The 144,179-nt window shown below is 38.7% G+C and overlaps 1 protein-coding gene and 1 pseudogene across 1 annotated transcript; both read right to left on the reverse strand.

Moving 5' to 3' along the window:
* Positions 1 to 19,052: 19,052 nt before the first annotated feature.
* Rab38 (RAB38, member RAS oncogene family) lies at positions 19,053 to 90,401 on the reverse strand. Its single transcript, XM_021168234.2, has 3 exons — positions 90,117 to 90,401; positions 66,062 to 66,342; positions 19,053 to 19,891 (listed from the first exon to the last, which is right to left on the reverse strand). The coding sequence occupies exons 1-3, from the start codon at positions 90,316 to 90,318 to the stop codon at positions 19,739 to 19,741; spliced, it is 636 nt and encodes a 211-aa protein (XP_021023893.1). The 5' UTR covers positions 90,319 to 90,401; the 3' UTR covers positions 19,053 to 19,738.
* A 40,265-nt stretch (positions 90,402 to 130,666) lies between these two features.
* Positions 130,667 to 133,398, reverse strand: LOC110297982 (S-adenosylmethionine synthase pseudogene; annotated as a pseudogene).
* Between the last annotated feature and the right edge of the window lie 10,781 nt (positions 133,399 to 144,179).

The following is a 144,179-nucleotide window of genomic DNA, read 5'->3' on the forward strand; positions in this document are numbered from 1 at the left end:
GAAGATTTCAAAGCAACCTAGTTGGACTGTGTCATGTGGTTATTAGTGGTCATGCTTCTAAAGATCTATAATTAAGAGAAGAAGGTTAAGAAAAGAAAATTACAAAATGTAAAATTTGAGAACAAAGGGGCACAAGGAAGAGTAGAGTTAAATCCTATGTTAAAGGAGATAAACAGATTATCTGAATGTTAAATGGAATAAATGGAGTGGGGACTTCAATGGAAGATTCCATTCAGCTAAGCTTCTAACTTGTGAAAATTAATTAAAGAAAAGCTTAGATCCATGCTTGGTGGTACATATGTTTAATTCCAGCCCTCAGGAGACAGGAATGCAGATCTAAGGGTTTAAGGCTAGCCTAGTCTACAGAGCAGGTTCCAAAATAGTCAAGCTTAAGCAGTGAAAGAAACTAACTAAACTAGAAATATGTTGAAGATGTAACTGAATAAGGGACCATGTTCCACCCCCAGCAAGTACTAGATAACTTGTTGACTTCAACCATGTGTTTTTGGTTTTAGAATCAAGAATAGAAGAAAAAAAATTTGTGATCTGTGTTTTCATTTTGATTTTATAGCGAATTACAGTTAAGGAATTGCATGAATCTTAGAAGAAACATTTAACTTTTGACTTCTAAACATTGTTGAGACTGGGGATTTTTGAAAATGGAGCAAATGTATTTAGAATCTTATTATGGTCACAAGCCTATGGGGACCATGGACTGGACTGTGATGGCTTGAATAGGGCCTCATGAAGTCATGTATTTGAACGTTTGGCCCAAGGAAAGTAGCATGATTAAGAGATGGCCTTGGTGGAGTGGGTGTGGTCTTGTTGGCAGAAGTGTGTCACTGTGCAGGTGGACTTTGGTGTCTCCTATACTCAATCTATGCCTAGTGATAGAGTTGCCTTCTACTGCTTTGGGGTCAAGACTTAAAACTCTTGGCTTTTCCAACACCATGTTTGCCAGCACACGGCCATGCTTCTCATCATGATGATTGTGATTGTTGATATGTACCCTTAGCCCAGGAAGTGGCACTATTAGGAGGTGTGGCCTTGTTGGAGTAGGTGTGTCACTGTGGGTGTGGGCTTTAAGACCCTTGTCCCGGCCCATAGGACAGTCGAACAGGGTCTGAGGAACCACCTGTGGAGAGAATGAGAGACAAGAAACACAAGGATGGACAGCAAGTCTGATTGATTGATTGATTAAGCTGTCAAATTTTTGTTTTTCCCAAGCAGGTTTTATGCGCACAGAAGCAGGGTATGGGGAGGGGGTTGGCACAGAATCGCTTTGTTTCTGGGAGAATGTACCTGTTCCCAAAAGCAGGATATTGGCTAGGTAAAAAGTTCAGCAAAAGGAACAGAACAGAATGGGTTGCTAGGTACCTGTTCACAAGATCTATAGCTATTTGTTCTTAACTAGGGGTAGTACGTTCCCATAGAGGCCTCAACTTTTTTCCACAGAAATCTCAACTAAGCTAATACTTTTCCACTAAGGCCAAAACTTTGTAAATAAGCACTTATGGCTGACAAGGCTATTAACATTCAAACAGGGTCTCTCCCAACAGACCCTCATCCTAGCTGCCTAGAAGTCAGTATTCTGCTAGCAGTCTTCAGATGAAGATGTTGAACTCTCAGCTCCACCTACACCATACCTGCCTGGACACTGCCATGCTCTTGCCATGATGATAATGGACTGAACCTCTGAATCTGTAAGCCATCCCAGTTAAATGTTGTCCTTATAAGAGTTGCCTTGGTGTCTGTTCAATAGACACAGTAAAACCCTAACAGGACAGAAGTTGGTACCAAACTGGAGTAATGCTGTGATAGGCCTGGCCATACTTTTGTTTGGAGAAACATGAATTTTGGGACATTGGTAAGCAGTGGAGTGCTTTAAGTTGGGTTTAATGGGTTATGAATATGGATGACTTTATTACTGAGAGTGATTTGAATTGGACAGACCTGACACAAGAGGTTTCAATGGAGAATAACTTCAGTATGATGCCTAGAGACTGCTTTTGTAGTATTTTGGTGAAGAAAATGTCTGCTTTTTGCCCTTGTCTGAAGAGTCAGCCTGAGGCTAAGGTGAAGAGACTCAGATTAATTGCACTGACAAATGAAGTCTCAGAAAGGCCCACCCCAGACTTTATTCTCTGGTTAAATCTCATGAACAGCATTTTGAACAAGTGCAACAAGCTTAGAAAGGAAAAATATAAAATATAAGGTTCGAGTAATACAGGGGTACATGGAAGTGAAATGGAATTGAATCCTATGTTCTAGGAGACAATAGATTAAGGGATTTAGGGGCAAGATTCTACCCAGCTAAACTTAGATCCAGGCATGGTGGTACACACACTTTAATCCCAAAAGCAAAGCCAAATAGATCTCTGAGTTCAAGGTCAGCCTGGGACAAAGCAGGTTCTAGGTGAAGAAATGCTAAAACCCAGATATGGTGGTATATGCCTTTAATCCCAGCATTACAGGAGACAGAGCCATGCAGATCTCTCAGTTCAAGTTCAGTCTACAGACCAAGTTCCAGGAAAGCCAAGATTAGGCAGAGAGGGAGTTGGAAAACAAAAAGCTGGTAATAGAATAAAGGGGACCATGTTCCAGCCCAATAAAGCAGCAGAACACAGCAGCTTCAGCCATGTAGTTTTGGCTTTAGAGTGAAAAAAATAGAAGGGACTATTAGGACAATTGATCCAGGTTAGAAGGAGCTAAGAAATTAGGGGTGATTAAGAAGAGACCAGCATCACTTGAAGTGAAATCTTCTGGGAAGTGTTTTTTGAGAGCACAAAGAAGCTGTGTTCCAGAGATAGCCAAGGTTGTACTTGGTAATATGTAAGAGTCACCCAGGTGGTACTGGTTTTGAAGGCATTAAAGGGTCATGAAGAGCAGTTGAGGCTTGGCACTGTGAGGGGCCATGGAAGGACATTGGTGAAGGTTTAGCCCCAGTTGCAATTGACAGCCCAGCACTGAGGGGGTCATGTAAAGGAGTTAAAGCTTAGCACGATGAAGAGAGCCTAGTTGCAGCAGAAGACCCAGTGTATTGGAGATGGCCACCTAGAATAGAAGCAGTGGAGTGGATCAACCTGAGCTTAGAATGCTACAGAGGGCAGAGCTGGAGACGTGATGCCAACCCTTTGGAGGATACCAGGAGATCATGTATGGATCACAGACACTGAAACAAGAAGCTACAACATTGAAGCTGCCTTGGAGACCACAAGATGTTTGGGATACCAGAGCTTGTAGGCTATCTGCTGAGGAAAGCTGCTAACAGGGAGTGGAACAAACCCAGGAAAGGAAGTTTGTTGAAGTCAACAATGATGAAAAAGGAGCTGGAGATCTGAAAACTGCTTTGACATCAGACACGGAGATGTAGAGTTTAGAGTTTGTTCAGTTGATTGCTTGTCTTGCTTTGGGGCTTACAGTTAAGTGATTGTATGGATCCCAGAAGTAACTTTGAATTTTGGACTTTTAACATTGTTTAGACTATCATAGACTATGGGTACATTGGAAGTTGAACTAAATGTACTTTTTATTATGCTGTGTCTAGATATGGACCCCATAGACTCATGTGCTTGAACAAGCCTATGCTGGCCAGGGAGTGGAATGGGATGGTTTGTATATTCTTGGCCCAGAGAGTGGCACTATTAGGAGGTATGGCCTTATTGGGCCATACCTGTGGGCATGGGCTTTAAGACCCTCATCCCAACTATCTGGAAGTCAGTGTTCTGCTAGCAGTCCTCAGATGAAGATGTTGAACTCTCAGCTCAACCTGCACCATGCCTGTCTGAACACTGCCATGCTTTTGCCTTGATGATAATGGACTGAACCGCTGAACCTGTAACCCATCCCCAGTTAAATGTTGTCCTTATAAGAGTTGCCTTGGCCATGGTGTCTTGTTCACAACAGCAAAACCTTAACTAAGACAATGATAATGGACTGAACCTCTGAAACTGTAATCCATCCTGTGATGGTTTGTATATTCTTAGGCAAGGGAGTGGCAACATTTGGAGGTGTGGCCTTGTTTGAATAGGTGTGACCTGGTTGGAGTAGGTGTGCCACTGTTGGTGTGGGCTTAAGATCCTCACCCTAGTTGCCTGGAAGTCAGTCTTCCAATATCAGCCTTTGGATGAAGACTTAGAACACTCAGCTCTGCCTGTGCCATGCCTGCCTGGATACTGCCATGCTCCCACCTTAATGATAATGGACTGAACCTCTGAACCTGTAAGCTAGCCCCAAGTAAATGTTTTTTTATAAGACTTACCTGGTCATGGTGTCTGTTCACAGCAGTAAAACCCTAAGACACATTCCAATACATGTTTTTCTTTATAAAAGTCATGTTCATGAAATCTCTTCACAGCAATAGAACTTAGACTAAGACACAAGGAGCATAATTTTTGTTTACATTTTTGATAGTGACTCGCTGTATAGTCAGAGTAGAGTAATATCCAACTCAGTGCCTTCCTGCTTTAGCCTTTCTGAGTGCCAGGATGACATTATAGGCATATGATATCAGAGCTGGAAAACATCTATAAATTAAGATTAAAAACAAAACAAAACAAAGTATGGCTGGAGAAATGTTTTAAGCTTGGATTTATTCTATCCCTACAATTCAATTTTCTACAAGGTTAAAGTGAGTGCAGTCTTAATAATATTTTGTAAAAGTCACTTTATTGTCATAGATTGAAAGCAAACTAATAAGATTCTATTATGATTTTGGAAGTGTTATAATTTATAGTGCCTTGGTAGAATATATAATGATAAATGTAATGTTATAAAGCATAATACTTGAGTCATCGATTTCATTAATATTATTGGCAATCAGATTTACTGAAGCCTACAGGTTACATTTTCCTACCAGATAAAATACTAGGAAAGCCAATTTGTGCTCACGGATTTTTTATTTAGTACCATGACACTTCTCCGAAAGAACAAGAGAACACAGTGACTTTTTCAGGTATTGAGGAAAGGAGAGAGGGATCTAAATTTGTGTTTAATAGGGTCTCCTATAAAAAATGACATCATGTCCTCGGTATCTGCAGAGATTCCTCTTACTCTCATATATTTGCCTCTCCTCCCCAGCACACACACACACACACACACACACACACACACACAGAGAGAGAGAGAGAGAGAGAGAGAGAGAGAGAGAGAGAGAGAGAGAGAGATATTTTCTGCAAAGAACATGCAACGGTTCTGAGTCCAGGCAGAAGAGAGAATCCTAGCTTGCTTTGCTCTCTGGCTATTTTCAAATACCTTAGAGAGAAGCAGAGATCAGTACACATTTTTGCTACAAAATAATTTCCAGGTGGCTTGAAAGTTTTGCATAAATTGTGACACAGCAGTTTCATTTCTAGAAATTTATTCTGAGGAATTAATCATGACTATATAAAAAGTGTATCTGAGATATTTTAAATTCAACTTATTGGTGAAAACAAAGCCCTTCATTAGTAGTGTGATTGCATAAACTACACTGAATTACACTGTGTGCAATTTCTATCCACCCTCAAAATTTATGATGCAAAAAAGTTCATGCATTAGAAATATAGTCATCATAAAGAGAGAGAGAAACACTAGCACCAGGTTAAACACCAGTTCAGTTTAGATAGGGAACAAAATGCTTGTTAATTTGGAAAGTAAATTCACTCCTAATGTTTTCCTTTATTTTACTTTTCATAACACACAAAGAGGCTTATTATAAAAACCTAGTCACTCTTTCATAGTACTGATTCTTCTTTCCTTCCTTCCTTCCTTCCTTCCTTCCTTCCTTCCTTCCTTCCTTCCTTCCTTCCTTCCTTCCTTTCTCTTTCTTTCTTTCTTTCTTTCTTTCTTTCTTTCTTTCTTTCTTTCTTTCTTTCTTTCTTTCTTTCTCTCTCTCTCTCTCTCTCTCTCTTTCTTTCTCTCTCTCTCTCTTTCTTTCTTTCTTTCTTTCTTTCTTTCTTAGAAAATATTTATTTCTGTGAGCACATGCTTCCTATTAATATCTTCAGCAGCTGATTATCAGGTTACCAACAAAGAAATAATAATATAAATAATTGTTGTATTAAAATTAAATGATACATATTAATAGTTGTATTCTTAGATATCACTTGTCTATTTAATCTGAATTGGAATAATTATTATTGTGATCATAAAGAAGGTGAAGGTGGGAAACTGATAAAACTAAACAGCAAAGCTTCTTACATGCCTGAAGTAGTTCTCTACATGCAAAGCACTTATACCCTGCAGCAGAGCACATACTGCAAAACTCCGTATTTCTACTGCTGATGTTGTTGCTGAGGACTCTTCGCAATAACTGAAAACTAAGGAATGATTATCAACACTTCAGTACTGAAAACTGAAGAGCCAGAGTGTTAGAGTATGTGTAGAAAATTCATGCTAGACTTTACCAATATCAAAGCTTCAATATGTAAGATTTCTTCAAATTTATGGCTAATGATATAGCAACCATGATCTGGCATCCAGATAATTTTTAAAAATCTGTAAATTCCATCACTAAAATAACAAGCTTTTCTAGTTCCCTCTGTGAACTACAGACTGATTATCTTTTTTTTTTGTCATGATGACTTCTTTAAGAATATTTACACATGCATGAACCTTTCCTCCAGCCCTACCAATTACTAATTAAAGGAACTTAATATAATACTGAATATATGCAGTAAGTATCATCATTTTTTATTATAGATATAATAATTGAAATTGGGACTTTTTTGGCATGCTGAAAATTTAAAATTAACAAATCACTTAGAATCTAGTGTGGCAAAGACAAGACTACAGGTGATTTTTTGATGGGACATTCAGGCAGCGAGTACAGGGAAATAAAGGGGGTGGGAGAGAACCTGCATCCAGCCAGAGCTCAGGAGCTCTGGGTGGGCAGACGTGGGAGATGGCTACACTCTTTCCTCACGGCCTGGGTGGGCATCTGGCTATGGGAAGTCATGGAACCCCCATCTGTAGGTGGTGGAGAGGGAGCAGTCCGGAGGTCCCTAGGCCTCACAGAGGCCAGAGATGACAGGTTATAGCTCTTGGTCATCTCAGGATGTCACTGGATACCTGGGAAGAGCTGAGAACAAAGTGATGGCCCCAGGAGCAGCTCCAGTGCTGAAGGGAGAAGGAAGCAGGGGGAGAAGCACTGGGTGGTTCCCATGTGTGCGAGTCCTTGGTCTGATCTGGTGACTAGAAACACTGGGAGGCCTTCTCACAGGAGATTAGACTGGGCTCTCTAGGGAAAGGCTTATTCTATTGTTCTAACATGGAGGGTCTTGATGAGCAGAGAAGGTCCATAGTTTCAAAGATTTATTGTAGAAAACAGAGGGGGGAGGGGGAGGGGAGGGGGAGGGGGAGGGGAAGGGGGAGGGAAGGGGGAGGGAGAGAGGGAGAAGGGAGAGAAGTAGACTGGCCATGGCCACATGGAGAGAGGAGAGAAGGGATGGGAAGAAAAAGAGCTAGAGATGAGAATAAAAGAGGTAAGAGCTTAAGAGAAAGAGCAAGGGCCAAGCAGCCCCTCTTATAGTGGGCTGGGCTATCTTGCTGTTGCAGGGTAACTGTGGGAAGGAGCATACCAGGCTATTGTCAGGTAACTGTGAGGGTGGGATCTACCCAGGAGCTTGGGACATTGCCTAAGTGACTGATAGTAACAGGATTACGGAGTTGGGGGCGCTGTGGTATCAGGCACCTGTGTCTGGGAATGTGGCTCACTGTTCTGTCCCTTGTAGAGTTTCCTACTGGGTCTCCAGAGTAAGCTTCACTGGGCTAGAACACATGCTGCCTCTCATGGTCCCACATCATACAACTAGGAATCTTCTTTATTTTGTTCAGCTCAGTGTGAGCAAGAGTTCAATATGATCCTTATAAGATCAGCTTTCATCTTATGTATTTTGCTTTCACACTTCTGCCTGCATATTTAGAAGCAAAGGGCCCCAAGATAATAGAGCAACTCCAGAGAAAAATAACCTCATCTGATTAGCTCCATGTAATGATTTCAATGATGAGGAAATGGTTAAGCTGAGCCAGTGACACAGGAAGCTTCTTGTGGTTGAGCTGTTGTGGCTTACCACAATTAATACGTGGTGTTGCTTATCAATTCATGGCATTTCTATTCCAAATTCAATCTGTCATCCTTCCCTTATTGTTTTTGGCTTTATTTTTGAGTTTTTATGCAATTGCCTTGCAGCTTAACAGCTCTCCTTACTGCATATCCATGAGCACCTACTTTGGGTTTAGCCCCACTTCTGTGCCTTCTCTTTCATACTACATGTGCTCTGTTACCCTCTCCTTCCTCCTTCTGAGGGTTTTATTCTCATTTGAGGGAACATTCTTGTTTACTAGACAGCACTAGCAGCTATTGCCACTCAAATGCCCACAGTTAACAGTAAGAAGATAAGGTCCACATTGTCTCTCCTTTTATTCCAGAGGTGAGCCTTCTAATTCTCTCTTATGCTAGTATGCTTGTTGTACAGCTTTGTCAGTAGAGAGTGCTAGCCAGATCCCAAAAGGAGGAAGGGACTTTTCCTCCTGGATTCAGTGTTGCTCATTCCTCCATAGGCTGATCCTAATGAATTCCTTTCTGGGAGACAGCTCTTTTGTCAGAAGACTTTGGTAGTGGTGCACACCTCCTCTCAGGGGGCTTCAGTAGCATCCATGCCAATGATTTCCAAAGAATCCTGTGTATCGTCTCTTGAACAGGATTATTCATTTTGAGCCACTCTGAGTTTCTAGGGGCCTCAGTAGCATCGTCTTTAATCAGAGTCCAAATATCAACCTCAGTCAGGGATGAGAAGTGGGGAGGCTCAGCTGACTTTTCTCCCTCTTTGAACTATTCTCTCAGTCTCAGAAGTACTGTTTTCCCCTTGCATTCCTTCAGTAATTCCTCAGAAATAACCTCCAGTTATTAGCCTGTAAAACTGTCCCCATATTAAATGTTTGCTGTTCAACTTCTTGTATGCTTCTCTCTTTACCTAAATTTTATAGTTTTTACACACAAAATCAGTACCCCCCGGAGTTTGTGTCTCTAGCTGCATATGTATCAGAAGATGGCCTAGTCGGCCATCAGTGGAAAGAGAGGCCCATTGGTCTTGCAAACTTTATCTGCCTCAGTACAGGAGAACAACAGGGCCAAGAAGTGGGAGTGGGTGGGTAGGGAAGTGGGTGGGGGTAGGGCATGGGGGACTTTTGGGATAGCATTGGAAATGTAAATGAAGAAAATACCTAATTAAAAAAAAAAAGAAACATAAAAAAAAAAGAAAAAGAAAACTGTCATTTGAATTACCATCAAATAACTCTGGTTTCATTACATGGAGAAATGTTCAGAATGTGGTCCCTGGGCTTTCAGTAGTCCCCCTATTTCTGGTCACCAGAGCTTGAATTACAGGCATCACCATGACTCTGTCACCTCTCACACTTCAATGGGCCCATGTTACTCCATACCTTTATAAAATTTTTATTACTATCTTATTTTGATTCTCCTCAAAAACTCCATATCTCTTTAAAACAGATTATACTTCCATCAACTTTTAAGACACTCTGCTTTTCCTAACTGACATATAAATGTACTTGAAAACATTTTTGCACTGTTTTAAATACAAATTGATATACAATGCGAAACACTTTATGTGTATTGTACTGTTCTCTATGATCTTACAAAGTAATTTAAGCACAAAATCTTTATTTGCTTGTTTTTATCAGGTGGGTCATGTCAACTTTTAGCTGACCTGTGCAGAGCTTATCAGCTGGACCTGGGATCTGAGGACCTGAGAGAATGGAATGAAGTTAAAGCCTCTTGCTATAGACAGTCTTATTTCAGTTTGGGTGTGCTTTTACACAGAAATGGAAGCAGAGCTATGATCTAAGGAAGGCTAAGTTCAGAAAAACATGATCAAAAACCATCAGTAAGCACACTGAATATTAACAGAGCAGCTCTTTCCCAGAACTTTCTTAGGACAAAACAATCTAAACACAATTTGCTGGCATGTAGTATAGATTATATCTGGAAGAGCCTGAAAGCAAGGCAGAAGGCCATATCCAGATTCAGGGTACGCTGGGCAGATTAGGTTCTATAGCTATGTTCTGACATTCAACAAGAATAAAAATGTCTTCTAAATTGAATGAAAATGTCTATCAAAGGAGGCATGAAATGATATCCAGAAACAATCCAGGAAACAAAACGCTCATGAGGTAAAGACTCCTGACTTTTTTTTCTTTTATTTTCTGGAGACTTTCTGACAGTTCCCCAAGGCCTTGTTTGCCAGAGTCATTCTTTTGACCATGTTCCAATGGGCCATTTTTTTTTACCATTCTTTCATTTTGTAAAACTGACTTTTGATTTTTATTAGCATAAACGAGTTATCTTTTCATCAGTTACATTTTTTGATGTTTCTATGCTCCTAGAATATTTGACGATAAAAACCTCAATAAGAAAAATGAAAAGTCTCCATGTAACTGGGAACTGTAGCTGTTAATGAACATTATGGTCAGGAATGTGTGCTGTGTGGACCATGCAGGATTCAGGTTTAATGCACTCTCAGTAGCCAGAAGCATTTGGTTGACAGACAGTAGATAATCAACTCAACTTTTTTACTGAACAAAACCCAAAGAAATAAAGTGAGAATTTGTTGCTTCTTGTAACAGGATAGTGTAATAAGATTCCTGCATAGTTAAACCAGGGGACCTAGATAGGCTCTTCTATCATCTTTACTATCCCATTTCTCTGCATGACTCTCACCCCATTGTGTATACATCAAGAGTTCACAGTCACACCCTGTAGCTCCCCTTATTGAAGTTTTGGAGGTGGGGAAGCACAGAGGACTGCATAGTACAGCCTCCATCACAAATACATCTCTGTATCTTACATTAACTAAGGAAAGACTATTAAAAATAACCAGAAAGGCAGAGACCCTGGCTAGAAATCTCTCCAGAATCCATGATAATAAGGATATCTGTTTTCTCTATAAGCTAATTTATTTTTAAAATTTGAAATCCTCCCATAAGTAGAATAGTAAGGATAATTAAATGACACAGTATTTGGAAATTTTACATTGTAGGCTCTAGAAATAAATGATACTATTACCATTTACTCTAATGATTGAAGATATTATAAAAATGAAGACTTCCATGTAGTAGAAACAGAAACAGTCATCTCCAGCCTTAACTCCATCTTTTGCCTCTTTTATTAACCACTCTCTTTTCCTCAAAGAAAATTCCGAACTTAAAGTGCAGGAAACCATGACATTTTATTCTTCATGTTTCCATGACAACAGCTATCACAGAAAAAATAGAAACCAACCAATATTAAGCACTATGTATTTTGTTACAAACCTTGACAGGTGGTGTATTTAATACAAATACAGAGACATGCTCAGAGTAGTGACTTGATAGCTATTTGCTTATGAATGCCTATGAACACAAACTGATTGATGTTATATATCCAACATAACAGAACTTCTTAAAACTCCACTTCAAGGTAACCGAAAAAACAAGAATGTATTTCAAGTATCAGAACATATTTTAGTATTTGATATATATATATATATATATATATATATATACATATATATATATATATATATGAATGAATGAAATATTCCCACAACATTGATTCATGTTCTAATAAAAAGCATAACCCTGGTCTTCTGGAATATTGATTCTGGAATTCTTATGTCTAAAGTCAGCTAGGACAGTGCGTTAGTCATATACTGTCTGTGCTTGTAGACTAACACTGACAATTAATTCAATTGCAGAAAAATAATTGGGTTGTTGAATGGAGCATTTCAGTCTTAGCCATGCTCTGAAAGTGCTGCCATGCTTTAGAGAGATACTTTCCTCCTATATTTGAGATTCTTGTTTTAGTCCACATGCATTTTCCAGCCTTACATTTGGAGTTTCTCATTTTCCTTTTCTTCAAGCACTGGAAGATGTACTATTGCTTGGGGGGCATTCAGAGAGGTAAAGATATCATGGGCAGGGACAGCTCAGAAGCAGCTGAATTTACAGTTATGCACAATGGTAGTTCCCAGCATATAAGAAGCAGCAGTGTGTTCAGCAGTGCAGGCTGAGGAGACAGATAACAACAGTGGTATAAACACACTTCAGGAGACATCTTTCTGTGGAACCACATGAGGACAAGTTCTCCAACTTGAACTACATTAATGCCTCAGGGAAAACAATTCCATATTTATTTTTCTCTGCCTTCAATTTGTTCCTTAAGGACTTTGTGATTTTTTTTTGCACACCATTTATTCCACCTTTCGCTGGATTTTAATATATTCACAAAAATTGTGTGACTATCATTAAAATTATTTTTCTAACGGTTTTTTTGTTTTTCCCCAAAGAAAACCAATCCTTTCAGCTATCATTGGAACTGATCACTAAACAGTATCAGTGAGTTAGTTCTAAGTACATATATATCTCTAAATCACACACACACATATGTATATGTGTTCTCATCAGATGGTCATGTTGGACCCCTTTAGTTTAGTAATATCTCATCAGGATAATAACAGAATAACACTTCTTGTTGTTTATTTGCCATGTGTTAGGCACTGTGCTAAGGGTTTTCACAGATCATATACAGCAGAATCTCTTGTGGTCCCGAAGAGAAGTGCTTGGCAGCAGCTTGCAGTTGATATCCCTGCTTCCTGCAGAAATCTAAGAAGAAAGTTTTCTATGACATTTAACAACATGGCTCTTGGCATCAGGACTCCTGGGTGTGAGTTCTGGCTCTGCCCACTGATAGCTGTATGAGCTTTGGAAAGTTGATCACTGTCTTCAAAGATGGGTGAGCCCATATTAATACACCATGGTTTGGATTCTTGAGGGTGGGTATGATTCTAAGACAAATCTATACTCCCAAAAGAGAATAATCCAAAAAGCAGGAAAACATAGACACATTTTTGTAGGCCATCTAAATCTTATTGTTAAAGAAGAGTAGGAACACACCTCTTTCCCCTACCTTGATTATAATTATAGCTAATGTCACAACTAAAAACAAATTATATTTTCATACCGGGGCCTAGCAAACACAGAAGTGGATGCTCACAGTCAGCTATTGGATGGATCACAGGGCCCCCAATGGAGGAGCTGGAGGAAGTACCCAGGGAGCTGGGGGGATCTTCAACCCTATAGGTGGGACAACAATATGAACTAACCAGTACCCCCCCACCCTCAGAGCTCATGTCTCTAGCTACATATGTATCAGAAGATGGCCTGGTCCGCCATCAGTGGAAAGAGGCCCATTGGTCGTGCAGACTTTATATGCCTCAATACAGGGGAACGCCAGAGCCAAGAGGTGGGCGTGGGTGGGTGGGGGAGTGGGTGTGGGAGGGTGTGGGGGACTTTTGGGATAGCATTGGAAATGTAAATGAAATAAATGCCCAATAATAAAAAAAAAGAAATTTCTTAACCTTATTAGATATTCACCTTATTTCTTAGCACAGAGTGAAAATTGCTCATGTGCTTGCCTCTTTGAGCATAGCGTTTTCAGGTCTGGGATCACAACTTAGTCATTTATCTCTCCACACACAGTTCCCAGGGGTCGGTGGTGGCAGCACAGTGATTGATTAATATAGATTTGTGGAGAGGGCCAATGAATTACCATGGTTGGCAGGTAAAAGTGCCTCCTGCCAAGCCCGGTTGACCTGAGTTTGGTCCCTAGAACCCACAGCATGATGGAAGGAGAGAACTTATTTCTGAAGGTTTTTTTGCTGTTTTGTTGTTTTTGTTATTGTTGTTGTTGTTTGCCTCCACAACTGCTATCTAGAATGAGCACACGTGATGTATACACCCATACAAAATAAAGAAGTAAATGTAACTTCTGTCTTTAAAAACATATATTGACCTATATATCAATGACTATATATGGGCTGGAATGATGGCTGAGTGGTTAAGAACTCTAGCTGCCCTTCCAGGGGAATCATATTCAAGTCTCTGTGCCCATATTTCAGCACACAACCAACTTTAACTCCAGGTCCAGCAGATCCAATGCCCGGTTCTGTCTTCGAATAGTACCACATGAAAACGATACTCAGATATACCAGCAGAAAAACCACTCACACATGATTAATAAAATGTAAAAAACAACAACAACAAACAATGTAGAAAATATGTACTAAGAGCTGGATGGTCTGGCCTGCACTTGTAACTTCAGCTATTCTGGAGCCTAAGGCAGGGATAACATGATTTTGACAAAACCCTCAGCAGTAGAGTGTGAGAGAGAGCCTGTATCAACAAAACAAATAGAGTGAGCAAGAAAATCAATGTGTTGTAAACTTCATAGTTACTAACAAGTGCTCTGATGTTTTAAGAGACACAAGCACACAGAGCTTAAACAAATGAAAATTACTTAAGACTCACTGGTACTGAGGTAAACGAGGCAGGGAGGAATGTAAACCAAAAATGTTTCCTCAGTTTCCTATGGTGTGTAGCTTCACCTCTGGAGGAGGAAGTCTGAAGTTGATTCAAGCCAAAGTGGGAAAACTTGATTCTTTGACTAACTTCCACTAGCCTTGCATGGGGCTCCAGCAGACCTTTACTCTGTGCTGCTCTGACCCCAGGCATCTAGAGAACGCTTGTAGGCAATGGTGCAGGGAACTCTAGTTGGGGGTCTCATGCAGAATGCATTTGGGATTCCTTGATCTTTACTCTTTCTGCACCCTGCACCCTGCACTGAGTGCCCATACTCAGTACACTCTGTTCCTTCACAGAGTTTTCAAGAAAGTCACTGGTCTGAATAGTTTTTCCACTCTTGTCCCCCTTCTCACAGGGAAAAAATCTTTAAAGATCTTGAGCATATAGAACAATAGAATATGTATAAACTCCAAATATTTACAGATAACAAATGACAAATAAATGTATTTTAAAGAATTCTTTGTTGTATATATAATTTTATAATTTGTTAAAGATGAAAGTCTATTTGAAGGAGTTACAGAGATAAAGTTTGGAGCTGTGATGAAAGGATGGACCATCTAGAAACTGCCATATCCATCCCATAATCAGCCTCCAAACGCTGACACCATTGCATACACTAGCAAGATTTTGCTGAAAGGACCCAGATATAGCTGTCACTTGTGAGACTATGCTGGGGCCTAACAAACACAGAAGTGGATGCTCACAGTCAGCTATAGGATGGATCACAGGGCCCCCAATGGAGGAGCTAGAGAAAGTACCCAAGGAGCTAAAGGGATCTGCAATCCTATAGGTGAAACAACAATATGAACTAACCAGTACCCCCCGGAGCTCGTGTCTCTAGCTGCATATGTATCAGAAGATGGCCTAGTCGGCCATCAGTGGAAAGAGAGGCCCATTGTACTTGCAAACTTTATATGCCCCAGTACAGGGGAACGCCAGGGCCAAAAAGGGGGAGTGGGTGGTTGGGGCAGTTGGTGGGGGAGCATGTGGGGGACTTTTGGGATAGCACTGGAAATGTAAATGAAATAAATACCTAATTAAAAAAAAACAAAAACAAAAACAAACAAAAAACCCAAAACAACAACAACAAAAAGAAAGTCTATTTGAATTCTGAGAGGGAAGAGATTATTTTTTTCATAAAGAATTAAATTTTGCAGATCATAGATGATCTTTAGAAATGTTCCAAGCTGTTTGGTGTTTTGATTTTGCAAACATTGATGTTAAGAACTCCAGTTCCTATAATAGCATAAAGTAATAGAAATACATTTAGGGTCATTTCAGCAATTGTTTAAAATTCTATCTTAACCTCATGTCAAAATTCCTTTAGTGGTTTTTAAAAACTCAATTCAATAGTTTAAATAGAAACTTTCAAAATCAAGCATTCTGACATGATTCCATTCAAATAGTTCAAATATTTATTTTACATGAACAGGCCCAGGCATCACAGAAAAATATTAAAAATGTTCATTTTACAGCACAATGCTACTATGCTTCTGTAAGAGGAAAAACTCTTTATGTACAATGAAAGCACGGCAATTGACAACATACAATAATCTCCAATCTGAATCAAAGGGATTCGGGTAGCATGTGGTGACACAACATACCCGGTGCAAAGTATGTGTGTTTTATGTACAGAATTAAGACCACAATAAGACCTGTGTGAGGTACAGCACAGGCTGAGTGCAGCCAGAAACACACTGGATTCATGAAGTATTGGTTTTTAAACTAATATTTGGTCGTTGTGTGTTCAGAAAACTTGTAATGCTGCCAAATTTTCAAGATCTTTACATTTGATTATTTGGCCCCCTTTAGGTCCCACAAGCCAGTTTATGAAGTTAGAGTCTTAATAAGGCATGGGGGGCAGTGGGGAGAGACTACTTAGAACGTATTCTACTATTCTCATTCCCTTGACTCAGTTATTTCTAGATTCCCATATGACTTTATAAGTCAGATTTTATCCCCATGCCTGTGAATTCTTGCTTACCCTTACACATGTGATACTACAATTACTCTGGCAAGCTATCACTATGCAAGGAAGCAGCAAAAGAGTCCCAGTGAGATCAGAATTCCAGACATGTGCCTCTTTGACCGACTTGTTTTCAGCAATCCTATCTCCCCTTGACCATCATGATGAGTTACTCTGTCTGTATTAAGTACCTTTCCTACATGCAGATCTATGAGCATAAGTGTTCAGAACTAATTAAGCAGCTGCTGATGCTACATGGAATCCTTCCTGTATTCACTGGGTAAGTATCAAGTCTCTCAGTTGTCTAGAAATTTGGGGAAGCAAGGAGAAGCACATATTTAGAATTTCTCATTGATGGAAGAAGATCAACTCCAGATTTTATCTTTCAGTCTGAGCTGTCCATAGCATCATTTTAGTACTTCTTGTACCATAACCACATATATTGCACTCATGCTAAAATACAGCCACATATTTATTTACTTAAACATGATATACTGAAAAAGTGAGTGCCCAGCTTTTCTTCGATGTTGTCTCTTCTTCCCTGCCCCTTCTCTCTTCTAGAAAATCCTTATTGAATTTAGTGAAGGGTGTGTGTTCTAAACCCTGGAAATGAAACTGATCGACTATTCAGCTATTCAAAATAAGTACTTTATTCACATTCCCAATTTTTCTTTGCTGAAGCAATTCTGGGCATTTTTATATCATTTTGTTTGGGGCTATCATTGTTAATTTCAAGTAGATAACTAGGAGCATATTAATGTCTACTACAGACAGATTTTACAGAATGTTAAAAATTGAATCATGAAGGAGTGCCTTCATAAGCAGAATCTCAACTATCTAGATTTAAACATACATTCTTAATTCTATTTACTCTATCATCTCAATTTCAACAAGGTTGAAATAATTCCCAGGATCCTTCTGGCATTTATTAGATAGGACATGTACTCTACATTCCCTAGACATGTCGATTGATCTGACTCTGTATATATTTTCTTCTTTACAGTTTCCTTCATCTGTTTTAAAAACTTCTTTTAAGTAATAGATGATAATTATATACATATGCTACATTAATATATTTAGATACATGAACCTAATATTATTTAATTAGTTAAATTAACATTTCTATCTTTTTGTTACATTTGGGCAATTAGAACATATCTCTCAGTTTTTCATGAATATGTTGACTACAATAACCTTACTATACTGTAGAACACCAGTGTAGATACTTGCTTGAAAATAAATTACTTCATTTCCTTTTGAGTATAGATCAAGAAATGTATGGCTAAACCATGTGATAGATACATTTTCAGATTTTAATGGGATCTTTATTTTGTTTATCATTGCTGTTACATTAATTTTCATTCCTATCAATATGAGTTTCATTTTGTTTTCACCAACATTTCTTATTTTTCTTTTGTGTGGTTAGCTATTCTGATTAGAGTAGAATTACATCATATTGTGGTTTAGCTTTGACTTTTTCTGATGGCCAGTAATGTTCTATGTTTATTTTTCATAGATGTGTGGCCATTGATATTTTGTTATTGGAAGAACATCTCTTCAGATCATTTTTATTAGGTTATTATTGTTGACATTGAGTTTTTAGAGTACCTATTTATTTTCATATTACTTTTTTCAGTGAATAGTTTGGACATATCTTTTGCATATTGTAGTTCATCTCTTCATGTTACTGATTGTTTCCTTTGGTGTGCAAAAGTTTCAGTTTGATAGAATCATATTTACTGCTGATCTGTTCTCTATCCACCTCATGAGAATCTTAGCAACTTGGCACTTCTACTAACAACTTTGCTCATGAGCACTGAATCCATCCTGACTGTGACTTTTTGTAAATGATTCAATTTAGGCATCTTATACTAACTATCTACCCCCTAGGTTCACCTCTGTCTTAACAAACTTAGGTTGCCTTCCTCCTAAGACCTGCATTTACATGAATGTAGTTTATTTGGAAGGTTACCCAGAGAACATCACCAGAGGAATAAGGAAATAATCTGGGATGAATCAAATGGAAAATTACCTCTATAAAAACCAGATACTTAGCAACACTAGGAACATGTCTTGGAATTATCCTTTGCAAGTAAAAAGAAATGTGGGGAACATTAATAGTTCATTCTTGTTCTCATGGGTGAAAGCTGATTCAAGAAAGATTAATTCCTAGATGTTTCAGGGCTATCTGCCTCATGGGTCAACTGCATCAGGGATAAGGGTACATGCTAAGGGAAAAAGAAATACAGCACTAGCACATGGGTGTGGAGCTTACAGAAACAATGAATGTCAAGGGAATATGAAAAAAATATATGTTGTAAAAGTTGAAGTCATTGTGAGTATACTATGAATATCAAAGGGAAATAGTTTTATTAAAAATGTTACCCACTTGCAACATTTCAACTGTTGTTTTTGTTTTGTTTTTAAATTCAATGCTCTGCCACCTTCTTGGTCAGAATGTATGAAGCTATGTTTCCCTGATTAATCAAAAATGCATAAACACTGATTATTTTCTTGACCTAAATACTGAATGAAACAGTTGGTGAAGACAGAATGCACACATCCCAATACCTTACCTCTTTTCTCAAATCAAATGTAGAAATGCATTTTGAGAAACATGGTTGTATTTCAAAAAAAAAAAAAACCCCACAGTACTAAGAAGGCAATATCAGAAACAGGGAAACAGCATTTTTAATGTTTTATTTTTCACTTGTGAAAAATATATATATCTTACATGTACAGAGGAGTCCCGCAGCTTGAGTCAGAGGAAGCTGAAAGAAAGGCACATACAGGGAGCAGATCTTTCCATACAGTTTTCAGTTAAACCAGCATTCAGGGCACAGCAAGTGACAACAAAAGCCCAGGCTGCCTGTGCACACGACTCTGAAGAGAAACATCACAGACAACCCTTAGGTCTACCATGAATGGTTTCTATTTAATAGACCTATCAGACCACCCGGGAACAAATTGATACCTGAACAAAGACGCACCAGGGCAAGACAAATCCCCACACTTAGCTTGACCTCTGCCTTGCTCTGTTATTCCTCTTCTCAAGAAGACCAGAAGCCTTTGTTGATTTAAAGGAACGAATATCAGGGTTGTCTGTGTCCCTGAGTGGCTTTGCTCAATGATAAAACAGCATATTGTGACAGACTAATATTTTAAAAGCTTGTAAACACTGTGCTGATGGGGTGGGAAAACACATAAAGCACATTTGCTGTTCCTCTTTGACAGGAAACATACAGTCATGTATCTTTGGCTTGTCACATGTGCTTCCCTATCCTGACGCTTACCCAAAATGGTAATAAGGAAAAACTGAAGCACGATTCATGAGGGCCACGGGTTCTTTCTGTCATATGCCAGCAGAGGAGCCTTCTAGGATTTGGCACAGCCAGAGCAGCTGACAACCTTGGGCGATGTGAGGTGGGGCTTCACAATGTCCGGTTCTATAGACTCTATGAGGTCACACTCATTTGCAAGTATGTGCTTGACCAGGCATCTTGAGGCTTCATCAATGTTTATGTTTTCCTAAGGGGGGGAAAACAGTTTTCTTTTAGTGCAATATTCTAAAATAACAGTCTCATATACAACAAAATCCAGTATTTAAAAATATTTGTGTATGTGTGCATGCGCATGTGCATGTATGTATGTGTGTGTCTGTCTGTCTGTCTCTGTGTGTGTGTGTTGCTTGCTTCTCCATGTACATGTGCATAGGCATGTGGACATCAGAGCACAGCTCCAAGTGATGTGTCTCCAGTACCTTCACCTTTCCTTGAGACACAGTATCTCACTGGCAGGTAACTTACCAGCAGCTTGTCTAGAATTTGTTGCCTGTGTTCTGGGGATCAAACACCAATCACGATGCTTGTAAAATAAGTCGCTTACCACTGAGCTAACTCTTCAGCCAAGGTAGTGTTTTCCGTGATTCATATAAATTTTCTTTCTATACATCATCCATTTTCCTCTCACCCTCATCGCTATCAACTATCTATCTATCTATCTATCTATCTATCTATCTATCTATCTATCTATCTATCTATCTATCTATCTATCTATTATCCATATCTATCATCTGTCTAGCTGTTTAGCTGTCTATCTATCTCTTGGTTAAATGTAAAAATATAGATTTCAGTTTTTCAAATAGGAACAATATTATTTGCTGGATATATTTAATGTCAAAATTTTTAGATTCAAATTTTTTACTTTTTACCTGGTCATAATCTTATAAGGAATAATATATTTTCAGTCTAGCTAAGATTTATAATTGCATGGGTTCATGTTGCTTTTATAGTCTCAATAGGAAATAGAGACAATAGGACACCTTTTACAGCAGTCATTAGCAGTTTAACAAATATGTCTTTCTGCCACCCTGCCAAATGATACAACTACCATGTTTCTGGCCTCCTTGAACTTAGGTAAAAACATGTGATAGCTGCTGGCCAATTAAATATGAGAAATATGAAACAGTATGTTTCTTACTTTCTTGGTGAGAAGAGAGAAAAGTCAGGATTTAATTGCCCCACATTGTTTTCATATAAATTCTCTTTAGAAGAGAATTCTTAGACCCTGTTCCAATCAGCTTATGATGCAACATGTAGCATGGATAGGAGTTATGCCTTGTCTATTTGAAATCACTAAGACTATAAATTATTTTATTGTGGCACCTCAACATTTAGATGGAGGTAACTCTTTAAAGGAAAATGTGAAATCACAAGTAGATCCAGGGATGGAAAGATAGCCTTGTGAGCAGTGTTTGCTACATAAGATTAAGGATCTGAGTTCAGATCCTTGGAATCTATGTCAAAGCATGGATGCAGTAGCCAGAGGATATTTAATAGTAGCATACTCCTGCATGAAGATGGGAGGCACTATCAGGAGACTTGCAGCACACTCGTGGGCCAGTTAGTTTGATACTTGCACTGGAAGTACAACAAAAACACCTTGTTTCAAACAACACCCAAGTTTGTTCTCCGACTTACACACAGATACTGTGACATAACATGGTATCAGCCCCACAGCAACTCCATCCCTGCCACACACACATGGGTGCTCACATAAGATACAAATTTAGTGTTAGTAATATGATAACCTTTAAGTTTGAAAAATGGAAGAAACAAGTTCATCTAAAATATACACCAGATACTTAGTTGCTATAAGTTGTCAGATTTTTTTTCCTGCTGGACAAAAATAAAAGTAACAAAAAAAAATTTACCACTAGGATACCAAAAACCAGTTTTTCTCATGTAGAATTCAGTGAAGATCTCCAGTAAACTTTTAAATCATAATTTATAGAACCTTTATAATGTACTTCCAGATATTCCATGTCAAAAAATACAAGGGTTTTTGTCTGGTCAAACTATTGATATCACTGCATCTTTTTGTCCAACCTGAACAGAAATTATTTATCCCTAACTTTTTGTTTTACAAAATCATTGTTCTATTTTAAGAAACTTGAATGAAGTTCTAGTACACAGATAGTACAAAGGGTGATGATGATCGCCAAATGTATCCATGGCCAATGGCACAAGCTGACAATAGATGTTATCATACTCTAAGTCCTTCATACCTGACCCTGAGTTTACCTGCTGTCAAAGCACAAGCTGTCATACCTTGTTATTGATTTTATTTTCTGGGATAATGCTCAAAAATAGTCTCTGAGCCTCTGTTTTGTCAGCTATAAAGGGCTCTTTCTAACAACACAGAACTAATAAAAACTTGTTTCACTTGACTGATCATGGGTACATGTGCTTTATATTCATATGCCAAAACCTTTAGGCCCATATTCTTTAATTTTACTTAGAATCATGGCAGGTTAAAAATTAGGCTTTGTTCTTATTGGTTCTGTTGCTACTGTTGAAGTGGAAGGTGAGTGATCTCCCTTCAGCAGCTCAAATGTCTGTCCCACTCCATGGACACCACAGAACAGGAACACACGTGCTACTGTTGCTGAGGGGAAGACTGGTGTGCCCCAAAGTCACTGTCCATTCTTCTCACACCTGTCACAATTCTGTTCCCACTGTCCTACCCAGAGGTCACACCTGAACTTTTTGCTCAAAGGCAATATAATCTGAGTTTAGGCAGTGTCTGGGACAGACCAAGATAAATGCTTTGCTCCTGAATCTAGCTAGTTGTTTATGTCACTAAGGAAAAGCCTAGTTGGTGACTGTCTCTCTATTCTATTACATTCATGATGGGGAGACTGAGCAACCACACTTAGCCTTGTAGGTCTTTGCCATGCCAGATGGCATCTCTCACTAAATAATCCATATATACTAGGGTGGGTTTAAAGTACATGCTGTATATTCAGATGACGATTTTTGCATCTGGTTATAGCACAGAGGATGGCAAGGTTAAGCATCTCTGGTCTCAATATTATGTAAAACTTGTTGTCCATCACCTCTGACTGGTTAATAAAGAGTTGATTACCCTACAACTGGGCAGGAGAGGACAGTAGAAGCAGCATGTCAGATCCCAGTGAGAGGGTCCCAGGTAGAGAGAGGGGAGCAGAAAGAGAAGGAAGGTGTGGGGACCATGTAGAGAAAACAAGAGAATTCACTGTAAGGTCTCAGTGAGATGAGAGCAACCAGAGGACACACATGGATGGAGCAGATGGATCCAAAAGGAGTCTGAGATGGCAAGTAACTGGGCATTTATCTGAGCATTAATAGAGGATTAGAACAGCTCAGAATCCTCTTCCGGCCAGACCTGCACCAGGGTAGCTAGAGCGCAGGGTCGGCTGACACCCGCCAGCTACCCAGGACCCCCGCCACAGGATTTTGAGACTGATGGTGAGTGGAATACAGCTTCTGCTCCAGTCCAATTGCCCGCGGGACCTGAGACTGCATTACTTAGGGAAGCAGAAAACCGGCCTGAGTAGGACCACAGGCCTCTTCCGGCCGGACCAGCACCGGGGTAGCTAGAGCGCAGGGTCAGCTGACACCCTCCAGCTACCCACGATCCCCTCCACAGGATTTTGAGACTGCTGGTGAGTGGAACACAGCTTCTGCTCCAATCTTTACACAGTGACAATGAAAACAACTAACTCCAGAGATTACCAGATGGCGAAAGGTAAATGTAATAATCTTACTAACAGAAACCAAGACCACTCACCATGATCAGAACACAGCACTCCCACTTCGCCCAGTACAGGGCACCCCAACACACCGGAAAAGCTAGACACGGATCTAAAAGCATATCTCCTGATGATGGTAGAGGACTTCAAGAAGGACTTTAATAACACACTTAAAAAAAATACAAAGGAACACTGGTAAACAGGTAGAAGACAGTAAAGAGGAAGCACAAAAATCCCTTAAAGAATTGCAGGAGAACACTGCTAAAGAGTTACAAATCCTTAAAGAAAAACAGGATAACATAATCAAACGGGTAGAATTCCTTACAGAAAAACAGGAAAACACATCCAAACAGATGATGGAATTGAACAAAACCATACTAGACCTAAAAAGGGAAGTAGACACAATAAAGAAAACCCAAAATGAGGCAACACTGGAGATAGAAACCCTAGGAAAGAAATCTGGAACCATAGATACGAGCATCAGCAATAGAATACAAGAGATGGAAGAGAGAATCTCAGGAGCAGAAGATTCCATAGAGAACATCGGCACAACAATCAAGGAAAATGTAAAATGCAAAAAGACCCTAACTCAAAACATCCAAGAAATACAGGACACAATGAGAAGACCAAACCTAGGGATAATAGGAGTGGATGAGAATGAAGATTTTCAACTCAAAGGACCAGCAAACATCTTCAACAAAATTATAGAAGAAAACTTCCCAAATCTAAAGAAAGAGATGCCCATGAACATACAAGAAGCCTACAGAACTCCAAATAGACTGGACCAGAAAAGAAATACCTCCCGACACATAATAATCAGAACAACAAATGCTCTAAATAAAGACAGAATACTAAAAGCAGTAAGAGAAAAAGGCCAAATAACATATAAAGGCAAGCCTATCAGAATTACACCAGATTTCTCACCAGAGACTATGAAAGCCAGAAGATCCTGGACGGATGTTATACAGACACTAAAAGAACACAAACTCCAGCCCAGGCTACTATACCCAGCCAAACTCTCAATTAACATAGATGGAGAAACCAAAGTATTCCACAACAAAACCAAATTCACACATTATCTCTCAACGAATCCAGCCCTTCAAAGGATAATAACAGAAAAAAACCAATACAAGGACAGGAACCACGCCCTAGAAACTACAAGAAGGTAATCCCTCAACAAACCTAAAAGAAGACAGCCACAAGAACAGAATGCCAACTTTAACAACAAAAAATAACAGGAAACAACAATTACTTTTCCTTAATATCTCTTAATGTCAATGGACTCAACTCCCCGATAAAAAGACATAGACTAACAAACTGGCTACGCAAACAAGACCCAACATTTTGCTGCTTACAGGAAACTCATCTCAGAGAAAAAGATAGACACTACCTCAGAATGAAAGGCTGGAAAACAATTTTCCAAGCAAATGGTATAAAGAAACAAGCTGGAGTAGCCATTCTAATATCTGATAAGATTGACTTCCAACCCAAAGTCATTAAAAAAGACAGGGAGGGACACTTCATACTCTTCAAAGGTAAAATCCTCCAAGAGGAACTATCAATCCTGAATATCTATGCTCCAAATACAAAGGCAGCCACATTCATTAAAGAAACTTTAGTAAATCTCAAAGTACACATTGCACCTCATACAATAATAGTGGGAGACTTCAACACACCACTTTCACCAATGGACAGATCATGGAAACAGAAACTAAACAGGGACACAGTGAAACTAACAGAAGTTATGAATCAAGTGGATCTGGCAGATATCTACAGAATGTTCTATCCTAAAACAAAAGGATATACCTTCTTCTCAGCACCTCATGGTACCTTCTCCAAAATTGACCACATAATTGGTCACAAAGCAGGCCTCAACAGATATAAAAATATTGAAATTGTCCCATGCATCCTATCAGATCACCATGGACTAAGGCTGATCTTCAATAACAAAATAAATAATAGAAAGCCAACCTTCACGTGGAAACTGAACAACACTCTTCTCAATGATACCTTGGTCAAGGAAGGAATAAAGAAAGAAATTAAGGACTTTTTAGAGTTCAATGAAAATGAAGACACAACATACCCAAACTTATGGGACGCAATGAAAGCATTTCTAAGAGGAAAACTCATAGCTCTGAGTGCCTCCAAAAGGAAACTAGAGAGAGCACACATTAGCAGCTTGACAACATACCTAAAAGCACTAGAACAAAAGGAAGCAAATTCACCAAGAGGAGTAGACAGCAGGAAATAATCAAACTCAGGGGTGAAATCAACCAAATGGAAACAAGAAAAACTATTCAAAGAATCAACCAATCAAGGAGCTGGTTCTTTGAGAAAATCAACAAGATAGATAAACCCTTAGCCAGACTCACTAGAGGGCACAGGGAAAGCATCCTAATTAACAAAATCAGAAATGAAAAAGGAGACATAACAACAGATCCTGAAGACATCCAAAACACCATCAGATCCTTCTACCAAAGGCTATACTCAACAAAACTGGAGAACCTGGATGAAATGGAGAAGTTCCTAGACAGATACCAGGTACCAAAGTTGAATCAAGATCAGGTTAATGATCTAAACAGCCCTATATCCCCCAAAGAAATAGAAGCAGTCATTAATAGTCTCCCAACTAAAAAAAGCCCAGGACCAGATGGGTTTAGTGCAGAGTTCTATCAGACCTTCAAAGAAGATCTAATCCCAGTTCTTCACAAACTATTCCACAAAATAGAAACAGAAGGTACTCTACCCAACTCATTCTATGAAGCCACAATTACTCTGATACCTAAACCACAAAAAGACCCAACAAAGATAGAAAACTTCAGACCAATATCCCTTATGAATATTGATGCAAAAATCCTCCATAAAGTTCTTGCTAACCGAATCCAAGAACACATCAAAACAATCATCCATCCTGACCAAGTAGGTTTCATCCCAGGGATGCAGGGATGGTTCAATATCCATCAACGTAATCCAGTATATAAACAAACTCAAAGACAAAAACCACATGGTCATCTCGTTAGATGCAGAAAAAGCATTTGACAAGATCCAACGCCCATTCATGATAAAAGTCTTGGAAAGATCAGGAATTCAAGGCCCATACCTAAACATGATAAAAGCAATCTACAGCAAACCAGTAGCCAACATCAAAGTAAATGGTGAGAAGCTTGAAGCAATCCCTCTAAAATCAGGGACTAGACAAGGCTGTCCACTTTCTCCTTACCTATTCAACATTGTACTTGAAGTCCTAGCCAGAGCAATTCGACAACAAAAGGAGATCAAAGGGATACAAATTGGAAAAGATGAAGTCAAAATATCACTTTTTACAGATGATATGATAGTATATATAAGTGACCCTAAAAATTCCACCAGAGAACTCCTAAGCCTGATAAACAGCTTCGGTGAAGTAGCTGGATATAAAATTAACCAAACAAATCAATGGCCTTTCTCTACACAAAGAATAAACAGGCTGAGAAAGAAATTAGGGAAACAACACCCTTCTCAATAGTCACAAATAATATAAAATATCTTGGCGTGACTCTAACTAAGGAAGTGACAGATCTGTATAATAAAAACTTCAAGTCTCTGAAGAAAGAAATTATAGCAGATCTCAGAAGATGGAAAGATCTCCCATGCTCATGGATTGGCAGGATCAACATTGTAAAAATGGCTATCTTGCCAAAAGCAATCTACAGATTCAATGCAATCCCCATCAAAATTTCAACTCAATTCTTCAACGAATTAGAAAGTGCAATCTGCAAATTCATCTGGAATAACAAAAAACCTAGGTTAGCAAAAACTCTTCTCAAGGATAAAAGAACCTCTGGTGGAATCACCATGCCGGACCTAAAGCTTTACTACAGAACAATTGTGATAAAAACGGTGTGGTACTGTTATAGTGATAGACAAATAGACCAATAGAATAGAATTGAAGACCCAGATATGAACCCACACACCTATGGTCACTTGATCTTTGACAAGGGAGCTAAAACCATCCAGTGGAAGAAAGACAGCATTTTCAACAAATGGTGCTGGCACAACTGGTTGTTAACATGTAGAAGAATGCGAATCGATCCATTCCTATCTCCTTGTACTAAGGTCAAGTCTAAGTGGATCAAGGAACTTCACATTAAACCAGAGACACTGAAACTTATAGAGGAGAAAGTGGGGAAAAGCCTTGAAGATATGGGCACAGGGGAAAAATTCTTGAATAGAACAGCAATGGCTTGTGCTGTAAGATTGAGAATTGACAAGTGGGACCTCATGAAACTGCAAAGCTTCTGCAAGGCAAAAGACACCATCAATAAGACAAAAAAACCACCAATAGATTGGGAAAGGATCTTTACCTATCCTAAATCATATAAGGGACTAATATCCAATATATATAAAGAACTCAAGAAGGTGGACTCCAGAAAGTCAAATAACCCCATTAAAAATGGGGCTCAGAACTGAACAAAGAATTCTCACCTGAGGAATACCTGGCAGAGAAGCACCTGAAAAAATGTTCAATATCCTTAATCATCAGGGAAATGCAAATCAAAACAACCCTGAGATTCCACCTCACACCAGTCAGAATGGCTAAGATCAAAAATTCAGGTGACAGCAGATGCTGGCGAGGATGTGGAGAAAGAGGAACACTCCTCCATTGTTCGTGGGATTGCAAGCTTGTACAACCACTCTGGAAATCAGTCTGGCGGTTCCTCAGAAAATTGGACATAGTACTACCAGAGGATCCAGCAATACCTCTCCTGGGCATATATCCAGAAGATGTCCCAACCGGTAAAAAGGACACATGCTCCACTATGTTCATAGCAGCCCTATTTATAATAGCCAGAAGCTGGAAAGAACCCAGATGTCCCTCAACAGAGGAATGGATACAGAAATTATGGTACATTTACACAATGGAGTACTACTCAGCTATTAAAAAGAATGAATTTATGAAATTCCTAGCCAAATGGATGGACCTGGAGGGCATCATCTTGAGTGAAGTAACACAATCACAAAAGAACTCACACAATATGTATTCACTGATAAGTGGATATTAGCCCAAAACTTAGGATACCCAAGATATAAGATACAATTTACTAAATGCATGAAACTCAAGCAGAATGAAGACCAAAGTGTGGACACTGTGCCCCTTCTTAGAATTGGGAACAAAACACCCAGGGAAGGAGTTACAGAGACAAAGTTCGTAGCTGTGATGAAAGGATGGACCATTTAGAGACTGCTGTATCCAGGGATCCTTCCCATAAGCAGCTTCTAAACGCTGACACCATTGCATACACTAGCAAGATTTTGCTGAAAGGACCCAAATATAGCTGTCTCTTGTGAGATGATGCCGGGGCCTAGCAAACACAGGAGTGGATATTCACAGTCAGCTATTGGATGTATCACAGGGCTCCCAATGGAGAAGCTAGAGAAAGTACCCAAGGAGCTAAAGGGATCTGCAACCCTATTGTAGGAAAAACATGATGTACTAACCAGAACCCTGGAGCTCTTGTCTCTAGCTGCATATGTATCGAAAGATGGCCTAGTCGGCCATCATTGGAAAGAGAGACCCATTGGACTTGCAAACTTTATATGCCCCAATATAGGGGAATGCCAGGGCCAAAAGAATGGGAATGGGTGGGTAGGGAAGTGGGGGGAGCTATGGGGGACTTTTGGGATAGCATTGGAAATGTAACTGAGGAAAATATGTAATAAAAATATTAAAAATTAAAAAAAAAAAGAACAGCTCAGAATCTGCCCAGCATAGTGTGTCTTTTAGTTGGGAGTTATAATAGCTAAATGAGTATAGAAACATGCTGCATTTATTAGGGAGCAAAGGGGGGAATCAAGAACCCCACAGCAAATCTTTCTATACACCCCAATACCTGCCATGAGCTATAGTCATATGCTGGAAGATATGAAAGTTTAGAAAGGTTATAGATTTGCACCATGATTGCACAACAGGTGGATAAGAAAGTCAGACATGATTTTCCCCTGACCATCATGTATAATATAACTTAGGCATTTTAGTAGTGTTTTAAAATTTTCCATTTATATATTAACATGACATTTATGTGTGGTTTCATTTGCTAATGTACAATTTGGCAAAAAACTGTTAATGAGTATGGTTAAATGCTAATACTTGAAAATAAATGACAATCATAATGAGGAAATGATCAAAATCAATCAGTGGCAGCCTAGTTAGACAGTCCCCATAAAACACAATATGATGCAGGGGAAATTGTTTTGAAGAGTAATTTATCAAGTGAAGGTGAGGGAGGTTAGGAATGGGGAGGGGAAATAAGTGGAACAGAAGAGTGACAGAATCTTCACTGAGACAGTAAATAGGCAGTTAATGGTGACCAAGCCACATCCATTATTTTAACCAGTATTACCTGTTAAATATCTAGGCATAGAGGTATAAATGAGTAAGACCCATTCCAGTCTGGTATTACACAATAGAATCATAGATGTATAAAATGTTCAGAAAGAGAATCTGGAAGCTAGTTTATTGCAGAGGTTTGAACACTAGCATCTCTTGGAGGGGAAGTATTATTAAGTACAATTCTATACCATTTCACTATAGACAAGACTATAGATTAGACAAGACACTGAGCACTCTGCCTTAACTGTCTGTCGGTACATATTTCATGAATGACAGGGCTTGAATGGTGATAGTTATAGCAGCATGCCTGACTCAGACCATAGGCTTAAAGATGAAGCCAGGAAGTCACTACATTCATGATATGCATGCTATAACAAGGAAGGGATATAACAGGTAGAGAAGGTATCTCAAGTCACATGTTTATCTTAGTTTCCCCATGTATTTGGATCTTGTGTAAAACCAGGAAAGTTCAAAGCATCAGTCAGATGCTTTTTCTGAGAGTATGATGAGACAATTGTGTCCCATAGACTTGTGTGCTTGAATACTTGGTTCCAGATGTTGGTGGTGTTTGGGAAAGTTATGGAACTCTTAAGAGGTATAGACTTGCTGGATGAAATACATAATTAGAGGTGGGATTTTATTTCGTATACCCTGGCTCCAAGACCTGTTCTTTCTCTTTACTTCCTGACAACCAGGCTAGCCCATGTTTTTGTTACCATGTCTTTCTACTTATGGTGGACTATACAGCCTTTGGAACTTTCAGCTAAAATAGAAATCTTCTGCCCTAACGTGCTTTAAATAATGATATTTTATCACAACAGAAAACTAATCAATATACCTAACTTTTCTCCTTTCAAAAAGAAGAATAAAAAAGACCTACCCCATGTGTGATTACAATTTCATCATATTAATACTTAAAACAAGGGACATAGTTGGAGCAGTGAAGCATGGGGAACTATCTATATTCTTCACACATAAGGCTTCACAGCATCTGAAGAACAGTAATGTGTGAATTCTGTCAACTGAAGAAATTGAGATTGAAAATGAGGAATTAGCTTGCCCCAAGTCACACATTAGTAGGTGGTAGGATCAGGTGTGCATTCAGGGAAAATAGTAAATAGTGATAATGACCACAGACTTACTGCTGAAAGGAAAGGAAAGTATATAATGTCTAAAGCCAGCTTGAACTCATTTCAGTTCTTCTAAACATTTTCCCAATAAATATAGGGATGCAAAGGACAGGTTCTTGGTACCACAATGAGAAAGGGAAAGAGCATGCAAATGCCATCTCAGGTAAGCCTGATTTTAACTGCTTAGTGTGCTTTTTCTTGCTTTCCTTGTGCATCACTAGAATGACAGCCAAGCAGGCTGATAAAACAAACAGCAATGTAGAAAACAGTAAAAGAATTATTTATTTAGTGGTGTGTGCATATGTCCGTGTGTGTGTGTTTGCGTGTACCCATGCATGTACCTCTCTGTGTGTGTGTGTGTGTGTGTGTGTGTGTGTGTATGTGTGTGTGCATGTGTATACAAAGATGTCAATCTGAGGAAGTAGATTCTCGCCCTCTATAGGGCCTTGACGTCAAATCATCAGATTTGGCAGTAGGTGCCCTTACCTTCTGAGTCTCCTCTCTAGCCGAATACAGAACAAACATCTCTCCCTGCCATTTGTTCCAAGGTGGATGATAAAACCCTGCTAGTTGAAACTTGAGTTAAGTAGCAGGCATCACTTCCTGAGCTACTCTGCATCAATGCAGGCAGTCAGGTTCACATTGCAGGTGACTGTGCTGAAGCAGAATTGCTGGCTCAACTGTAAAGTGCTACCTGGGGATTTTTGTTTGCATATGTGACTCAGAGCAGTAACAGCATCCCAGGAGTGTCTTCTGCCTGAAAGGGAATGTACACACTGTAATTCCCAAACCACACACAGACTGGCAGGATCTGGCTGATTCACTCAGACATCTGCAGTGTGAGATGATGTTGTATTGTGTTGACAGCTTCAGGTCAGAATACTCAGGCTGGGGCCACTGCTATGGATTCTCTTCACTGTATCAATAGATACACTGAGAAATAGCCTTAAAACTGCCAACAAGGCATTTTGCAAAAAACAAATGGTGTGCATTCTATGGTTAGACAAGTGAGTTCTCATGCACTCACCTCTCTCCATGTCTCTCTCCTCTGTCTCTCTTTCTGTCCCCATCTCTCTCCATGTCTCTCTCTGACTCTCTATCTCTATCTCTCTGCGTCTGTCTCTCAGCCCCGCCTTCTTAAACAAAACAAAACACTTGCCAGCCATGTTTTTAAAGGTCCAGGAAAACTCACCTAGAGCAGAACCTGTCCTTCATCAATCTGTCATTAAAAAAGAGAAAAGAAAAAAGAAAAGAAAAGAAAAGAAAAGAAAAAAAGAAGAAAGAGAAGAGAAGAGAAGAAAATTAGAAAAGAAAAGAAAAGTAAAACATAACTTCCTATGTTCATCTCCAAGCATTTTACAATAGATTTCAGGATTAAAATACAGAGAAAATAACTTCATTTCTAAACCCTGAATTCTTGGTCATGGCTATATACACCTACCATGTGTGTATACAAATGTACATTACCAGGGTCCTCCTCTCAGGCACTGATTCAGTGGATCTGGCACAGTAACCCACATGTCTTTTGGACGTGCTTTAGAAGATTCTGGACTGAGCAGATGACTCAGCCAGCAAAAGCAATGGCTCTGGAAACCTGAGCATCTGAGTTTAAACCTTTAGAATCCACATAACAGCTGGTTATGGATACACTGAGAAGGACAAATACGAAGATCCTGGGAGCCCTTTAGCTACTCAGCCTAGCCAAAAAAAAAAAAAAAAAAAAAAAAAAGGCTGAACTTCCAGGTCAGTAAAAGACACTCTGTTACAGGAATAGGATAGACAGCAGTAAAAGAACCTCTCTATGCCTCTACCAATAGCCTCTTCATGCTTGAGTATGGGCACCCATGGACACACTAACATATACAAATACAGTCAGACATCACACATACACATACACAAAGACATCACACACACAAACATACACACACACACACACACACAAAATCACACTCCAGGGAGGTAGCTTAACTGGTCAAGCAACAGTTTTCAGTTCCCCAGTATCCATGGAAAAAACTGAGTGAGGTACAGTATGCACAACACTGAAGGAGCAGAGACAGAAGGGTCCCTGGGGCTTGCTGGCCAGCCAGCCTAACTAAAAGGGTGAGCTCCAGACTTTGCAAGAGAAGCTGTCCTAACAAAGAAGTTAGAGAGGGTTAAGGTAGGTACTTAATGTTAACCACTGTCTTCCATGCACACACACACACACACACACAGACATGTACACAGGCAGAGCACCATACCTCATCCCATGTGTACAAACACACAAAAAGAAAGAATTAAAGTGTGCATCCAGTTACAAGATACAGATGGTAAAGACATCTTTAAATAAAACTATCCTTTTTATTTCTATTTTGGAACTTCTGAAAATATAATTTAATACAGTGCCCTATACTGGTGTGATTCTGATTTTCCCATGGAACAAAACATCTAAATATCTGAGGTCTGTAGATCTTTTAATTTTTTAAAAATCAACTCTTTAGAACATCTGTCTGTGTAAGATCAATTTATTCAATCTTTGACCCTCAATGCCAGAGAAGAAAAAACAAAACAAAACAAACTCAAATAGAAAAGTTGCACATGTCCTTTGTTAGAAGCCAGCAAAAACTTCACTTTCTACAATCTTTTCAAATACATCAACCTCAAACAAAATACAAGATGTACGAGAGGCTTGAGGTTCGAGCACTAAATTCCTCAGTACCGTGCAGTTTTAATTAGAGCAGGAGCATGCTGGGTCATAGCATGACAGTGAGAAGTCATACCCAGATAGGAGCTTAACACTTAAGTGGCAGAAAGTTTCTAGCCCTTTATTGACTGTAATCAATATGAACCCTGGTGTGTGTGTGTGGAGATGCCCATGTTCGTGTCTGCTTTGCACTTTTTCTTCCATTTTGGTTTGGGGTTTACTGCCTCTTGTAGATCTCAAGCTTTGACTGAGCTCCCTTCCTCTGAGAGCTAATGCCTCACATGCTGTTCTTATGGTGGAGTTTTTCACTTACTCTCAATGGCAATACTGACTAAACATTTCTACAGAATGAATTCAGCTCATAGAATGTTGTACACGAGATCCTGTAACAGTTAAGTTCAGGATCTGGCTCTGGCCTTCACAGCCCTGCATTTTTCATTTGCTTGGGAAATGCTTGGCTACTTTTCATTTAGGTCCATATTTACAGTCACACCTGCACCCGAAGCTTTGTTCTCTGCCACGATTTCATGGTATATAAAGAGAAACTAAAAGTTACCCAAACAATTATTGGGAAAAGCATACTGATCTGTATCACTACTGAACTGGACACAGAACAATCATGTTGTCAGCACAGAGAAATTGCAAACACTCAACAATAAGGACAATGTTCCTCTGCAAATACTTCCCCTTCCACTACCGCACTCTTCATGCCTTCCTGATCTTTACTTCAATTTGTTTTTATTTCATGTGCTATGGATTGAACCCAAAGCATCTGGCATATGAGGCAACTGCTCTCCAACTATAGTCCAACTTCAACCTTTTTGCATGCTTCCCTACAGCTTCAGTGCCTCATATTTCACAGCTCTGCTCTCTGATATGCCAGGGAATACTATCTCCATCACCTGGGACCCCATGTACCTAGGTACCCCACTTCAGCCTTGAAAACACCCTAGCCAAACACTAGAAGAAGGGAAACAAGTTGTCACTACTTGAACCTTCTCTGACACCCCAGAAATTTTAGGCAAACAGAAGGAAATATGATTGATAGGCATTATTAATAGGTTACTTAACTGCACAGCTTTTGCTGCCTATTCTCCTCCTCATTTCTGAAATATTATTTCTTCTGAGTAGCCTTCTGTCTGTTTTGTGAAATGTATTCTCTATGGCGTCTGACTCTATATAGCCACCTAACCTGACTCTGAAGACTGTGCCTTTCCTTGCTGTTGCTGGTGCCCCAACAACAGTACTGTTTAACTATGATGCAGCTGGAGAGTGGTGGCACATGCCTTTAATCCCAGCACTTGGGAGGTAGAGGCAGAGGCAGAGACAGGCAGATTTCTGAGTTCAAGTCCAGCCTGGTCTACAGAGTGAGTTCTAGGATAGCCTGGGCTACACAGAGAAACCCTGTCTTGAAAAACAAAACAAAAACCAAAACAAAACAAAAACCCTATGAACTATGATGCATGCTCTGTGTTAGTGACTTCCATCATGGCAAGAATGCTCTAAATCATATTACCCAACATCACTAATACCTATGGATGAGTTATTTATAATGTCCCATCTATACACTCGTCCTGTGTCGGCTAAGTCAATGCCCCCAAAGAACTCCACGAAAGCTGAGATTGCACACTTTTCTCAGAGTTATCCAGCCCACAAATCAAACTATTCACATGACCTAAACACATTTATATCAGGGCAGCACGGCAGGCAAACGGAATCTTTGTCCTTAGACTATTCTTCTCCATAAGTGCCATGAAGCCACCAGGCATCAGCTCTCCTCCCTCATTGCTCTACTGCCTTTGTTCTTTTCTTTTCTTTTTTTTTTTTTCTAAATCTGAAAAGTGAGAAATAAGCAGTCTACAATACATCACACTTGGTCCACCGTAATTAGTTAATTTGGTGGCTTTGACGCTTAATATCTTTAAGTGGCATATTTGTAGTCTCAGACTTCATACTCTCTCTAGCTTTATACCTAACTCATTCACTTCCATTAAATTCCATAACCTTAAGAAACATTGTATCATATCTATTTTCTGTCTGCTTCATCAAGTATCTACAACCCTAATATTAGGCAGACAGTTCCCAAGAGGGTTTTGTTTTTGAGTTTGCCATTCCTGAGATGTACTTTCCAAATCCAGTGTGTATAACTCATCATGAATGATCACTCAGTCAGAACACTCATGGATTCTGCTACTATTAACACTTCACTTTTAATTTAGTTGCATTTTAATTATTTTAATTATCATCACTGTGAGTCTTTTGCTAACATAGTGTTAAGACACCCAGTAATCAGTTTTAAAAAGAGAATACTCACGTTTCAACACTATTGTTTAGTTAGACTTAATAACTCCATTCATAAAAAAAATGCTTCAGATAATATCCTTTGTCTTTGTAAGCTCAGGAAAGTAAGTGACCCCACAGAAACAAATATTAATACTAATAATTACTAACACTACTTGCTTGGGCACTTAGTATTCTGCTATGCATGCTGCTATATATATAAACTCATTTGAGAAGAAATATATTATCAACCCCAATTTGGCAAAGAGAAGATTGAGACACACACAGATTAAACACTTAGCCATAGTGTATGCTGGATGTATTTGATTCAATTTCAAGTGTTATTGATTGCTCGCTATGAGCAGAAATGATCTGTCTTAAAATCTATTTCTATCTTGATTAAATGCTTTTGTTCTGGCCACTCTGTGTTAAGACTGCATACTGAAACTGGAGCATCATTGTCCCAGGAAGCAGCAGGGTGTAATGGCATGAAAGAAAGCTTCAGAGTTAAGATCTATAATGTGACTTATCCCTGGAACCAAGGATAAGTAGAAAGGCTCTGCCTTCACTTCTTAGTCTGCAAAATGAGACCAGAAATAACTCTATTTCACAGGGCTCTTGGTGAAGTTAAATAGTAAACAGAGATGAAGCACCCAGACCTTACTCAATACAGTCACTGGTACTTCAGCAAATATATCCTATCTCATTCTCTTCTTGTTTCAGGTCATACTTTGGCAATCATATTCTGTGGGGAGTCACCCGATTTGCTTTGGATGGAACAGATACCCTTCAAATACTGTCACCTATTCCCAAACAACAGGAAAGGACTTGTTTGCATGCATCTTTCACTGGGATGTCAGGGTCACTGCTGTATTCTTCTGTCCACCACAGTGGCTGCAGACAGCCAATGAGTAAATAAACAGCCAATCAACTGACAAAATGAGTGATCAGGTCTGCAGCAGTGTGACAAGTTTACATTACAACCTGAAAATACACTTAGATATAGGTGATCTGGGTAGAGACTGAAAGAGAAAAATACTTCACAACAAATTTACTCCCCAAGCCAAACTGCCTATTCCAATTTGTTCCCAGCTGCTATCGGACATCACTCTATCCAGAAGAAGTGGACAGATTGACTGAACTTGTTTATTGCCATTGAGCTGAACTCAGTTGGATAATTAGACTTTCAACCAAGCAGACCTAACTTGAATCATTTATTTCCTCTGGAAATAATTCTTTATATTTTGCTGTTCCTTACTGTTTAGAATAACCACTGCTGCTTAATAACTATGTTTATTTAGGAAAAAGACAATTTTCTTGAGCCTTTCTTATGAGATAGAAGTAATTAATAAAACACACTTGCCAGAATATTCAAGCTTCATTTCCACTAATGAGTTAAAATATCCTTACAAAAATCAACTTAGGGAAGAAAGGGCTCATTTGGCTTATTCCTGGCTACAAATCATTATTGAGATGTAATCAGGGAAGGAACTTAAGGGATTACATACACAGTTAAAAGTTACTTTCTCTGATAGCTTCCTTTCCTATTACACAGCTCTCAGTGCTGTGCCTAGGCTATGATGTCACGTTCAATGGGCTGGGTCTTCCAAAATAAATTAACAGTCAAGACAATCTCACACAGCCACAACCACCGGACTATTTGATCTGTATCATTCCTCATTAAGACTTTCTTCTAAGTTGGAAAGATGGCTCAGCAGTTAAAAGCTGTTCCTGCTCTTGTAAAAGAACTGGGTTAGATACCCAGTAACCACATAGTGACTCCAAACTATCTTCAACTCTAGGTCCATAGTATTTGATATCCATTTCTGGCCTCTATGGGTATCAGGCTCAGATGAAGTGCACATACATGCAGATGAAGCACTCATGCATACAAAATAAAAATAAATAAATATTTACTTAAGAAAAAATGTCAATGTGACAGTTAAAACTAATGAGCACAGAACTATAAAGATTATAAATGTTATATTTGGTAATATGTATAAGTATTATTTATTATATAAGTCCTTTTATTTTAGGAATAGATACTAGCCTTGTATATATGCCTATATAATACATGTCTATATATGTGTATATTATTTAGTATTTTCTTTACCAACAGTTTTTTTTTTTTTTTTTACAAAATTAAATGAATATCTTCCCAATCGTTCAGTTTAGCTTTTCTTTACATATTGCCCTTTTGTCCATTCCTTAACTAACTCTTTAGTACAGTGACGTGGTTAGAATGTGGAAGTAGGAATGGAGTCATATTTGAATTTGAGTCATTAGCAAGTGGCGTTACTTGACAATGATGAGGAAGTCTGGTCTTGTTAGAGATTTCAGAAGTAAGCCCAACTAAATGCTTACTTTTATAAGAGTTGCTATTGTCATAGTGTCTCTTTATAAGAATAGAACACTGACTAAGACAGAAGTTGGTACCAAGGATTGGGGTATTGCTGTGATAGCCCTGGCCATGTTTCTTGTTGATGGAATGTAGACTTTTGGACCTGAAATTGGGAACACAGTTGAATGCTTTAAGTGGGGCTTAATGAACCATACTAGCAGGATGGATGGCAGTAATACTGAGAGCAATATAGACTATGACAGCCTACATCAAGAGTTTTCAAAGGAGAAGAATTTAGTATGAGGCATAGAGAATGTTCTTGTGATATTCTGTTGAAGAACATGGCTGACTTCTGCCCTTGTTTGAAAATATGCCTGAGGCTAAATTGAAGAGTCTTGGATTAATGGTATTGTCAAAGGAGATTTCAGGGTATTCTGGTATAGACCTTGTTATGTGGTTATTAGTGGTGACACTTATGCGGGTCTATAATGAAAAGCAACATCCTGAGCAAGGAAAAACACAAAAATGTATGTTTTGAGAGGAAAAAGACCACCAGGAACTGTAATAGAGCTACGTCGAGCGTTCATGGAGATAAAAAGTTTAAAGAAAGGCCTGATCCTAAATATAATAAAGAACATATTGACTGCAGAGCAAAACCCCACCCAGCTAAGCTTTCAATTTATGAAAAAGAATTAAAGAAAATCTTAGGATTGGGTACAGTGGAGCATCCCTTTAGTCCTAGCACCTATTCAGGAGGCAAGCTGTGAAAGTGAAGGCTGGGTTGTCTTGGATAACAAGGTAATGGCTATGGCATAGTTGTGGCATACCTGGCGGAGAGAACTGTTAATGAATGGGGTGTGTAGCCAACCGAAGAAAGAGAGGTGTGTTTCAGTTAGCAAAGCTGCTAAAGGAGTTGGATATCTGAAGAATTCTTTGAAATCAGACACAGAGATGCAGAGCTTGGCATTTCCCAGCTGGTTTTGGTCTTGCTTTGGTCCAGTATTTCCTCATTATGCTCCCTTTTCTCTCTTTTGGAAGGATAATGTGCATCCTATGCCATTGTACATTGGAAGCATGTAACCTGCCTTTTTATTTTGATTTTACAGGAGGTTACAGTTAAAAGATTGCCATGAGTCTCAGAAGAAACTTTAAACTTTGGACTTTTCAAACAGCATTGAGACTTTTATACACTATGTGGACTTTTGAAGCTAGATGAACACATGTCTGCACTATGATATAGCCACAAGCTTATGATGGCCAGCATGTGAAATGTGATGGTTTGGATAGGAATAGCTCCCATAGCATATTTTGAATGCTGGTTATTACTGAGTGGTGCTACTTGACAGAGGTTAGGGGGTGTGGCCTTCTTGGAGTGTGTCACTAGTGGTGAAATTTGAGATTTCATATGATCAAGCCAGGTAGCCTCCCCCCACCCCATTACCTGGTGATCATGATATAGAACTCTCAGCTACTTCTCTAGAACTGTTGTCTGCCTAAATGCTGTCATTTCATGCCATGTCACTAATGGACTAGACTTCTGAAACTGTAAGCAAGCTTTTATTATATGTTTTGTTTTATAAGAGTTGCTGTGATCATATTGTTTCTTTACAACAATAGAATACTGACAAAGACATAGACAGTTTGAATTTCTTGCTTTTTTCTGATAGTATAAATTAAATTATCTTTACCAGTATTATGAGATTAATACCAGCTAGGATTAAAAACAAATAAGAATAAGAATAATGTGCAAAAATGGACACGTTGCTAAAGCTATGAAACTAATCATTAGTCACGCTTTCATATGTGGAATGTCTGGAATGTTAGTTAACTATCAGAACCCAAGCCTACACCCTGGGAACTGAGACTGCACACCTGCCTTTCCAAATCCTGAGTTCTAACTCCTAGGTTCCACAGTCAGATAATGGGCCAGGCCACGCTTAGCATGGAAACATCCTGAAGTAGCACATAGAGACTGATATATAATTTCTTTCTTTCTGATGAGGAGTCATGTGTTCCTTTCTTCCTTCCATAACTTTGTAATTGGAAAAGTAGATACTCCAAGCCTTGAAATACCAGATTGCTGAATGGAATGATCTAATAGTCAGGAAATAATTATTGAACTTTTCATCAGATCAGGTATATTTTGTCTCACATTATGTCAGCCTCTGTGATTGTTGACTTAGGCCAGGAATTTTTTCTGTGTTTAGAAATGATGTAAGACAGGGTGTGTTTTCATTCTTCAGACATTTCCCCCTGCGTAAGCTCTCAGGCTTCATGCCTCTAGTACCTTTCCATTAAAAGTGTGTTTTAAGTGTGTTAAAAGTCACCTTTCTTTCCCCTGCCAGATTGTCTCATTATTTTAATTAAAGTATAATTTTGTTCACACCTCATCCTCATTATCAGCTTATAAAAGTGTATTGGCTCAGAATGACTATTGAGTGAGTACATGCTACTTGAGTGAGTGCCAACATGTCTCTCATGTCTCATCTCCACTGATTCCCTTGCTTAGCTAAGGCCCAGCTGAGTTAGATCATAGGATGTGCTAGAGGTTTGAGTACTCATTATAGCCTCTGTCTAATTTAGTTTTATATCCCTCCCTAGGTGTAGATCAACTACACATCTCTGGCTTGATCATTCTTATTCCAACTCTCTACATAGATGCTTTGCCCATTCATAGCAACATGAAGAGCACACATGAAGGTTTATATCCATGGTGTATGCATCAGGACATGGTGAATTCCATTTAGAATGGTAGAACTAAAGAAAAGCAAGAAGAAGCCACATCCCCCTTTATTCCTTTTATGCCAACCCAGAGGACTATCAAGCAGTAATTCTGTATCTGACCATAGAGCTATTACATAATACTGTGTCAGGTTTAGTGCTTGTATTTAGACAATTGGCAGCTACTAACTTGAAGCAGCAGTGGTATATGGGAGAACAAATGATGGAGCAGTTGGGCAACAGGAGACATTTATCAACTACTTCTTTATAACCTTGTTCTTTTTAACCTTTATCTAAGGTACACTACTTCTATTATCATCTTTCTCCATTTCTCTGAGTCTCTGAGTCTAGTGGAAGATGGTGTGTGTGTGTGTGTGTGTGTTTATGAAATATATTAACAAAATAGAGTCACATAATGTAACACCAAAGATAGTGGGCCTGGTTGCTTTGAAAAGACACCTTGTTCTTTGATAGATTGGTATCAATCTATGAAAAGATCTAGGTACTAGAGGTACTGGTATTCCTCTGCAGTACTATTACATCGTACATAGGGGAATAGTTTTTAAAATGTCATTTATGAGTAAGTTATCTTGTGAAAGAGAAAGAAAAATATGTATGGGCTTCCTATGTTGATATCCATTATATTCAGATTCCTTTTAACTCAAGATCCAGTAGGATAATAAAATCACCTTGGCCTTGATATCACTGTCCTACTCATTAAAAACATGTCAAAATCACTCTCTCTCAGGATGTGGTTAATCCTGCTGCAATGTAATGTCCCAAGGCAGGCAGATTCCCAAAGGAGCTTCCCCTTCTCTAAGGAGAAGGGGAAAAGGTAATGGGGGAGGTGTTTGTAGCAGTGGGACTGGGAAGAAAGGAGGGAAGCTGGGGCTATAATGGAGTCTCTCTCTCTCTCTCTCTCTCTCTCTCTCTCTCTCTCTCTCTCTCTCTCTCTCTCTCCACCCACCCACTCAACCCTACACACACACCTCTGTCTCTCTAGTGTCAATTTCATCAACTATGAAGGCAGGGAATTTATACTCTGCCATTTTCTTGACAGAGCTGAAGATGACCCTGGAGACTATTTCTGTCTGTTGACTAATGCAGTGAAACTTGTGGGAGAACTAAGAATAATGCTCCTTTAATGGGGAAAATTCCTCACATTGAGGCTTTAAGTACGAGACATTTGTTTAACGGATCACTTGCTAGAGCAAGTACACTCTATCAACTTGATTAACCATAAGTTTTTTGACTATAAAATTGAGGAACCCATTGAATTGCCCAGGGCATCTGGAGTTTAGTTCCCAGGAGTGACAGAATTGCTGAAAGACTCAGACTATTCAATGAACAGTAGGCAATAAAATTATACTCTCAAATGCTATCAGGTCTGCTTCATTTTCTCCATCTGTAGTGGCTTTTTGTATATGAAGAGACTTGAAGCATCTAGGCTCATTGGTTCATTAATTTGATGTCTGAGAAAAAGATTTCCTGAGTCCTCAACTTCAAATGCAAAAATCCCTCAAGAATCATTTGGATGGTTTTAGTTTCAGCCACATGTTCACACTCAAAGCTAGAACAACTCCAAGTTCAGTGGTCTCCAGAGTGAGCCCACTTCAATCGCATGGACATTATTAGAAGTTGACAGTGATTTTAGCAAACCAGCATGTAGAAGTAGTAACTTATGTTTAAATAATATGTGTGGGAAAGGGAAAGAAGGATGTGGATAGGCAGAAAAAGAAACCTGACATGGTAAATAATTTTGAACTTGAAAGTCTTTAGTTGTCCTTATTATATCACTTCACAGACATTTATAGCCTCAGCACCAGTATAGACAGGGTACATGCTTTTGTTTTAGATAGCCTAAACAAAAAAGGAACAAGAAAAGTATTTTCCACAAAGCTATATTTCCCATCAGGTACAGGGATGTCTAATAGCCTCACCGTATGCTGGACACATGGATAATTTGGGCTACCTTACTGGGTATAGTGAGAGAGAGAGTAAGAACTGAAACAGAAATGCCTTGAAAGAATTAGCTTGATCAGAAAGCCACAATTTTTCAATACATTCTTATATAAAATAACAACAACAAAAAAGATAATAGTAATAAGAATAGTACGAAAAGGGCCTACTTGAAACTTAAGGATTAGAACCTAATTCCTGTTTTCTGGTTGTTTTACCAAATTTTACCAACTAGACCGAACAAAAGGAGCAATATCTTCGACAAGAAGATGCTGCTGATTCAGGTGTGAACTTTAAAATTATAGCATTATTGCTGGGAACTGGTTAAGATATATACATCATAAAGCCTTATTCAGAAGAGTAGCTTTTATCACTAAGCCTAAATTCTTCTCTCCTTGCAGCTGTTACTGCAACTATACACCTGTAGACTGCAACTCTACATCTAGAGCTAATGAGTCCATCTTGAGAGCTAAAATGTCAAAATAAACAGGGTAGCCTAAAGAGATACTAGATAACCATTAGATAGCTAAGTGGTTAAGGGGGCTGGATGCTCTTCCACTGAACTCAGATTGGATTCTCAGCAGCCAGAGGGTGGTTCATATGTACTTCCAGTTCTAAGATGTTTGATGCTATCTTCTGGCCTCCATGAACACCAGGCATACATGTGATACACAGAAATATTCTTACACATAAAGATAATGTTTTTAAAAAGGAATAAATATAGCTTAATAAAATTAGGATAGAGTTATTTTAATGCACATATATACACAAAATCCTTGCTGAGAACAAAGTAAAATATTCTCATTTAATTTCATTAGTCTTTAGATTATAGAAAATGTTATCTTGTGTTTTCAATTGTGATTATTTTTAAGTTCTCCATATGGCACCTATATGATAATATTCCAACTTAAAGGTAGAACAAATAAAATAAAGAATGTTAAGTTGTAAGCCAAAAATAACATAAGAAAACTTAAGAGTTTACCTTACTACCAAAGCCCAGACTGTTATGAAGAAAAGAACACACTGATAAATACTGAAGGAACTAAAGAAATATTAAGGATAAAGAGAAAAGTAATATAACAGAAATCCCCGTAACTATAAGATGAGGTTTAAAAAGAAAATTGACAGAGGTCAGAGCACTACGACCTGAACTCAGAACAGATGCAGAATTAGTCATTAAGCTAAACCAGATTTTAGGACAAGATTAAAGAAATTGCTAATGGTACAAGTTAAATCAGAACAAAAAGTCTTATCACTGAAAGCAAGGGCTCACAGCAGGAAAGGTCTTCTAGGGAGCAGAGACAGGGCTCTAGCTCCATGCTTCTGTTTCTTCAGCACCTGTTGAGGAGGCTGCCTTTGCTTCCATGTGTATTTTTTCATCTTTATCAAGATTGGATGACTTGGATGACTATCTGGGGTTTACCTGACCCCTCTGTGCCGTTCACCTACAATTTGGTCTTTGGCCCAGTACCAAGTCATTTTCGGTACTGTGGCTCTGTAGGAAAACTTGAAATCAGCTATGGTGAGAACATGAGCATTGTATTTTTTGTTTAGAATTGCTTTGACTATTCTGGATCTCTTGTGCAAGATTTTTCTTTTTTCTAGCTCCTTGGAGAACAAGTTTGGAATTCTGATAGGAATTACATTGACTTTGGAGATTGCCTTCATTAGTATAGTATTTTCACAATATTAATTCTGCCAATGTGAATGAGAGGTTTTTCCATCTTCTAGTGTCTGCAATTTCCTTTTCACTGTCCAAACTTTTCATTATACCGGGCTTTCTTTCATTGATTAAATTTTGTTCTGAGGGTTTTTTTTCCTTCTCTTGTTTTGAGGGAATTGTGAATAGGATTGTCTTCCTAATTTCTCTTTTATTACATCCATTACTCTTATTAATATTACTAGTATTATATTATTATGTTGTATTTTTAAAAGTTATAGAGCTTTGTGGGTTAATTTTGTATCCTGCTACTTTGGAAAACTAACCTAGACCTCTGAGATCTCTTAGACACTGAGCCACCAACCAGGCAGCATATGCGAGCTGGTCCAAGGCCACAGTACATATATAGCAGGGGCCTGCCTGATCTGGCCTCAGTTGAGAAGATGCACCTAATCCTGAAGAGACTTGAGGCCCCAGGAAGTGGAGAGGCTTGGGTAGGGGGAACATCCTCTTGGAGACAGGGGTGAAGAGGAATGGCATGAGGAACTGGGGGAAGAGGGACCAGGAGGGAGAGAAAGACTTGACTGACTAAAAAATAAAAATAATAAAAAGAAAGAAAGAAAAACTTCCATCCAATCTAAAACTATTCTGGTAGGGTTTTATGGGCTCTTACATATAGGATCATGTTTTCTGCAGTAAGGAAGCTTTGACATCTTTCTCCTACTTTCCTATTTGTATGTCTTTTATTCTCTTCAGTCGCCTTATTATGTGAGACTTTAAGCAGAAGTTGGGGAGTGTAAGGGAGTTTACAGTGACTCTGAGAGGAGATAGTAGGAGGAGCCAGGTGTTTGTACAACCAAATACATTATGTAAAAACTCAAAGAATTAATTACTTAAAATATTTTTGCTGGGCGTGGTGGCACACGCCTTTAATCCCAGCACTTGGAAGGCAGAGGCAGGTGAATTTCCGAATTCTAGGCCAGCCTGGTCTACAGAGTGAGTTCCAGGACGGCCAGTGCTATAATACAGAGAAACCCTGTCTAAAAAAAAACAAACAAAAACAAACAAGAAAAATATTTTTATTTATTTAATTATTTAATTATTTATTTTTTTATTTTAAACCAAATTTTATTCCCCTCCTGGTCCACCCTCCAACTGTTCTACATCCCAAACCTCCTCCTGGCCTGTCTTCACAAAGATGTCCCAACACCCCATCCCCACCTCCACCCTACCAGACCTCCTCACTCCCTGAGGTCTCCAGGCTCTTGATGGTTAGGTGCATCTTTTCTGACTAAATCCATCAATCGTCTGCTGTATATGTGTTAGGGGCTTCATATTAACTGGTGTAGGCTACCTGGTTGGTGTTCCAATATCTGAATGATCTCCAAGGTCCAGGTTAATTGGGACTGCTGGTTCTCCTCACCTTCTACCAGCCCTCCCTTCAACAACAGGGGTCAGCAGCTTCAGATATCCTTCTTTTGTTCCTGATATTAGTGAAAATGCTTGCAGGTTTTTCCCATTTAAGATAATATTGGTGATACATCTGCTATACGTAGTCTGTATTATGCTGGAGTATGTTTTTTCTACCACCAGATTTGTTGTTGTTGTTGTTTGTTTTTGTTTTTTTCATGAAAAAAAAAATTTCCCCCAAAGGCCTGTTCTGCTTTCTGATATATTTACTTTGTTCTTTATCCCTAATAGACTGTCTTCCATTTGACTTTTCTATTCATGAGACTGAGATTTCTGTTTGATTTATTATACTTTCCATTTCTAAAGTTTAAATTTGAGTTTTTAGTATTTCTAAGAACAGAGTATATAATTTTTCTTTCATGTCTCTTATTGAATTCTTTATTTAATTCATTTGTTTATGTGTATTTGAGTTCATTCAGGAGCTTGTGTCCTCTTTGATTTTTTAAGCATTCTTATAATTATTTTTCTGGCTTACTCTGGAATTAAATCTAATTCAATCTAAGTGGAATATCTCACCATGACACTATGTATTTGCAACCAAATCTGGCTTTCATTTTTCCCTCTTCCTTATGCATCTACAAGATTTAAGCACTTGGGTTTTTGTAGTTAGTTGGATTTTTTCTTTAAGAAGCATATTCTTTCACTGGAAGTCACTGTAACATTCAAGTGCGTCTATACTGTGGTAGAGTTGGGGTGTCATTCTGCTTTACTACATTAGGGCTGTGGGTCAGAAGCTAAACCCTCAGTGCACCAGACATTATCTCCATTAGCATTCTAAGATTAGAATACTAACTGAAACAACCCCAGACAACAGATAAATTCGTTGTGACCACTGTCAATTATACATAATTCTACTCTATCAAGAAAAAAAGAATAAAGGTGCAGGAGAATGTCATATGTATTAAGATACTTATTGTAAGGGTAAGAATGAAAGGAAAATTGGCTGGGTAAGACTAGACATCAATATTATAGTAATGGTTAAAAATAAAGAAGAGGGCCGGGCGGTGGTGGCGCACGCCTTTAATCCCAGCACTTGGGAGGCAGAGACAGGCGGATTTCTGAGTTTGAGGCCAGCCTGGTCTACAAAGTGAGTTCCAGGACAGCCAGTGCTATACAGAGAAACCCTGTCTTGAAAATAAATAAATAAATAAATAAATAAATAAATAAATAAATAAATAAGAACAGGTAAAAGAAAGTTGGGTCAGGATTTCATTAGGGCAAGTAGTTTAAAAATTATTAGTGCTATAGATACTTATATTGAAGAAGTGAAAATATGAATGGAAGGATAAAACAAAGAGAAAATGAGATATGAGAAAGAAAGTTACATGTATTGTATGTAAATAACAGAAAGAACACAACAGAATAGGTATAGAATGGAATGGAATAATCATACAATCTAATTGAGCAATTAAAAAATAGAATGAATCAAGGGATGTTTTTTCACTTGCCATGATAAAATATCATGACCAAAACAAATTACATATTTTGACTTATGGTTCTAGATAAGAGTCCATTATGGAAAAGAAACAACTGTAGCAGAAAACTGAGACCTTAAGTATTCAACCTCAGTCATGAAGCAGAGAAAGCAAGTGGAAATAGGGTAAAACTATGAGCTCTGAAAGTTCACCCTAGTGACATACTTCCTCTGTCAGAGCCATACACTCCAAACCTCCCTAAACAGCACAACTAACTGGGAGCCAAGAATACAAGTACTGGAATCTATAGGGAATGTTTCTCATTTAGACAACCACAATAAATGAAAATTTAAAACAAATAAAAGCCAAAGTGACGGACAAAGCTTCAGTCAATATCCCATCCTTGGTAAGATGAATGTTAGATCCATCTTCTCCATTAAATATTTTCCAGAGCAAATCATAATGATGAGGGACTTGCTATTCATGTATCCAGATGAAACCTGATATATATGATTGGTCAATATTGTTTTATGCTGTATTTCTGCATAGACATCAGGATGGGTGAGTCATTGTTCTGGAGTTTCTCAGACATTTGTATAAATTGTTGTCACTGGAGTACCTCACCCACTGATGAGTAAGATCTTTACACTTCCCTGAGTGAAACTCAGCACCCAAGGCTCTGAAGTAGCTATGCCCTATTTACTTTTTGTCTGGACATGCTCATCTGACTAATGTTTGGATTGCTCCTGTCAGCATCATTAGCCTTAGCTTGAGTAAGTTTCACTCAGTAACTCAGTGGCTTGCATGGAATATTCATAAGGTTCTCTGGGCCTCACACTGTTGGTGGGAAGAAGAAGGTTTGAAGATTTAAGGGCACCATGCTGCATGATTGTCTCTCTAACTGCTTTCTTCCAAGCTGAGCAGCTTAATTGAAGAGTTTCTCTTGGGATCTGTTCCTTCCTTACTCCAGTATTATAGGCAGTGATGAGACATGGCTCCCTGTGGGTGGACGGTTACCCAGAATCGCATCCTCTCTCCATGTCTTATAGATCTTTGGTTTTCACTTCTACAGATTTTTCCATTTTTTTCTTTTCTGGTAAGTCCAGTTCCCCCTCTTCCCTGCCACTTTGTTTAGTGTTCCAGGTTAGTCTGTGAATTCGCTTATAAAGTACCCATTCAATATTTTTGTATTTTATCAAGTTTCTTCCAGTCTGAAAATTAATGTGATGCTCTGTTGCCATTTCACACTTTTCTTCACTTTTTGGAGTCACAGATCAGATCTTTCCATTCAGCTTTACCAGAGCATAGGAAAGTGCTACCTATGCCTACCTGGCTACCTTTCTTCTCTCTAGGACATTCTCATCATTTCAGAATCTAGCTGGGCCCAGCAGGCTGAGCCGGTCTTTGAGCACTATCCCAGCATGTCAGGTCAGTAGGCTGGCAGCTGAGGTGCTCTGCTACTCCTCACTTATGTCTAATGGGATATTGATTTTTCCCCCCCCCCCAATCCCAGCAGGCTCTCCCAAGAAATCAATATCTTACTCGCAGGGAAGCAGACGGAGATGAAATGGAAGGCCTTGAGATAAGGCTGTCACCAACAAATCAAGAATGCTTAAAAGATGGCAAACAAGACACCATCGGAGAAGGCAAAGCACCACAAAATAGGGGACAAACAAAGTCCATACAGAAAACAATAAAGTAACACCAGGAGGGAGAAGGCAAACAGGTCTTAATGAAGTCCTCCTGAAGCAGGGAAAACCCTTGTCATGGCTAGAAAGTAGAAACACTGGTTCTGACAGAGGAGGACAAGCTTTTGTCTACTCTGGTTTGGTTTTTTTGTTGTTGTTAGTTTGTTTTTAAGTCAGAAATTGACAAAGAAAGCATGAAGATGAATCAAGAGTAACAAGTTTTAGTCCCAGCTCTGACGCTCACCAGCTCGGTCACTGGGAGTAAAGTACTCATATACTGCTACGCTTTATTTCCCACATTATAAAATTGAGACAAAATACTAGTTTTTTTTTAATGCAGCAATTAAGATATGTATTAACCAGGTTTGGAATGAATAAACACCAACAAGTCGACAAAGAGTATGCACACATTCCAGTTAAGGATGACAGGATAATGAAACGTGTCTGTTTCTTTTCTTTACCAATATTCTGAAGAAATTAACTGCTATTAATAGAATACATGAAATACCATCTTAATGATTAAAAGAATAAGAAAATGTGATTTCATGAGATTTTGACATAGTTTTAGGAATCTAGAGGAAATGGAAAATTGGTAGTTCTAGCATGGAGATAGATAGTATAGACTAAAGCTTGTGTAGGGGAAGATGATAGGCAAAAGAAATGTCATGCCCACAGTACGTAGCCATCTCTAGAATTGTATTTTCAGGGCAGCTGAAATCAGAGGGACTGAGGGAAAGAATGAGGCCCTCCATTCCTTCTCCATAACATACCAGCGACACCTGTAACATCTACAGTGTGAATCATCTATACTTATATCTTCCAAATAGCCTGAAAATAAATGAATAGAAAGCTTAATCAAAATGAATACAATACAATAAAATTTTAAAAATGCTTCAAAATTATATGGAAAAATGAAAAGTTCACAGACTTAAATGAAGTAATACCAAATCATCATGGACATTATAAAAAAAAAGAATAAAGAAAAGATAGAAAACTATCATGTGTGTGTGTGTGTGTGTTTCTAAGGTGAAAGAACTCAGGATCCAGAAACAAAAATGAACAACAGCCATACACAACAATAACATGTGAACTTACAGAATACTAGGGTTAAATAAATAATCCTGAAACATGACAGACAATGGAAAACAGCTTCAACAGAAAGTTGTAAGAATCAGAATGTCTGAGCCCTCTACAGGGCAGCAAAGAGTATTATTATACAACAGTGGAGCAAGGCTTCCAGCAGTACAGGGAAATAAGTTAAAATCTAAAATCTGAGAACAATGCAGAGATCGAAAATTGTGTGAGGTTTAGAAAATGTATACTTGAACTATCAGAGTCAGAAGCGTCTATGCAGCTTTGCCTACACAATTTCAGAAGCTTGTGTTCCAGGAAAATGAGGTGATGAGACAGGGCTCCAGAATGCGGGCAAGCCATACAGTGGACAAGCAAAGGCAACCACACAGAAAGAAAGAGCAAAGTTCCAGGAGTGTAAGCTGTGTGATGGTCTGGAGGACATTCAAAAAAAAACAGGAGGTGGGAAATAGAGGAGCCTGGGATGTAGTCTGCTAGAACAAAGCTATACTCAACTGAATAATCAGCAGAAAGGGGAATGTTTAAGACCATTAAGGAATAAAGTTTCACTGACATTAATGATGAAGTGCAAACTACATAAGGAAACAACACTGTCATTTTAAATCATATCAGATGGAGTCATTATTTATGATTCAACAAAAAACAGTGACAGGAACACTGGAAAGATTCGGGGTAGTTGAAGAGGAAATAGCCACGCACAGGAAGCCATCTAATGCATCAGATAACACCTATGTTTGTCGTTCTCTCATAGACTAAGAAAAATAATAGAAAACTGCTTAGAAATAGAGAAAAAAGAGAATACAAAGTTTGAGAAGAGAGAGCTACATTCTAATTCTGACTTGGCCACAAGCTAATAAATACATAATTGCAGGTAAATAAGTTAACATCTCTACCATCTGTTTGGGTTTCATAAAGGTTGGAGAGAAGTTGGTAAAATGAAGAACTGAATCACTTAGGGAAAAGTCTCTTTGAAAGAAAGCATGAATCTTTAAAAAGTTTCACTAATATTAGAATTCTCCATGATTTATAGTGACAATTTTCTAAGGACTTATATAGTAAGATAACTCTAATAGCAGCAACATATTGCTATGTAGATACTTAGCATTAAGATGAAAAGCTAGAGGGCCTTCAACAATCCCTGGGTTCCTAAATGGGATTCCTAAAGCTCCACTCTACACCCATGAGAAAAGAAGTCTACCCAGAGACTGCCCCACCCAGGGATCCACCCCATCTGCAGACAACAAACCTAGACACACTATTGCTGATGCCAAGAAGCATCAAGGGCATTGACAGGACCCTGCTGATGCCAAGAAGCATCAAGGGCATTGGCTGTCCCCTGAGAGGCTATGCCAGAGCCTGACCAATACTGATGTGAATGCTCACAGCCACCCTCAGACTAAGCACTGAGACCCCAGTGGAGGATTTAGGGGAAAGATTGAAGGAGCTATAGGGATTTGCAACCCCATAGGAAGAACAACAATATCAAACAATCAGACATCCCAGAACTCTCAGGGACTAAACCATCAATCAAAGAGTACACATGGAGGGACCCATGGCTCTAGCTGCTTATATAACAGAGGATTGCCTTGTCTGGCATCAAGGGGATTTGGATTGCCAAAGCACCCAAGGAGAGTGCTAAGGCAGTGAGGTGGGAATGGGAGGATGGGTGGGTGAGTTTGGGGAGCACCCTCATAGAAGCAGGAGGGAGGGGAATAGCATAGGGGGGTTAGGGAGGGGAAACCTGGAATGGTGATAATGGTAAATAAGTAAAATAACCAATAAAAAATTGAAAAAACAAAAACAAAAACAAAAACAAAAGACAAATTTTCTTTAAAAAAAAAAAACCAAAAAAACAAATTTTCTTCAGAATCCCGTTTGACTCTCTCCTTGATGTTTCCTTATGTGTAGTGGTCCTGATACAATAGAAAGGAAACTGTTTCACCAAGATATAGGTAGCACTTTTATTAGCAAATTCTCTAACAGCTCTTATGAAGTAGATGTTTTTAAAAATCAAACTTCACACTGTACTGGTTTATGGGCTTTCTCCTTGGACACTGGGAACTTTTTGATTAAGAGAAACTGCCCTTAGTTTTCGGTATCTCAGTACTTAGCAAAGTGCCCACTTGAATACAAAGCAGAAATTCTTAAAACATTTTGAGAATGAATATTAACACAGCAAATATTACTATTGAAATTAAAACAAGCAAAGTAGTATTTTCCAACAATACTTTCTTCCTCTACAATTATTTCTAAAAGTTATATAGAAGAATCTGCAATTGCAATAAGCCCCTTAGACGACCCCGATGTTCAAGGCCCTTTTAAGAATCACTGTCAGAGGACAGGTCATTGGCCAAGATCTAAAACTCATGATTAGTATGTCCAATAAACATCACTGAAAAGCTTTCCTGGGGCTGTAGGGATGACTTAAGGTGTTTTCTGCTCTTGTAGAGTGCCTAGATTCAGTTCTTAGCATTAAGATTATGGCTCACAAATGCTTGTAACTCCAGTTCTAGGAGATCTAATGTCCACTTTTGACCCTCTCAAACTCCTAGGTATATTAAGTGCACGGAAACTCAGTCAAGCAAACACACATCCATATAAATAAAATAAATGTACAAATTTTTAAAGAAATGTATGAAGCTTTCTTAGAACTCTGTTCTTTCTTAGTAAAAACAGACAGTTGTGATAACCATTTTGTCTGGCTCAAATAGCAGTACCAGAAACTCCTATGATGATAATGCAAAAGAAAATCAGTAAGGAGAAAAGGTGAATTAATACACTGAGTGATCAGACCCCAGGATTAATGTCAAGTTCTTATGGGACTCTAGTAACATTACTATAGCTTGCAATTCCAGTTTAGGACTGAGGGCATTAAGAGAGGAGGAGGTCTCCTTCACCTTCATGCCTTTCTTCTTATACCCCATCCACACAGCAGGGTACAGTAGCAATCTCCTTATTGTATCTAGAGAGCTTTCTAGATGAAAGAAGTTGCTTTCTCTAGAGTCCTTCTGGGAAATACACAAGTAATTTAATTTTTTTCTTCTGCAGAGTTCTCCAAGGACAGAAATCATCTGCAAAGGGCAGGAAGAGAATAATAGATTAGACAAATCTTCTGAAAGTGTCCTTGAGAGACATGACAGTATAAACACTGCTCTTCTATTCAGTAGCTTCTGACAAAGTGATCGCTTTTTCTGTCACAGCTATTGTATTGGGTTATAAACAGGGACACTCATGGATGAGGGTAGGGGCCCAAGCTCATGAAAAATAATCATGACATAAAGTCTGAAGCAAAGAAAGCTATCACCTGAAATCGTTAATGTTGGATAGCAAGCTGTGTCTCAGGAAGAGAACAAGGTACACAAAAGCAGAAAGTGTATTCTGCTTACAAAGACCAGGAGATTTCAAGCAACTGAGAGTAATCATGGAGAGCATTGAAGTAAACAAAGCTCCAGGGGAGCAAGTATAAAGCTCTCTGTGGCAGTTTTTGATGTTCAGTCAAAAGGTTCCTGAAGGATGAGTAACAGGTTATATTAAGGACTAATGTAGGTGTCTGTGTGTGAGGGGGTCTCCAAACAAGTATTTGTAGAGAAATGCTGAGATCCAGGCATATCAGTTGACATCGTTAGATGGTATGAAGGCATAGATGCCAAAAAAAAAAAAAGTTTAAGGAGTGGAGATCAATAATTACACCTGGAGGTAGATATTCAAGCAGATGACACAACCCAGAAACAAATTCTGGTTTTATTTAATCATTCCTTGGATCAAGGCACGTGTAAAGTGGTCTACTTATAAAGTCTGGAGATCAAAATTTAGTTATACTCTGTACTAGGATGCACCCAGGCAATTTTTTTATCCCTAACAATCCAGAATTTAATAAGCTATTCTTATTACCTACAGTTTTATGGAAAAGGGGCTTTTGTATTTCAGATGAAGCTTGAGGTGGGTGGGGCCTTGCAAGCATCTTTAGGCCACAGAATTCTCAAAAGCAGTACATAGGTCTTTTGTTGGAAAATGATTAGCAGAATACAAAATGGAATTCTGAGTGGCTAGGGAGATAGCTCCATGGATAAAGCATTTGCCTTGCAAGCATGAAGACTGGAGTGCATATTCCTAAAACCCACATACAATCATGGCAGCTATGATGAGCTTCTTTATAATCCCAGTACTTGAGAGGCAGAAACAGAGGATCCTCTAGGAAATCTGGTTAGTGAAACTAGCTAGAGTTAAAGAGAGAACCTGACTCAATAAATAAGGTAAGGTGATTGCAGGAGATAGCTGGTATTGACTTTGGTCTTCCACATGTGCATATGCACATGTACATATGCTCTCCCTTATACTTGTGTAGCCGCACCCATGTGACCACACCCATACACATGCACACCACACACATGCAGGCAAAATGAGAAGTAAACCCAGTTCTTACAGGTCAAGTTAACTCCAGCCTTCCTCTAGATAAGCTCACTAGTTTGTAGCTTCTGTTCCTTTCTCATACTGAACGGATCCACATGAGAACCATTCTGCATCCATACAGTGACTCTCCAAAGGAAAGGAGGGAGGCAGTGGGGCCTTCTACCAAGGCAGCTGGCAAAGTTTTTTGCATTTTCCTGAAAGGCTTCTTCCCCATTCTCTCTGATACCCACTCCTCCTCCCAAATAATACTCTAACTAAGCATGTTTTCTTCTGAAATTCCTATCTCCAAGCATTTTTCTTACCATGCTGCAAATAAGACATATGAAATTCAAGGAACCAAGGGAGTAACTAAAGAGGATTCTATGATTTGGTTGGCAGGCATGACTGAGAAGCCCTTGGAATTTGAAATTAGGATGCAATGATTACATGGAGTTGTACTCTTTTATGTATGATGTGTGACATTTCCATACTTGAATATAATGGGTTGCGATCAAGTCCATCCCCCATTCCTTCTCCTTCAATCCCTCCTTTGTTTCCCATGTCCATTCGATTCCCTCCAAACTCCAAGTATTCTTTTAAAAATTAAATAATAAAAACACTGAGTCCACTGAGTATTGTCTATATGTGCACAGGCGTAAGGCCATCTACTGGAGCATGCATAGCTACTCGGGAGCTGAGTCCCTGAGGAAAACTGACTCTGCCTTCTCCAGAAGCCATCAATTGCCAACAGTTTCTCAACTAGAAGTAAGACTCCATACCCCACTTTGCTCTCCATCCTGAGGTCTGGCTTGGTTTGATCTTACACAGGTCTTGTGCATGTTGTCACAACCCATGAGTCCACCTGCGGCACTGCTTTATTGCATCCAGAAAACGTTAGTTTACTGATTTTTGTCATCCACTAACTCTATCTCTTAGAAACTTTCTGTCCCACCTTCTGCAATGATCCCTGAGTCTTAGAAAAGAAGAAATTTAGGAATGAACACTTCCAAAGTCTCTTAGTCACTGCATGTTGATCAGTGGTAATTCTCGTTATGGTAACTGGCATCTACTACAAGAAAATCATGTTTTGTTTTGTTTTGTTTTGTTTTGTTTTGTTCTACAATGCATTTTTTAAATTAAAAATAGATTCTTCCTTCAAAGAATATATGTGGATCACAGTTTACCCTCCATCCACTCCTCCCAGCTAACCCACTACCCCCCTCATCTCCCATAGACTCACTACCCTTCTGTTTTCAGAAAATAGCATGCCTTCTAGAGGCAGCAGTAAAACAGGACAAAACAAGATACAATAAGACAAAGGAAAGCCCTTATATTGGTACTGAACAATGAAACCAATAGGAGGAAAAGAGTATTAAGAGCAAGCAAGAGTCAGAGATACACCCCCCACCCTCACTGTTAACAGCTCCATGAACACAGCAAGCTAGCAGCCATAACATATATACAAGGACCTGATAAATATCCAAGCAGGTCCCTCGCTTGGTGTTTCAGTTTCCATGAGCCCATGTGAGTCTGCCTTAGTTGAGTCAGTGGGTCATATTCTCCTGGCATTCTCCACCCTCTTTAACTCCTACAATCCTTCCTCATCCTCTTCCAGGGTTTCCTGATCTCCTAGGGGAGGAAACCAATTGAGACCTCATATCTAGACTGTTTCCCTGCATAATGTCAGCAGTGTTTGTTTGTTTGTTTGTTTGTTTGTTTGTTTTAACTAGGGACTGAACCCAGGGATTTGCATTTTGTTAGGCAAATGTTCTGCCACTGAGGTAAATCCCAGCTTAATTCATAATTGATAGCATTATTAGAAAGTGGTAGAAGTTCTCAAAGTTGGAGTACATTTAGGTTAAGTAGGTCATGAAGGTGTGCCCAAGAAGAGTATATATTTCTCTTCGTCTTAACCTTCCTTCCTTTCTTTCCTGATCTTCCTTTTCTTCACTCTTTGCCTTTCTCCCTTTGCCCCTTCCGCTTAGTCTTCATTCCTGTCTTTCCTCACTCACATGTTGGCCTTACCTTAGTCAAAGAACCATGGGCTGAGAAATATATTTAGACCTTTCTTCTTTCCAAGGATTTTCTCTCTATCATTTTGTCACAGTGAAAACAAGGCCTATTTTCATCACATGCATCTCTCTCATTAGACTTTAATCTTCTGGAGAGCAGACTCAGATTTTCCCATCTGCAAGTATCAGTTGCTCAGTATAAATAGTTATTATAGAAAGTCACAATGGGGGAAAGCTACAAGGTAGCACACTGTATGGTGGAATGACTAAGCTTGACTGTTAGCACACTTATATTCACATCTCAGCTTTATTACATGCCAACCACAAGTACTTTGCCTAGTCACTTACACTTTCTACTTTAAACTTCAAAGCCCTCATGTGTAAGACAGGAATTAACAGCAACTTCATTGCAAACTTGTTTGAAGGAAACCAATAGCACAGCATTTCATGCAAAGATAGTCTTATGTTACCTTGAAAAGAGAAGCTGAGCTGGGTATGGTGGCACACGCCTTTAATTCCAGCACTTGTGAGGCAGAGGCAGGTAAATTTCTGAGTTCGAGGCCAGCCTGGTCTACAGAGTGAGTTCCAGGACTGCTAGGGCTACCCTGAGAAACTCTGTCTCAAAGAAAGAAGAAAAACAAAAACAAAAACAGAAACAGAAAAAAAGAAATGAAAAGCTGTTCTTATTAGAAAACATCTGAACAGTTCAGAATTCGTAGTCTACAAGGCTTCTTGTGTAACTGCTCTGCAATTGGACCTGAAAAGCAGACATCAATAATGTGTAAACCATGAGTGTAGCTCTGCTCTAATAGAAGTTTAGAGTAATATAGAGGTGACCTATATTTGACCCAGAGGTCATAGTTTATTGACACTTCCTAACTTGTCTGACTATTATTCATTATTAAAAAAAAAAAAAGCCTATTAGAGATTTTTGATGTAGGCAGCGAGGAAATCAAAAACAATTCCATTCAAATTTCAATGTATGGCACCTAAACTTGGTCTCAAGATGGCACACTATAATTTTCTAAATGTGAGAAAGCAAAGGTTTGGAGGTCTAAGTTATAAAATCACAAGCTATGAAGGACAGAGTGACAGGGGCAATACTGAACCTTCTAGTAACCAAGCCATGATGACCTTTTCTAATGGTCTCTTTCCCCTCCCGTGAAATGGGATGACCAGCTATCTAGCAAATTATAAGCACAGAGCTAGAGCATATGTAGAGAAATAATTATGCAAAAATTAATAAGTTATTATTGATTTATGCTGATCTGTAAGCAGATGGGTAGATTGAGTTAAGCCAACTCTCAAACTCAGGAAAAGATTTCCATTTTTCAAGTAAGGCACTCAGAACCTGTCAGAAGTAATTATTCAGAAGGTGCTAGTGCAGACTGGTAGTCATCATGAACCCAATCATGACTACTAAACACACCCAGAATCTCCTTTAACTTACACTTTCTAACTTTATTCTGATTTTAGATTTTCTTCTTTTTATGACTCTAAGTTCTAACAGCTACAAGTAGGAGAACAAAAAGTACAGGGTGAACTGGATGACAGGTTTAAAAGAGATGGACACATCAATCAGTCTAACCATAGCCTATAATTCCATCTAAAGCCATGGGAGAAAATGTGCAAATTTATTTATTTTTCTTAGTACCTTGTTAATAAAATAATAATCATGTTTCTTTGAATACATTATGGACTATAACACAGATCCTGAAAGAAAGTCATCTGATTCAAATTGTGCTCATCAAAGAATACATAAAGTGACTATCGAGGTTTCTTTTTGACATTTGGGAACTAGAAAGAATGAGAGATGGCTTATTACTTGATTTAATAGAAAAGGATTTAAAAAAATAATGTGCTATGCTCAACTCATTAAAAAAGAAATTAGAATAGCTATTTACCCATACCCAAGTGCAATTATCTATGCAATTCCAGTTTGTACAAATGCATGTTTTATAACTGTTTATTTTCTAGATGCCTGTAAAATAAATGACGTGTGATACGGCCCTTTGAGCAGCTTCCAGAAAACTCACCAATATTAACTGCTCTCCGTGCCAGCTTCAGAATGAACTTGAAAATAATAAAAGAGCTCAGTAAATTTGATGAAACACAGAAAACTTTCCCTTTACAACAACAGCAACAACAACATAATTCAAGGCCAGCATTCCCACTGCTTTATCTAAGTGTTTAACATGGGGCAAACCACTTAGGAACTGCCACTCAGTACAGCTGCCTCTTAGAAGAAACACAGAAAGCAAAACAAAAGTAAGCCTGGTGTTTGTTATGACGCAGCATCAGATTATAGGAAGCATCTTATTTTTAAAATGTCACTATAATAGGGTATGAGGAAACATGTATTAAAATAAAAATATAAAATAACTATAAAACATCAGGGTGGTCACCTATGCTTCAGGGTTTTGTTTGTTTGTTTGTTTGTTTTTATTTCGTTTGAGTGATAATAAGGCCTACCCCATAAAGTCTTAAAATAATTGAGTGGGTTCTTACCTAAAAGAAAAAAAAGATAAACCTTTGCACAGAGTTAACATATAACAGGGACTAGAGAGATTGCTCAGTGGTTAAGCGAGCTTCCTACTCTTTCAGAGAACAAAAGTTTGCTTTCCAGCACCCATATGGAGCTGCTCAAAACTGCATCTCCAGCTCCAGGGAAGCCAACACTTTCTTTTGCCCTCCTCAGACACCTGCACACATGTGGCACATAGACACACATAATAAAAATTAGTAAACCTTTTTTTTTTAAATCAAGTCAACATATAACAAAATTTTGAGATTGCCAGTGTGGATTCACATCACACAGGAGAGTAGAGTCTAAAAGGTACTGGAGTAGTACAGGGGAAGGCCAGGACCAGGAAGCAGGAGTGGGTTGGTTGGAGAACAGGGCGGGGATAGGGTATAGGGGACTTTCTGAGAGGAAACTAGGAAAGTGGATAGCATTGGAAATGTAAATGAAGAAAATATCTAATTTAAAAAAAGTTACTGGAGCAAAGACTGCAATAAACTTGTTTTTCTCACCCTTTATTTATGGTAAGCTACGTACATTCTCATTTGAAAACCCTAATGCCAGGTGGATATAGTGAACAGAATCATGCATGCATCCAGAAAAACAATCCAACTTGATCTTCCACAATGGATTCAAGCCCCAGAGAAACAGCTTAAGGAAGAAACTTTTTCTAACCACCTAGCAGCACTGAACCTATTATTTTCTGAACCAGTGAAGAATTTAACTTTAAACATAACTGTTCTTGGGTCTAGCAGAGGCTGGTTGGGTAAAGCTTATAAACTCCAGGCTTTCCCAAACATCCTGCCATCCTGCTCCAGAAACAAACAAACGAAAACAAAAAACAAACAAACAAAAAAAGGTTCTGCATCTAGTTGGTCATTTCCTAGTCTAGTTAATTGGTGCAATCTAGGTCAAAAGATTGTGTCTGTTTTTTTTTTCTTTTTCTTTTGAATTTATTGGATATTTTCTTTATTTACATTTCAAATGTTATCCCCTTTCCTGGTTTCCCCTCCGAAAATCCCCCTCCCCCTATCTTCTCCCTCCCTCCCCCTGCTCACCAGCCCACCCACTCCAGCTTCCTGGCTCTGGCATTCCCTTACACTGGAGCATAGAGCCTTTACAGGACCAAGGGCCTCTTCTCCCATTGATGTCCGAAAAGGCCATCCTCTGTAAGATTGTGTCTTAAGTCCAGAAGAAGCAATAAAGGAAAATATGAACAAGTGAGATGGTTCAGTGGGTAATGGCATTTGCTGCCAAATCTGACAATCTTCCATTCCTGGAACCTAATAGGGGAACAAAAGAATTGAATCACAAGGACTTTTCTTTGACTTCCACACATGTCAAGATACACACACATAAACACACACACACAGAGAGAGAGAGGGGGGGGGGAGAGGGAGAGGGAGAGAGAGAGAGAGAGAGAGAGAGAGAGAGAGAGAGAGAGAGAGAGAGAATATTTTTGTTTTTGTTTTGTTTGTTTTGTTTTGTTTTGTTTTGTTTTATTTTGTTTTGAGACAGGGTTTCTCTGTGTAGCCCTGGCTGTCCTGGAACTCACTCTGTAGACCAGGCTGGCCTCAAATTCAGAAATCCACCTGCCTCTGCTTCTGCCTCTGCCTCTCAAGTGCAGGGATTAAAGGCATGTGCCACCACTGCCTGGCTAGATTTTGTGTGTGTGTGTGTGTGTGTGTGTGTGTGTGAGAGAGAGAGAGAGAGAAAGAGAGAGAGAGAGAGAGAGAGAGAGAGAGAGAGAGAAAATCTGAAAAGCTATTATAAATAGCATATTATGTGCTTATCTAGAATATACAAATCTATGAGTTTAGTCAAATCCCTAGCACCTCATAAAACATGTACAGTGACAGATGCCTGTAATCTCAGCGCTCAGGAAATGGCAGCAGAAAGATCAATAAGACAAGGTCATACTAGATTAACCTTGTCTATTCATAGCAAAATAATAACACATGGTCATCCTTGACTACATAGTGAGTTTGAGGCCACCCTAGGTATGGAAGACTTGCCTCCAAAAAAAAAAAGGGGGGGGGAAGAAACAAACAAACAAAAAAAGAATTATAAGTTTTCCCTGTGTAAGTGAGCTAAAAAAAAAAACTCTAAAGGTAGTAAATGTGTTTAGCACTTATTAAAATACAGTAGGGAAAAAGCTGTGCTGTGTCAAGTGTTCACTCTTTTTCTACAATAAGTAGCACCATGTCAGATGATCCACAGTCAAGCACATATATTCTCTCATCCACAGGCATATTGACTTTTAACTCAAAATAGCTGCTTCCCAATGCACCTCTTTACCTACAGCATTCTTGAAAGTGTGTACCTACAGATTCACTATACATAGAAGAGAAATCAGCCAGTAGTAAATCTTGAGATAAAGGGAAACAAGAACAGAATACACTGCAGGTTTTCCTCTGTGAATTAGACTCATCCTCACTATTACACAGATTCAACATGCTCCATTGTTTCAATGCCCCATTTCTGCACACAGCTGCACCTACAGAACCACACTTTAAGAGCGAAATGAAGTGCTGGTGGTGGGAGGTCAGATACAAAAGGACTTCTCACAAGAGTACAGCTGTGTGCACCCCAGAGCCAACTATGGACAGTAAAACCCAGATTAGCTGATGGACTCTAGGCTATGGCACCGATCAACAGTAGCTGTGTGTGTGTGTGTGTGTGTGACAGTGAAATCGTGCAATGTATCTAGGTGATCCACATACATTTTCACAATAATTTCAACAACTTCAGAAGATGGTAAGAAAGCAAATCCCCAAAGTGAAAGTGGGAAGACTCAGACAACAGCTTCCAGGAATGCACTAGGTGAACCTGTTAACACATCGCAGGGTTCAGTCCACCCTCGAGAGGAGCTTAGATGGCAGGACTCCAAATTTTTTATAATGAAAGCAAATTGTGAAAATTATATATGTTCACAGGAAAGCATAAAACATCTATTGTTAGAGTAAATGGACAGAGAAAGATGGACTGAGATCCCACTTATACATGTAAGTGTAAGCTTACAACCAGGAGTAAAACAAATTGATAATTATTTTTAAATGGCAGGAATAAATCAGGAATGTTTGGGGAAAGTTAATATGCTTGAGGGAGCAACCATATGTTACCTAGAAAATCCACACTCATTCATACAGAGTGCAAAGAAAATCTGATTTGGTAAAGATCATTTTTCCTTCCTTTGAATTTAATATAAGAAGGTAAGATTTAAAGATCAGATGCACCACTTTATGTATGTATACATACAAACATATGAAAGTTACTGAAGAAACTGCAAGGCTAAGGCATGAAATTCTCCTGGGCAGTAGGGTCAACAGCATGGTGGAAGGTAGTTTTGATTATAAGCTCCAGTTTCAATCAAGAAAGGGCAAGGTTACTACTGATGTCCATGGTATTTCTACAGGTTGTGGCTATGAGGGCAAAGACAGAGTGTGTGGCTTTGACTCATTAGTAGGTTTTGAGATATAAAAAGGGAAAAACGGAAATCAGATGTTCATTGCCAGCTGATTATGATATCATTCAAGAGATCTGCTTACGTTATCAAAATATTATAATAGACACATCCCCTGATCCCACATGCAATCAAAGAAGGAACTGCTGTTCCCAAATGCTGCCATCTCAGGGTCAAACAGGAAGTTTAATCTGGGTCTCAGTTTTATGGGGTAAAATGCCGTATTCAAATCTTAGCAGACTTTTATTTCCGACGTGTGAAAGGACTTGTTCAGCAGCTTGGCACTACACTTTGCCAGTGATGCATATTTTTGCAGAGGTTTCAAATATTGATGGTGAAGTTAACTCAGGGTCAGCAAGCCATTATTGTTAGAAGGCTCAGCAGGGCAACTTCAAATGAATTGCTTTTAGAGAGAAGACAGAAGTAGAATGTAGACTCTATGTTTCACCATGTGGTCTTACACAATCATGTGCACATTGCTTGTGAAATTCCATGGCCCACTTTCTCACACGTGTACATAGCGTGTACATAGCTTCTCTTCAAACTTAACACTAGTGTAAATTTGGACAATTGGAAATATAGTATCTAAGTGGGAAGGTCAGCCAGGCCTGAAGTTAATGAGCATAGGATTCTCAGGCATACAGAATTTGATGCTGCAATGGGGGAACAAAGAGAAGTAAGGAAAACAAAGTTAAGAAAGTTCTTAGACGCTGAAGTAATTCAACCTGACCAACAGTTCATAGCCTCCTTACCCTGTTTCTTGTTAGTAATTAATCTCTACTCTGCACACTACAAATTTTACATATGCTATGCTATGGTTAGGCATGAAGCCTGATTGTATCTGCTTTAAAAATATCTGCACTTTCAGTGCACATAATACTTGACTGGTAAGTAAGATATTCTTTATGGTGTCCATTCAGTGGAAGAATAATAAAAGACCACTTCTCCATAAAATATATTCCTTCTCATTCAGCAGTAGTTAAGAAGAGTAATGCAGAACACCATGTCTCCTGTGAACAGATGAAGAGTTGAAATAAAGCAAGGAAGCAAGCAAGAAAGGAAGAATGAAAACAAGAAAGCAAGAAAAAAGACAAGGAAAGGATCTGAAGGAAAGTACACACAGTGTGAAAGTGGGGTATGTGGCTCAGGGAAAATGAAGACTATGTTAGTTAACTGGTGTTTTGGAATGAAAAAGGAAATTCCAGGATAATTCAGGGGAAAACTACGGATGTTAAATTTCTTGTGTTCTAGAACTAAGGGATGAATAATACGAAATTGCTAATTAAGGATTAAAAGAGCTACAGAAGTACACTAGAATATGAAACTGTTTAAAACAAAACAAAACAAAAACAAAACAAAACAAAACAAAAAACAAAAAAATCCAAAACAAAACAAAAAACAAGCAAGCAAGCAAACAAACAAAGAAACAAACAAAGGCACCACTAAGAACTGAACAACCTAACTCACGAAACCCAAGGAAATCTTAGTGAGCTATGGTAGAGCAGAGAGGGGCCAGGTGCTGAGTGTGTCCAGAAATTACTCTAACCAAGACTGCTTCAATTGGGAACCCATAAGTGGGACCAGCAGCTCTTTTCCCTTTCCATCATCTTGTGAGTCGAGTAGTAGCTTAATCCTGCTGGGTTTACACTTCAGGGATATTCTTAAATAAGCCTTTTCTTTTCAATCCCTAGATAATCTTGGGCAAGGTCATTTTCCCATAGGAATCCAGAAATGTTTAAATCAAAGGAAACATATTTAATGAAACATTTTATTTCTTCCAGCTATCTGAAAATACATAGCTATGTTTAACCTATAGAGTAGAGTAGAGTATCTATAGTAAGATACTATGTAACAGAACACCTGCAACCCACTTTGAATGATGGCCATTCAAGGAATTTCCCCCACAATTCTCTGAAGCTATATATGAATGTCTGCAATGGAGTCTACTGATGACCTCCAGAAGTAAAGAGATAATACCTGTCTTATGCACATCTGAATTCCAAACAAGTAGCAAATGCTTGGGATTCACAGATATCTAAATATTTATTTTACATTAATTAAAAAGAGTAGGACAGCTATGATAACAAAATTACATAGATTATAATATAAATAATCTAAATGATATATTTATATGCATACAGAAAATCTCAGAAAACACAACAAAATAAGGTGATGAATATGCTAACTACCCTAGTTTGATTATTATCCAATGAGTAAATAAATCAAGGTATACTGCCTGACATAAATTTGTCTAAGTATTTATGTTAATTAAAAGTAAATTGAAGCCGGGCGTGGTGGCGCACGCCTTTAATCCCAGCACTCGGGAGGCAGAGGCAGGCGGATTTCTGAGTTCGAGGCCAGCCTGGTCTACAAAGTGAGTTCCAGGACAGCCAGGGCTACACAGAGAAACCCTGTCTCGAAAAACCAAAAAAAAAAAAAAAAAAAAAAGTAAATTGAACTGAACATATTTACTATTAAAGTTATTCCCTGCTATGATTGAGATTTAACATATAAACCAAAATTGGAACTAAGAGTGAGAGTAGAAAAGAAAATTTGTTCTAACAAATCTAAGGTAAGGCACAGCTCTACGTGCAATTCTCTTTGTACACAAAGGTTCCTGGCTCTCAGTTCCTCGTACTTCCCAGGCTACCAGCAGAACCAGAAATACCAAGCTAGGCTATGCTCTCCACATTTGTATTATTCTGTCTCTTTCCCCACTATCCTAGTATCCCCAATATGGTGGTTCTATATGATTGTCATCTCTTCATTCATATGACAAAGTATAACTCCTGACATGCACATGCATGCACTTAATGGTCACAGTGTGAAGAATAAGACAGTGACACAGAATGTGACCTCTATTTCTTTCATATATTTTCAAATATTTATGAATATATATATATATATATATATCTGTGAAATTACAAAAAAAAAATATATATATATATATATATATCTGTGAAATTACAAAATGTTGTAAGGACTGAGTGCAAGAATGTTTGTAAAACATGCCAGTATGAATTGAGCTCAAAAACTTGTTTACAATTATAATTATGATCCATGTGTAATCTAAATAATCTAAAGGATATATTTATATGCATACAGAAAATCTCAGAAAACACTACAAAATAAGGTGATGAACATGTTAACTACCTTAGTTTGATTATTATCCCAATAAGTGAATGAATCAAGGCATACTGCCTGACATGTGGCCACATACAAGTGGTTTGGTTTATCTAGTCATAATCATCTTAAGTAGTAAATAATAATTTCTGTCACTTATTACATAACTATGAGAAAGAGCACAAAACAATTTGCTAACTCCAAATCACTGGACAGAAACATTATTGTCACTATGATAATAATAATGGTTATATGTTGGTTTCTTTGTAAATCCTACTCTATTAACCTTATTATTTAATGTAGCATTACCTTGGCTGATGTTTCAAACCATCCTACGAAGCCATGCTCCTTGCAGAACTGGTCCATCTTGAGTCCATTGTTCATAAGCACATCCTTCCCTTGGTCACATTTGTTGGCCAACAGAACCACTGACACTGGCTTACCATTAGGGAGCGTTAACTTTGAGTCCAAATCATTTTTCCACTTTGCCACAGCTTCAAATGTGGCTGGTCTGGTGACATCAAAAACAATAAATGCCCCCATAGCTTCCCGGTAATAAACTCTTGTCATGTTTCCAAATCTTTCTTGACCTGTCAGCAAAAAGAGACAGAATTCACTAAGTTACTAAAATTTGAATCATAATTGTACACTACACTGGAGCTTCATACCCCCCCCAAATGATCAGGTGATGCAATAGAAAGTTTTAATGCTAATATTTAGAGACAGGATAAAATATACATTTATGTAGCTATGTTGTTTAATATTTACAACCAGAAAGGAAAATTTAATTTTTTAAAAATAGGTATTTGATTATTGGGCCTTTAAGTTAGCTCAACATTTGTAGGCTCTTGCCATTTATCCTAAAGACATTAATTCAAACCCTATAACTACCATGGTAAAAGGAGAAACCTGATTACCTCAACTTGTCTTCTGAACTGCACAAATGTGCTATAGTATACGTGCTTGTGTATGTGTGTGTGCACTTGAATGGGCACAAAATAAGAAAATAAATGTGAAAGATGAAATATTTATTGAGAAAATGTATAGCATACAATATTTTATAACTCTGCTTATTTAGTACCTCAATAAGTGTATATGGATATTTACATTAAGTTAATTAAAACAATAAAATTTAATTACTTCAATCTGGTAAGTCATAGTAGTTAGCTACATTTCAAGTGTTAAATTACATGTGGCCTTCTTTGGAATTCAGGGTAAGGTGACATATTAGGAGCTGTGTCTGTGAGACTAGCAGAAAAAATATTTATATTAAAAATAGGTTCTATTCTTATAAAAGAAAGAGCTATGCAAAACAGACATAATACTTAGTATAGTGTTTGTTGCCCACAAAGCAACAGCAAGGCCATCACTGCAGCCTAGGCACACTGCCCATACCCTGGAAAACCAAGCTGTCGCTGCCTGGGAAGCAGATTCCCAGACAACCAACAATATAAGACCAGGTTTCAGAAACCCAACCAGAGGTCGGAGAGCACAGCCAGCTTCAGAAGTCAAAGTGTGCCATAGCTGTTTGAAGCGGAGAGGAATTCCAAATGCACACAGCTGTTCCTGCCCATTAGTTGAGTGAGCAACTATACTCCCAGGAAGTTTGAAGCAGAACTTAGTATGGACTGCCGATGGTACAACCAGGCTTCAAGCAGAACAGACTGGAAAAAGCATCCAAAGTATGGAAACTGAAGCTCAAAACTTCTCAAGGATCCTCAACCGATACCCCTGCCACTGCATAGAGGAGCTACAGAATGTGATATGGTATTCGGACAGACTCCATAAAAAGTAAACATGGGTTCTTCCTGTAAGTAGCCAGAGGTGACCTGTAAAGATGGTTCACCACTCTCTTGACCCAGAAACCTCCCACAAAATCATGCAAATCAAGAGGTTCAAACCTTCTTGCTTACTTTAAGAACACTCGGGAAACTGACCAGGTCATCAAGGGTATGCATATAAGCAAAGCCACCAAGTATCTGAAGGATGTCACTTTAAAGAAGCAATGTGTGCCACTACATTCCGGTGGTATATAGGTAGAGTTGGTAGGTGCACCCAGGCCAAACAGTAGGGCTGGACACAGGGACGGTGGCCAAAAGAGAGTGCTGAAGTTTTGCTGCACTTGCTTAAAAATGCAGAGTAATGTTGAACTTTAGGGTTTAGATGTTGATTCTCTAGTCATTGAACGCACCCAGGTGAACAAGGCACCTAAGATGCGCCGACGAACCTACAGAGCTGATGGCCGGATTAACCATACATGAGCTCCCCCTGCCACATTGAGATGATCCTCTCTGAGAAGGAACAGATCGTTCCAAAGCCAGAAGAGGAGGTTGCACAGAAGAAAAAGAAATCCCAGAAGAAACTGTGGAAACAAAAACTCATAGCACGGGGATAAATTCAGCATAAAATAAATGCAGATAAAGTAAATTAAAAAAAAAAAAAAGTAAACATAGGCAAGGAGGTCTTCTAAACTCTTTCTCAGTGTCAGTCACAGTAAGTTTTGACAAAAAGAATGATCCTCAAAACACCAGAAACTAAGTTGCAATCTGACAGCAAGTGTCAGACTGGGAATTTTGGAAGAAAGTGGACTTCAGCCATACAAACTTCTCACCCTTGCAAGGACAAACTGACATTGTTTGAATTATTGACCCTATTATGAATGATTATTAACACAATAAATCTCCTTTTCCTTCCTATGAAGACTGGTTCAAAAGGCGAGACAAGATGAGGAAGAAGCCACATCTTCCTAACTATAGTCATAATGCCTTCTTCTGATGCACGTTAGAGCTGTTATAACTATTATTATCATTATTATTTATATTAATTGTTATGCTATTGTGTTTTAATCTATATCCCAGTAAAAAAAAATCTAATTTTATACGCTCCTTTCTTTCTCTATATCTACTCAAAGATATTGTCTCTAATAATTCTCAGAACTCTTTATTCCCTAATTTCTAACTTTATTATTCTAACTTTCCCTCTTCCAGATTCTTTCCTCACCTGACTCTGAAATACTAATACCCATACCTCTAAAGGCACTACAAAATATAGTCCCTTAACCAATACCCTAGGGACACTGACTCTGAAATCTATCAGGACATAAGCAAGAACACAAATTATCATCTACTAAAAGTTTAGATTGAGATTGCTGATAATCTGCTACTGTGGTTAGTTTCCAAAATAAGTAGCATTATAGAACATTAAAACCTAATTAAAGATCTATCACCAGAGACCTAACATAAAAATAAAATAAAAACAATAGACAGAATAGGACAAAAAGAAAGACTGAGAAATACCTCTATTTTAACAGAGCATGAAATACAAAGGTAGCAAACAATTCACTATGATACTTTCATAAGCACCCAACTCCCTAGTACTGGAAACCAAAGATAATGAGATGCATGAAATCTGAGAAGAAGAGCTCAGAGTCCAAATTTTAAAAAGGATCAGTAACTACAAAGAGAAAGAACGCAAGCAAGTGGACAAATGAAGTGAGGAAATCAGGACCTAGAAAGGAAGGCACTAAGGGAGCTAAACCAGTAACTTGGGGAAGAAACTTAAGTATCAAGTGTCCAGGGGACAATCTCCATAAGGATTCTGAAACTACCAAAAGGGAACCAAATAGAAATTTTGGAAATGAAAGAATAAATCAATCAAATAAAGAACAGCAGGAAGTATGTTCAACACAGAAATCCAAGCAGAAGATCTAATTTCAGGAACGAGGGTGAAATTTGGGGAAATATTCAGGCTTAAATAAAAATGAAATTAATGAATGTGAAAAAAAAAACCTCAGAAGAACTATGGGTTGTGTTCAAGATACAGAGTCTAAGAATCTATGAGGTAAGTGGTTCTAGAAAAGCCTAAAGGAATAGAAAATATAATCAATAAAATTAATAGATGTTTTTCTATAACTAGAGAGATATTCAAATGCAAGAGGCAATTAGATTCCCAAATACTCATGACTAAAGAAAGGCCCATTGATCTTGCAAACTTTATATGCCTCAGTACAGGGGAACACTAGGGCCAAGAAGTGGAAGTGGGTGGGTAGGGGAATGGAAGGGAGGGTATGGGGGACTTTTGGTATAGCATTGGAAATGTAAATGAAGAATATATCTAATTAAAAAAATTTGAAAAAAGAAAAAGAATCCACAACAACATAGCTGTTAAAATGTCAAAGGTACAAGCAAAGAAAAGAATATTAAAAGCTGTAAGTTAAAATTACCAAATTATTACATAGATGAGTATTATCAGAATACCATCAGCTCTCACATCAACAATCTTCAAATCCAGTGTGAAGCCCCAAGATATATTTGAATTATACAGAAACTCATTGAGACATACAGATTTTAGGTCTGACTAATCTCAGAGCATATTGTTTTTTATTTGTAAGAGCTTTAAAATAATGTTTTAACTGCTAAGAGGAAAAGCCATGTAAGCATGAAATGCTATGCTTTAAGCCCTCAAAGAAAAAAAATTATCAAAGATTCCACACATAGAAAGTTGTCTTTTAAAATTGACAGAGAATTTAAAAATAACTCATAATAAGCAAAAAATACAGCAACTATGACAATCAGGCCAACATTGCGAAAGATAGGGAAAGTACACAGTGAAAGAAGAAAAACAGATTCATCAGTAGCACACAGGAAATCATACAATTTATTTCAGAAATTGATAAAAGATTGATAATTAGTAAGGTATCAATCATGCTCAACACAGGAAACCAAAAATCCCCAAAATGAACAGGAAGGAAGAAGAAGCAACGCCCCCCCCCCAAAAAAAAAAAACAAACAAAAAAACCAAAACGTGGGCATATCAAATCCCTCTCAGTAACAACCGGAAATACAAACAGGCTCATTTATTGAAAGAAACAGACTAATAGATTAAAAACAACATCCAACTTATAAGCACTAATAAAACCCAATACTACTTATAATGTTTTTTAAAATTGCTAATTTAAAAAATACCCATATATTGACTGCCACATTTTATGATGTCACTATAGAATATTTGAATTAACACAGGTCATTGAATTTGTCTCTGAACACTTGATACACAATAATGTTATCATGCACATCCCAGCTCTCCAGAGTTTATATTTTAAAGGGAAGACAGATTAACAATTAAAGTATGTCATATGATAAAGAGGCATCCAAAGTATATTTCCATTAAAAGCAATAGAAGTTAGCATACTCTGTATGCTTACTCCCCCTCAAGAATCTGATATACATAAATGACCATTACAGAACAGTTATTATCCTCACTGTTTAGTTTCTTGGTATCGTGGAGATTAAGATTATGCACAGGGTCTCAGGAGTTCTAGGTAAGCCCTCTACCAGAGAGCTACACTCCCAACAGTATGCACAGTATAAAATGAGAAAATGGAGACTTGGAATGTCTGTAGCTTTATCAAATTAAACAGATGGTAAAGTCAGAACCTGGACCTCAACTGTCTGAATTCAAAGCCCTATTTATTCACTAACGTCAAGTACTTTCAGCTTCTACACCACACTCTTGTGTTCTCTTGACTGCAGATCTATGTTTCAGAAGTAGCCAACTCAATCCAATTTTACAGAGACTGGCAAGGATAGAATCTGTGACAGTGGGTGGTCTATGCCCTTACAGTACAATAATGAGCCTATCTCTTCCTTAAGTAGTCTACAATCTATATCTCTGATATTGCAGAAAGCCATTTTCTCTTAAAGAATAAAGATTGCTTTGGGAATTAGTTGCAGTCAGCTGAAATCAGTTTGATTCTGAAAATCTTCCAAATGAGTATTGGCAAATTTCTTAGACTTTCTCAATTGAGCCTTCCTCATCTGGAAAGTGCCTAGGAGAGTATGGAGACCAGTTTTATGTAAATGGGATGCATTAACATAGACTAAACATCCAGCAGTCAAAGTTGCTTTACTATGTTAAAAACATAATAGAAATACTGCATAAGTTCTAAAAGCAGAGTTTTGGATCACAGCTTAAGACAAGCCACTATTACAGACAGGTACTTGAGCAGAGTCAAAAGGTGAACAAAATCCTATTACCTCTCATTCTGTCTACTAATGATTGCTGGAGGCAGGGACTAATGAAGGATGGATTTTTATTTCATGAGCCACAAATCTTTATTTACATTGGATCATAAAATTACATTAATCAGAGTCTTTTCACAGGAAAAATAAAATACTGAAAATGCAATGTATTTAGGAAAATTCATGTTAACAGAACCTCTAACTATAGTTTATATAAACTTAGAGCACAATGTTTTGTGCTGGTAAATTTTCATAAAAGGTAATAAATGTTTAGTAGGTTATTTTCTCATTGATATTACAGAAAAGGCAGTTTCCTAAATATACCTTGGGAAAGGATGGAATTTGCTGCTCTTGCCTTAGTATCTGAGCCGCTCCTCAGGATTGTGTGCTAGAGAGCAGCATTTCATCAGGACCAGCACATGACAATCCAGTATTTCTTACATAGGTTGCACCATAGAGAAACTTAAAAATATTTCCCATAGTCATCAAGTCAATTAAGGAGAAGGGTGTAAATTCTTCAGATAGCCCACAGCCCATAGATGAACTTTCCTTTTTCCCAGATGACCCCTTTTTTTCATTTTTTAAATGCCTTATACAAATAATGATCTCCTTTGATTCCATTCAGGGTGTAGCATGACATTTCAGTACAAATGGGGAAAAAAAGCCCTCTGTGTCATTCAGAACTTGGAGGGCCTCTAGGCTTGTTAAAGATGTCTTATGATCTCTCTAGAGACCTAACCTGATGAAGGGCAGTCATGGGTTATTCAATAATCTGTTTGTCAAGAGGTCTGCATAGTAGATGGCTCCTAAAAATTAAGATTTTGCTTTTAACATATGGCCAAGGATCATCTTCAGACTATGAAAAAGAAATATTATGGTCTTATAGCCTGACAGGGATTGAAAAAGTGTTTAAGTGTGTGAGTGAATGAATCAGAAATAAGGAGAAAGCAATGTCTTTAGAAAGAAAAGACCTTTGTATATGGAGGTCACTGGGCCAACCCACTGGGAAATTTTGTATTTTTGACATTCCAGAAAGGGGTCACAGGCAGACCAGAGAAATTTCTGGCTTTCACATCTTATCCTTCCTCCATCAGCTGACAGCCCTAATTGCTAGTTCTTGTTAAAAGTGAAAATCATGTGACTTTCAGTGAGTGACTGCTTTTGGGTAGAGACCTGCACAGTCTATCCTGAATAAATTTATTGTAAAACAAAACAAAGACTATGATTCAAAAACTCTCTCTGGCATTATAATACTCATTGAACACCCACTCACAGGACAGCTACTTAACTCTGTGCCACTAATATGGAGGGTTTTGCCCATGAGAAGGCCCAGGAGTCATACTTGGTTTTTCTACTTAAACTGACCTAGTTCCCAGGTGGAGTACCACTTGTCTTATGGCCTCTAAACACACTCCAGGATAGTATAGATATGAATCACGACTCTGCTTCCAACTTTGAGGGATGTGAAATTGTAAGCATATTTATTTGAGAATTTAGAAAACATGGGCCTTAATTTGATCACTAGAGATCTTTCACAAATCAACGTAGCCTTAAACAAACATTTCTGTCTCTGCATCTCATTTTTCTGTGGTTCTAATGACATTGATAAAGGTGATAGCTAAGGTCTCCTAGTTGCTCTTTTTCCAAGATTTGATCAAATTTGGGCTCTGTTTTCTAATGACCTGTAATGGTTTCCTTGGTGTGCCAAGCATAGATAAAAATATATACAAATGTCAAAACCAGAATGTGTATTTCATGGTATTTTCACTTAATGATCCATGTTCTTGTTTGTCTTATGTGGCTGTGATCAAGCACTAATAAGCCAACCAACTTAGAGAGAAGTTTAGTTTATGGGTTCATCATCAAGGGAAGTCAAGGTAGAAAATAAAGCCAGGAATCTGGAGGCAGTCAGTGAAGCAGAGACAACTGAGAAATACTGCTTACTGGCTTGTTTTAATGCTTTGTTAGCTCTATTTTCTTATACAATCTGGATCCATTTGCTCCAGTACTGCCCACAGTAGGCTAGGCCCTCCTCCATCAATTACTTGCTGTGGTTCCCTCTTCCCAGGTAACTCCAGGCTGATGTCAAGTTCATAGCTAAAGTTAACTATAACAGTCACTAAGAACAACCAAGCTGTTTTATGCCTGAGTCTCCTAAACAGGTATAAGGTCTATGGCAGAAGCATAGATGGTTATAATTTACAAAACATTCAGCATAACATCTTGTATTCTAAATTTATCTGAAGTGTTTTTGAGGTTATGTTGGCCTCCATTTTCCTAACAACTTTGCATTTTGAATATTTTACTTTATGAAAAGTGATGTCTACCCAATTTTCTTCTGATTGATACAATTTTATAATTCACTATAAACAAAAGTTTGGGGCTCATAATATAAAAATACCAACCACTAGTAGACAAAATTAGAGGTAATAGGATTTTGTTCACTTTTTTTGCAATAGTGTTTTCTCTTATACTCTGATGCCAAAGTCTGTTTTTAGAACCTACATCATAGCACTGGGATGGAAAAGGCAGGCACATCTCTGTGAGCTTGAAGCCAGCCTAGTCTATACAGTGAGTTATAGGATAGCCAAGGCTACACAGAGAAACTCTCTTTTGAAATAACAACAAATAAACAAGTCTGAAATCCTATAGAATACCTTTGCTTGCCATACACTCTTTAAAGACATGCTTTTTTGGTTTTGTATGGAGCCTGCAAATCTCCATTTAAAACCACTCTATAGGTGTCATTAATATATTCCCCTGTCTCATAACTCCAATTTTATTAGCATTGACTTATAAAAGGTAATTTTTGTCATTATTCTGCATTTTTATTTGTTCATTACTCACACATATTTAAGAGAGTATTTTATTAACACTATACATAATACTGTATATCTTTTGTCTCTACCTACCTTTACAAAACTCATCTCCCTTCATTCAAAATGTTCTATGAACCAGTCATATTGGAAACTTCATCTCCCTAAAGGGCCTTAGGCAGCTGTTATATGAGCTCTAGACATTTGAACTTGAGTCCTCCTATTTGCACAGCAAACACTCTTACCCTCTGATCCATCTCACCAGACCCACACCATGGTCTCTATCCTACATCATGATCACTTGTCATGAAATATATTCATGCTTCAACCTCTCTTGTGGCACTGAAAATCTCAGAGAACAGGTTAGCTACAGTTCTAAGTTGTAAAGCTTGAGAGCTATTTCTCAATAAATAAAGTGAGGGCTCCAGATAACATGGTGAAAAATGAACTGAACTTAAACTTTCACTTTTTTTTCCTACAATACAGTATATATTCAGAAGCTGCCACTGATGCATGCTGGCATACTTACTCTATAATCAGCTCTCATTTCTAGTAAATGAATAATAGGTGTTCATTAGAGGAGAAAAATCAACATTATTCTATCATGATCATACACATATGTGTTATAATGAATTTCAGACTGAAGAGTTGTATTTTTTGTTGTCATTCTCATCCTTAAGAAATAGTGTAATGAATTTACTACAAGTAGTTCCTGTTTGAGAGTTATGGCCTGATCATGAGATCTAAAAGAGCCATAAATATGTTCTCTGTGTTTATAGGACTAGTATATGAACAGCAGAAAGCCAATATAAAATCAAAAGTAAATAGATCTCTTTCACAATGTTCTCAGTGAAAACTAATCAAGCCATACAGTTCCTGTTGTGTGGAAAGGAACACTGAGCTGTTAATAGAGTAAGCTTTTCCTAATGTCATAGGGAAACCGGCATGCTATGATAAGTGACTATAAATTTCTTGTTTTTAGGAGCCTCCATGAGATGATCATCTTGTAGATAGACTTTTATCTCTTTACTCTTCATAATTTTACCCTGATATGCCAGCAACAGAAAGGTGTTTATTACTATTTTTCTATCATCTCGGCATAGATTATACTTAATACCAACCTTTTATCACCACCCCTGAAACATTACCAACTTATCTACAACCATGATCTATCACCCCCATGATCAGCTATGAACAGTGAAAATTCATTAAGGTTTATATAGGAAGTAAAAGAGAAACTATGTTGTGGTTAGATATGAAAGGCCCTCCCCAGAAAGCTCAAGAACTGAGAGCCTGAGCTTTACCATAGTTAAGGGGAATGGGTTATGAGGATGGTTATTTCATATATTCATTGATGATTTCATACTAAGTAGGGATGGGACCTGGCTACCAGAAATAGGTGGCCTTGTCTGTGGATAGTAGTTTCGTTCCCTCTCCCTCTCCCTCTCCCTCTCCCTCTCCCTCTCCCTCTCCCTCTCCCTCTCCCTCTCCCTCTCCCTCTCCCTCTCCCTCTCCCTCTCCTTCTCTCTGTCTTTCTCTGTCTCTCTCTGTCTTTCTCTCCCCCTTGCTCTCTTCCTCCCTCTTTCCCTTCCTTTGCCCTTGTCCATATATATAGTGGTGATTTTAATAAGAATGGCCCTCATAGGTTCACACACACACACACACACACACACACACACAAAATTGACTATGACTAGACAAAATTGTGTGTGTGTGTGTGTGTGTGTGTGTGTGTGTCTTTTCCTTTCCCTATCTTTCTTTCCTAGGTGCAATGAGATGATCAAAATAAACCTTATTTCATTAAGGTTTTCCCTCAGATGTTTGTCACAGTGGCAGAAAAGCTACATAACAACCCTTCCCAATAGACAAGTATATGTTTACCAAATCTTCAACATTTCTGTTTTGCCTGTTGTATTTGCCACTGTCATTCTACTTGGACTGGAGTAAACCATCTTATCTCATCAAATAACAACAAACAAAAAAACCTTAATGCTGATTATTTTCTAACAATAACTTCAGCTATTACAATTTTTTTCAGTTTCATGTTGACTATATGATACAGTGAGAGATAAACAACAAATTTTTAAAAGAAAGCAAAATGCAAAGAATACTATTTATTTGTTTCTTTTAAATTGTTATGGAGAAAAATAAAACAGGAAATGAGGAAAAATGTATTCTGAGAGTGGAATCAGACTTTGAAAGAGTAAATATGGAATCCTCCATTAGAAGGATATCATTTGAGAAAAGATCAAAATATTAAAAGAATAAACTATGCGAATATTCTGTAGGTTTAAACAGAGAAAATGCCTGGCTCAATAAAAATGAAGCACAAAACAGTCTGTCAATTCTGTAGGAATTAGTACAAGGATTACATGAGACACCAAAGAATGAATATAGGCCAGAATAGACTGGGGTAAAATAAGGAGACCAGAAGGTCTAGATATACACAGTTTGATGCCATTGTCTTGATAGTCTCTTTAATGCTGGGCAAGAAATGAAAACACTGAAGGACACAAGCAGATGAGAAATGATGGATTATTATGGCAGGTGCATTGAGAAATGGTGTATGGGAGTCAGGATAGGACTACAGACACCAGTTGGAAAGGTATTGCAATAATTAGCAAGAGATTATTATTTGAATTAAAGCAGTAGTTGTGAAGATTGTTTGTTTCTTGAATACAAATGGAGACAGAGACATCAGAGGAATTGTACAGCAAGGGATTCAAGTATGACTTTCAGAGCCTCAAAGAGAACTGGACGGAGATAATTTCATTAGGTTTGACGTGTTACACTCATTGGCAGAAAGTAAGTCAGGATTCTGACCTGTTACAGTTGAGATTAGATTTCTATTAATAAACATATTGCATAGATAGTTGAATGTATGGCCAGAAGTTTCACAGCAAGGTCAGGACTGTCATTAATCTATTTTCTTTTCTATGTAATACTATGAAACTTATGACCCTGCGTCTCAATATCAACACTTGTAGAGAGTAATATACCTAGAGTAATACCTAGAGCCTCGAGCTGAGGTGGATAATTAGAAGTAGAACTCCTAATATGTGGTGTGATCCACACCAGGTTTCCAACAATTTAAATTAGCCCCTTCAGTTATAACAGAAAAGAAGCTACTTCATAAATATTCGCATATTGGAATACCTTAAAAATTCTGAACACTTAGAAATACAGAACTCATATGAATAAGTCATGATTACTTGTGAAGACTTTTGAACTAACCAAAACTAAACTTCTAACTTTTAAATGGAAAAATGTGCTGACACTACTTCCTTCAAATATTTATGTACATGAAAAACACCATTTTAATGTACATATTTCATTCATACCATTTAAATAAGATAAGTATACTTTCTTTTTAATCATGACTATGACTAGACTATGATTATTTGGCTTTGAACTCAATTTTGTTTCCTAAGATTCCACAGCAATGACTCACCATTTTGGTCATTTAACTTAGCACCTACTTGTAGTATTTTTCATGTTCTGTAAGCCTCTGCAATATCTCTAGTGACATTGTAGATTCCTCAAGCCACCAATTCAATTACTCAATCACAGTACTCAGGTTTGCATAGCACATGGATTCTAAGAGGTTCTTACTGTGCGTTCTTAATAGACCTACATAACAGAATGAAACTAGCAATACAGGGACTTCATATAATAAAGTGACTATTTTGATTCATATTTGTGGGAGGGAGCCCCTGCAAGAAAAGAAGTGGACTGAATAAAGAAGGATCACAGATCTTATGTATTTACTTCCTATTTCTTCTATCTTTATCTGTTCATAAAGATCTCAACCGGCCTGTATTTAAGAACTGTACAGGCTCTTTCCATCATTTTAGATCCACTATAAACAATGGCTCGTATTTAATACTCATGGTACTTATCATTTCTTGAATTTATCCATCCAGAATAAACAAGCTATCTGTGATATGTTTAACTAAGCTAAAATGTACAAGAAAATGTGACTCCATTAAAAAGATTTCCTATGTAACCCAAGCTAGTTTTGAATTTGTGATCCTCCTGCTTTACATCTCAAATGCTTGGATCACAAATATACACTGCCTTACCTGGCCTAAATTTAAATATCTCGTGATTCCTTTCATTAAAATTATTAAACAGTAACAATTTTAATTGAAACCATTGTTGCTCTAAAAATAACAAATTAACATCTTAAAATATGTTCACTAGATAATTAATTCAATATATCCAATGAAAAGCAATCTTTGAATTATTAGCATTTGAAATAGTAGTTCTAAGTAACCAGTAAAGCCATTTTAATACATTCCATACAAAAATACCCTCTTGTTTCCAATCTTGATTCTCGAAGGATTTCCAGAGTCCTTTAGAGTACTAATTCCCCCAAAACATATGCCAGAAATGCTCTACTCTGTCTCCAGGAAATTCATGTGATGTATTAAAATCCCAAGGCAAACACGGTAGCATTTTTGGTCAAGCAGATATCAGACCAATTGTGCTAGTTTAATTTTGGAAATTTCTGTCATAGAAAACAAGAATTGTGTGACAAATTAATGCAGACTGGAAATGGGGCTTGTGGGGCAAGTCTGTCTCAAAGAGTTAAGAAATCATTCCGTGACCCAAGGGATATATTTCTAAATTGTAATTTACAAAATCTTTTGTAATTTGAGCTGGGTTTATTTTCCAAATGAATAATTATTTGCTAGAGGATACATCTTTGTGTGTATAGCAAAACCACATGTACCCCAGGCTGGCCTTGAACTTGCTTCATAGTCTAGGATGACCTTTGATGAGCTTTCATCCTTTTGCCTACACAGTGCTAAGATTATTGACAAAGATCACCATGTCTGATTTCAAATAGTGCTGAATAGCAAACCTAGAACTTTATGTATGCTAGGCAAGCACCCTACAAACAGTTACTCAGAAACATATGCGTATTAAGTCACCTGGTGTTAGTACTTTAAAGGACAGAATTTTTAGGTATTTCCTTTGGCTTGAATGCATAATAAAAATTATTTTGACACTAATGATTTGATGACCTAAGAGTCTGAGATTTTCTGGATATACATCTAGTGGCTATTCTATTTATTTTCTTTACATCAAAACACAGATACATACATACAAAGACACAGAAAGAGACCCTCCTATCACCATAAGAGTTAATTATTATTTGGAAACCAGACAGCTATTCTTGATTTTCTTTCACAAATGAAATACTTTTGCCCCTCAGGTACTGTAGTTTTCTGGCCTAAAAGTCATATATAAAGATGGGTTATCTTAAGCTCAGCTAAACATAAGCTTTCATTGATGATGAGTGTAAAGAATTTAGCTTTCCTAGTAGATGAGCTTTAAACAGTCTATGAGTTGCAAAACTATTGCTTTATTTTATCATATAGTGGGAAGCATAAGAATAAACTGGTTAGACAATAGGAGTTAGTGGTCTGATAAATCATAACTCAGCAGATCTTATCTGTATGCCTATCCAAAAAGTTTTATGTGCTTCTCATTTTTATAGCCTAAATAAGCATAGTTTTCCTGTTTCTATGTAATAAGTGTCCATTGTGAGCAATAAAGCTAATGGTGCATATTTCTATATGTACCTGACCATCAATACATAGAGCTATTAATAACACATTATATTGCAAAGGAGAACAAGTTTCTCAACAAGGACTTTGAATCATTTTGTTTTGAACTTCCCCTATACATTAGGGAGAAATCTTTTGGAATCCCCCTCACAATTTAAATACTTGGTCTACATTAGACTGAGGAAGTAACTAAGAAAATCCATCATTCTTCTTGGGAGAGCAATTTTATGCAAGACTGGTAAACTAATTAAAAGTTAAATTTGAATATAAGTATAGGGAACACAGCTAAAAAGTTTATCAGGAAAATACAAACTACAAAAATTACAGAGTTAAGGAATACGATAATCAAACACTTCAAAACACCCAGTATTCTTAAATTCATTATCTCTTCCTTCCAAAATTAGGCATTTTCTTAGCTCTGATATCACAGAATCTAGAAACATGTGGGAAACAGACCCCTGTGCACACCTATGAGAGATTATCTTGATTTTTTTTTAAATGATAAGGGAAGACCCGTGATAACTGCATGTGGGGCCCTCACTAAGACAGAGGAAGCCGAACTGTATAAAATGAAGAAAGCAAGCTGAGCACTAATGTGTATGCATGCATTGTTCACTGCTTTCTGAACATGATGCTTTGGGCTCCTTCTGCCTTAACTTCCCTTCTGTGATTAACTGTGAACTAAAATAAACCCTTTGCTGTCTTATACTGCCTCTGTTAGAACATTTTGTTACAAGTAGAAACTTAAGGAGGACACCCTCCCAAGTAGCATTCTCACTTTCTCTACTTCTTTGCTGACCACAACCACCTAATTAAAATATGGACCAAATAACTCAAGGCAGAGGTTTCTTAAACTTGCACAGTATATCTACAAAGGGATAAACTCACTCTAATACAAGACTCCTCACCAAGTATTATAGGGGAATGAAAAAAAAAATGTCACATGGGACTCAAAGGATGAAGAAGCTTCTATTTACAGAAACAACTGAGGGATTTCCATAAGGCAATTGCATTTTAAATGAATCAAATATTAGCACTACAATGTGTCTAACCAAAGAAAAGATCTCATGGATCTTCAAGATAGAGGGAAAGGAGTAGAGACAATAAACATGGAACCAGACAGGGAATGTCAAGGAGTTAAAACGACTAAAATATAAATATTACCATGCATGGTCATTGGGATGGTTTTCATTTTAGTATCATTGTTAAAGTGCCTGAGGATTAGCTCAGTGGTATATCCCTTGCCTTAGCCTTCACAAGATTCTGAGTTCAATCCCTAGAGCTACAGAAAAAAATATATTGTTAGCAACTGAACTGTGGAGCCCTCTTGCCTACCCAATTCCATAATATTTGAACCTCATATAACACAAGCTAACTGCTTTTAAAAGGTTTTAATTCTTCAGGCCTCACCAATAATAAACAAGGAATTAGTTCTATCATTAATAATTTCTGTGAGGCTGAGACACCAATGGTATTCTTCCAAATCATAAATTCCTTTGTCTCTAAAAAGGACTGGAAAGGTTTGGATGAGGTACAAGATGATGTAACAATATAAAATTACTTTTCATAAGTTATTACTCCATTTAAAATACCACCAACCAACATGATTGAACTCATGGCACCAGCTGCCTATGTAGCCGAGGATGGCCTAGTCGGTCATCAATGGGAGGACAGGCTCTTGGTCCTGTGAAGGCTCTATGCCCCAGTGTAGGAGAATGCCAGGGCTAGGAAGCAAGCTTGGGTAGGTTGGCTTGCAGGGGGATAGGGGAGGAGAGAAGGGGAGGGGGTTGTTGTGGGGAAACCAGGAAAGGAGATGATTTGAAACGTAAATAAAGAAAATATCTAACAAAAAAACTACTGAAAATTCCAAAGAATGTTTTTTTCCAGTTGACCTTTAAACAACTGACATTTTACTCCAAATTATACATATTATACAAATTATACATATTAACATATGCATAAAATTCAGGTCTTCAACTACAGTCACATTTGAATTAGTAACTTTTATTTTATCAACAAATTCAAAAACAACCTGTTTTAGAACCAAATTACTGATACAATATTTGATTAGAAATGTTTCATTATACAAATATTCATTGAACATCGACTATGTACTAAGTACTATGTTAGGATCTTGGGATACAGTTTTGATGAACATATTACTCTTGAATAGAAGAAGAAACATCATAATCTAGGGAAAATACAGACTAATCTGTGATTTAGGAAATAGTGTCTCCTCCTATCCTAATGTAAAATCAAAAGATAGAATGGATGGAATGATACAGGATATATAGGAGTTACCTAAGTAAAACAGATACAGGGGCAATTGTGTGAGCTATTACATAGCAGGAAAGGTAAGCAAATGGGACACTCTGAGATTTCTGCACAGTCTAATGCCATGTGTGGATGATCAAGCTGATGAGCAACAGAAGCCTGATCATGTAAAGCCTTGAAACTCATAGTGAAAAGTTTTGTCTTTAATTCTGAAAATGGTGCTGTTCAGTAGCAAAAGGTCAACCTGAAGAAATCAAAGAAGAACAAAATTCTCACAGGAGCAAATATGAGGATAAAGTGCAGAGCAGAGACTAAAGGAAAGGCCACCCAGAGACTGTCCCACCTGGGGGTTCATCCCATATACAGTTACCAAACCCAGACAATATTGTGGATCCCAACAAGTGCATGCTGGAAGGAGCCTGATATGGCTGTCTCCTGAGAGGCCCTGCCAGAGCCTTACAAATATAGAGGTGGATGTTAGCAGCCAACCATTGGACTGAACACAAGGTCCCTATTAGAGGAGTTAGAGAAGGGACTGAAGGAGTTGAAGGGGTTTGCAACTCCATCTAAGAACTCCCAGGGGCTAAGTCATCAACAAAGGAGTACACATGGCTCCAGCTGCAAATGTAGCAGAGGATGGCCTTGTCATGAATCAATGGAAGAAGAGGTCCTTGGTCCTATGAAGGCTCAATAGATGTCCCAGTGTAGGGAATCGAAGACAGGGAGGTGGAAGTGGGTGTGTGTGTGTTTGAACACCCTCATAGAAGCAGGGGGAGGGAGGATGTGATAGGGTGTTTCCAGGAGTGATGGAAACTGGGAAAGGGCATAATATTTGAAATATAAATAAAAAAAATATCCAATAAAAATCAAAAAATTATGGATAGGAAAAAAAAAGAAACCAAAATAGATGAGGACCCTATATGAGGGTTGGGCTGCTGTAAACTTCAATTTGAGGAGATGAGGAGACGGCCACCAAGCTTTCAGACGGGTGGTGAGCAGTCATAGTTACTCAACAACAACAAAAAAGATCATTACTTTACAAAGTGGAAAAGATGGCATTTCTTAATCTAGGAATGGAAAATCCAAAGAAGAAAAGAAGAGTGCAAATTCAGAACCATTATCCCAATAAATAGTTAAATAATAATCTGAAATCTGAAAATCAAGTCTTAAATTTGAACTTTGCCAAGTTATACAAAAGTATAATGACCTAGAGAAAAGGCTCTTCCATAGATTTAGTATATCTAAATTTTACTTTAAAATAACAGTCACTGTGTCTTTCTGGAAAGTCTACCTCTAGATCATAGAAAAATACATAAAAAGTGTTCACAGGGGCTTGAAAGTCTTGTTCTATCCCTTCCTGAAATGAATTATTAAGAGAAAAAAGCTGTAAGCCTAGTTTAAGACAACTATTCTCAAAAAAGTCTTGATAAATGATAGCTCTAGTTCAAACATAGTGACTGTGTACACACACATACACCCACACACAAATACACACAAACTTAATAAATAACTAATGGGCAAAGATATTGTAGAAAACAAAACCATCAGGAAGAGGGAATTGTAAGGTGAGAATGTGCAATGTCAAGCCTACAGGTGGTTTTAGAGTCAGAGTCTGAGCCACTATCAGAGCATATAGCTCCAAAAAAGAACCGAGATAAGTTGTGAGTACATGAAATGCTGTGCTAATTTAGGCTTCATCCAGCTTTCTCAGGCTTTTTAGTTTCAAACAGTAAAAGAGTGTGGCACAGAAGGGATCCACTTTGTTCCAGCTGCAAGAATATTTTGCAATTACCTCTATCAGTACATGTCACTAGATGTTAGAGGTGGCATGCTTGCACGTCATCATGACACAAAAAAAGTTAACTTTCCTGAGGTCAAGAATCAAGTCATATCTAATTCAATTCCCTTAGCCTGACAAAGAATCCAACCACAGATAGAAATAAGAACCGTTCCTTCTAGCCCTCTTTCCCTCAAATCACTCAGAATTGTTTTATGAAACTGTTCCCCATCATTGTGTCAGAATGGGCCCTGGATGATAGGGCATATTCCATATGTTCACACATTATTTATTTATTTATTTATTTTTATGTTCACACATTTTAAACCAATGTAAGCTTAATAAAGGCTCTATCAAAGGTCTTGACTTATTCCTCCATGTTTTCTACACAATATTGAAAAGTCTCCACTTCTGCTTACTATACACTCCACTTTGCTGTAAGCACACAGCATGTTATTCCACATAGTGATCTGAAAACCTATAATTAGCTAGGATAAAAATGGGGCAACCAATTCCCCTGCAGAGATAGGCCCTTGTTTAAAAGCATTTTGTTTTACTTGACATACTTGTTTTTAAAAGTTAGCTTTTTCTATATATCTACATCTAGTGTCAAAATACTTAACACATAAAATTCATGGGATAATTGTTTTCAACATAAATACTAAGGATACTGAGGAGATGGCCAAATCCAAATCCTTCCTTTGGTTGAGATCACAGCATGAGAAGACTTTGAAAACTATAAAGCAGTCTACCGTGGTGACCCAAGGGAATGAGAAAAGACAGAATAGCTGAGTCTTGCATGTATACTAAAAAGCTGTTCTTGAAGCCGGACCTTGTTAGAGGCAGCTGTCATGTAGAAGACTGCTTCACGAAAGCTTCTCCATAGTGAAGAAGCACTCTTCAAACCATCAGCAAATATGATGTTTTACGCGGCATTTTTGAATATTGAGTTGGGTTGTGTGATGATTAGCAGACTCAGTCAAATTTCATTCATTCATTCATTCATTCATTCATTCATTCATATGTATGTATGCATGTATATATGTAAGTACAGTTACATACATATATATGTATATAACTATACAGGTCAAAAGATTCACAAGTAAGAAAGGTAGGAAAAACTATTATGGATTGCCTACACTGCAGCTCAAGGTAAAGCTATAATATTACAGCTTGTAGAGGCTGAGAGAATATCTTACAAATGTAATATCATAGGCAAATGAAATAATTGCTATTCCATAAGTGGAATACCCACGGTTCAGTAAGATTTTACGACTTGACCAATACCAAGTATTATATTTTTATCATACATAATTCATATTACATTTAGAATGTATCTGAAACACTCTACTATTAAACAAGAGGAAGTAGAATAAAGTTGTTAGAAAGAGTGGGGATGGGCATGTTCATTAGGGTAAGGAGTGGCCTGTTCAATAGCCATATTTTAAATTCTAACACTACCATAGAGCCAGCTATTTTACTAGGAAATTAAATGTCCTTGGACAGTCATAATAACAGGTGTTCGTGTGGCAAATTGCTGGTGTCTGTATCTAGTTTGGATTGTAGTATGAAAATAAGCCTCAAGTATAAATATTTCATTTTCTTTTTCTTTTTTTTTTGTTGGTGTATACAGAAAAGAGGAGTATAAACTCACATCTCAATCAGTGACCAAATGTTCAAAATTTTTTTCATTCATTTATTTCCATTTTCTCTCTAGTAGCCATCTGTAAATCTCCAAAAATTGTAGGAAGAAGACAAGGATTACCTAATAACTAAAGGACAAGAAAGTTGGAGAATAACTTAGAGATATAGTAGAATGATAAAATGTGATCAGAATGTGTTGTATGAAAAAGTCTCTTTTCAGTATAAGAAAAAAATCAGGAAGAAAGCAAAAATTATCTATCAACCAAAGAAAGGGAGAGGGACTTATCCACAAGAACTCACTGTTTGTCATGTGCACAAAGCTGGTAGACTGTATAGCCTAGCTGGTGGGCTGTAGAATCTAGCTGGTGGACTGTAGGACCTAGCTGGTGGACTGTAGAACCTAGCTGGTGGGCTGTAGAACCTAGCTGGTGGGCTGTAGAACCTAGCTGGTGGGCTGTAGAACCTAGCTGGTGGACTGTGGGACCTAGCTGGTGGGCTGTAGAACCTAGGTGGTAGACTGTAGTACCTAGCTGGTGGGCTGTAGAACCTAGCTGGTGGGCTGTAGAACCTAGGTGGTAGACTGTAGTACCTAGCTGGTGGGCTGTAGAACCTAGGTGGTAGACTGTAGAACCTAGCTGGTGGACTGTAGAACCTAGCTGGTGGACTGTAGAACCTAGTATGATTTTAAGTCATACATAAAAGGCACAATCCTGCTTGGTTGTTAACAGCTTCATCTTGGGCCAAGTAATGTAATAATATATTTCACTCTACCAAGAACATCTGAACAGAGTTGACCCAGACTCTTCTTTGTAGTAGACTTTTCTCAGAAATAGGGCATCTTGTTTCACAAGCCCCTAATGTCTTGGGAGTTTCAGAATCAGGCAGGCCAGTTAAAGTGATGATATAAGATATATATCATGGTAAGCCATATACAAATCAGACCTTACATCAGTGAACCAAATGAAACACAATGGATCTATCTATGACAAGAACTACTCTGCAGTAGGCTAATATCCTATAGAGTCAGGGGAAATCCTTGCCCTCTCATCAAGAGCGACAGGCCAGGCCTGAAGATAAAGCTCAATGGGTTAAGTGTTTGCCTAACATGCCCAAGGCCCTTAATGGGATTCCTGATGTTGTATAAGCTGAATATGGTGGCAATCACATGTAACTTCAGCACTTGGGAAGCACAGGAAAGAAGAACAGAAGTTTTAAAATCAACTTTGGCTCCAAGGTGAGTTCAAGGGTAGCCTAGGCTACATTGTCTCAAAACCAAAACAAAATAAAACAAAGGGGAGAAATTAGAGAGGTAGCTCAGCCTTTAGGGACTTTGACAGCAATTGCAGAAGACCTACCTGAGTACAATTCCCAGCACCCACATGGTAGCTCTCAACTCTGTAAATCCCATTCCAGAGGCTGAAGTGCCTTCTTCTTGCCTACATGGGCACTGCACATAGGTGGTGTATAGACATACATGCAGGCAAAACACCCATACACATAAAACTATATTTTACTTTTTAAGTAAAAAGAAAAAGAATTTGAACATTTTCAAAACTCAGTTGACTACTACTCGTTCTTTATAGATACATATCAGAGTTAAGAAAAGGAGAGTGGCGTGCTGTGACTTGAGGGTACTCAAAGGCATACTTAACCTAACTTGAATCTCAGTGGAGAGTGGAGGTTGGATTTCATATCACCTTAGAACCCAGAGGTCTCTAATACAACTTGAAACAATTACGTTACAACCATCCTATCCACCAATTACCTTGCTTTTACCCAAACATCTTTCAACCTCCAACTCAGCAGTTCAGAGCCTTTGAGCTTGAAGTTATCAAAGTGAGCTGAGCATTACCATGGGGTTGGAGGCCGCTCTGTCTGCTGAATGGAGCTCGGATCCTTCAGATTCCCTACTTGTGCAGATTTCTGTGATTATAGCCTTCACCAAAACTTTGGTCTGAAACTGTGGCTTAGGAAAGGATTCCCAAGTGTGGGAGTTAAATTGCTTCTGAGAGCAAGTGTGGAACTCAAACTGCCTTATGCTGCCAAGTGCATGAGACTAAAACTGATGCTGGACTGGCATTTGAGGGCAAGATATATGTGTGATATAAGAACTGCCACTTGTTAGGACTTAGTGTATGTATGGCATGTTCCTCTTGCTTAGTATGTATAAATAAATGTACAAACAGTGGTTACTCCTAGAGTGTAGCACTATTGCCTTTACCTTGCATTATTGTTTATTCTTCTCTCATTTGGAGGGACAAAACACACTCCCTGTTTATAGGTATCAAAAGCTAAACAAAGATATCAGGAATTTATCTGTAATCACACGGTAGTCTTCAGAAGAAGGTATTTCTCTCTAGAGGTGTCTCATTCTGGAAGCTCAGAATCATTACATCTTTCTGTTCTTCCCGTTTAGAAGAGGAAACTAAAACTCACTGACATATAACAAGGCTGAAGACATAATGCTATTTAGACTATAATTATGCTAGTTAAATAATGCTAGCCACAGCTACATCTTTTAAACAGTAAGCTATCTTAAACTGGGGTCCTGAGAAAACTGGTACAGCTGAAAGACATTTCAGACACTAAAACATGCAGTTACAGAGGGCCCAGGCTCACAGCGAAAAGCTCAAAAGGCTCTAATTGATGCAATCTTCGAGCCTCTAATAGCTCATGCTTCTCTCAAACTGCCAAAGACTCCAAACCATGAACCTAGCTACACTAACTAACTTTATCTCAAGACCTGCAAGCTCATGGCTACAGAAGCGCATGCATCTCAAGGCTGTACATGTCCTTTTAGGAATTTTCCTTCTTAGTGCTCATCTCAAGTCATGGCAAAATGTTTCCAGGGAAATGCACTAGTTCAAATGAGCACATCTTTTGAAAAAGAACTGCTTCTTTTAAATCCAGCACTTATCAAGGGCTTCTTGGTGCTGTAGGCCATGAAGAGAGATTAAGTAGGGTTATTTGAGAGGGATCATGGAAAATCTCAATGGAGTTTAAAACTCCAAAGCAAGAAGATTCTTGAGCTATCACTGCCTAGCCATTTGCAGCTTAAAATGCTACTGCTTTGGTGAGTTAGCATCTAGAATGCTAGGCATGCCCAGGTTATAAGCAGCCAAGTAGGACCCAGTATTGAGCACTAACTATAGCCTGCCTCAGTCTTTATTGTGGCTAGGAGCTGGTAGAAGCCGTTAGTCAAACTCTGATTTCATACTTTAGATTTCTCAAAAAATACACCAGGATCAAATCTTAAAGCAAAATCTTAAAGCAAGGAATCTTAAAGCAAACGACATTAACATCACCACAACCTTAGAGAGTCTTGCCTCTAGGGCGGCAGAGGCAAGTGGATCTCTATGAGTTCAAGGCCAGCTTGATCTAGGTTAGCAAAGTTACATGATGGGACCCTGTCTCCGTTTTGTTTTTGTGTGTGTGTTTTTTCTTAATGTTTTCCTAAAAAACATACACAGTCTCCTCTTTGAAATGGAAAGTGAAGAAGAGATAGCCAAGGATAGAAGGAGATGGAAGAGAGATGGGGAAGAGGGAAGTGGAGTGAGAAGAGATAGTTCGTTCTAGATGTATACAAATTTAGCATCTCAAATTTTTCTGACTAAAGAGGCCAATAAGCAGTGAGATGATCGTAGTGAGATTTGAAAGAAACTAAATTCCTAGGGAACGAGAATGGGCCAACAAGAAAGAGTTCACACGAGATAATTCTGCTCCTACTTAAGTTTCCTAGGGGCTTCCCCTCTACACGCGAAGGATGAAAGCCATGTGAGACACTCTGGGCCAAGTCGGGGCTACCTGTGTCCAGAAAAGGACTAGAATGAAAAAAGAATGCGACTAGAGTCTCCTTGTGAGTCCGAGCGACAGCCTGCTCTGCACACAAAGAATCCCAGGAGAAAGTGGTTAGCTTTCTCACAGCCACTGAGAGCCAGCAAAGTTATCTAGAAGTTACAGCTAGAGTGGGGACGACTCTAACAGAAACAACAGCAAAAGAAAAAAAGAAAAAAAAAACGGAAAAAAAAAAAGAAAAGAAAACACTTCTATTTCTTTGAAATCAGGTTTCCAAGCCATTAAGCCAAACTTTCCAAGAGTGGAGCGCTCAGGCGATCCGGATCTCCTGCTTGATTGCACTCAAGGGTCCCGGGGCTGGAACCTACTGAAAAGTCATTTTCCACTCTCCGAACCTTCACCCCCGAACTCCTCACTGGCTCACTCCACCCTCACCCGTTGCGCACTGCTCTGATCGCTCACCCGCAATGTCCCAGAGCTGCAAGCGCACCACCGTCTCTGGGTCCCAGTGGAGCACCTTCAGCGCGAAGTCCACTCCAATGGTGGCCCGGTAGTGCGAGGAGAAGTTTTGGTGCACGTAGCGCTTGATGATGCTGGTCTTGCCCACACCCAGGTCGCCGATCACCAGCAGCTTGTACAGGTGCTCCTTGTGCGGTGTCTGCATCCTGGAGGCCCGCGGGTCTTGCGGAGCCTGGAGCTTGCTCTGGGAAGCACAGCCGGGGCTGGGCACCGGACGGAGACCGGAGCTCTATGTGGGCGCTTAGGCTAGGCGAGCTGGCGCAGGCTAGGGAGCTGGGGCGGAACTCCTCCCCCGGGTTTAATCCTCCTTCCTACTCTGCGGACTCCAAAGTGGGAGGAGACAAGAGCAACTCCTGGGACTGGAAGCTAAAGGACCCGGGACCCCAGTGCTACTTACTGCCTGTCAAGCTGGTATTTGCACAGTGCTTTACGCCTTTCTCAGAGATTTTTCTCTCGCCTTCCGTCCATGACACAAACTTATGTGGATTTTGTTTTCCACGTTCTGCCTGGGAGAGAACTGAGTGTCGAAAAGTACCCAGGTCTTCTGAGGCTATTAGGCCCTGTTGCCACCCACACAGTGTTGTGAAGTTGGGGAGGCCTTGAGAAACACCAAAGCAGTAGGTACTAAGACTTAGGTCTTCTCTGGCCCGTAGAGTTGAAAGAATTTAGGCAAACCCTTTAATCTCCTTTTGCCTGGGCTTCTATAAAGTGGTAATGCTATCTCTTAGTGCCTATTCAACTGTTAATGACCTTAAGTAGAGGCCACCTGAGAGGAAATGCCAAGGGCTTACTTCTCTTTCAGCCTCCACTCCTATCCTAAATTCTCCAAGAGACTGAACAACACACTCGTGGTCTTATCATTGTAAGTAGCGGCCGATGTTTATAAATCTTCTCACATATACCACTGAGTCATCCTGAAAGTCTTAAGAGTATCATTATTTTTCCTCCTTTACAAGTGAGGAGTCCCAAGAACCTTTAGAAACGTAAAGAAAACGCCTATTTCAAATCCAGGTCTTCGGTTTCAACGCCTTCTTTCTTATTCATTCACTTAATCATTCGTTCATAGGTCTCTGCCCTATGCAGATACCCCTGTGCTTGTGGGAATACACAAATAATCAGAGAGCCACGGCTAGATAAATGCATCTGTAAAGTAGGAAAGGGAATATGGAAAGCCTGTGTGTGGTTGAGTGTTTATTTAGGGGAAGGGGCAGAGAAAGTCTCACTGGGCAAGTGAGTATTCCCTGAGGAACTTAAGGCTGTGAGGGAAGGAAGGAGCAGGTCTTTGGGATCAGTATTCTACCTTTACCTGGTGTGCTCAGAGAAGAACTCGGTCCATGTAGTGTTATTTCATCATTGTATTCCTTTATGAAGTGAGGTATTCTGTGTAATTATGAAGGAAGAAAGCAAGATTGAAAACTGTGATCCCAAGATTCCATGTAGTGAGATGATATAAGAGATGAGATTTAAACTGTATAAAAGAGTGAGCAAAAAGGCTGTGATGGCCAAAGTCTTTCTCCTCTGCTCCTCTGAAATTACATACCTTCACTTTCAGCTTCTACCAGCATCTAATAAGCAGAAGAATTCTTTCCTGGGTGGTCACACATGTATAACACCTTGAATTTTGGTTTCCAGAACAAAAAGAAAGTGATAATGTGTGTGTGTGTGTGTTAGATTTAACTAAATGACAGTTCTTAATGGGAAATGACAAGCAAGTTTTAAACTTCATCACAATAGCTGTTTCTTCTTGTGGGATAATTCAGAAGTTTTGCTCATATTGGAACACTATGGGAGAATGTACAGAACCACTATCTTCTGATTTTGTTGAAGTGCTTAGTATCAGGCAAGTGTCATCCACATACGCACTGGGCAGATTATATCTAACAGAAAAGAGAAACACTCTGTCTGCTGACAGTATTGACGAATACTGTATCTTCATTTTCCAGGAAGAGCCCTCAGGAACTAGAAGCACTTACACCTTTTTAGCATCAGCAAAATCAGACCCTTGTCAGATCCAAATCCACACTCCTGTAAATAAGAAACAGCGCGTTGTGGCCAAAAAGCTGAAGGAAGAAACCAGCAGAGATTTGAGATCCAGAGTGGCCCATCCCTCACTACTATAGGTTTCACAACATTTTTGCAGGCCCCAACCTGTTTCCCAAGACTGATACCACCTATGTCATCTTGACTTTAATTTGGTCTCTCCTATTATTGGGACATCAGACATCCAAATATATGGCAGGATAAGACTCAGAGTTTCTGGGGTTAATGTTTATTAAATGGGTGGAGGAGGTCTTTAAGCAAGATAACACAAAATTAAAACTTAAAATGTAGGTCTAGAGCCACGTAAGGAGCCCTAACATGTCTGTCTTGTGACCTCTCTGAAGCAGTAGATGACCCTCTTAGGGACAGTACCTGATCAGAGTTAGCAGGCCCTCTGACTAGGCTGGAATTATGTACAATTTATTTCCAGAGATATTCATTGCAGTCTTATGATAATTCCTCACAGTGGGAAGAAGTTACTGTGAGCTTCTTTTTTAAACCCTTTAGACTTAAGAAGCGCAGTAAGCAATGACTAGCAGCCCAGTGAGACCTAACTAGGTCCCTGAACTTGTAATGGAACCTTCTCAGTATCCATCCATATTTGCATCAGGGAAACAGGTTTTTCCCAGTGACTCTACAAACATCTCTGGCACTCTTTTCAGGCTCTCCCTATGTTCCTATTACCAAATCACAACACACCCTTTCCCCAGCAACAGAAAGGCAGATGACACAAGTCATAAAGGTGTGAACCTGCAAAGTTCTCCCAGTTCAAGGCCTTCACAATATCCCAGAAAGCACATGAGGCAGCTATCTCTGTCTCCATGCTTTCCAGGGTGGAGACAAAAGCTTTCATTTATTAAGTGGAGAAACTAATTAAAATGATTGGAAATTGCTTTGCAAATATAAACTTGAAAGGCCAATTCCTTTTGCTTCTCTCTGGGGTTGCCAAATTAGATGAGCCTCTGAAAAGTTACTTTATTTGCTTTTGCCATTAAAAGAACCACAGGGAGTTAGTGGTTAGCTTATGTGAGCTCTTAATTATTGCATCAAAGAAATACTTAAAGAACTGCAAGACAGAGTCAGTCCCAAAGGCTTTGTTGCAGGAAAGGTAAGCTAATTTTTCTTAGATTAATATAAGGAAGATATCATCAAGAAGATGGGCTATTGGAAGGTTAAAAATATGGGCTTTTTGCCACCCCCCTCCAAAAAAAGAAAGAAAAAACAAAAACCTTTGAAGAAATGACCACAGAATTTATTATACAAAACTGGCCCTCTTGAGAACAGAAAGGGACATTACTAATAATCACACCAAATAAAAGGAATGAGCCAAAGCTTTCTTCAAGCCTATTCCTTCCTGAGGCAAAAACAGAGAGTTAGAGATCTCAAATGACACCTGCATTTAACAGTGGCATCCGAAATTTTCCTAAAGCACAATTTCAACAAATAAAGCTGCCAAGTTAAGGCTGCAGCAGGGCTTTGCTCTGTTATCTTCAAAGAGTTCCCCTTTGTCCTCTAGGCTCATCAGAAACCTGTTCCTCTCAAGCCTGCTCCCACTTGTAATGGGCGTTGGTTACATCCAGGATTGATTCAGGAATGCGGCAATCATCCACAAGTACACATTAACATTTAGATTATTTGGAAAGAGGCCCAGGTGGATTTAGTGTGGAGAGTTCTTGAAATGAACACATGTCGGTTGGTAAGAATTCTGATGTTGCAATATTTTTCCTCCAAAAGTTTATTTAAAAAAAAAAAAAGCAATTATCAGCAGAAACTAAGTGCAGCTGAAGCTTTGAACTCTCCTTTAGTCTACATCAGGAAAACCTGATTCAGCCCTGAACCATTTGGCCATAGGTTAATTGAAAGATAGAATTATGTTCGTAACTGCTTTTATTAAGGTTGCATCAGACAGATGTGTCAGACTTGGAGCTCCTGTTTCTTCTAATCTGCCCAACATAGATGAGGAGACACGAGCAATGGAATAGCTGAAGAGCAAGGATATGTGAAGCAGAGCCATCAAAACATTCTAAATGTAGTCAAATTTAATGTTCCTTATGATATATGTATTCTATATTTAGCTGAATTTATTGAAATCTCACAATTATGCTATAGCAAGTACCTTCTCTTTATTTGGGCAAAATAGGCATTAAGTAGTTTACACAATCACCCCACAATCACAGAAATAAAAGAACTTGAATTTCATTCAATAGCTCCAACATTTGTTTCTTTTGGTATGTACTGCACTCCTTGACGTCTGACAAAATATAGATCAAAATTTCTTCTCCAGATATTTTTGTGCTGTACTATCACATATTCAGGCTATACAGGAAACTAAAAGGTTGGTTCTATTTTTAGGACACAAAGTCTTATCACTTAATGGTAAAAGTATAAATTCTACAATCATCCAATAAATAGAAATAACATTTTTATTTGAGTCGTGATCCAATCACACACACACACACACAGTCACATCATGTGCCAAGGTATCTTTTTCTGTTGATCCAAGAGAAAGCAGTAATACTATGATACTGAGGGTGTCCAGGGTTGAGTGAGTCCCCAGTCTGTGAAAGTTATGATGTAAGAACTCATGCAGTATAGCCAGAGGATGAAATTATGACAGAAAATTATTGACATACTATTAAAAGTATTTATATGCAAAACACTGCAATAGATAGTTTTATGGATCTCACATCTATCTAAAAGAATAGGAAAGATACAAGCACCTACCATCAAAATACACCCATTCTGATTAAATACACCCATTCTGATTAAAGTATCAGTATGAGCCTCTACCTACTCTGTGACCAACTTCCGAAGCTCTTCTCCATCCATCTAGGTTTTTTGCTATTTTCACTCCTTTGGATCCTTACTCTACTTAAACTCATTCACTCTGCTGCAATATACCAAATTAATCTAAAGATTAAATTTTCATTCAGGTTCTACTACTACCCAGTTGAAAGACCTTATTCACTTAATTCTGTAACTATGTCTCCTCCTATGTACAATCCAAACAGTAATACATTTTACCTGATAAGTTCTTTGAGAAGACTAAATCAAAATAATGCAATAAAGCATTTTGTATAATTCTTGGACCAGGATATGCACTGAAGAAAAAAAAAAAGATAAACTAACATGTTGGCTGATGAGTTCTACCACCGCATTTTAAACCCCAGTGTTACTCTTGTATGTCATTGCTGTTTGTAACTCTAGTTACAAATGGCTGGTGGGCATTTCTGCCAGGTTTCCTGGCAGGCGTTTTAACTGCAACATGGGCAAAACTGAATTCCTTATCTAACCTAACAGATATGTTCCTTTTCCTGTGCTCATGAATTTTGGTCTGTGGTTGTAACCTAACATCATTGACCAAGCCTGGAAAGTCAGCCACATTTGACTCCTCCCTCTGGATTGCCAACATCTATCAGCTGATCCTCTGAGTCTATCACAGGCCAGTTCCTGAAAGTGTTTCCTCTACACCACAGAAGTGGTTTGAGAAGATAAAGGTGAATGGTTATTAAATATTATTGGATTACATGAAGGAAAGAGTGATGCAAGGAAAAACAATCCGTGTGCACACACATTTCTCTGTGTGTGCATGTGGCTACATGTGTGTCTACACATGTTTGTGTGTTTGTGTATGTGTGACTGTGTATGCTTGTATTCATGTTTGTATATCTGTGTGTGAGTTTGGAAACAAGACAAATGACAGATGGAAAGCAGAAACTTACAATTAAGAAAGGAAAAATGAAATATATTTTACATACATGAATTCCCACTGAATTATTTTAAAACAGCTCCACAGATAAAAGTAAAGATATGAACAAATTATTCGGTACAGAGGAAAAACAAAAATCCAGTAATATAAAAAATATTTACTAGCAATTTAAAGTATGAAAATTAAACAATCTGTAGATATCAACAATGCACTGAAAGATGTTCACAATATTTTCATCATAAAATTTGTTTTAAAATTGGAAAAAAAATCAAATTTATAAACTATAATCACCAGTTACAAAGAAAGCACATACTTTCAAATTTTTTCCTTTCTATTAATTTATTTACTTTACATCCTGCTACATCTTGCTCTCTCCTCCCAGTCCCTCCCTCACCCTTCTACACCCTACTTTGTCCTCAGAAAAGAAGAGGCCTTCCATGGATATCAAGTAACCTTGACATACCAAGTTGTAGTAAGACTAGGAGCATCTTCTCCTATTGGTTAGACAAGGTAGCCCAGTTAGGGAAAAGGATGTAATGGCAAATAACAGAGTCAGAGACAGCCCCTGCACCTGTGTTAGGAATCATAAAGGCAGGAAGATCTAGACCCACAACTGTTACATACGTGTAGAGGAATAGGTCCTTTTTATGCATACTCTCTGTTTGACAGTTCAGTCTCCGTGGGCCCCTATTGGCCTAGGTTAGTTGATTCTGTATGTTTTCCTCTGGTGTCCTTGACTTCTCTGGATCCCTCGATCCTTCCTCCCCCTCTTCTACAGGATTCCTCAAGTTCGGCCTAATCTTTGGCTGTGGGTCTCTGCATCTGTTTCCATCACTTGCTGGGTGAAACCTCTTGATGACAGTTATGCTAGGTTCATATCTTCAAGTATAGCAGAATTATCACTAAAAACATCGGGGCTGGCTCATTCTCATGGTATGGGTCTCAAGCTGGGCCACTCGTTGGTTGGCCATTTCTTAAATTTCTACTACATCTTTATCCTTGTACATCTTGTAAGCAGGACAAATTGTGGTTCTAAGGTATTTGTGGCTGGGTTGGTGCCCTAGGGTTCAGGAGATGGCAATTTGGGGTTACATATTCACCATTGCTGAGTTTTAGCTAGAGTCATTTTCATAGATTACTGGGGGTTTCTATTGCCCATGGTTTCTAGCTCATCCCAAAGATGCCCCCTACCAATTCCAGTTCTCTCTCCCTCTAGCCTCCCCAGTCTTGATCCCTCTTGTTTCCCTCTCCCAGTCAATTCCCTTTCACCCCTGATCTCTATTTTATTTACCCTTCTCAGTAACATTCAAGCATCCTCCCCTGGGCTATTCTTGTTACTTAGCTTTTAGGGTCTGTGTATTGAGGCATGGTTATCCTGTACTTTTTGGTTAATATCTACTTATAAGTGAATACATACCATGTGTGGATTTCTGCATCTCTGTTACCTTACTGAGGACAATCTTTTCTAGTTCCATCCATTTGCCTTCAGATTTCATGGTGGAATTTTTCTAAATAGTTCTATAATATTCAAAAGTGTAAATGTATTACATTTTCTTTAACCATTTTCAGTTGAGGGACATCTAAATTATTTCCAGTTTCTGGCTATTATGAATAAATCTGCTATAAACATTGTTGAGCAACTGTCTTTGTGGTATGGTAGAGAAACTTTTGGGTATATGACCAGGAGTGGTATAGCTGGATCTTGAAGTAGATATAGTCCAAATTTTCTGAGAAACTGCAAAATTGATTTCCAAAACTTGCACTCCCACCAGCAATGGAGGAGTGTTCCCCTAGCTGTCCTTGCCAAAATGTGCTGTCACTTGATTTTTTATCTTATCTATTCTGACAGGCATAAGGTGGAATCTCAGAGTCATTTTTAATTTACATTTCCCTGATGACTACAAATGCTATAAACTTCTTTAAGTGCTTCTTGACCATTAGAGATTTCACTGTAGAAAATTCTCTATTTAGACCTGTATAGCATTTTTAAATTGTGCTGTTTGGTTTGCTGATGTCTAATTTCATGAATTCTTTATATATTTTGGATATCAGCCACTGTAGGATGTAGGATTGGTAAAGAACTTTTTGCATTATGTAGGCTGTTTTGTCCTATTGACAGCGTTCTTTGCCTTAGAGAAGCTTTCACTTACATGAGTTGTTGGTCTTAGTGCTTTAGTGTTCTGTTCAGGAATTTGTCTCCTGTACCAAAGAGTTCAAGACAGGTGAGAGTGTGCACCACAGAGGCAGACAGCTTCTGGGACAGGCGGGAGCCACAGAGCCACTGAGGCAGCACCCTTTTCGGGCCGCAGACATCCGGCCAACCTCCCAGCCAGAAAGGACAGGAGTCCGCCTGGCACAGGAGCCCTCTGCCTCAGGAGTAGGGAGCACCATCTTGGTTCCAGGACTCCGCTAAACTTAGGAACTTAGTCTGCACAGGTGAGAGTGTGCACCACAGAAGCTGACAGCTTCTGTGACCTGCAAAAGCAGCACAACATCTGGGAAAGGTCCTGTTTTGGGCCTTCTTCTTCAGCCAGGAGGAGGTCCAAACACCAGATATCTGTGCACCTTCCCTGAAAGAGGAGAGCTTGCCAGCAGAGAGTGCTCTAACCACTGAAACTCAGAGGAGAGAGCCTGTCTCCCAGGTCTGCTGATAGACGGTAATCAGAATCACCAGAAGAACAATCTCTAAACAGAGACAACTATAACAAATAAGGACAGAGATTAACAGATGGCGAAAGGTAAACATAAGAATCTTACTAACAGAAACCAAGACCACTCACCATCATCAGAACCCAGCACTCCCACTTCGCCCAGTCCAGGGCACCCCAACACACCCGAAAAGCTAGACCTGGATTTAAAAGCATATCTCATGATGATGGTAGAGGACATCAAGAAGGACTTTAATAACTCACTTAAAGAATTACAGGAGAACATTGCTAAAGAGTTACAAGTCCTTAAAGAAAAACAGGATAACACAATCAAACAGGTAGAAGTCCTTAAAGAATAACAGGAAAAGACAACCAAACAGGTAGAAGTCCTTAAAGAAAAACAGGAAAACACATCCAAACAGATGATGGAAATGAACAAAACCATACTAGACCTAAAAAGGGAAGTAGACACAATAAAGAAAACCCAAAATGAGGCAACACTGGAGATAGAAACCCTAGGAAAGAAATCTGGAACCATGGATGTGAGCATCAGCAACAGAATACAAGAGATGGAAGAGAGAATCTCAGGTGCAGAAGATTCCATAGAGAACATCTGCACAACAATCAAAGAAAATGGAAAATGCAAAAAGATCCTAACTCAAAACATCCAGGAAATACAGGACACAATGAGAAGACCAAACCTACAGATAATAGGAGTGGATGAGAATGAAGATTTTCAACTCAAAGGACCAGCAAACATCTTCAACAAAATTATAGAAGAAAACTTACCAAATCTAAAGAAAGAGATGCCCATGAACATACAAGAAGCCTACAGAACTCCAAATAGTCTGGACCAGAAGAGAAATCCCTCCCGACACATAATAATCAGAAAAACAAATGCACTAAATAAAGATAGAATACTAAAAGCAGTAAGAGAAAAAGGCCAAGTAACATATAAAGGCAAGCCTATCAGAATTACACCAGATTTTTCACCAGAGACTATGAAAGCCAGAAGAGCCTGGACAAATGTTATACAGACACTAAAAGAACACTAATTCCAGACCAGGATACTATACCCAGCCAAACTCTCAATTAACATAGATGGAGAAACCAAAGTATTCCACGACAAAACCAAATTCACACATTATCTTTCCACGAATCCAGCCCTTCAAAGGATAATAACAGAAAAAAACCAATACAAGGACTGGAAACACGCCCTAGAAAATACAAGAAGGTAATCCCTCAACAAACCTAAAAGAAGACAGCTACAAGAACAGAATGCCAACTTTAACAACAAAAATAACAGGAAGCAACAATTACTTTTCCTTAATATCTCTTAATATCAATGGACTCATCTCCCCAATAAAAAAACATAGACTAACAAACTGGCTACACAAAAAAGACCCAACATTTTGCCGCTTACAGGAAACTCATTTCAGAGAAAAAGATAGACACTACCTCAGAATGAAAGGCTGGAAAACAATTTTCCAAGCAAATGGTATGAAGAAACAAGCTGGAGTAGCCATTCTAATATCTGATCAGATTGACTTCCATCCCAAAGTCATCAAAAAAGACAGGAAGGGGCACTTCATACTCATCAAAGGTAAAATCCTCCAAGAGGAACTATAAATTCTGAATATCTATGCTCCAAATACAAAGGCAGCCACATTCATTTAAGAAACTTTAGTAAAGCTCAAAGCACACATTGCACCTCACACAATAATAGTGGGAGACTTCAACACACCACTTTCACCAATGGACAGATCATGGAAACAGAAACTAAACAGAGACACAGTGAAACTAACAGAAGTTATGAATCAAGTGGATCTGGCAGATATCTACAGAATGTTCTATCCTAAAACAAAAGGATATACCTTCTTCTCAGCACCTCATGGTACCTTCTCCACAATTGACCACATAATTGGTCACAAAACAGGCCTCAACAGATACAAAAATATTGAAATTGTCCCATGCATCCTATCAGATAACCATGGACTAAGGCTGATCTTCAATAACAAAATAAATAATAGAAAGCCAACCTTCACGTGGAAACTGAACAACACTCTTCTCAATGATACCTTGGTCAAGGAAGGAATAAAGAAAGAAATTAAGGACTTTTTAGAGTTCAATGAAAATGAAGCCACAACATACCCAAACTTATGGGACGCAATGAAAGCATTTCTAAGAGGAAAACTCATAGCTCTGAGTGCCTCCAAAAAGAAACTAGAGAGAGCACACATTAGCAGCTTGACAACACACCTAAAAGCTCTAGAACAAAAGGAAGCAAATTCACCCAAGAGGAGTAGAGGGCAGGAAATAATCAAACTCAGGGGTGAAATCAACCAATTGGAAACAAGAAGAACTATTCAAAGAATCAACCAATCAAGGAGCTGGTTATTTGAGAAAATCAACAAGATAGATAAACCCTTAGCCAGACTCACTAGAGGGCACAGGGAAAGCATTCTAATTAACAAAATCAGAAATGAAAAAGGAGACATAATAACAGATCCTGAAGAAATCCAAAGCACCATCAGATCCTTTTACAAAAGGCTATACTCAACAAAACTGGAGAAGCTGGATGAAATGGACAAGTTTCTAGACAGATACCAGGTACCAAAGTTCAATAAAGATCAGGTTAATGATCTAAACAGCCCTATATCCTCCAAAGAAATAGAAGTAGTCATTAATAGTTTCCCAACCAAAAAAAGCCCAGGACCAGATGGGTTTAGTGCAGAGTTCTATCAGACCTGCAAAGAAGATCTAATCCCAGTTCTTCACAAACTATTCCACAAAATAGAAACAGAAGGTACTCTACCCAACTCATTCTATGAAGCCACAATTACTCTGATACCTAAACCACAAAAAGATCCAACAAAGATAGAAAACTTCAGACCAATATCCCTTATGAGTATTGATGCAAAAATCCTCAATAAAGTTCTTGCTAACCGAATCCAAGAACACATCAAAACAATCATCCATCCTGACCAAGTAGGTTTCATCCCAGGGATGCAGGGATTGTTCAATATATGGAAATCCATCAACGTAATCCAGTATATAAACAAACTCAAAGACAAAAACCACATGATCATCTCGTTAGATGCAGAAAAAGCATTCGACAAGATCCAACACCCATTCATGATTAAAGTCTTGGAAAGATCAGGAATTCAAGGCCCATACATAACCATGATAAAAGCATTCTATAGCAAACCAGTAGCCAACATCAAAGTAAATGGTGAGAAGCTTGAAGCAATCCCACTAAAATCAGGGACTAGACAAGGCTGTCCACTTTCTCCATACCTATTCAACATTGTACTTGAAGTCCTAGCCAGAGCAATTCGACAACAAAAGGAGATCAAAGGGATACAAATTGGAAAAGATGAAGTCAAAATATCACTTTTTGCAGATGATATGATAGTATATATAAGTGACCCTAAAAATTCTACCAGAGAACTCCTAAACCTGATAAACAGCTTCGGTGAAGTAGCTGGATATAAAATTAACTCAAACAAGTCAATGGCCTTTCTCTACACAAAGAATAAACAGGCTGAGAAAGAAATTAGGGAAACAACACCCTTCTCAATAGTCACAAATAATATAAAATATCTTGGCGTGACTCTAACTAAGGAAGTGAAAGATCTGTATGATAAGAACTTCAAGTCTCTGAAGAAAGAAATTAAAGAAGATCTCAGAAGATGGAAAGATCTCCCATGCTCATGGATTGGCAGGATCAACATTGTAAAAATGGCTATCTTGCCAAAAGCAATCTACAGATTCAATGCAATCCCCATCAAAATTCCAACTCAATTCTTCAACGAATTAGAAAGAGCAACTTGCAAATTTATCTGGAATAACAAAAAACCTAGGATAGCAAAAACTCTTCTCAAGGATAAAAGAACCTCTGGTGGAATCACCATGCCTGACCTAAAGCTTTACTACAGAGCAATTGTGATAAAAACTGCACGGTACTGGTACAGTGACAGACAAGTAGACCAATGGAATAGAATTGAAGACCCAGAAATGAAGCCACACACCTATGGTTACTTGATCTTCGACAAGGGAGCTAAAACCATCCAGTGGAAGAAAGACAGCATTTTCAACAAATGGTGCTGGCACAACTGGTTGTTATCATGTAGAAGAATGCGAATTGATCCATTCCTATCTCTTTGTACTAAGGTCAGATCTAAGTGGATCAAGGAACTTCACATAAAACCTCTTGATTTGCATGATTTTGTGGGGGGTTTCTGGGTCAAGAGAGTGGTGAACCATCTTCACAGTTCCACTATGTTAATTCTACCTACCCAAGAGCACAGGAAATCATTCCCTATCCTGATATCTTCTTCAATTTCTTAATTCAGAGACAAAGTTTTTGTCATAGAGGTCTTTCACTGGCTTTTTAAAGTTACCCCCAAGATGTTTTATATTATTTGTGGCTATTTTGAAGGGTGTTACTTACCTAATTTCTTTCCCAGCCACTTTATCTTTTGTATAAATGAGGTCTGCATTTTTAAGTTAATTTTGTATGCAGCCATTTTGCTGAAGGTATTTATTAGATGTTGGAGTTCTCTAGTAGAACTTTGGGGATCGTTTATGTGTACTATAATATCATTTGTGAGTAGTGCTACTTTGATGTCTTTTTTTTCTTCTTGTAACTGCTTGATCTCCTTTAGTTGTCTTATTGTTCTAGTTAAACTTCAAGTACTATGTTGAATTGATAAAAGGAGAGTGGGAATCCTTGCCTTATTCCTGATTTTAATGGAATTGCTTTAAGTTTCTCTCCATTTAATTAGATGTTGGCTGTTGTTTTCCTGTGTATTGTCTTTATTGTGCTTAGATAAGCATCCATGAGCTCTCCAAGACATTTAACATGAAGGTGTGTTGGATTTGGGCAAAAGTTTGTACAGCATCTAATAAAATGTGGTCTTTTTCTTTCAATTTGTTTATATGTTTAATTGCATTGATAGCTTGTCATATGTTAAACTACTCTGCATCCCTGGGATGAATTTTATGTGATCATAGTGGATGATTTTTTTTTCATGTGTTCTTGGATTCAGTTTGCAAGCATTTCACTGAGTATTTTGTATCAGTGTTCATAAGGGAAATTTGTCTGAGATTTTCTTTCTTTGTTGAGTTTTTGTGTGATATAGGCATCAGGGTGACTGTGGTCTCAGAGAATGGGTTTGGCAAAGTTCCCTCTGTTCCTATTTTATGAAACAGCTTGAGGGGTCTTGGTATTAGCTCTTCTTTGCAAGTTTGATAGAATTCTATACTAAAACTATCTGGTCCTGGACTTTTGGGTGGAAGACTTTTAATGGCTGCTATTTCCTTTGGAGATATACACCTATTCAAATAGTTTACTGATCTTCATTTATCTTTGGTAAGTGGAATCTAGCAAGAAAATCACCCATTTCATTTATATTTTCTAATTTTGTGACAGACAAAATTTTAAAGTAAGACCTAATGATTCTTTGGATTTTCTCAGTGTCTATTGTTATGTCTAGTTTTTCATTTCTTATTTTATAATTTTGGATTCTCTCTCTCTCTCTCTCTCTCTCTCTCTCTCTCTCTCTCTCTCTCTCTCTCTCTCTCTCTCTCTGCCTTCTAGTTAGTTTGGCTAAGGGATTCTCAAAAAACCAGCACTTGGTTTTATTGATTATTTTGTATTGTTCTCTTTGATTTGAATTTATTGGTTTTAGCCCTATGTTTAATTATTTCCTGCTGTCTACTTGAGTCTGTTTGCTCTTTTTTCCCTAGATATTTTAAATGTACTATTGTTCGTATGAAATCTCTTCAATATTTTCTTTGTGGAAGGCTTAATTGTACCCTATAATTTTGGGTATGTTGCACATTCATTTTTGTTGAATTCGAGAAAGCATTTAATTTCTTTTTATTTTTTCCTTGACCCACATTGAGTAAATAGTGCTCAGTTTCCATGAGTTTATAGGCTTTCTGTTATTTCTATTGTTGTTGAGATCAATCCATGGTGGTCTGATAAGATACAGGAGGTTAATTAAATTTTCTTATATCTGTTTAGAATTGCTTTGTGGCCTGTTTTAGAGATGGTTACATGAGGTGCTGAGATGAAGGTATATTCTTTTATGTTGGAGTGAAATGTTCTGCAGATATCTGTTAGTTAGGTCATTTGATTCATAACATCTGTTAGTTTCATAATTTCTCTGTTTGGTTTGTGTCTATATGACCTTTCCATTTGTTAGAGTAAGGTGTTAAAGTCTTGCACTATTAATTTGTGGGACAAAATCTGTGATTTAAACTTCATTAATGTTTATTTTATGAATGTGTGTACACTTCATGTAGGGCATATATATTCAGAATTAAGATGCCCTCTTGTGGATTTTCCTTTGATGAGTACAAAGATTCCTTTCCCATCTCTTTTATTAATTTCACTTGAAAGTCTATTATATTACATGTTAGAATGGCTACTCCAGCTTGCTTCTTGTCTCCATGTGCTTGGAAAACCTGTTTTTAGTCCTTTATTCTGATGTAATGACTATCTTTGTTGCTGAGGTATGTTTCTTATATCTAGCAGAATGATGGATTCTGTTTTGTCATCCATTCTGTTAGCCTGTATCTTTTGGGGGAATTAGTCCATTGATATTGAGAAATATTAATGTCCAATGATTGTTGATTCTTGACATTTTGATTGTGATGGAGTGTGTGTGTGTATGTGTGCGTGTGTGTGTGTGTGTGTTTCCTTTAGTTTAGTTGGTGAGGAATTATTTATTTCCATTGTTTTCTTGGGTGTAGTTAACCTTCTTAAGTAGGAGTTCTTCTTCTAGTATCTATTGTAAAGCTGGATTTGTTGATAGATAATGTTTAAATTTGGTTTTGTCATGAAATATCTTGATTTTGCCATTTATAGTGATTGAAAGTTTTGCTGGGTATAGTAGTCTGGGCTTGCATCTATTGTTTCTTGTAAGACATCTGTCCAGGTCCTTCTAGCTTTTAGAATCTCTATTGAAAAGTCTGGTATAATTCTGACAGGCCTACATTTATGTTACTTGGCCTTTCCTTCTTGCAGCTTTGTTTTTCTCAAATAGGAACAGTTTATAGTGCTCAATATACAATTAAATCTTCACAAAATTTTCTCCATTGACAATCTTGAAACTTGACTTATTCTATATATTATTCTGTTTGTGATTAACCAAAAAAAAAAGGAAACATTTTCTTTCACAGAAAGTCTAAAGAGGAACAAATATAAATAACCAGTTCTTGCTTCATTTTCTCACTCTAAGTTAAACAATGTTCATGCTCTAGTCTAACGCCTTATTTAAAATCAGGAACAATAGTACTGTACCTATTCCTCTTAGATTAGGTAGATATTTGATATGAAGTTTGATAACATATGTATTTTCAATTTGAAGTCAACCTTAGATGACTACAAGTTGAGTCAGATAGCTCATTGTGCTTTGGACTTCCGTGCATAAGAGATGGCAGGCCTGGTGTGAATGTTTGCTGGCTAATTACATATTTGTCTGTGTTAGCCTGTAGGAATGAACACCAACAGTTGTCAAATTTTACTTTATAGAGATACCTTGGAAGTCATGATTTATATATATAAAGTGTTACAAATTTGAAAAGAGTTAAATCTATGTAAACACTATGCTTGCCAAAAATATCTCACTGTTAAGTAGAATTTGGCTATGTAAGAAAGATCAACATTGAAACTTTTATTTTGAAATCTAGCATATCTGGTCATGAGAAAGGTGTTTCTTATGAAATTGTATGACATTTTTCATTACACTATGGAAGGTGTTATGAATCTGGACCACTGTGTTCTTAGATCTTAAAAGTGTGTGATTCTAGTTCATCTGAAGAAAGATTTCAAGACTCAGATAGTATGCAAAGACAAAGAGCATTTATTTTGCAACTAGCATGATAGGGTCACCATAGTTCCAGAATGGCAACAGAGACAAAGACATTCAAGTCCCTTTTATAACAGAACTGCTTAATTGCTTCTGAGATAACATCAGACTTCTAAAATATCGGGCACATTCCAAGGAGTTACAAAATACAATTAACTGAAGGTCATAAAGAAGATATATTCCACAGGACCACAGATGCAAAAACAGGAAATATGATATAGACTGAGTTTATCTCTACAAAACTTCAAGGATAGCTTATTTGTCATCTTTAACTTTCTATGAACGTGTAAGCTAGTAACAAATGATACCTCTCCTGGGCATATATCCAGAAGATGTGCCAACCGGTAAGAAGGACACATGCTCCACTATGTTCATAGCAGCCCTATTTATAATAGCCAGAAGCTGGAAAGAACCCAGATGTCCCTCAACAGAGGAATGGATACAGAAATTATGGTACATTTACACAATGGAGTACTACTCAGCTATTAAAAAGAATGAGTTTATGAAATTCCTAGCCAAATGGATGGACCTGGAGGGCATCATCTTGAGTGAGGTAACACAATCACAAAGGAACTCACACAATATGTATTCACTGATAAGTGGATATTAGCCCAAAACTTAGGATACCCAAGATATAAGATACAATTTGCTAAATGCATGAAACTCAAGAAGAATGAAGACCAAAATGTGGACACTGTGCCCCTTCTTAGAATTGGGAACAAAACACCCATGGAAGGAGTTACAGAGACAAAGTTTGGAGATGTGATGAAAGGATGGACCATCTAGAGACTGCCGTATCCAGGGATCCATCCCATAATCAGCTTCTAAACGCGGACACCATTGCATACACTAGCAAGATTTTGCTGAAAGGACCCAAATATAGCTGTCTCTTGTGAGACTATGCAGGGGCCTAGCAAACACAGGAGTGGATGCTCACAGTCAGCTATTGGATGTATCACAGGGCTCCCAATGGAGAAGCTAGAGAAAGTACCCAAGGAGCTAAAGGGATCTGCAACCCCATAGTTGGAACAACATGATGAACTAACCAGTACCCCGGAGCTCTTGTCTCTATCTGCATATTTATCGAAAGATGGTCTAGTCGGCCATCACTGGAAAGAGAGGCCCATTGGACTTGCAAACTTTATATGTCCCAATATAGGGGAATGCCAGGGCCAAAAGAATGGGAATGGGTGGGTAGGGAAGTGGGGGGCGCTATGGGGGACTTTTGGGATAGCATTGGAAATGTAACTGAGGAAAATATGTAATAAAAAATATTAAAAATTAAAAAAAAAAAGAAGTCACCTGAGTACCTAATTCTTTCCAGACAACCCCTCCTGGGAAAGCAGAATTAACATCAAAATGCAAACAACACCAGGGCCATCCACAATTGTATTCTGTTGGTAATGTTTATCTGTAGTTCCTATTTTCTTACCTAGATTATTCCATCCCCAGCATTCCTGTAGTTTGCTTTTGATTTATTGTTTCTAGTTCCATTTTCAGGTCTTGAAGAGTTTTGTTCATTTCTTTTTCCCATTTGATTGTATTTTCCTGTATTTCTTTAAGGAATTCATTTATTTCCTATTTAAAGGGATGTATCATCCTCAGAAGATTGGATTTATGATGACTTTCTTGGGCTTCAGTCATGTTAGGAAATGAGGTCTCGCTGTAGGATAGCATGGTTCTGGTGGTGGCATATTGTCCTGGCTGTTGTTGATTGTGCGTTTGGCCTTTAATCATAAGGATCTTGTAGTTATTATGGGTTTAGATGCTGATTTCGAAGTTTATCTTTTTGGGGTGTTTTTTTTAATCAACTCCCCCCTGTCCCATTTCTCTTTCTTCTCTGACTATTGGTTGGAATATCTTGGGGTTCTGGTGATTAGCTAGCTAGTCTTCAGGTCCAATAGGATATTTCTCCTAGTGTTTTTGTATCCTGCATGGCCTCCATGATTTTGAGTGATATCCTTGCCTCTTGGAAACCTAGTACCAGTGTGGCCTGAGGTTCCTGGTACTGATGAGCCTACAGGAAAGCATGTGGGGAATGAACTGGATAATGCAGTCCAGGGGGTTGGGATGCAGCTTAAGGCTTAAGCTTAAGGTGTTTTAGAGGAAAAGAGTGGGCAAGGCCTTTGCTGGTATTCAGGGTGCAGGTAGTTTTTGAGAAAAGCTGTTATAGTTGTGGGGCAGGAAATGGGGCACAGGATATGGGGTGCTCTTGTGCTTTGAAGACAGATGGTGGGCAGGAACTTGTATTTTTATGTTTTATTTTATAAACATTGATATGTCATATGTAGAAACATATCAAAAGAATACACTATTATATACAGTTGAAGTATATTCTTGATGAGATGATTACCTTTTGACACTATGTTGCTCCTCCTTTTGTATGTTTTCTTTTTTAACCTATACAGGCAACACTGCTGATACTGAAAAGAGAAAAGTATGAGTGCACAATTAGGTCTTGGACAAGGAGTCCTAGCAAGTCCAGATGCCGATTTTAGGGTTCAGTGTGCAGTGACAATGAGGTCCAATGTCTTGCTGCCAAGTTCTCAGCTGTGTGTCAGTATTTTTCCAGCCAGAATTTGTCATTCTCATCCCACTGATCTTATCAGTGTTGAGACTTATTCCTGCACCACAGACCAACACACCATTTCATGTGACACTCAGAACCAGTCAAACTGGGCCTGGCCACTGTCCTGGAGTGACTCTGCTATAGCTCAGGAGGCACCGATGGGAGCTGTCCCCATGAGCTCATTTTGATAAAATACTTTTACCAAGCTCATGAATGTCATCTGATAATATCTTTGTCACCCTTTTGATCCTGCCCTACTCTCCCACTGGCGCTCTTTGCTGATTCTTATCTCCAGTACCTCTCCCACTTATCTTGTCCTGGTCTCAGTACTCTCCCTCCTTTTCTCCCTCTCTTCTTACACCTCCATTTATTTATTTTCAGGGAAAGTAATTGGGACACATGTAAGGATGAATGCCAGAGAACTGCTAGCAACAGTCCTCTATCCAACATGTGGATCCCAGGGATAAAACTCAGTTCAACAGACTTGGCAGTAAGTGTGTTTACCAGATGATTCATCTTACTAGACCAATTTCATTCTCTCTTAACAATCCACCAAGCAACTGTTTCCTAAGAAATCCGCCTGACTTAGTTTTCCTAGGCTGGAACTCTGTTGCCAGCCTTGATTTGATCTGATCTTGATCTGATCACTAGATCAATCTTCTTCAAATATAAAATAATACATATTTTACCCATAATTTTGAGATTTACTTTATGTATGAGAACAATATAATCTACTTTATTTATCCATTAGTTTAGTAAAGTTATATTAGATGCAGCTAAACTGGATCCTAACTAATAACTCTCCTTAAGTCTAAAAAAAGGGAGTTATGCCCCCCAATAGTACACTGTGTAAAAGCAGATTCTATAAATGCTGGTATGCCATTTCTGTCTACAAGCTTTGTTTCTGGAGACTTTGTTTCACCTCTTTGACTCTACTTGTGAGATTGTGAACACATCCTCTGTCAGCACATTAGCACTATGCCTGCCACATCATACCTGGAAGGCTGAGATATTTTTTCATATCTGTCCAGGTGCAGCTATATTTGATGTTCTGCCCTGCACCTGTGCTCAAGAATCATTTAATAATTGTATAAACCATGAAACATGACCATACAATGGAAAAAGAAAACATCTTCAAGAAATGGTTCTAGTTGAACTAGATGTCTGCATGTAGAAGAATATAAATAGATCCATATCTAACACCCTGCATAAAACTGAAGTCCAAATAAATCAAAGACCTCAAAGTTAAACAGGATACACTAAATCTAACAGAACAGAAAGTGGAGAATAGCATTGAACTCATTAGTACAAGAGATTATTTGTAATAGCCAGAAACTGCAAAAACTCTAGATGTCCCTCAGCTGAAAAAAAAATAGATAAAGAAAAGATGGTATATCTACACAGTGGAATACTATTCAGCTATTAAAAACAAAGTCATCATGAATTTTGCAGACAAATGGATGGAAGTTACAAGTATAATCCTGAGAGAGGGAACCCAGATCCAAAATAGTATGCATGGTATGTATTCACTTATAAGTGGATATTAGCCATAAATTGCAGGATACTTTATAGACCCAAAGAAGCTAAACAAGAAAGAAGGCCCAAGTGTGGATGCTTGAATCTCACTTAGTCATAGGAGGTAGATGGAGGGAGGGAACTAGGTGGAAGAAGGGATAATGAGGGGATGGGGGCATTCAGAATCAGGTGTGGGTAGAGACAGGAGAAATGGTCAGTTGGCCATGAGAATGAATGGAAATCTGCAGCTATCAGGGGTGTGGTAGTAGTGAGCATCTTCAGGACATGCCAGAGACCTAGAATAGGGGAGGTGCCAGTGAATCAATGGGGGTGACTTTAGCTGAGCCTCATTGCAGTGAGTGGATGGAACCTGAAAAGGCTAACCAGGAACCTGAGTAGAACAATAGGAGAACCAACCCACCCACAAAACCTTTGACACAAAATTTATCCTGTTGATGAGAAATGCAGGCATGGGGATGGAGCAGAGGCTAAGGAAATGCCCAAGCAATAACTGGACCAATTATCTCATGGGCAAGCACCAATCCCTGACACTATTAATGATACTCTGTTGTACTTGCACACAGGAGCCTAGTGTGACATTCATCTAAGAGGTTCCACCCACCACCTGTCTCAGAAGGATGCAGAGACCCAGAGGCAAACATTGGAGAGACCTTAGGGACTCTTATGGAAGAATTAGGATTGAAGACCTCAAAGGGGATAGTAACTCCACAGGATTACCAACAGAGTTATCTAACCTGTACCCTTGGGGGTTCTGAAAGAGTGAACCACAACCAAAGAGTATACACAGTCTGGATCTAGCTCTCTGCCCCTGCACATATGTAACATATCTGCAGCTAGATCTTGTGGGTCCTGAACTAGAACTAGGGCTATCCCTAAATCTGTTGTCTGTCTACAAAATATGTTCTTCTAGCTGGACTGCCTTGTCTGGCCTCTGTGGGAGAGGATACATCTAGCCCTGCAGAGACTTGGTGTGCCAGGATAAGGTGATACCCAGGGTATGAAGCACCACCCTCTCAGAAGAGAAGGACATAGAGGGGGGAGGGGTATTGTGGGAGAGTGTAACCAGGATAGGGAGAAACTATTAGGATGTAAAGTGAATAAAATATTAAAGTTGTAAGACCATGATTTCTTTTACTGTAAGCCTTAAGGTATCTGTATCAGATGGTTGTGTTGTTGCTGGTGTTTTCTAAGACAAGAACATTATGATAGACATCGGTAGAAAACAATGGAAAGATAGAAGGTCAAAGATTGCTGGGAAAGAAGCTTTAAGGGTTGTTTTTCCTTTCTGAATCTGCCACCAACTCCAGCATTGGCCTACTTTTGCTCCCTCATATGTGCTACAGCCTGTTAAACAGCTTCTCTGAATTATGAAGATCTTTATAAACATGTGCATCATGGGTCTCAAACATAGCTATAATTATCTAACAAATTATATGAGCTGGGTAACCAGTGTTGTGTTAAGAATCTATTTTAAAGAAATTGGCCATCTTTCAAATTTTGTGCACAAAGTATTTAGTATACCACTAATTATAATAGAAACCATTATATACCTCAATTTAAAACTGGTAAAACAACAAATGCCATGTTCATAAAATTTTATTACATACTTATTTAACAGGAATTTTAGTCAATAGAAATTATAATCACACTATTATTTGAAATTTCAACATTTAAATTTACACGTGATATTTTTATGTATCAAAGTATATCATGAATGATGACATACTTTCATGAAATATTACATGGCACATTTATCTTATCTTTGTATATGAATATTGTACTGACTAGTTTTGTGTCAACTTGACACAGCTGGAGTTATCACAGAGAAAGGAGCTTCAGTTGAGGAAATGCCTCCATGAGATCCAACTGTAAGGCATTTTCTCAATTAGTGATCAAGGGGGAAAGGTCCCTTGTGGGTGGGACCATCTCTGGGCTGGTAGTCTTGGTTCTATAAGAGAGCAGGCTGAGCAAGCCAGGGGAGGCAAGCCAGTAAAGAATATCCCTCCATGGCTTCTGCATCAGCTCCTGCTTTCTGACCTGCTTGAGTTCCAGTCCTGACTTCCTTGGGTGATGAACAGCAGTATGTAAGTATAAGCTGAATAAACCCTTTCCTCCCCAATTTGCTTCTTGGTCATGATGTTTGTGCAGGAATAGAAACCCTGACTAAGACAAATATTATAATCCTAATTCTATAGACATATGGACATGGCTCTTATATATGAATATATTTACATACATTAAATATATATTATATGCAATTTTATCACTTTATATTATTATAGTATTATATATTATATATGAATAATGTTATAATATTTTATCTCCCCAGGTATCCCCCCACCCTGGAGCATCAGGTATCTGCAGGTTTAGATACATCCTCTCTCACTAACGCCAGACAAGGCAGCCTTATACTACAGATGTTCCAGGGGCCTGGGACCAACCACGTATGCCTTTTGATTGGTGGCTCAGTCTCTGGGAGCTCCCAGGATCCATGTTAGTTGACACTGTTAGTCTTCCTGTGTGGTTTCCAGCCCCTTCATCTCCTTCAATCCTTCCCATAGCTCTTCCTCAATCTCCATTCAATGCTTGGCTGTGAGTATCTGCATCTATCTCAGTTAGTTGCTGTTAGAGCCTCTCAGAGGATAGTTATGCTAAGCTCCTGTCTGCAAGCTCAACAAAGCAGCAGCAGCAGTGCCCAGCTCATGGGCTGGATCCCAAATTGGAACAGTTACTGGTTGTTAATTCTTTCAGTCTCTGCTCCATTTTTGTCCCTGCATTTCTTTTAGACAGGAGCAACTTTCTGTGTTGGTGTTTGATAAAAGAATCCTTTCATATTCCTCAAAAATAAACTGGAAAGTTTATTACTTAAGGACCTCACTTCCCCCACCTTGCCACATTTGAAGTAATTAAAGACAGGAAATTGTATATTGCCTGTAGATTGGCAAACTTGATATATCCTAGTCTCCACAATAACCTGGATGTTTTGCAATGGTGGTATTAAATCACCTATGGAAAGAAGAGCTCCTTCAATTAATTATTATGGTAGTTTGTATAGGAATGACCCCCACAGATTCATGTGTTTGAGTGTTTGACTCATGGAAAGTGGCACTATTAGAAGGAATGGCATTGTTGGTGCAGGTGTGGCATTGTGGGAGGAAGTATGTCACTGTATAGGCGGGCTTTGAGGTCTAATATGTGTGGGGAGCAACCCTGTTTGTATTTTAACTGCCTTGTCAGCCATAAGTGCTTACTTACAAAGTCTTGGCCTTAGTGGAAAAGTGCTAGCTTAGTTGAGATTTCTGTGGGAAAAGTTGAGGCCTCTGTAGGAAAGTACTACCCCCAGTTAAGAACAAATAGCTATAGATCTTGTGGACAGGTACCTAGCAACCCATTCTGTTCTGTTTCTCCTGCTGATGTTTTTTACCTAGCCAATATCCTGCTTTTGGGAATAGGTGCGTTTCCCCAGAAATAAAGCAATTCTGCATCATCCCCCTCCCCAAATCCTGCTTCTATGAGTATAAAACCTGCCTGGGAAAAATAAAATTTGACAGATTGATCAATCAGACTTGCTGTCTGTTCTTTATGTTTCTTGCCCCTCCCCATTCTTTCCACAGGTGGTTCCTCAAACCTAGTTCGACTGTCCTGCAGGCCGGGACAAATATGTGCTCAAGCTATGCTTAGTGTGGCAGACTCTTTATGCTTCCTAGATGTAGAACTTTCCACTTCTTCTCCAGCACCATGCCTACCTGCATGCTACCATGCTTCTTGTCATGACAGTAATGGTCTATACTTAGAACTATAAGGCAAATCAGTGAAATTTTTTCCTTCATCAGAATTGCTGTGGCCATGGTGTCTGTTCACAAAAATAAAACACCCTAACTAAGAAAATTACAATTGGAAGACAATTTGATGAGCTAAGCTGATGTTTGTCCAACCTGGAAGGCAGGTGAGAGATGACAGGCTTTTGTTATTTTTTGGAGTCACAAAAAATAAATCATTTTTGATTCAGAATTTGGGTAAGAAAGAACTCAAACAAAATGTAGAAAAGGAAAGTGATGAGGAAAGATGAGAGCGTTCTGTTGTTAGTTGCCTTTTTACTAAAATAGTCGCTTAGCACAAGTCTATTTAAATCTTTTTGGTAGAGTCAGATTCTGTGGTACAGATGATTGATGCTGGCTCTTCCCAGCCTGTTCACCCATGTTAATGTCTACAAAGTGATGTGTATTGTTGCACAATATACTCATGTCGGAGGGAACAGATGAGGGAGGATCAGAGAGATGTTGCAACAAGCTTGTCTACTAGCCTTCATGAGGTACCTATCCCATGCTAAATTCCAGAGAGGCACAAGGCCCAGTGTTTGAAGGCTCATATCAGACCTGTACAGAGCCCAGCCAGGTCCCATATAGGGAAAGTGTTTATAGAAGTTGTTGATAGAAGAGTCATTTTTGATGTATGTGGTCACACTGTTACTGATCCTCCATTTGATACAATGGTTCTGCAAAGAAATCTTTACTAACTCAGTGAAGTTTTCAAGTCAACACACTTCCCAATGCTCTCCTCAGTCCTAGAGTAAATTCTGTACATATGAAGAGAGCTGATGTTAGCTTTGCTGACCTAGAAAAACATTAGGAGGACAGTTATCCACCAACCAGGTCACTTTTTTTTTAATTAGGTATTTTCCTAGTTTACATTTCCAATGCTATCCCAAAAGTCCCCCATACCCACCCCCCAACCCCCTACCCACCCACTCCCCCTTTTTGGCCCTGGCGTTCCCCTGTACTGGGGCATATAAAGTTTGCAAGTCCAAAGGGCCTCTCTTTCCAGTGATGGCTTACTAGGCCATCTTTTGATACATATGCAGCTAGAGACAAGAGCTCCGGGGTACTGGTTAGTTCATATTGTTGTTCCACCTATAGGGTTACAGTTCCCTTTAGCCCCTTGGGTAATTTCTCTGGCTCCTCCATTGGGGGCTGGGTGACCCATCCAATAGCTGACTGTGAGCATCCACTTCTGTGTTTGCTAGGCCCCCGGCATAGTCTCACAAGAGACAGCTATATCTGGGTCCTTACAGCAAAATCTTGCTAGTGTATGCAATGGTGTCAGCGTTTGGAAGCTGATTGTGGGATGGATCCCTGCATATGGCAATCACTAGATGGTCCATCCTTTCATCACAGCTCCAAATTTTGTCTCTGTAACTCCTTCCATGGGTGTTTTGTTCCCATTTCTAGGAAGGGGCAAAGTGTCCACACTTTGGTCTTCATTCTTCTTGAGATTCATGCTTTTAGCAAATTGTATCTTATATCATGTGTATCCTAAGTTTCTGGGCTAATATGCACTTATCAGTGAGTACATATTTGAGAGTTCCTTTGTGATTGGGTTACCTCACTCAGGATGATGCCCTCCAGGTCCATCCATTTGCCTAGGAATTTCATAAATTCATTCTTTTTAATAGCTGAGTAGTACTCCATTGTGTAAATGTACCACATTTTCTGTATCCATTACTCTGTTGAGGGGCATCTGGGTTCTTTCCAGCTTCTGGCTATTATAAATAAGGCTGCTATGAACATAGTGGAGCATGTGTCTTTCTTACCGGTTGGCACATCTTCTGGATATATGCCCAGGAGACGTTGTGTTGCTTTGGCCTGTCACAGAAGCAGTTGTTTCAATAGTCCACACTCTCCCCTGTGTAGACTACTTTCCGTGGAGTCCTGAAACCAAGATGGCTACTGAGGATCCTGAGGCAAAGGTCACCCAGGCTGGGTGGACAACTGTCCTCTGGCCAGGAAGGTGGACGATTGTCTGGAGCCGAAAATGGCGCTGCCTCAGGAGCTCTGTCGCTTTTGCCTGTCCCAGAAGCTGCTAGCCTCTGTAGTCCACACTCTTACCTGCAGACTGCCCGCCGTGGAGTTCCGGAACAAAGGTGGCTCCCGCAGAAACTAAGGCAGAAGCCTCCCGGGCCCGGAGGACACCTGTCCTCTGGCCCCGCAGGTGGCTGGTTCCAGGTCACTTTCTTACCCCTCATTTGCTCTCTGTTCTTTTGTGTTTGCTTTGGTTTGGTTTAGTTTGGGTTTTGGTTTGTTTGTTTGTTTGTTTGTTTGTTTGGGTGCTTGCTGGATTTGGTTTGGCAATTTAAATAAAAGGTTTTTAGTGTTTTAATTATCCTTAATTTAAGAATCATGTGCAATACTAGAAACTTCTTGAGTTATTTCCAAAGTAGCCCTCCTGGTTAATATCCATGGGACAAGTGAACTTCTAAATGAATGGAATTTGGGGGTGGGCATTTCAGGGTCAAGGACACCACAGGAATCAACTAAAAGAATCAACCACAGAATCAACTAACTGGGGCTCACAGAGAATGAACTGGCAATCATGGAGCCTGCATTGGTCTGACATAGGCAGTCAACAATAATGCTATGGTTATGTAACTTATTCTTCTTATGGAACTCCTAACAGTGAGAACAGTAGCTGTCTCTGACTCTTTTGTCTGCTTAAGGGACTCTTTTCCTCCTACTAGGTTGCCTAGTCCAGCCTTAGCATGAGGGGGGAGGTGCCTAAGCTTGTTGTAATTTGATATGCCATGTTTGTTTGATATTTCTAGGAGGCCTGCCCTTTTCTGAAGGGAAAACAGAAGGAATGGATCTGAGAGGAGAGTGGAATTGCAGAGGGGTTGGGGTCGATGGGGGGAGCAGATGAGGTGACACTTCAGGCAGGATGTAATATATGAGAAAAGAATGAAAACAAATCATATTAAAATGAAATAAAATAAATGGTTCTCAGTGTTTTACTTTTCCTTAATTTAGGAATCTTCTACAATGCTAGGAACTTCCCTTGAGTCATTTCTAAAGTAACTCTCTTAGTCAATAGCCATGGAGCAAGTGAACTTTTGAAATGTCCACCTCCATCATTACTGGGGTCAATAGCCTGTCTTCTAGCTCCTGGTATGTAACTCTAGCATTCCTTTCTGCTGGGGCAAACTCCTGAGGCTCAGTCAAAAGGATTAGGCAGCCCGCTGCCCTCCAGGGAAACAGGCCAAATAAATAATAATTGAAGATGAAAGAGACTTTCACAGTTTCAACTAAGGCTAAGAAGATTACAGCTACTGTAACCCCAATCACAGTGGTAGCCTTATTGAAGCTTGGGTTCACAATGAGGTCACAAGTCACAGACAGCAAATAGGGGCTTTGAAAGGTAAGAGTTATGTATCAACACACAGTGTCTGACATTTGCTAATTAGCTGGTACTACCTGACACTCATTTTTTAGGGAAGTTAGCATAAATAGGAAAAAAGTTTTGAAACACTACTCTTCAAGAATTGCTGAGGCTTTAATTATGGGTCTCACCAAAAGAAATGATGGCCATCTTTCCTGAGAGAAGGAAATGGTTATAACAGATTCCAGAGACACACTCTGCTCAGAGGACAACTATTCACTTGGTGTCAGGCACTTTAAATTCCACCATGAAAGTTATACTATCCAGTTTACAACTCACCTGCATATGAACTTGAGAACTGAACCTCAAATTCTACACGTGATATTAACTAAAAGACCAAGTAGAAATAAACCTCGATTCTTAGCAGCAAATATATACTTTCTCCAGCTATAAAAAAAATCAAATTGGATAATTGTAATAATAGTAGCTTAAGAATTGTCTATATGAGCCGGGCAGTGGTGGCACATGCCTTTAATCCCAGCACTTGGGAGGTAGAGGCAGGTGGATTTCTGAGTTCGAGGCCAGCCTGGTCTACAGAGTGGGTTCCAGAATATCCAGGGTTATACAGAGAAACTCTGTCTCAAAAAACAAACAAACAAACAAATAAACAAACAAAGAAAACCTGAAAAGAATTGTCTATATGAAAGTAGCTTATGGATTCTTCTCTTGTTGAACATGCCATAAGGTTAAAATAATTCTGATATTTCTTAAATATTAAGATTAAATACTAATTGTGATAATGTTTTTACCAAAGTACTAAAGTCTAAATGTTGTACTGTCTGACTAAACATGAAGCTTGTCCTTTAAGTGTAAAATAACTTGACTAAATCAAGCTGAAAACTAAAACAAAAGAATTCCTCCTCTAAGGAAGCATTCCTGAGCTTTGCCAACCAGAGTGACTCTAGCCTCTCTGACATTTGGTGACACATGCTGTGTTGCATTAGTGAACCCGCACTTGAACTGAGACTGTAACACTCATTAACTGTGCGCACTCAGAGAAGTCACTTAATGTGCCAAGACACATTTTTCTTGTTTGTGCCTTATATATAATTCAAGCACAGTCTTTCTTTAACACAAAACAGTATGACTACTGCCATTTATTCATAGAGAAATTCAAGCTGAGAGGATAGGTTCCTTTTTCAAACGCATATTATATATAATTTATAATATATAAATTCTTAAACTGGATATTTAAAAGTTATTTTAGTTAGTTGCCAAATAAAAATTATATATAATAGCATACATGTATACCATGGTCAGAACATTTTTTGAGATACACACATACAGAGAGGGGGGGGCGGAAGGAGAGGGAGAGGGGAGGGGGAGAGGGAGGGGGAGAGGGAGAGGGAACAGAATGGCTAAATTGAGTTATTTAACATACGCATTACCTCATATATTTACTATCTTTGGGTACAATACAACTTAAATCTGCTTTTATAGAAACAGTCAAGAGGAGAAATGTCTGTTTTTACGGTAGGATACATAACTGTTACACAATAGATCTTTTGCATGTCATTGTACTCAAAGTAGAATTTAAGTCCAGATCTTTCTTCCTTGGCAGTAATGCATAAACCAAAGTACAAAGGAACACAGTAGACATCTGGTGGGTACAGGCAGAATGATTTAGTTAAGAGCTGGATAAAAACATAGGTCCTAAGCTAAAGTTCCTGGTTTAATTTTGGTGGTGATAGTTAGTAATTGTTGGACCTTGTGCAGCACAGTTAAACATAAGCTTATGGCTGGAGAGGTCAATGGCTTTAGTGGGGGATTTACTCTTCTTATTTTGCTAAATGAACATGATGCACTTGTGAAAATTTTTACATAACTGTGTTTATGTGCTACTGTCAGCTTTAGATGAAGAATCTCCTTTTGCCGTAGCCAGTGGTAACTGCAGTGATGCATAGTCATAGTACTCAGAGTCTGAGAATAAGTTGAATAGCCAGCTATATATGCAAGACGTATACCACTCTCTCAAAGACTCTGGAACATTGTGGAAGATATCCCAAAAACTAACATAAGAGGCAAAGGAAAGGAAGAAGATGTGCTACATTGCTAATGCTTGGGTATGAGAACTCATAGTAGATGATCCTCTGAACAAATCTTCAGAAGACTGATCCAATTTGATGGGGGAAGAAAGACATTTTCTACAGATATAATCTCTGGTAAGACACCCTTGCTCCTATCAAGACACTCTTTCCTCATGATTCTGTGAGCAATCATATTGAAATTCCCTGGGACAAACACACACACAGACACACACACACACACCTTATAGGACACTAGTTGGGAAGAAGAGGATCAATGAGAATGAGGATAGAGTAAGAAGGGTTAATATGATGAATTTAATTGAACTACATTATGCACATGTATAAAAATTTCATATGAAACTTGTTGCAGGATATTTGATCATACTGTGAACCTTGAGGTTGTATTATTGACTGAAAAACCCTGTTTCTGTTTATGGTGTGGCTCAGTCTTAGCACACACCTTTAATCCCTCTGGCTGGATTATAGACCTGTTTTTATTACACACCTTTAATCCCAAGCAATGAAGGAAATGTTGGTTTGTAGAAGGAAGTACCTATGTTTGATAGTAATGTCTAACTGAATGTCAGACAAATGGACAAATCAGAGAAAAATTTGACAGAATAGGATATGCCAACTTTCACATGTAGAGAGAGGAAAGTGAAGCTACTTACAGAATAGCAGTGTGGAGAAGAGAGGCAGTGTTATTGTGAAAGTTATAGAGAGCAGGACCAGAGAGAGGAGGTTGTAATTTTACTAGGAGAATTTTACAGAGACAGGTTGAAGAAAGAACAAGGTAGACCAGGTAAAGACAGAATGAGACAGAGAATGCGAAGGAGACCGAAAGTTAGAACATCCTGCCAGAGTTAGTTTGAGGTCAATCAAAGCATAAAGTCAGAGATATAGTGAGAAACCAGATTGAATATTCGGCCTGGAAAGGAGACTGAGACAGAACAGTAGAGTTTAATCAGCTAACCGGAGCTCAGAAAGAACTAGAAAGGGTTGTTACTTATCAGTAAGTCTTAGAACCTAAAAACATTGTAGACCTAGTTAAAATTATATGGAGGCTAGAAGCTTCCAAGTCTAGGCCTAGGATAGCAGATGGAGGAAGTAAGCCTTGGATATGACAATTACACCAGATGAATAAAAGTTACTTTACAGAAAACTACATTATGTATAATTAATATATCCTAACAAGAAACACTAGAAGGATCTTTCACCCTTCTGTGTTTGTTTTTTTCTCCTAAAATAAAGCCATACTGTAGAGATGAATCATTGGTTAAGATCACTTGCAGAAGACCTGAGCTTAGTTCCTAGGTACATTGAACAGTTCACAACTGCCTAAATTTCAGCTCCAGGGGGTCCAGTGTCCTCTTTTTACCTTCATGGAGACATGCTACACACACATCTTTTATTTTTATTGGATATTTTATTTATTTGCATTTCAAATGTTATCCATGTTCCTGACTTTACCTCCAAAAAACACCCTCCCCATCTCTCCTCCCCCCTCCCCATGCTCACCAACCCACCCACTCCTGCTTCCTGGCCCTGGAATTCCCCAACACTGAGGCATAGAGCCTTCTTAGGACCAAGAGCCTCTCCTCCCATTGATGTCCGACTAGGCCATCCTCTGCTACATATGCAGCTGGAGCCATGAGTCCTACTATGTGTACACTTTGGTTGGTGGTTTAATCCCTGGGAGCTCTGGTTTGTACTGGTTAGTTCATATTGTTGTTCCTCCTATGGGACTGAAAACCCCTTCAGCTCCTTAGGTCCTTTCTTTAGCTCCTTCATTGGTATCCTATGCTCAGTCCAATGGATGGCTGTGAGCATCCACTTCTGTATTTGTGAGGTACTGGCAGAGCATCTCAGGAGAGAGAAATATCAGGCTCCTGCCAGCAAGCACTTGTTGGCATCTACAACATTGTCTGGGTTTGGTGAATTTTTATGGGATGGATCCCCAGGTGGGTCAGTCTCTGGATGGTCATTGCTTCAGTTTCTACTCCACACTTTGTCTCTGTAATTCCTTCCATGGGTGTTTTGTTCCCCCTTCTAAGAAGGATCAAAGTATCCATACTTTGATTTTCCTTCTTCTTGAGTTTCATGGCAACACACACATCTTATGAATAGAGTTAGTCAGGCAGTGGTGGTCCACACCTTTAATCCTAGCACTTAGGAGTCAGAGGCAGGCATATTTCTGAGTTCAAGACCAACCTGGTCTACAGAATGAATTCCAGGACAGCCAAGGCTACCCAGAGAAAACCTGTCTCAAAAAATCAAAAAGGAAGAAAGAAAGAAAGAGAGAGAGAGAGAGAGAGAGAGAGAGAGAGAGAGAGAGAGAGAGAGAGAGAGAAAGAAAAGGATAGAGTTAATGTGTGTATAGTACTTAAAGTAAACATGCTACTGAAGAAGAAAAAGTTATTAATTTGACTCAGGCTTGAATACTATGAACTGGAGTAAGAACTGCCTGACAAAACATGCCCGTGAATGTCATGGTAGTACCCAACCATTTTCTAATTGGCTTTAAGGCCCTATCCACAAGATGAAACCCATACCTGGCAAGCATCATTCTTACATCATAAATCAAGGGCTACACATATCATGCTTCCTGTGGGAGAACATACTACTCTTCTACTAAACAGAAATATGCTGAAACCAACCCTTAACCACTACTTTTCATATGCCCATATGTTATGGCATTTATCAGTGCTCATTTAAAAGCTTCTATTTTCAGTAGATAAGGATCATGCCAATAATAATAATATTTAGGAAGCTGAGGTAGAAGGATCTTGAGTTCAAGATCATCCTGATGTATACCCAGGTTATAAAAAAACGTCAGTACTCAATAAAAAAAAATCGACTATGGCTTAACAACAACAAATTTTCTTACTGTCACCAATAAGTGATGTAAATATACTGCATTGCTATCTACTTCATGAAGAAGTAAAGCAACACTGAAAATAATTTTCAGAGAGATACTAGAGAGTCATAAATGTTTCTACTGATATATATATATATATATATATATATATATCAATAAATAGTGAGTTTACATTATTTATTATTGAGTCCAATTATGGGGTATTTTTTTGTTTAAATTTTACTATACTTTTACAGATACTTCTTCAAGAAGTTGGCAAATACAGAAAGTACAGAAAATAAATCCATACAAATTTGATTATTTAATACAATCTGTTGAAATTTATTCCATCTTACTTAATGTTTATTAAATGCATATGTATATATGTAGACATGTAGATATGATTATAACAATAATAGGTACATAAACATTTTATTCTACTTGTTTACATAATGATTATTTCCTTAATTTCAAATATTCTGAAATTAATTTTTTATCATATTCTATTTTCATAAAAACATTTCAGGAGAAAGCTTAGCACATTATAACTTTTAATCCAGTGTGGCATTGCCAAATATAACATTGTTGGAGTCTTAATAAGATTTTTTTTCCTGCTTTAAACACTATATATGAAGTGATATACCATAGGAAATAACATTTTAAGCAAAATCATTTCCTTCCTTGAAGATAATAAAACATCTGTTTTATTTCCAAAATAAAATACACTTACAAAAAATAGTCTTCTTGAGCTACAAAGGTTATTTTTTATATATCTAGAGAGCTCCTCCAAAATCTTTGAACATGATTTTTCAGCATATGCAAAATTTAAACACCTAATTATGCTCAGCACTTCTTATCAGGGCTGTATCAAAGCATTCCATACTGTTGAATAAAGGCTCAGAGCTTTTAATTAAAGATTTAACTTGGGGTGATATTAACAAAGAAAATTTCACTGAAACCCTTTACATAAGAGACTATATGTAAAAACATATGGTTACAAACCTAAAATGCTAAGATGTTCTGTTTCAAGATAAATGCACAGCAAGTGGAATTCAGAAAGCCATTCTTTCCTTTAAAAAAAAAAAAGTTTTGATTGCTTGCTAAAATGAAACAAATCTCAGAAGCAGTCTTTTAAGTTAAGCACAATCAATGCTAAGTAAATAGCTTAAGGATTTTATGTCTTCATACTGTTCTATGTCCATTAAAATTTTTCTCATTGCCCTTTTCTAGTTTCTGAACATCTTTTTAGGTGCTTAAAAGCTCCTAAAGCCTGCATAGAAGTGTCTATGATGTGTGTTTTAAAGAAGAAAGTCCTGAAATCTGGCAAGATTAAGTGTTTGGACCCTACAAAGAACATTTTAATCATATTCTTAATTAGATTATTCAAAGGCAGAGATCCTGGAGCATTGGTTGGGATTTTAATTGTTATCTTAGAGGTGGAGAGTTTAGCCATTAGCACACTTACTGGGAAAGAGGAATGGGGTCATTATGAGACAGCAAATAAGGAAGAAGTTGGGAAGAGAAGAGAGGAGGTTTGAGAGATTGGATGGAGAGGGGCCAATGAGAACTAAGAGAGGAAAATTGGAATGTTTACTGTATTTTTTGGTTTGTACTTTTATTAGCATTTTGTTATTTAGATCTTAGCCTCAGCCTGAAATATAGATGTTACCCTTCAGTTTACAAATTAAGTTGAAGCTGAGAGAAGTATAATTTAATTTAATAATCAACATAACTTTTATTAACTGAGCTATAGTCTAAACTGAACAGTGCCTGGCTGAAACTTTTTCTACAAACACTCTTCCTATTTTTATGTTTTATTTTTGTTTGTTGTGTTTTTGCTGTTTCCTATATCTTTCAGCAAGGATTTTTTTATTTGTTACTTGATAGTAATGGAAAACTTGTCTGTCAACTGTAGGTTGTTAAAGTAGGTAGGAGAAAATCAAATTAATTGACCACCAACAAAAGCTAACATTGAATTAAACAATATGTTAAAACTTGACCCAATAGCTTAATGTATCCAGTGATTTCTGGTGTTGGTTTATATATAGAAACAGGTTAGTTGTTTTTCTGTATGATGTCATTTTAACTTTCTTTATAATTAAGAATGGCCATATGACTAAGTTCTGACCAAAGGGTAGGGAACAAAATTCTGACTCTTTCCAGGCCCAGTTCATTTGCAAATCTCCATGATTTGTTTTTCTACAAGTTAAGGAGTTAAGCCTTACAATCTTAGAAACCACATGTAGAAAATGAATTCAACTCAGATGAAGAGCCACCAACCAATAAAAACACCATTTGGAACTCATACAATGAAGAATAAAGTACTGGGATGGTTGAAACTTTGAATAACATTATTCCTTTAATTAAAGCACCATTGTTGGAGCTAGTGAAATGACTGGATAGGTAAGAATGCTTGCTGTACCACTTGAAGCCCCAGAACACATATAAGTATTGCACTATTGAGGATGGAGACAAGCAAATCTCTGTTTCAAAGAAACAAGGAAGAGAGTCATGGAGTAGGTGCTAGCTATTCTCCTCTGCTGCCTCATATATGTATATAATGCACATGTACACACACACACACACATAAATTAATGTTTTAGAAAAACACTATTTCATATTTCTTTGACTTCTTTTCTTTTTTCTTTTTCTCTCTAGCAGAAAAGATTTTTTCTTTATTAAGGAAAAGTCTACACTTTCCCTATATTCCTTTTTAAAATGTTTTATTCTTCTCTCATATATTACATCCTGACCACAGTTTCCCTTCCCTTGCCTCCTCACAGCCTCTCACATCCCCACACACTACTTCCCCTTCACCTCCGGTTTCTAATGCTGCTTTATTCTGTGACAGCCACTTTGCATCATTTAAACACTTGAAATCTTATATGTTTGATACTTACATATCTGTTACATTCCTCACTAACTCTTTTCCTAAATATAAGTCCACTTCTATGGTTGTAGCTCAATGAATATTTATTAATCTTATTATGGAACTACGGAATAGATTACATATTTTTCCATGTTGCCTGTGAAGATTATAGTGGCATATGAAAAGTTTAAGTTGTAGAAACACATGAAGGTTACATGCTGCAATAAGTTTCAGTGTCAGTATGAATACCAGAAAAAAAAACAAAAAACAAAAAACAAAAAAACAAAGAAACACAGCAACATCCATAGATTATCTGCCCCAAGTCAGAGTTGTATTTCCTCTCTCTATCTCTCTGCAATGAGTACAAGACACAAATACAACAAGAAATGGGTTAATTATTTACAGGAAAATTCTTAATCTGGTGGCTGAAGACATTGAGAGTAGCATATGTATTTATCAATAAGCTGAAGGCCTAGTTAAAAAAAAAAACTTAATGGAAGGTGTTTGATGTAATCATGGAGAATAAATGAAAATTCAGACCAATAAAACTGTCAATGAGTCAGACAGAAGATTTGTGATCTGCCCCAATCACCAACAATTGCATGGCAATGATCTGATGTCGTTTATGGAGTTATTTTCCTGTTTTTACTAACTACTAGAAAAAGGAAGTCTTGAAAAAAATGCTTCTTCATGCTTCCAAACAATAATGTTCCAGTAGCATTACAGGCCATGGGGAAAAGGAGTCAGAGAGTCTTGTCTGGAGTATATTTTTCAAATCAAGACTTATCTCAAATGATCAGTGATTTGGTCAGTAGGCATAGACTATAAGAAGCTGAACTTTTTTCCATAATTGGTACAGATCATTTAATAGTGGTACCAGAGAATATGAAGTAGATTCTGTTCTAAAATTTCCTTGCCACTATAGGCATGTAGATATGTTAATATACATGCTTGTGTATATCTGAAGATATTTTTATATACATGTAGCTTTTATAACCATTTATCTTTGATGACATACAAAAATTTTAAGGAATGCAATTGAAAGTAAATGTAATTCTTGAATAGGTTTTCTGCCAAAGTCAATAAACTTCAAATTGTCTTGTCTTCTACTTAATATGTTTGTGCATTAACAGCAGCATAAATTCTGATTCCAGAATGAGAATGGTGGTAATCCTAACATCTTAAAGTTTTTAACATCATTTTACCCTTCTAGGTTGTAGTTGGCTTAGTTACAGAGGAAATATGTTAGTGATGCATACTGTATTATCTAAAATAATAAAGTTTCTGTTGTTAGAAAGATAATGTATGAATTTACAGCATTAGGCAATATGAAAATATAAGAATTTGTTGCTACTATTGTTTACTTAATTATTGTAAGGAAAGTTCAGCTCTAATTGCCCTCCCAGTCTACCCTCTGACTGTTCCACAATCCAGACCTCCTCCCAGCCCCCTTGTCTCCATGAGGATGTTGCCATCCCTCCACCCCTACCCCACCAGATCTTTAAACTCCCTGGAACCTCCATTCCCTTGAGGGTTAGGTGCATCTTCTCTGAATAAACCCAGACCCATCTAGTCCTGTGTTCCAGAGATAGCCAAGGTTGTACTCCTGCTGCAGCGGGACTTGGTAATATGTAAGGGTCACCCAGGTGGTACTGGTTTTGAAGGCATGAAGTGGTTGTGCAGAGCAGCTGAGGCGAGGCACTGTGAGAGGCCATGGAAGGCCATTGGTGAAGGTGCAGCCTCAGTTGCAATTGAAGGCCCAGGACTGAAGGGGTCATGCAGTGTTTTGGAGATGCCAGTACCATGAGATGGCCACCAAGAGCAGCAGCAGCAGTGGATTACAGGCATCTGGAGCTCAGAGGACAATGAGTGTGCTACATAGGGCATGGCTGGAGAAGTGACCCAAGCAAGCCCTTGGAGGAGCCCAGAAGATCGTGAGTTGGATCCCAGACATTGGACGGTTGGAGATTGATTTTTGCTTTGTGACTGTGCCCTGATATTTTCCCTCTTGAAGGAAGAAACTGTTTTAGTGGAGCCCACAGTTAAGAGACTTTTAATTGTAAAAAGACTTTGGATTTTAAAAGAGATGGATATTTTAAAGAGATTGAAATTTTAAGAATATGTAAAGACTGTGGGACTTTTAAAGTTATTTAGATCATTGGAGGCCTCATATCAGCTGGTGTAGGCTGCCTGGTTGTTGTTCCAGTATCTGAGGGATCTCGGGGGTCCAGGTTAATTGAGACTGCTGGTCCTCCTACAGGGTCACCCTCACCAGAAATGCCCTATGTTGGGGAGAGAGACCTTGTAGAACCCACCTCCAGTAGAAAGACAGAGCATCAGGTAAGGGAGAGGGTTGCCATCCCCTAGTCAAAACTCTGGCCCATAATTGTTCCTGTCTGAAAGAACTGCAGGGATGGAAATGGAGAGAAGCCTGAGGAAAAGAAGGTCCAGCAACAGGCCCAAAGTGGTATCCAGCTCAAGGGGAGGCCCCAAGGCCTGACACTATTACTAAGGCTATGGAATGCTCACAAAAAGGAACCTATCATGACTGCCCTCTGAAAGACCCAACAAACAGCTGAAAGAGTCAGAGGCAGATATTTGCACTCCACCAATGGACAGAAGCTGCTGACCTCTGTGGTTGAATTAGGGGAAACATAGAAGAAATTTTCTCTTTGTAAGTAATATATATGTTTATTGTTTAAGAATTCCATTCATGCATACAATGCATTTATACCATATCTATTTACTATTCTCCCACACAAAACTTTTACCATACTCCACTTACTAAACTTCCAAACTTCACGTTCTCTGCTTTTGTTAATATCCCAGAGTCCACTTAGTGTTACCAATATATGCATAGTAAATGGATATTAACCTTCTACTATAGCACGTTTGACCTACCAGAAGCCCACACACCCAAAGAAAAAAAAGGTTCTTCCTCCCTCAGTAACCATGAACTGTCAATATCTCCTCATTTGGGAGTGGAGCCTCATTTGTTTCACCACTCATGCTAAAATTTCAACTGAGTTGATCTTTTGCAAGTCTTGTGCTGGTAACCATAGCTGCTGTGAGTTCAGAGTATGTTGGCCATGCCAAGTCCAGAAGACAACAGTTGACAGAATTCTTCCCATTTTCCAACTCTTACACTCTTTTTTTAAAAAAGTTTATTTATTTTTATTTAATTTAATGACTACACTGTAGCTATCTTCAGACACAACAGAAGAGGGCATCCAATTTCTTCACAGATGGTTTTGAGCCACTATGTGGTCTCTGGGATTTGAACTCTGGGACTCCGGAAGAACAGTCAGTGTTCTTAATCACTGAGACATCTCTCCAGCCCCCTACAATTTTTATTTTAATGTTTATTTTTATTTTTGGTTATTTTATTTATGTTTCAAATGTTGTCCCCCTTCCCAGTTTCCCATCTCCAAATCCCTGATCACATTCCCCTCCTCCTGTTTCTATGAATGAGCTCACCCATCCACCCACCCACCCACTCCAGCCTCACTGAGCTAGCATCCTCCTATGCTAGGGCATCAAGTCTCCCCTCCATTGATGCCAGATAAGAGAATCCTCTGCAACATAGCCATGGGTCCCTCCATGTGTACTCTTTGATTGGTGGTTTAGTCCCTTGGAGGTCTGAGAGGTCCAGTTAGTTGATATGTATTGGTGTTGCAATCCTCTTCAGCTCTTTCAGTCCTTCCCTTAACTCTTCCATTGGAGTCCCCTGTGCTCAGTCCTGAGCATCCGAATCTGTATTGGTCTGATTCTGGCATAGTCTCTCAGGGAACAGCTATACCTGGCTCCTGTCAGCAAGTGCTTCTTGGCATCAGCAATAGTGTTTGAGTTTGGTGTCTGCAGATGGGATGGATCCCTAGGTGGGACAGTCTCTGAATGGCCTTTCTTTCAGTCTCTTTTTAACTCTTTGTTTAGGGAATAGTTTTCTTTCTTTCTTTCTTTCTTTCTTTCTTTCTTTCTTTCTTTCTTTCCTTCTTTCTTTTTTTTTTTTTTTTTTTGGTAGAACTTAGCATTTTATTTAGATCTTCATTAAACTGTTGGAATTGAGAACCAGACATACGTAATAAACCTCCAAAAAATAGATCCTGAAAGGCACTTTCTTGCTTAGGGCAAGCAGTCATGGAATAAGCATGTAAACAAGCTGGCTTCTCTGTACCACACCAGCCACGTCAGCTTTCTCCATGGCCAGCTGCACCAGCTCTGCCCTCCCTTCTGTTAACACCAGCCGGACCCCCTGTAGGTCTAACCCAAGGTTTTTCTGTAGGACACCTTGGCCTACCTGGGAATGCTGGAAACATGTTAAAGGAATTCATGGTGTTGAAGAAAAAAAAAATCTTTTAAAAGCTGCCATCTGAGGTGATGGCTTCTCTGTACTTATGCCATACCCCAGAATACAATAAATAAGCAATTAGAAAATGTTCAAGTATGAAGGGATTTCCTCCTCCCCGCCAAAAGCACTGCTCTCTGAAGGAAGCTGGTTTCTCTGTAGCCACACCAGCTGTTCAGAAAGCTCATTGGAGCTGGTTTTGAAAACAAAAGAAAGTTAAAACCCTGGGAGGAGCTACTGTGCAGTGTGGAGTACTCTTTCTTATAAAGAAAAAGACGTTACCTGGTACCAAAGTGTGCAACCTACAGACCCTCAGGTACTGCCCTGTGACTTCTCCGTGTATCACAAGGGGGCCAAATGCCTGTTTTTCTAGACTAAAAGTTGGTGAGGTTTGGCTAGTGCTGAAACCATGCATAGGGTTGGTTTACTAAATAAAACCTTATTACTATTACGTACGTCCTCCAAAGACAGCTGAAAAGTGGAGAGATTTTGATTTGGTGCTGTTTGAGGTGGCAATTAATAGCATAAGCACCAGGGAGATGGTTTAATTGTAACTGCCTTCTTTTTTTTTTTTTCAAAGTCAGGCTAGAGCTCCAACTGAAACTTTCATTTCATGCAAGATTGATTGGATAGGAACACTCCCTGATAAAGAAATACATAATTAGAAATGAGTTACAGGGAGGATAAGGGCAGGGGCTTCACATTCAATAAATAGAGCTCAAGACATTACAGATTCATGCTGACAGGGCTGTGACATTGCTAGAGTCTATAGTCAAACTACAAGTACTTTATGTGCACAGTACAAGGATATTTTCAGCATCTGGTGGGAAGGTAATTGCAATTAGGACTTTGGAGGATTAGGTGATAGGGCACAAAGGTTCGATTTCAAAGCATTATTCACTACAGTGTTTGTTTCTAGGCAGTTACATGGGTCACCTATGCTCACTATATCCATTATAATGGTGAACAAAACACCTAGGGACAGAATAGCAAGCCCAATTTACAGTCCCCCACAAAAGCTAAAATTCATGTCATTGATTAGAGTGACTGCAACTGATCAGGAGCTGAAAGAGGACAGAAAGATTTAGGAAGAAGGCCCTTTCCCTCAGAGCTTGAAGGCTTCTCTGTAACCTACGCCAACAAGTCTGGGGGAAAAAGGCTAACACTTTCAATATTTAAGCTTTTTGGGCACTTCCCATGGGAAGCTGTCCCTACCAAAGTGGCCATAGGCTGCAGTCCTCTGATAAATTGGCTTCTTCAGATCCAGATCCCTGACAATGACCCCAGGGCGAAGATCAAAATTCTTCTTTACAATTTCTAATAGCTCTCTCTCACTCTTCTGAGAAGTGCCATAATGGAAAATGGAGATCGACAATGGATGAGAAACTCCAATAGCATAAGAGACCTGAACAAGAACCCTCCTGCACAAACCTCCTTTAACGAGGGATTTTGCCACCAAACGAGCAGCATAAGCAGCTGAACGGTCCACTTTGGTATAATCCTTTCCTGAAAAGGCCCCTTCTCCATGAGCTCCCCAACCGCCATAAGTATCCACAATGATTTTTCGGCCACTCAGGCCAGCATCACCCTGAGGCCCACCAATAACAAATCTGCCACTTGTCTGTAGGTGGTAAATTGTATCCTCATCAAGGTCTTTTGCAGGTATAACAGCCTTGATCACTTTCTCCTTCAGAGCATCCCTCATCTCATCAAGACAAACTTCTTCATCATGCTGAATAGATATAACAATCGTGTGGACTCTGATGGGAAGCACAGCACCCCGATCTTGCATATACTGCACAGTCACTTGAGTTTTAGAATCTGGGCGTAACCAAGGCAGTGTACCATTGCGTCGTAGTTCAGCCAGTTTGGCATTTAGCTTGTGTGCTAAGACAATGGTTAAAGGCATACACTCTTCAGTTTCATCAGTGTCATAACCAAACATCAAACCCTGGTCTCCTGCACCAATGTCTTCCTCATTCCCGTCAAGATGAACACCGTGGGCAGTATCTGGTGACTGTTGTTCCAAGGCAACCAACACTTTACAAGTCTTGTAGTCAAACCCTTTGGAAGAGTCATCATATCTAATGTGCTTTATGGCTTCACGAACCACTTTCTGGTAATCAATGGCAGCTCTGGATGTAATTTCCCCAGCAAGAAGGATCATTCCAGTTTTAGCAACAGTTTCACAAGCCACTTTAGCATTAGAGTCTTGTTGAAGGTGTGCATCAAGGACAGCATCACTGATTTAGTCACAAATCTTATCTGGGTGACCTTCCCCTACAGACTCTGAAGTAAAGAGGAACGTCCCCTCCTCGATGAACGCCTCATCGAGCTGCCTGTTCCTGGCGGGTGGTGGTGAGAGAGGGCGACTCTGAGGAGACAGAGCAGCGGTGAGGTGGAGGCCTGCGGAGAACACAGAGGGAGGATTGCTTCAGCTTTCAGCAGGCTGGAGATTCGGAGCGAACGGAGGGGAATAGTTTTCAATCCTGGATAAAAGCAGATGGATTTCAGAATTTAAGGACCCAAAGAAATGCAAAAGATAACTAATTTTAGAATTCAAAATTGAATTTTTTTAAGAGGCTTTGATAATAATAGCTGAATATAAAATAACTTTCCTATGTATTGTTCACAGTGGGGTCCTGGGAGACATCTTTTAACATTAAGGATGATAGATGTCCTGAAAATAAAAAATTTTTAAAAGAAAGAAAAAACAAACAAACAAACAAAACGGGCGGTGAGATGGCTCAGAGGGTAAGAGCACTGACTACTCTTCCGAGGGTCCTGAATTCAAATTTCAGAAACTACATGGTGGCTCACAACCACCTGTAATGAGATCTGACGCCCTCATCTGAAGACAGCTACAGTGTACTTATTTATAATAATAAATATATCTTTGGGCCAGAACAATCAGGGACTGAGTGGGGCCAACCAGAGTGAGCAAAGGTCCTAAATTCAATTCTCAACAACCAAATGAAGGCTCACAACTACCTGTATACATGTAACATACACTGTATGTTACAGTGTATACGTAAAATAAAATAATAAATCTTAAAAAAAAGAAAAATTTTAAAAAGTAAAAATAACTCAAGCTTCAGAGTGATGTTTAGAAATACTGAAGAATAGTCCAGGTTCCTTGTAGAAGTGGGTATCAACTTACCCCAGCACATCAAACTGCAGTAGAACCAGGCATCTCCCCTCCCACTGAGCATAGACAAGACAGCTCTATCAGCTGAAAGAGGCCCAAAGGAAGACAAAAAGGTTAGAGTTAGCCCTTGCCCCAGTTGCCAGAGGTCCCTCTTGAAGACCAACTGTCACACATTTTCAGAAGAGAGTTTCATCACACGCATGCTCTTTGGTTGGTAGTTCAGTCTCTGTGAGTCCCTATGGGCACAAGATAGATAATTCTGTAGATTTTCTCATGGTGTACTTGAACCCTTTAACTTGTCCAGTTCTTCCTCCCTGCCTTCTTTAAGAATATCTGGGCTCCTCTCAATGTTTGGTTCTGGGTCTCTGTATCTGTTTCTTTCAATCATGGGGTGAAACCTCCCAGAGGACAGCCATGCTCATTTCCTGTCTACAAGTACCGGAGAGCATCATTAATAGTTTCAGGGTAGATTCTCTCCCATGACATGTGTCCCAATCTGGACCAGCCATTGGCTGTACACTCCTTCAACTCCTGCTTCATCTTCATCCCTGCATGAAAGGATGGCAAAATGTGGGTTGAATGCCTTGTCATCTTGGCTGATCACTGGAGGTAGCCATTTAAGGTTCCACATCCCCCAGTGCCAGGATCCCAGATAGGGTCACCTTCACGGGTTTCAGGGAGTCTCCCCATGTCCCAGCTTGTCCAGGGATGCCCCACCCCCCACCAATCCCAGTTTTCTCTTCCAGTCCTCCCTTCTTCCACATCCTCCCCACATCTTTACATGCATTTCATTGTATTTCTTTCATAGTCTTCATCTTCTCTTACAAATCTTCCATTTTCTCTGCCCCCATCTTTCTGGTTGATGCCTAAAAGGTTCTTTTTTCTATTTTCGTGTGACATGTATTCTGTTACCATTTTTGCCTCCCTCCCTCCCTTAAGATCTAGCATTCATGGAGGTCAAAATAAGGCATCAGATTCCCTGGAACTGAGAGTTATAGATAGTTGTGAGCCCATTTGAGTTGGAAACCCACACATATCTTGTCACTTGATATTTGACAAAGGAGTTAAAACCATCCAGTGGAAGAAAGACATCACTTTCAACAAATGGTGCTGGTTCAAATGGTCAGCATGTAGAAAAATGCAAATCAATCAGTTCTTATCTCTTTGTACAAAGCTCAAGTCCAAGTAGATCAAGGGTCTTCACATAAAACCATATACACTGAAACTTATATAGGAGAAAGTGGGAAAGAAACTTGAACACATGGGCACAGGGGAAAATTTCCAAACAGAACCCCAATGTCTTATGCTCTAAGATCTACAACTCACAAGTGGGTACTCATAAAATTGAAAAGCTTCTGTAAAGCAAAGGACACTGTCAATAGAACAAAATGGCAACCAACAGATTGGGAAAAGATCTGACTAATCCTACATCTGAAGGAGGGTTAATATCCAATATATACTAAGAACTCCATAAGCTAGACTCCCAAGAATTAAATAACCCTATTTAAAAATGGGGTACAGAGCTAAACAAAGAATTTTCAACTGAGGAATATCAAATGGCTGAGAAGCACTTAAAGAAATGTACAATATCCTTGGTCGTTAGGAAAATGCAAATCAAAACAACCCTGAGATTCTACCTCAAATGAGTCAGAATGTCTAAAATCAAAAACTCAGGTAACAGCAGATGCTGGCAAGGATGTGGAGAAGGAGAAAAGAGGAACACTTCTCCATTGCTGGTGGGATTGCAAGCTAGTACAACTATGCTGGAAATCAGTTTGGCAGTTCCTCAGAAAATTGAACATAGTACTACCCAAAGACCCAGCTATGCCACTCCTGGCCATATACCCAGAATGCTCCAACATGTAATAAGGACACATGCTCCACTATGTTCCTAGCAGCCTTATTTACAATAGCCAGAAGCTGGAAAGAATGCACATGTTCCTCAACAGAGGAATGAATACAGAAAAATGTGATTACATTTACACAATGGAGTACTACTCAGCTATTAAAAAGGTTAATTCATAAAATTCTTAAACAAATGGATGGAACTAGAAAATATCATCCTGAGTGAGGTAATCCAACAACAAAAAACCCACACATGATGTGCATTCACTGATAAGTGGATATTAGTCCAAAAGCTCCAAATGCCCAAGATACAATTCACAGATCACAAGAAGCTCAAGAAGAAGGAAGACCAAAGTGTGGGTTCTTTGGTCCTTCTTAGAAGGGGTACAAAATAGTTATAAGAGTAAACATGAAGATAAATTATAGAGCAGAGACTAAAGGGAAGGCCATCCAGATACTGACCCACCTGGGATTCATATACAGTCACCAAACCTAGACAATATTGTGGATGCCACGAAGTGCATGCTGAAAAGAGCCTGATATGGCTGTCTCCTAAGAGACCTTGCAAGCACCTTACAAATACAGAGGCAAATGCTCACAAACAACCATTGAACTGAGCCTGGGGTTCCCATTAGAGGAGTTGGAGAAAGCAATGAAGCAGTTGAGGGGGGTTGCAACCCTATAGGAAGAGCAACAATATCAATCAACCAGATTCTCCAGAGTTCCCAGGACTAAGCCATCAACCAAGGAGTAAACATGGCTCCAGCTGCATATTGCCATGCATCAATGGGAGGAGAGGTCTTTGGTCCTATGAAGGTTCAATAGATGCCCCAGTGTAGGGGAATGGAGGGTGAGGAGATGGGAGTGGGTGGAGGAAGACCCTCATTGAAGCAGGGGGAGGGAGGATGGAATAGGGGGTTTCCGGGAGGTGGGGAACTGGGAAAAGGGATAACATTTGAAATGTAAGTAAAGAAAATATCCATTTAAAACAAAATGGAAAAAAGAAGGAATGGAAGATAGGATCCAAATGTACCCTTCTTAAAAAGAAAACCAAATGAAATACTTGAAGCATTAGCTGCCTAAATACTGGGCATTGGTATTAAGCAATGAAGAATAGCAATCTAAGAGATGGTGAATAAGGCAAGCCCTGGCCCATTCGAGTTTACTGACAATTTCAAGACCTAATGTATGGAGAGGGAGTTAAGGTAGGGCCTTGAACATTCTCTAAGTATTCAGAGATGAAAGTTAGACCAAAAAAAGATAGGTAGAGGTCACAGAGTAGAGCATCGGAACGGTAGAGCTATGCTGCCAGAGTTTAGAAGGTATGCACAGGATACATATGCATATCTTGAGTATTCATTACTGACCAGTGAATATAGGTGAAAGAACTGTCTGAGCTTGAAGAACTATTAATTCAAGAAAAACAATGCTGGAAACAATAAGACTAGAACCAAAGCTTGTGTGTACCACCTAATCGACAACTGTTATAGTTCATGTGGTTTGCAGTATAGTTTTCAGAAAGGTCCTGTCACTGTAGTTGAGTAAAAATAGCTTATCTCTGTCTGCCTACTAAATATTTAAAAATGAGTTTTAAAAAATAAGACTGCTTCTACTTGCCATAACTATTTATGGGTCAGCTGTCAAGGATTTTGCAGGAATACAACAGTATCCAGCACCTATCAAGCCTCAATAAACTACTATATTTGGCATCCAATAAAAATGTCCATAGATTCAAAGAAGCAGGAAAATACTGTCCACAATAAAAAGCGAAACCATTCTACTGTGTCTTAGTCAGGGTTTCTATTCCTGGACAAAACATCATGACCAAGAAGCAAGTTGGGGAGGAAAGGGTTTATTCAGCTTACATTTCCACATTGCTGTTCATCACTGAAAGAAGTCAGGACTGGAACTCAAGCAGGTCAGGGAGCAGGAGCTGATGCAGAGGCCATGGAGGGATGTTCTTTACTGGTTTGCTTCCCCTGGCTTGCTCAGCCTGCTCTCTTATAGAACCAAGACTACGAACCCAGAGATGGTCCCACCCACAAGGGGCCTTTCCCCCTTGATCACTAATTGAGAAAATGCCTGACAGTTGTATCTCATGGAGGCATTTCCTCAACTGAAGCTCCTTTCTCTGTGATAACTCCAGCTGTGTCAAGTTGACACAAAACTAGCCAATACAATTGACCCCTTGTCAACTTGACACACAAACACATCACTAGTAAGCCTCAACCCTTACATTCTTATTCATCCCCAAGGTCTAAATAACTTTAAACGTCCCACAGTCTTTACATATTCTTAAAATTTCAATCTCTTTAAAATATCCATCTCTTTTAAAAATCCAAAGTCTTTTTACAATTAAAAGTCTTTTTACAATTAAAAGGCTCCACTAAAACAGTTTCTTCCTTCAAGAGGGAAAATATCAGGGCACAGTCACAATCAAAAGCAAAAATCAATCTCCAACCATCCAATGTTTGGGATCCAACTCACGATCTTCTGGGCTCCTCTAAGGGCTTGGGTCACTTCTCCAGCCATGCCCTTTGTAGCACATGCGTCGTCCTCTAGGCTCCAGATGCCTGTACTCCACTGCTACTGCTGCTCTTGGTGGTCATCTCATGGTACTGGCATCTCCAAAACACTGCATGACCCCTTCAGTCCTGGGCCTTCAATTGCAACTGAGGCTGCACCTTCACCAATGGCCTTCCATGGCCTCTCTCAGCTGCTCTGTGTGACTCCTTCATGCCTTCTTAACCAGTACCACCTGGGTGACTCTTACACATTACCAAGTCCCACTGCAACAGGAGTACAGCCTTGGCTATCTCTGGAACACAGCCACTTTGTGCTTTCAGAAAACACTTCCCAGAAGATGTCACCTCAACGATGCTGGTCTCTTCTTAATCATCGCTAATTTCTTAGCTCCAGCTAACCAGCATCAATAGTCCCAGTAATGCAAAGTTTTTGCTTTAGTAGTTCTGGTATCTTGTTAATCACAGCTGACTCTTCAGCCCCAGCTAACCAGAACTACAGAATCTTCACAATCAAAACAGCAATGGCCCTGAAAAGAGTCTTTAATCTTCCCTCTGAAATTTCACAACCCAGGCCTCCATCCTCTGCACTGTTCTCAACATTATCTTCCAAGCTCTTACACAACATCTGACAGAGCTCTTAACAACGAATGGATCTTCAAGCCCAAAGTTCCAAAGTCCTTCCACAGTCCTCCCCAAAACATGGTCGGGTTGTCACGGGAATACCCCACTCTGCTGGTACCAATTTGTCTTAGTCAGGGTTTCTATTCCTAGACAAAACATCATGACCAAGAAGCAAGTTGGGGAGGAAAGGGTTTATTCAGCTTACATTTCCACATTGCCGTTCATCACCTAAAGAAGTCAGGACTGGAACTCAAGCAGGTCAGAAAGCAGGAGCTGACGCAGAGGCCATAGAAGGGATGTTCTTTACTGGCTTGCTTCCCCTGGCTTGCTCAGCCTGCTCTCTTATAGAACCAAGACTACCAGCCCAGAGATGGTCCCACCCACAAGGGGCCTTTCCCCCTTGATCACTAATTGAGAAAATGCCTGACAGTTGTATCTCATGGAAGCATTTCCCCAACTGAAGCTCCTTTCTCTGTGATAACTCCAGCTGTGTCAAGTTGACACAAAACTAGCCAATACATACTGAAAGCCTTTGCAGGAGTAACACTGATCATAGAAACACTAGACAAAGAAATTAGTAGTTATACTAACTCTGTCCCAAATATTCAATGAGTTATTAGAATGTATTGAAAAGAAAAATGCCTTAAAATATAAAAACTATAATGATCAGAATGAAGAAAATTCACAAGGTAATGGTAGTAAAGACAGTAAGACCAACTTAAAAGAAACCTAAAAAGAAAGCATTTAATGGTAATATAAAATTCAGAACCCAATTGGAAAATTATCTTGTAGTTTTCTTAAACTGTTAAACAGACATGAAGCATATATTTTAGTTCTAAGTATTCACCTATAAGGACTGAAAGCATATACCCAGGCAATTATATATGGGTATGTTAAATTTATTTCTAATCTAAACTGAAAACAGCCCTATATGCATTTATAGACTGGATTTTACTTAGCAATAAGAAGTAATCACAGATACTTGGAATAATGTGTATTTATCTCACAGTAATTATTCTGTGAAGAAGACCAGTAGACATTATCCTGTGTAATTTTGGGCCTTTGAAGTTCTGTAAACCAGAAACTATCACAGCATAACGATAAACTGAAAAGTGGCATCTTCAGAGTATAGCAGGAGAAGAAAAAGATCATGGAGGAGGGTAGCCAAGCATAGAAAGATAATTTACAGATGATACAATGTGTTTCCTTTTGTAGCTATATCTTTTAGATAACTATAATATATTTTGTGTTAATTGTACTTCCAAAAAAGTGATCATTATAAAAATAAAGATGTCTTAGTAAGCAATGAAATTAAAAATGATCCTGGTTAAATAAATAAAATAATTAAAAACTAATCCTGGACTTTATGTGAGTTATAAATAAGCTCATATTATTATTGAATCATGTTTGTTTGTTACAACTTATATTGCAGCTAATACAGCTGATACAGATTCCTGTTAGGGCTGGTAAGAAGAGTGTTTAATTTCTTAATATTAGTTGTTATGGCTAGGACTTGATTTAGAGTCCAGTGGTGGAAAGTATATATCCCTTGCAGAGAAGAAGTTTTATTTTCTAAAATTCTTATTAATAACTGTCTCCTTGCATTTGACTAGTGTAAATTAATTCAGGTAACAGTGTCTGAATGAGTCATGGTCAAGGCCATGCTGGATAATTTTGTTGGTTGTAACTTGAACCTGGAGAGCCAACCGAAGATGAACAGTCAGGGGTCCAAAATTAGTGCATGCCTTTCTTACTAAACCACAGAATTAGGTAGACTGCATTCATCCATTCACTCACAGCGACATGAGTACTGTACCTGCAGAGAGGCTTTGTGTCTGGTCATGGTAGCCAGGCAGATAGACTATAGTAGAACAGAATACAGTTTCGAGTGAGGATAATCAGAAAATGAGTAACATAATAACGTTAGTGACACAATTGCTAATGTGGCCATTAATCATTTACAATATTTTGAAGTCTTTTCAGATGCCTTGATAAACAATATCATAAATCAGATTAATTTTTTTAATTTTAATATTTTTTATTACATATTTTCCACAATTACATTTCCAATGCTATCCCAAAAGTCCCCCATAGCGCCCCCCACTTCCCTACCCACCCATTCCCATTCTTTTGGCCCTACCATTCCCCTATATTGGGGCATATAAAGTTTGCAAGTCCAATGGGCCTCTCTTTCCAGTGATGGCCGACTAGGCCATCTTTCCATACATATGCAGCTAGAGACAAGAGCTCCGGGGTACTGGTTAGTTCATCATGTTGTTCCAACTATAGGGTTGCAGATTCCTTTAGCTCCTTGGGTACTTTCTCTAGCTTCTCCATTGGGAGTCCTGTGATACATCCAATAGCTGACTGTGAGCATCCACTCCTGTGTTTGCTAGGCCCCGGCATCGTCTCACAAGAGACAGCTATATTTGGGTCCTTTCAGCAAAATCTTGCTAGTGTATGCAATGTTGTCAGGGTTTAGAAGCTGATTATGGGATGGATCCCTGGAAACGGCAGTCTCTAGATGGTCCATCCTTTCATCACAGCTCCAAACTTTGTCTCTGTAACTCCTTCCATGGGTGTTTTGTTCCCAATTCTAAGAAGGGGCATATTGTCCACATTTTGGTCTTCATTCTTCTTGAGTTTCATAAGTTTAGCAAATTGTATCTTATATCTTGGGTATCCTAAGTTTTGGGCTAATATCCACTTATCAGTGAATACATATTGTGTGAGTTCCTTTGTGATTGTGTTACCTTACTCAAGATGATGCCCTCCAGGTCCATCCATTTGGCTAGGAATTTCATAAATTCATTCTTTTTAATAGCTGAGTAGTATTCCATTGTGTAAATGTAGCATAATTTCTGTATCCATTCCTCTGTTGAGGGACATCTGGGTTCTTTCCAGCTTCTGGCTATTATAAATAGGGCTGCTATGAACATAGTGGAGCATGTGTCCTTCTTACCGGTTGGGACATCTTCTGGATATATGCCCAGGAGAGGTATTGCTGGATCCTACAGTAGTACTATGTCCAATTTTGTGAGGAACCGCCAGACTGATTTCCAGAGTGGTTGTACAAACTTGCAATCCCACCAACAATGGAGGAGTGTTCCTCTTTCTCCACATCCTCGCCAGCATCTGCTGTCACCTGAATTTTTGATCTTAGCCATTCTGACTGGTGTGAGGTGGAATCTCAGGGTTGTTTTGATTTGCATTTCCCTGATGATTAAGGATGTTGAACATTTTTTCAGGTGCTTCTCTGCCATTCGGTATTCCTCAGGTGAGAATTCTTTGTTCAGTTCTGAGCCACATTTTTTAATGGGGTTATTTGATTTTCTGGAGTCCACCTTCTTGAGTTCTTTATATATATTGGAAATTAGTCCCTTATCTGATTTAGGATAGGTGAAGATCCTTTCCCAATCTGTTGGTGGTCTTTTTGTCTTATTGATGATGTCTTTTGCCTTGCAGAAGCTTTGCAGTTTCATGAGGTCCCACTTGTTAATTCTCGATCTGACAGCACAAGCCATTGCTCTTCTATTCAAGAATTTTTCCCCTGTACCCATATCTTCAAGGCTTTTCCCCACTTTCTCCTCTATAAGTTTCAGTGTCTCTGGTTTTATGTGAAGTTCCTTGATCCACTTAGACTTGACCTTAGTACAAGGAGATAGGAATGGATCAATTCACATTCTTCTACATGATAACAACCAGTTGTGCCAGCACCATTTGTTGAAAATGCTGTCTTTCTTACACTGGATGGTTTTATTTAGCTCCCTTGTCCAAGATCAAGTGACCGTAGGTGTGTGGGTTCATTTCTGGGTCTTAAATTCTATTCCATTGGTCTACTTGTCTCTCGCTATACCAGTACCATGCAGTTTTTATCTCAATTGCTCTGTAGTAAAGCTTTAGGTCCGGCATGGTGATTCCACCAGAGGTTCTTTTATCCTTGAGAAGAGTTTTTGCTATCCTAGGTTTTTTGTTATTCCAGATGAATTTGCAGATTGCACTTTCTAATTCGTTGAAGAATTGAGTTGGAATTTTGTTTGATTTTTTTTTTGATTTTTAATATTTTTATTACATATTTTCCACAATTACATTTCCAATGCTATCCCAAAAGTCCCCCATAGCGCCCCCCACTTCCCTACCCACCCATTCCCATTCTTTTGGCCCTGGCATTCCCCTATATTGGGGCATATAAAGTTTGCAAGTCCAATGGGCCTCTCTTTCCAGTGATGGCCGACTAGGCCATCTTTCGATACATATGCAGCTAGAGACAAGAGCTCCGGGGTTCTGGTTAGTACATCATGTAGTTCCAACAATAGGGTTGCAGATTCCTTTAGCTCCGTGGGTACTTTCTCTAGCTTCTCCATTGGGAGCCCTGTGATACATCCAATAGCTGACTGTGAACATCCACTCCTGTGTTTGCTAGGCCCCGGCATCATCTCACAAGAGACAGCTATATTTGGGTCGTTTCAGCAAAATCTTGCTAGTGTACGCAATGGTGTCAGCGTTTAGAAGCGGATTATGGGATGGATCCCTGGATACGCCAGTCTCTAAATGGTCCATCCTTTCATCACAGCTACGAACTTTGTCTCTGTAACTCCTTCCCTGGGTGTTTTGTTCCCAATTCTAAGAAGGTGCACAGTGTCCACACTTTGGTCTTCATTCTTCTTGAGTTTCATGCGTTTATCAAATTGTATCTTATATCTTGGGTATCCTAAGTTTTGGGCTAATATCCACTTATCAGTGAATACATATTGTGTGAGTTCTTTTGTGATTGTGTTATTTCACTCAAGATGATGCCCTCCAGGTCCATCCATTTGGCTAGGAATTTCATAAATTCATTCTTTTTAATAGCTGAGTAGTACTCCATTGTGTAAATGTACCATAATTTCTGTATCCATTCCTCTGTTGAGGGACATCTGGGTTCTTTCCAGCTTCTGGCTATTATAAATAGGGCTGCTATGAACATAGTGGAGCATGTGTCCTTTTTACCGGTTGGGACATCTTCTGGATATATGCCCAGGAGAGGAATTGCTGGATCCTCCGGTAGTACTATGTCCAATTTTCTGAGGAACCGCCAGACTGATTTCCAGAGTGGTTGTACAAGCTTGCAATCCCACCAACAATGGAGGAGTGTTCCTCTTTCTCCACATCATTGCCACCATCTGCTGTCACCTGAATTTTTGATCTTAGCCATTCTGACTGGTGTGAGGTGGAATCTCAGGGTTGTTTTGATTTGCATTTCCCTGATGAATAAGGATGTTGAACATTTTTTCAAGTGCTTCTCTGCCATTCGCTATTCCTCAGGTGAGAATTCTTTGTTCAGTTCTGAGCCCCATTTTTTAATGGGGTTATTTGACTTTCTGGAGTCCACCTTCTTGAGTTCTTTATATATATTGGATATTAGTCCCTTATATGATTTAGGATAGGTGAAGATCCTTTCCCAATCTGTTGGTGGTTTTTTTGTCTTATTGATGGTGTCTTTAGCCTTGCAGAAGCTTTGTAGTTTCATGAGGTCCCACTTGTCAATTCTCGATCTTACAGCACAAGCCATTACTGTTCTATTCAGGAATTTTTCCCCTGTGCCCATATCTTCAAGGCTTTTCCCCACTTTCTCCTCTATAAGTTTCAGTGTCTCTGGTTTTATGTGAAGTTCCTTGATCCACTTAGACTTGATCTTAGTACAAGGAGATAGGAATGGATCGATTCGCATTCTTCTACATGTTAACAACTAGTTGTGCCAGCACCATTTGTTGAAAATGCTGTCTTTCTTCCACTGGATGTTTTTAGCTCCCTTGTCGAAGATCAAGTGACCATAGGTGTGTGGGTTCATTTCTGGGTCTTCAATTCTATTCCATTGGTCTATTTGTCTGTCACTATACCAGTACCATGCAGTTTTTATCACAATTGCTCTGTAGTAGAGCTTTAGGTCCGGCATGGTGATTCCACCAGAGGTTCTTTTATCCTTGAGAAGAGTTTTTGCTATCCTAGGTTTTTTGTTATTCCAGATGAATTTGCAGATTGCACTTTCTAATTCGTTGAAGAATTGATTTGGAATTTTGATGGGGATTGCATTGAATCTGTAGATTGCTTTTGGCAAGATAGCCATTTTTATAATGTTGATCCTGCCAATCCATTGTGTCTACTTCCCTTTTTAGGTCTAGTATGGTTTTGTTCATTT

The sequence above is a fragment of the Mus caroli genome, unplaced genomic scaffold (assembly GCF_978045245.1).
Source record: "Mus caroli unplaced genomic scaffold, Mus_caroli_1 scaffold_8, whole genome shotgun sequence".
NCBI classification, from domain to species: Eukaryota; Metazoa; Chordata; class Mammalia; order Rodentia; family Muridae; genus Mus; species Mus caroli.

What these genes read in the sequence shown, in the direction of transcription:
- Rab38 (XM_021168234.2), bottom strand. Translation starts at nt 90,318, where the DNA reads ATGCAGACACCGCACAAGGAGCACCTGTACAAGCTGCTGGTGATCGGC. An exon ending in GCAGCTCTGGGACATTGCGG is followed by an intron (nt 66,343 to 90,116) that starts GTGAGCGATCAG and finishes TTTTGCTGACAG; the next exon opens with GTCAAGAAAGATTTGGAAAC. An exon ending in GGTTTGAAACATCAGCCAAG is followed by an intron (nt 19,892 to 66,061) that starts GTAATGCTACAT and finishes TCCCCCCCTTAG; the next exon opens with GAAAACATAAACATTGATGA.